Source organism: Ascaphus truei, chromosome 4 (assembly GCF_040206685.1).
Source record: "Ascaphus truei isolate aAscTru1 chromosome 4, aAscTru1.hap1, whole genome shotgun sequence".
NCBI lineage: Eukaryota > Metazoa > Chordata > Amphibia > Anura > Ascaphidae > Ascaphus > Ascaphus truei.
The window spans coordinates 88331903-88476081 of record NC_134486.1 but is presented as its reverse complement, the minus strand read 5'-3'; positions in this window follow the sequence as shown (position 1 = coordinate 88476081).

Sequence of the window (144179 nt, the reverse complement as noted above, 5' to 3'; positions counted from 1 at the left end):
GGTGGAGGCGTGGGGCTTCTGCTCTCCTCTCTCTGTCGTTACCGAACCCTTCCTATTCCTCCCTCTCTTGCTTTTCCCTCCTTTGAGGCTCACACTGTCCAGATTTTCTCTCCTCTCCCTGTTCATGTGGCGATCATCTTTCGCCCACCTACCTCTACTCATCCCCCTTCTGCCTTTCTCTCTCACTTTGAATCCTGGCTCTCTTTCTTCCTCTCCTCAGACTCCCCTGTTCTTCTCCTTGGGGACTTCAATTGCCACATTGATGACCCCTCTCTCCCTTGGGCTTCCCGCTTTCTTTCTCTAACCTCTTCTTTTGGCCTTCAACAGTGGACTGCAGCCAGCACCCACAAGGATGGCCACTACTTAGAAATGGTTTTCACTAAGAACTTCTCTCTCTCCGATTTCTCCATTTCCCCTTTTCCTCTCTCTGACCATCATCTCATCTCATTCTCTCTATCTCGCTTCTCCCCTTCTCCACCTCCATCTACACCCTGGTTCTGCAGAAACCTGCGCTCTATTCACTTACCTGACTTTGAGTCCACTTTACGCTCCTCCCTCTCCTCTCTCAGCTCTGCTACAGACCCTGACAACCTGGTCAGGAACTACAACTCTGTCTTGTCCTCCTCTCTTGATCTACATGCCCCACTTTCTCTCTGCCGCACTCGCCCTTCTAACCCTAGACCCTGGCTAAATTCCCACACACGCATGCTGCGTTCCTCCACTCGTTCCTCTGAACGCCTCTGGAGGAAGTCTCACACTCTCGCAGACTTCCTTCACTACAAATTTATGCTATCCTGTTTCAACTCTGCCCTCTCGCAAGCTAAACAAGCCTACATTTCTGCACTAATCAACATGCACAAGTCTAACCCACACTGACTGTTCTCTGTCTTTGATACTCTACTCAAACCACCCTCAGCTGCCTCTCCTTCCTCCATCTCCGCTCAGGACTTTGCTGACTATTTTAAGGAAAAGGTGGAATCCATACGTCAGAACATCCCCTCTGTTTCTTCCTCCCATCCTACACCTCTTCCTAACTCTCCTCCTGCCTTCCTTGACTCTTTTTCCACTGTCTCAGAGGAGGATGTGTCGCTGTTGATCGCCTCTTCCCCCTCTACCACTTGCCCTCTTGACCCCATTCCCTCCCATCTCCTAAAGCCTCTTGCTCCTACTATAATCCCTACGCTCACACACATTTTTAACTCCTCCCTCTGCTCTGGAACCTTTCCATCCTCCTTCAAACATGCAACAGTTATACCATTACTCAAAAACAGCAAGCTTGACCCTACCTGTCTTTCTAACTATCAACCTTTCTCCCTCCTGCCTTTTGCCTCTAAACTCCTTGAACATCTTATATTCTCTCGCTTGCTCCATTTTCTCAACACCTATTCTCTCCTAGACCCTCTACAATCTGGCTTCCGCCCTGCTCACTCCATGGAAACAGCCCTCACTAAAATAACTGACGACCTCCATGCTGCCAAAGACAGAGGTCATTACATTCTGCTCATATTACTCGACCTCTCTGCAGCATTTGATACTGTGGATCACCCTCTTCTCCTTCACATTCTCCATACTCTTGGTATTCGGAACAAAGCTCTATCCTGGATCTCATCCTACCTCTCCCATCGTACTTTCAGTGTCTCTTTTGCTAACACTTCCTCCTCCTCTATTGATCTCTCTGTGGGGGTACGCCAGGGCTCGGTCCTGGGACCTCTTCTCTTTTCTCTGTACACACTCTCTCTAGGTGACCTAATAACATCTTTTGGGTTTAAATATCACCTCTATGCTGACGACACACAAATATACTTTTCAACACCCGACCTTACACATGCTATACAGACCAAAGTTTCTGAATGTCTCTCTGCTATATCATCCTGGATGGCCCTCCGTCGCCTTAAACTCAACATGGCTAAAACAGAGCTCCTCATACTTCCTCCCAAACCTGGCCCTACTACCTCCTTTCACATTACTGTTGGAACTACGATCATTCACCCAGTAGCCCAAGCACGCTGCCTAGGGGTCACACTCGACTCCTCTCTCACATTCGCCCCTCACATTCAAAACATTTCTAAAACTTGTCGCTTTTTCCTCCGCAATATAACAAAGATACGCCCTTTCCTCTGTTGCTTGACTGCTAAAACTCTGACTCAGGCCCTCATTCTCTCCCGTCTTGATTACTGTAACCTCCTGCTGTCCGGCCTTCCTGCCTCTCACCTGTCTCCCCTACAATCTATCCTAAATGCTGCTGCCAGAATCACTCTACTCTTTCCTAGATCTGTCTCAGCATCTCCCCTCCTGAAATCCCTCTCCTGGCTTCCAATCAAATCCCGCATCTCACACTCCATTCTTCTCCTCACTTTTAAAGCTTTACATTCTTCTGCCCCTCCTTACATCTCAGCCCTAATTTCTCGCTATGCACCATCCCGACTCTTGCGTTCTGCTCAAGGATGTCTTCTTTCTACCCTCTTTTTATCTAAAGCCCTCTCCCGCCTTAAATCTTTTTCACTGACTGCCCCACACCTCTGGAATGCCCTTCCCCTCAGTACCTGACTAGCACCTCTCTATCCACCTTTAAGACCCACCTTAAGACACACTTGCTTAAAGAAACATATGAATAGCACTGTGAACATTCTGAACACATGATACATAAAGCTTGGCCCCCTGCAGACGCACTTACCAGAACTTCCTCCTACTGTCTCTGTACGTTCTCCCTACCTACCAATTAGATTGTAAGCTCCTCGGGGCAGGGACTCCTCTTCCTTAATGTTATGTTTATGTCTACAGCACTTATTCCCATGATCTGTTATTTATATTATCTGTTATTTATTCGATTACCACATGTATTACTACTGTGAAGCGCTATGTACATTAATGGCGCTATATAAATAAAGACATACAATACAATTGTAACATGCAATGTGGTGATTTTAAGATAAAACATGCATAAATCAAAACATAATTTTTTATGTGTTTCATAATGGTCAAATAATCTGTTATCCATATCTGGATAATAGTTATTTTGCACATTATTGTACTGTAATTGTTGGGGGGGAGGGGGGGATTGATGTATTGAATGTATAGGTCCAGTTTATTTTTTTACATACAAGGTTGGTTCCTTTTGGTTTGCGAGAGACCTCTGGAGACCACCTGAGGTCTTCTCGGGCTTCTCACGGGTAACAGGCTGGCGGATCCACAGGGGACACCTACGGGGAAGAACCAGTGGCCACACACCTGTGGGGGCACCGTGGACCCGTACGGACTGACCCAGGGCCCAACAGACATCCGCGGGCCTACCGTGGGGACCCCATTGTGGCCCACGGTGACCCGCGGAGACCATCTGGTGGGTCATGGTGCCTGGCAGGACCCACCAACAGGCCTCCAGACCCTGTATGAGACATGATGCTGGTAACCTGTAGGTCTGTGAGGTGACCCGTCAGGCCCACCGGGGACTCCCGTGGGCCTGGGGTATGAACCCTGTATGTAAAAGTATAAATCATGTCTTTATGGGGGGGGCACAGGGGGTGGGTTATGTATTTAATAAATAGAATGATGTTTATTTTGGGGCTGTGTATTGTTTTTATTGTGGGTTCTGGGGGTGGGGGAAAGGGGTATTGGCCCCAAAGGTATGTGGGTAGGCCTCCCGGCTGAGTAGTGGGTGAGGGTGGTTAGGCCTCACGGGTGGGGGGTTAGTGGGGGAGGGTATGTAGGCCTCCCGAGTGGTGGGTGAGGGTGGGTTAACCCCTTAATGACTGTAGCGGTTAATAACCGCTATGGTGATTAAGGGGTTAGGGGATGGATGTTTTTATTTTGTGTATTTTTGCAGCATCGGAGGGGCATGGGCAGGATGAAGATGAGGATGAAGACGGCCTTCATCATGGGTGCCTGTAAAAGGTAAGTGTAATATGTTTTTTCTGTATTTATTGTAATTTATGTCTTTTAAATGGGCAAATGCATTATTATCGATATGTGGATAATAGTACTTTTGCCCATTACTATATTGTATGTGTTAGGGGTGTTTTTAGTTATAAATATTGTTTATTATTTTTGGAGGCGCAACATTGGTACCGCAGGCTCGCGGGTACCCCGGGACACCCGCGGGGACCCCGGGATGGCCGCGGGGACCCCCGGACTCCCGCGGTGACCCCCGCTTGGTGAGCCGGGGACCCCCACCCCCAGACCCCGCGGGGTCAGCCGGGGACACCCGCCGGCCTGTTGTACGGGTTTTGCGCATGCAAAAATAATTTTTTCTAAGTCCAGCTTTTTTTGCGTCTACCTCAAGCTGACGTGTTCTGATCAACGCAACTTTCGCGTTCGCTAAGGTTGCGTTGCTTAGTGCATCCCGCTTAAGGGCAGAATTTAACGCAAACAGGGTAGCGAACGAGCAAAGTTGGACTTAGAAAAAATTCCTGAAAAAAGTCAGTTTTAGAGCGCAAAGTGCCTGTTTGCGTTGCTTAGTGCATCGGGTTCAACGCAACATCACGTTCTAAGAGCACTTTGCTCTCTAAAAGTGACTTAACAGAGCTTAGTGCATGACCCCCTTTGTTTGGTCAGAGTGTTAAAGTTCGTTAAAAAGCCGTTATAGTGCGAACTGCACTGATATCACTGCTTAGTGAATAGAAAAGCAAGCAATATCGAGCTATAAGGGCATTTAACTTGCATTAAGGCACTTAGTGAATGATCCCCCAAGACTGTTTCCAGATGAGGTTGAAAGGACCTTTATGCCTTTACATTCACCTTACTATTGAAGTAAATCATGAGTTTACAATTTTGAACCCTTTACATAGCATGTGAAATAAATCTCTTTTATTGCACCATAGAAGCGTTTTGCGCTCTTATCACCTTGGAAAAATATACATATTCTGATGTCTGCATCATGTCGCAATATCTTAGGTCCCATATTAAGGCAGGCCTCTCTGTACTCCTTTACACAGGATTTATTTAAAGGGGTTAAATAATACAATAACAGGTCAACCGTTCCTTTAAGGCAAAACAAATCATAAAATAAACATCTACTCCTTCATTAGAGACTGACTAAACAACAGCTTCAGCCCTTTCTAACTGGTTGGCCAGCTAAGATGGTTACCACCCCAAAATATATACTATTAAATATAAATGATATACACAGTCTCTAGGCACAGCAATATAATTTTTATCTCTTATCTGTTTCTGTTGGGGCTCCAGGTAATATCCTCTGGACCCTCCAAGAGTTCAGAGAATCCCTCTTCTCTGTAGTTCCAATGTTATGGACAGGACAACCCTGCTTCAGCGCAGCCTCACGTCCTTCATTCTTCTTCCTGGGATTAAAACCCAGGCAGTCCCAGCAGGCTCCACGACCACCGTCCAGCGAGCCGAGGGGACTGGGCTAGCCAGCTTCACCTAGCTGAGGAGAACTTTCTCTCTATCCCCCCTTATCTGAGGAAAAGCACTCTCTCTCTGTTCAGACCACTTCCTGACTTTTAAAACTCCTGTTTCTTGAGGAGTACAGCCTACTTTATTAGTTTCAGCTGCAGCAAGCTTTCCAGGAGGAGGTTCGTATGCTGGAAAGCAACCTTAATGCACTATTCCAGCACCTTTAGATAGTGATTCCTTCCCCCCCCCCCCCAGTGGGAGATACACAGCTTCTGCTACCTGTGTGTGGTGCGGATACCTGTTAGGTCAAGGAGAGCTGAGTTGGATCTGCGATGGTATGGAGATCAGGACTGGCTTAGGTCTTTCTGTAGTTCTTCTCATTGTTGTTAGCGCCTCCATCCGTAGTGGGTTCCAGGGTGTCCAGAAATCAGCCCCCACTATTACATACGTCTCCCTCCTGCCCAAGGACTGATACTTAGACAGGAGTGTGATAATTGTATGACATGCATCCACTGCAGATTTTCCTTACAGCTATGCAGAGTCTCAGAGGTCCCAGACCTTTGGATGGTGATGGCCCCTGGTCTTACAAGGCCTCTGAGGCTGAATCAGATGCACACTCATCCCGCCATGGGAGAGACTCACAGCTCTCTGCTTCCTCTCTCCTCCAGAGAAGGAACAGGGCTGAGCTAAATTTGCCACTCCCTCCTAGGAGGAACAAGAAGGGGCGGGCTCATGGTCTATTTCTATACCAGATAGGCTTACACAGGCCACGAGTCACCACCTTACTTATGTCACTCATAAGAGGGGCATGAGGGGGGTCAACAAGCCCACAGATTAACCCCTTACAGCCTGCAGCTAGCAGGACTTACATAACAGGGCGGGGAAAGATAGGCAGAAAAGACATACTTTGTTAAATATATGTGACAAAACCTTAAAACAGCTGAAAGTCATAATATTACAAAATATGGAAGATTTGTTACATCATCTTAACACTACTATTCCTCTTTGATAGTTATAATTTCTTTTGCAAACAATGATTTAGCAAGACACCTCCATTTATTACGGAAACGAGCATAGCATTACTACAGTATAACAGACATTGGTGAAAATGACATGCAAATTATACGTAAATTACGTTTTATCTTAGCATCCCATATCCACTAAAGTCTGTTAATGTCAATGCAGAGACTTAACATTATGTTAGTTGTCAAACCTAAACTTGGCACTACTTTCATTCATACCCTGAAAATGGACATTTGCCCACGTGGTTTTCACGTGGTTAAGCGCCAAATTGTGCAAGTTTGTAATTATTTGTCTTTGTTTGCATGGAGCTGCAGCGAATCGCCCAAATTCGCCTGATGTCAGAGTCAGAGAGTACAGTATGCTAATGAAATAATTTCTGGACTCAGTTTTTGAGAATACCACAGTAACTCAGGGAACATAACATGAGATCTTGTTTTACTTAACGAAATTTGTGGATATGGTGCTTTCCATTCCATAAAAGTTGGGAAGATAAAGTGAGAAATAAAATATGAATTACAATAGATAATTAGGGAAATATTTCAAAGCACAATCAAAAGTAATTGGTCAACCTGTGGTAGATATCAATATTCCACTGCATATTGTTATCTATTTGATTGTTTTGTATCTGTTATGGGAACATCTTTTATAAAAATAATAAATTAAGGCTTCAGTTACATTAACTCTGTGAGTGCCCCAGGACATAGTCACTACATCATGGGGCGGGCAGGCCGAGGGCCCCATGACATACTGACTATGTCAATCTCAAAGGGTTTGTTTTTGCGGGTTCGATCGCATCCTGCATTCTCATGGGTCACAGAACATGTTAGGACACGGCAGAGGAGGATTCATTCTGTTGCCCAGAAAATGGCCACCACAGTCACATGACCGCACTGTGCAAGAGGGCCTGTTGCATTCGGCACTATAACACCTCTGGCACTCAAAGGGTTAAAATGGCAGTGTGATAAAAGTCAAAATGTACTAAGCCGTCCATTGCCATAAGACACCTCTTGAATTTACTTGAACGGCAAAGGATTAAATAGTAAATATGGACCAAAGTCTGCTGGTGCCATATGTACTGTATGGCCTTTGCCTGGCTATGCTGATTTTCAAGACATACTTAATGGGAAAAAATGTGGACAAATTCAGGTATGGTTTCTGTTTCACTGTAAAAAAAAAAAAAAATATTAGGATTAAGATTATTATATTTTTTTGAATCACAAACCATAAACATGTAATCAGTTTGCAAATTATTTTGTCATGAATACATAGCTTGGCACACATTTTAATTTCATTTCATAACTCATTTACAGTTTACAAATATCTACAGTTGTAAATAATATGTTAAGCACCACTAACAAGATGCCTTTTTGATGGCCTTTAAAAAAAATTGTCATATTAGGTACACAGTTAACCTTTATTCATTTGTGCGTTTCTCAGTGGCATGATTGATCAGGCAAACAGCCACTTGTTTCTCCTTTGTAATTAGTAACCCTTACATCACTTATCTATTATATTTTTTAACATTAATCCTGATTTGTATGTCCAGAATTTCTTTTCTTTTTAAAGGAGATATGTCTTATTGAACAAAGGTAAAGTTATGTTTTTATTTGGATGGTGTTATTTATCTATCCATTTAAACACAATGATGCCCAAAAGGCTTGATCCACAAAGCTTTGTAAAATCAGGGCTCATAACGGGACGTTCAGAAGTGTAACACTGTCATGCGCTCAGGCGTAACGCTGGATGAATGAAACACCAATTTGTGTAAGTGACTGTCGGAGGGAACAACAAAACAGAGACTGGAAGGGGACCACCATTAAAGTCGGGGCTCAGGGGCAGTAAGCTTACCCCTGTCAGCTCATCCATATTGGATCCTGCTTCTCCTTGGTTCCCGTTCCCGCAGCATGCATCCGGCAGTGGAAGAGAGTACCACAGCAGACAGTGAAATATAATCCAACTCCGGTAATAGTACAAAAAGGCTTTATTAAGAAAAAGACACACACTAAAAACAACAGACTACAACACAGCCTCCTCCTCTACGCGTTTCACAGACGAAGCGCTACTACAGCGTGAAACGCATAGAGGATGCTGTGTTGTAGCCTGTTGTTTTTAGTGTGTTTCTTTTTCTGAATCAAGCCTTTTTGTACTATTACTGGAGTTGGATTATATTTCACTGTATGATGTGGCACCGGATATTCTCTTCCACTTCTCTCATAACGGGACGTTACCTAACATAGGAACAGACGTTATTTGCCTTCAAGCTACTTATATGCAAATAAAAGATTATTCAAATCTCATTAGCATAAACGTAATGCTTGCTATCACAGCACAACGTTGCATCATTTGCCAATAACATGCCTAACAACTGAAATAGGTGTTTAACTCAGGTTGAGAAAGGAGAGGAGATGGAAAAAACACTGGAAATATAGCTACTGTATGTTAGCTAGTTAACTTATGTCCAACTGTGGCATTACACACATGTACATACCCTGTAAACGCCCTCGTACGTGGTTTGAATGTGAGAACACCAAGGTTATGTATGACCTAACTAGCGTAATGTTAACTCTCTACATTAACTCTAAGGCTGCGGCCAGGGTGCAACTGAGCGCACTTGTGCTCGAGCGCTGTGATGTCAGGCGCTCAGGTTGCCCAGGCGATTCCTGGCCAACTTGTTGCGTGCGTGGGTGGGTGTGGGGCCTGGGGGGGTTGGGTTAAGTATGGGCCTGGGGGGTTAAGTATGGCTGACTGACTGCGTTACTGGGTAGGTGACTGCCTAGGAGGGTGGATGACTGCCTTGGCTGACTGACTGACTGCCAGGGTGGGTGTTTGGGTGACTGACTTCCATTAGACTGACTTCAAGGGTGGGTGAGTGACTGACTGATGGCCTGGGTGGGTGGGTGACTGCCTTGACTGCCTATGACTGCCTGCGTGGGTGGGTGGCTGACTGACTGGGTGGATGAGTGACAGTCTGGGTGGGTGACTGCCTGGGTGGATGACTGACTGCCTGGGTTGATGGGTGACTGAGTGACTGCCTGGGTTGGTGGGTGACTGAGTGACTGCCTGGGTGGGTGACTGAGTGACTGCCTGGGTTTGGGTGAGTGACTGCGTGGGTGGTTGACTGCCTGGGTGGGTGAGTGACTGCCTGGGGGTGGGGTGCTGGAGGTAGGCTAGGGGAAAGCGTGGGAGGTAGGCTGGGGGGGGCGAGACTGGCAGGCTAATTCCCGCGGGAGCATTTACCCCCTCCCCCCCAGGCCCTGGTCCCCGCAGCTTCTGCCCGGGGCAGGAGGCTGGCGTGGGGGGAGCTGGGTTGGCGGCACAGGGGGAGCTGGGTTGGTGGGCGCGGGCTCAACACGGTGCTTCCCATCCATCCTGCATTGGGAGCAGGGGGGAGCGGGCTCACAGGCAGAAGGCCAGACACCCAGGTTCCCTGCGCATGCGCACTGAGACTTCTGCTGTGCACATCCGCACGGGGATCGCCTTTTTTTCTGACACTTTCTTTTTTTTTTTTTTTTTTATGAAACAGGCACGGCCACACAGGTGACCCGGGCGGCCGGGCCCCCTGACTCAGGACGCAAGCCCCGACAGACTCACCCTCTTGGCGGCCCTGATTAGGCCATTATTAGGGGGAAATATGAGTTCAGTTTTAAACATATTAAGATTAAGGCGGAGTGCCATCCACTAGCATATAGCCAAGGGGCAATCAGAGACTTAGGGCTGGATTGCAGGTGTGAGGGTATAGGTGGATAGATATACATATTATCAGGATGTGCAGTATGGAACCCTCAGAGGTTACATGGAAACCCATTAAAGAAAGGAGATCAAAATAAGTTTAAAAAAAACTGACAGGATTTATTGTTTACACCAGCGGTGCGCAAAGTGGGGGGTGCGGGGTTTACAGAGGCCCCCGCATGCTTCCTGAATACATTTAAATTAATGCCGGGGGAGCTGGAGGGCCTCTGTAAACTTCTACTGACCTTGTTTCAGACACTCATGGTCACGCGTCGCCATAGCATTTGATGCTGCGGGATCATGTGACGTTGTGTTGCCGTGGCAACATAACATCATGACGCCAGGACGTCTGAATCAAGGTAAGCAGGGGGTGGGGGCGAGGAGAGGGAGACAGATGGCAGGGGGGCGCAGGAAATAAATTGTGCTCCACTGGTTTACACAAAAGGAACCAAACTGGGAAAACAAAATGGAGTCTGCAAAGTATGCAGAGCTACATACAGAAGGCTATGGTAGCTAATGGAACAAACAAGGAAATGGACAAATAGTACTAATGGAAATAATAGGACAAATTAAAGTTAGCTGCAAGTATTGCAGCGCTACATACAAAAAGCAATTGTAGTAGGGGACAAATAATAAACAGGGGGGAAATAGTGCTGTCCTGGAACAGGATTGTTTATTTCTCTGTATTTTTCCTGCTCTCAGGCTGCCAGCCCTCCCCAGCTAAAGTTTCCCTGCTCTGAAGCAGTCTGAGCTGTATATATTGCAACATAGTTGTTACAAGTAATCCCCTTTTACACAGCCTCTAGTCAGTTGTCCTGGCAACCTACCAATACTCACAGTTTGAGATTGGTTTAATCCTCTCCCCCTGCTTTATCTGCATATTGTTATGCCCCTTAGACTGTTCTGTCTGACAGGAAAGTGTGCTCCTTCTTTCCCAACAAGCAGCCAAAGTGAGTAGACACTTCTTCCACTGCTCCCTCAGAAAAGGAAATCCGTTTTACCTTCCCCTCAGAGAAGCACTTCCCCATAGCAGAAAACCTTCCTCTTATAGGTTTTTCTCCTGACAAGAGAAATCTGCTAGCACAATTCACAATAAAGTTGAAGAAAATAGAAGGACTTTGTGTGCTTTAAAAGTGGACAAGTTAAGCTACATGGACTTAATCACATGCTACATACAGTATGAGCCTGGGTCCAGAATATGTGGTAAGGGAAATAACAGGTTTTAATGTATCTGGAATTTAACATCTGGTGATACTAAGGTTATACATTTGTATTGCAATTTTGCAACATTATTCCTTGTAGAGTGCTCTTTCCTCCTTTCTGTTGGTGGTGTTGTCATCCGTGAATGCCTCAGTGCTTCACTGGCGTGCCCCCGACACAGAGTTGATTGCCTGCCCGAGCTTACCTGCTGGGGTTGGGTGATCAGCTTAGACGCTCATGTTATTCGGACTGTTGCTAATTAGGGCCTGAGCCGGTATCCATATGGGGGGCTGTCCCTCCACCCATTCTACTACAGTGATCATCTCCCCACCTGGTGTCCATGCTGAGTTTCCATTCACTATTGCCGCAAAAGTCTACTTCACTGAAATTGACACTTTCTGCGCCAAACCGAGTGTTACACCAGTGGTGATTTCAAGTCTGTCTGCCTCACACCATCGCCCTCAATAGGTTGGACGTTGCAGCAAAGACCAATTCTGATGTCCAGACTTATGGTCTTTTAACTGCTGTCTTTTTTGTACGTGTTTACTACCTCTCACCCCCCCCTCTTTTTGATACCTCTAAATATTTTCGATACTATACTATTGAGGGTTATGCGCTTTTCTTTTTCTTTCCATTTCTCCTTCTGTGCATAAACCATGCTGCAAGGGATGTTAGCGACGGGTTTCACATCAATTTGGAAATCAAAGGAGCAAGTAGAGGGCTGGGATTTGACTTTCATTTGATTGAAAGTGTTTTAAAAACCTTGATTTATCCCTGGTACTGAGTCATTTATGGCACCAGCACAGTGGATCTCCGAAACTCCAGAGCAAAGATCAACAGCTTAAATCATTTGTTTCTCGGGTGCTTCCGCAAAACACTTATCCTTGCAAAATGTGGACCAAAACTTTACTGAACTTGTCTCCCAGTCAATGGTTGATTATATTCCATCAACCAGGACATTCCTAGGATAACAAGGAAGTGTCGCACATCAATGAGATCAAACTGTAGGATTTACGAATGTCCGTTACTGCAGGTAATTTTCAACAGTGGAGTTTGCTACTTCAGAGGACATGAAGTAAGGATTGACCGTCAATTGTTCTGACTATTGGATTACCTTGCTATCCCAAAACTTTTAGGGATAAATAAAAAAAAAAACGTTCCTGTTCACTCCAAAGTTGATGAGGACTGAACCATCAATAGGGTCATGGTCTTGATAATGTATAATCACTGAAAGGTTCAAGTGTACCACGGCCGCCTGTAATTTGTTAGCAGAACAAAGTGGAGATTTTGGTTTCTTACCGCTCGGCAGGTCGTCTCGTTCCACCTAGTTAGCACTCTGGTGTAAGTTCTTGGGTTTCCTGGGACATTCCCGCACAAAAGGACCTAGCTTCCCACTATAGAAAAATAAATCTTGCTTTCGCCTTCTTTCCCTTTCCAACTTAGTAAGGGATCCACGGGTTTTTCTATTTGCGTGGGTTCAGGTGAAGGTTCCCTTACATGACCAACATTGTTGAAGTGAAACTTCTTTAGCAGCACCCACCAGATGAGCAAAATTCAGTGGCAGTGAATGGAGTTGGTGGGAACGGAAGTCAGTGGTGACAGAAGAGTGCTGGCAGAAGAGGCCATCAGAACATTCACTGCCACTGATGTTTGCCAGCTTCCAGTAGCAGGAGGCACACACACACACCCCAGTCGAGCGCTGAGCACGACCTCTCCCACCCCCGCTCCATGAGCCGCTGAGTAATCCCCCCGTGAGCCGCCGAGTAATCCCCCGTGAGCTGCCGAGCCCCCCCCGTGAGCCTGCATAGTAACCCCTCCATGAGCCTCCGAGCCCCCCCCCATGAGCCGCCGAGTAACCCCCCCATGAGCCGCCGAGTAATCCCCCCATGAGCTGCCGAGTACACCCTACCACCCCCCCCAGTGAGCTGCGTCCGTGTCCCCGTACCTCCGCTGGAGAGCTGGCACCAGCAGCAGGACACAGGGGAGAGAGTGGGGGATGCTCAGGGCGGGAGACTCAGACTGCTCCTGTGTCTTTGTACCTCTGCCGGGGGGGGAGGGGATGGGGGGGCTGCTCTGGGGGTGGGAGAGTCAGGAGAGAGGGGGGACAGGACCCTAAGAATAACAGACAGACTGACACCCACTGGCACACACACTGACTGACATGCTCTGACTGACACACACACACACACACACACACTGACTGACATGCTCTGACTGACACACACACACACACACACTGACTCACACAAAATGACGTTGTTGCCCTGCTGAGACTCTAGAAGCGGCTTATCAACTGCTTATAGCTCGTCTATCAAATATTCACTGGAACTTAACTTTAAACTGATCTAGTTTGTATATTTTTATTTTTCCCCTTATGAGATATCATTGGACGATATGTCCTTTTCAGGAGACGCTGCATTGCCATGGCAACGAGACGCCGTGACATCACGTTGGTGACGTCCATGGCGTCATTTGATGCTTTGGTTCAGAAGGAGGGCTGCAGCAAGAAGGTGGCAGTTACAGGTAAGTTCCTTCTCATCAGGACAGATAGGATTGCGAGCGTGGCAAATGTATATGGGGGTGGAGATTTTTGCCGCCCCAAAGTTTGCCGCCCTAGGCACGGCCCTAATGGAAAATCCGTCATTGGATATGCATGGGCATTGTACTATATCTCCCTCCAGACACCTTTTTTTATTATCGTTGAAGAACATATCCCATGATAAGGGATATTAATAAGTAGTAAGCATAAGTTTTAAGCGTACCTACAAGTTTCCATTCTGTGTGCCATAGAATATTCAGTGCACTTTCCTTTGTAGCTTTGAAGTAAATATTGCATTCTAGAATCTTTAATGCATGAGCATTTTAAGTGAAACTTCTTTGTCTTTTGCACTGTTTTGTCACAGAAATTGTATTTGTGCTGTTTTTAATTAAAAATCGAAACACAATTTCAGTGACAAAACACAAAGAAATTTCACTTAGAACACACCCGTTTTAACCATTTGCACTTCTATATTTATATTAAGTGTGAATTCCTCGTGAGAGTGAGTATGTGTGTGACAGTGAGTCTGTGTGTGACAGTGAGGGTGCGTGACTGACTGGGTGCCTGCGAGACTGACTTGGTGCCTGCATGATTCACTGGGTGCCTGTGTGACTCACTGGTTGCCTGCGTTACTCACTGGTTGCCTGTGTGGGTGATTGACTGATTGGGTCACTGGCTGACTGACTGGGGGGATGACTGACTGGGGTGGGGGTGACTGACTTGGGGAGTGGGTGACTTGGTGACTGTGTGGGTGGGTAACTGGGTCGTGAGTGACTGTATTCATTGGAAGGGGCCATTCATTGGGAAGGGAGGGGGCCCACCTGTGCAGCAGAGTTTGTTGTGGTCCAGGCGGCTGATTATGATGTTGCGGCTTCTGGGGTCCTGCACATGCGCGCACCTTAGGGTGGGCTGGCTCTGGTCACGTCAGCTACTGTCCTCCGCAGTGCAGGACCTTCACTCTTCAAGCGTCTCGTCCTGTTGGGGGCCGTGGGAGGTTTTCAGGCCTCTAACGTCGGATCTGCAGGGTGGCAGCAGGACGATGCTTCCCCTTCCACCGTATCACAAGGCAGATGGAGTTCACACCTGGAATTCAGGGAGTCCCTCTGCAGCTGCTCATGCGGCGCGTGCCCTCAGATGCCTCCTTGCGCTACACAGTGCCGCGTCTGCTCGTCATTTCTTTGACGCCACGTGATCTTGTGTCATCACGGAGCGTCCAGTTGGCATGGCAACGCGGCATCATTTAACACCACTCAGCCATTTTCAATGCAGTTGGAAGAGAATGAATGCAGTTGAAGGCTGAGAAGGAGGAAAATGGTGGTAGACACTGCACCGTGCCGCCGCACCTCGCCGAAGCACATCGCCAGCAGGTAAAATGCAGTTGCGACCAGGTGACTGCATTTGTCGAGGCCTGTTAATAAGACTAAAAGAGTTGACCAAGAATGTGCATGGATTGAGAGCGGAGAAAAGTTGGAGGATGTCATATTTCCCGATGATACATCAGTCACTCTGGAAAGATTTTCGACTATGACATTCAGGCAAAAAATAAATGTATCCCTGAAACCTCGAGCAAAGCATTTACTCGTTGTTCATGTGTGGGGGGAGATCTCTAGAATTTGACCAGGACCTAAAGTTATATTTGAGAGTAAGCACATAGTGTCAGGAATGCCCCTGGTGGGTCTTGAACCATGGTCGCTCTGTGTCCCAAGCTTCTGTCAGCTTGCCACCAGGACTGCTGCATTGCCAACACCTGCTTCCTATGTACCTGCAGTCAGCCTCCACTTCCTGTTCAGACTACTAAATGAAGGTTGCAAACAATTAGTACAGCAAACAAAAATGTGATAGTACAGAGAAGGTAAACGTCAAGTACGGTGCTAAAAAAAAAGAGAATAATTTTTTGTTTCTGTTTAAAAAATAATAGATTATAAAAGAGAAAAAAATATGACATACATAAATAATTTCTACTTCCATGCAAAAGAAGAAAAAAATGATTAATGAAATCTAGAATGAAGAGGATGTCTTGACCTTTAAATATTAGATTTCATTACACTAAGTAGATATGAGGCTTTTGAAAGCAGATACTTCACCTTTGCTTTTATTCTTGGTAAATATTTCATGCCCAGTTGCAATGATCAAAGATGAAAATGCCTCATGTAACCAAAGCAGTGACCAGTCCTGGATGAGGCGTGTTACTGGATCTGTATGTTTCTAGGCATCAATGTCTGCTGAAAAAGGGGACAGCTGTCCACTCGGAATGTGAAGATATGAGCTCTGACCTCTACTGCTCCAGCTTCTTGCATTATATTTCTTATCAACCACTCACTGAAGCAATTAATTACACTGTAAATGCTGTGGTTATTTTTCTGGATACTGGTGATTAAAATAGTTTTTATGGATTTAAAAAAAATCCACATTCTTTGTTCTTGAGTATAACTATGCTGTATATTTTATGGTTAAACATTACAAATCACAAAGCTTTATCACTTTAGAAATTAGATTATGTAATGTTTATTGGTCTAGGATTTATATTACACATGTCCTTATTTGACTAATTATATGTTATTAATGTAGCGCACTTTCCCCCAACCCCTGGGAGTTGTGTGGCTACGGTGTATGTTTTGGGTGCAATACCTGTGGCTCACAGGAGGCCTGAGCCTCTGCTGCTGGGAACCTGGGGTGTACCTGAGTCGATGATCGGTAGCTCCTCCATCTGTACGGGATTCTACTATATGGAATCACCCCGTTACAGGAACCCCATGTAACAAAACCCACTTTGGTAAGTATAACAGTTTTACTACACAGATCTCTTAAACGTATACATAAAACTACCTGGTCACGCACGGCCATCCCCTTCAATTCCCTTTTTGTGCCCCACACTGGATACGCAATCCCCAAAATACATAGGGGCCCTCGGGCACCCAAACAGCTTGGTGTCCACGAGTAATAAGTCCCACCCAAAAGTGTGGCACAGCTCTGCCCAGTAAAGTGTATGGTTGGTGCACTTGTTGTACCTGCCCAGGCGCTCCTGCACCCGGGTATGGTGGAAGATGATGAAAATCCACTGATCCAGTGATGTCGCATAGCCTCTGCCTCTACGGTTTGTGGGTCCCGTGTAGAGTGTACCACCATGTATAATGTCTCTGTATTGCAGCTGGGTGATCTGGTGCCAGATCACCTAAGGCCAGCATGCAGCTGCTCCTGTCTGTGTCCCTTACACTGAAGCTACAGGGGCAGTGTGCCTATCTCTGGGCCTGTCCCTGCAGCAACCACAAGCTTAGGGGAGTCAGGGCCTAGCTGGGCCTAACAGGGTGTTTCTGGCCTGGTGCAGGTGCCACAGACACCTGGCTCTACACAACCTACCCTATTGACGTCCCACCTCCGACTGGCATGCTCCTTAGCACGATAAGAATATCCTTTCTCCTGATCCGTTAAACCTGCAGCCCTTTTGACTGTACCACACCTCATGATTAGCAGCCCCAGTGCCTTCTGGGGGATGTAGTACCTGCGGAGCCCTTCCATCTAATGGCCGCCGCTTGCTCTACACCCACCACAGTGCCGCCTGCACCTGTTCCTGAACCCGTTGTCAGGTGCGACCGCGCCGAGAGGTAAGGGGACAAAGGAGCAACAGGGGAGTCATGTTATATTAATTAAATGAAATAATATGTATTACTCTTTGCATTACCAATGAGAATTTATTTGTTGCCAGCACTTTCACGCACATACTCAGAATATACAGTAGCTCAAGTGAATCAAATTTTGGATGAACGGCTTGCAGTTTGTAGAGTTTAACAGTGATTAATTGCATTTTTTACATTGTAAACTTTGAAGTTAAAAGTCTTCCAAGGGGGTGCAATGGAACAGTGTGTTGATGGGAGAGTTGAGATATAAGAGCAGTGAGAATCTGCGAATAATGAAAATAATTAAATATGCATCCAATATAAAAGTAAACACTGGAATGATTTCCTATCCCAAATACAGTAACTTAAAATATAAGTGAGAGATATAGAGACACAGGAGTACATGCTGTACAAGTGCAACATTTCAAGATTCAGATTACTGATCTATGGAAATGCTTCTGAATTTGTAATTATAGATTTCTAATTCCATTGGAAAATCTGTGTCATTTATATTATACTGTAGATTTATATTTCTCTTTAGTCAAGTTGCTATATACAGTACAGTACAGTACATACAATTTCCAGTGAAGTACAGCACATGCTATAATAATAACTATGATACGCTGTATGTATTTGTAACTGTGTTTCCTCCACCCTATGGGAGATTTCCCTGTTACCAGTTGTATGGTGCATGCTATCTGTAGGCTCACAAGAGGCTGAGGTGTCCGCCGATGGCAGGGGGGACTGCAGAACAGGCTTCTGGGGTACACCCAGCCACACCAGCCATGGCTACACTCTCCCTCTGGTGGAATCCAATGTCCCTCACTTGGAGTCAAATTTGGTGTACCATCTTCCATTTGATAACCTGAAACATAGTAACATCACACAGTGTTTATTACAGTATTATACACATTATAACATACCCTGTAAAACACAGTACATACAGTTGCATATGAAATAACACAAATACAGACCAGCGCCTTGGAAAATAAAGTCCAACAAATATCCAGATACACTGGCAAGAGATATGCTCCTTGTCCAGTCCTGTTCATCCGGATCTACCTTGTAACTTCGTAGAAGGCATCCGAGATATATGGAATAAAACACAAAGATATTACATAGTGTATACTGCTGTAAATATAGGACAAACTGACATATAATACTAATGAACAACACTGACTGACAAAAGACAACAAATAAACAACATTTAACATACACACACAAGGCTGTAAACACAATATAAGCTAATTTATTAAAATATAAAATGGACACAAAATTTCCATAAAAAGAAGGTTCTCTGTTGAAGTGATCTGGTGGTTAAAACCAGAATCCTCCTTACAACAGGGCAAGTTAAAGCTTGCATGTGTGTCCAAATCTTTAGCAAGGCAGCTCTTAATCTCCTCCGTAGCTCATGGACGTCTGCAGCTCCATCGCAATGCTGTTTGTGTGTTCTGTGAAGACACACGCTGGGGGAAGGGGCCGCTCCTGGATACTGGATACACAAGGGCTTCAGCTGCTGTACAAACACTTCCTCGTGGTAGCCGTAACCTCTGACCCTATGCGTTTCGTGAAACGTCACTTCCTCAGGGGTACAAGTGGTACACTTTAGGTATCATGTCCCTTCTACCTTCCCTACCAGGAGGCCTCCTGGCAGATGGTAGTGGAGAACTCACAGTTTGCCATCTCTCTCATGGACGAATTGCGTTGAGGTTGGAGAACGGGTAAAGTAGCTCCTCTCTCTGCAGGCTCCGAAGAACTGGGGGCACGGTGGCCACATCAAGCTCCTCCCTTAGTTGAGATGGTACTGCACCGACACACTTTATTCGAGCAAATACCCAGTATGTACCTGGCAGATACCTGGAATGCGCCGCTCCTCACCTCTGACAAGCCCCGTTGCGTTTGCCTTCCCAGCCTGGGTTCATGCCTGGCTGACGGGCGGCTGATCTGTTAAATGATAATGATTAGGATTTAATAGGCTGCAATGCTTCGCGTGTCTACCAGATGGCATAAATTCATGAATTGTAATGCAGTATATATATATATATACTGTGCAGTATTGCAGCCAGAGGGAATAAAATGCTTCAATCCCTGCCTGGAAAATACCTCAATGCACTCGGGCAGAAAACAGTCACAAACCTCAATACACCCGGGTATACCCGAATTCGTGGGACTAGCCGAGCTCGAATAAAGTGTGTCGCCAGTGTATTTCGGCATTGGCTGTCACAGTACCCCCTCCTTCTGGTGGAAATTAGAGTAGGGGCGTACTAGGACAGGGCGTGATTCTGGTTCCTCTCTGAGCCAGTCACATCGCTTGGGTGCGGCTCTGGCTTTCACGCCAGACACTTGCAGAACTTTGCAACAATTGAGCATGCAACCTTTTTGCAGGCAGCATGCGCGCTTTCTAGTTTTGGCGGGTGACGCCATCTTGACTGCCGAGCTTCACGTTGTGTGCTCCCGAGCAGAAGAACCATTTTAAGTTCACTGACGTACATGACACGTGTCCCACACTATTCCGACCAGAATCCATTCTCTGTAGTTGCTTTACTGTCTACCAAGCGTAGGTGTACCCAAGGCTAGCAAAGCTCCTTCTGATATGCTGCACTCAGTCACAGTCCATTATGAGCTCTCTGGTTTACTGTGTGTCAATGGCTAGTGATACTGGTATGGTTCTTCAAGCAGAGAAGATAGGCTGTTTCTTGGAGATGAGGAGGAGCGCAGGCAGGTGTAGCAAAATATGCAAAAGAAAATAACATATATAGTGCAGATGGTAAACACTGTGCAGATAGGTGAAATCTATAGTATAGAACTCACATAGATCGCAGAAAATATCACATGTCAGAGATCCTTCTCTCTCTGACTGGAGCCCTTTGAGTGGTAGCAGGGAAATCCCTCAAGGCACGGATATGTATGGATAAGAAGAAAAGCCACAATAGTGCATACTATTCCAATATTGTATTAATCAAACAAATAACACGAGTATATTACACTCACATTCGCCATGTAAAAATCAGGTCGACGGGGAGAACCGCAGCTCGTTGTATGGTGGTGCAGGTGTAGGCAGCTTCACAGTATCCAGGATTCTCTTCCGCGTGTGTCACAGCCGTCGCGTCACTTCCGCTATCGCGTCACGGACACATACTTTCCAGCACTTTCTAGTATGTGTCCGTGACGCGATAGCGGAAGTGACGCGACGGCTGTGACACACGCGGAAGAGAATCCTGGATACTGTGAAGCTGCCTACACCTGCACCACCATACAACGAGCTGTGGTTCTCTCCTCCACCTGATTTTTACATGGCGAATGTGAGTGTAATATACTCGTGTTATTTGTTTGATTAATACAATATTGGAATAGTATGCACTATTGTGGCTTTTCTTCTTATCCATACATATCCGTGCCTTGAGGGATTTCCCTGCTACCAATCAAAGGGCTCCAGTCAGAGAGAGAAGGATCTCTGACATGTGATATTTTCTGCGATCTATGTGAGTTCTATACTATAGATTACACCTATCTGCACAGTGTTTACCATCTGCACTATATATGTTATTTTCTTTTGCATATTTTGCTACACCTGCCTGCGCTCCTCCTCATCTCCAAGAAACAATCTACCCTTCTGGGACCCGGAACTGTCCCATCAGAGGAAGTTGAGCTGCACTTTACACTTATTTATTTTTCACTATTGGTGTTTATTGTGTGATATTAGTTGTATTCCCAACAACATTATTGGTTCACTTGGGAGCGCCCAATCCACTTCCCCACCCATCCCCTTCACCTTTCCCCACATCCCATTGTTTTGCAGAGAAGATAGGCACCTGAGTACGGCAGGCACTCCCCCTAAGAAACCACCCCAACAGTACCTTACATGCCACCCCGTGTGACCCTGATGCCCTAGTCTCCTTCTGGTGATCCTGGCCCCTGGCAACTAGATTCCTTCCAGACATCCTATACTGCATCAGCCACTGGGTGACTTAGAACAGCAATAGCCTTTCTGCATCAGCACAGATCGCCCAGTAGGTCAACATAGGCTGCAGCTTCATGGCGGGGAAAGTGCGCCCCGGCAACTAAACCTAGTCTCCCTCTTTCTCCAGCACTCACTCTGGAAGCGTATCTGTAAACTTCCAGCTTTGTGTTGCTGAAAGCCTATCCTGTTGCTGAAGATCTTAGCAGCACCTCCGAATGTAACGGTGTTGCCCCCACCCTGTTACCATGTGTATGGTGAATGCTATGTGTAGGCTCACAAGAGGCTGAGGTGTCTGCCGATGGTAAGGAGGACTGCAGAACAGGCGCCTGGGGTACATAACTGACATTTACTCCATGGTTCTCAACGCCTCAATCTGCTGTAGGCTCCAGATGTCTGAAGTTAATCTCCCACAGTAGAACGGTTTCCTCTCCTCCCAGAAAGATTACACACCAGGCAGGAGATATATGAAACAGGAACGGTTTTATTCTTCTCTGTACAGCACAGTCGATAGGCAGTTCTGCCCAAAGCTGTCACAGCTCTGGTCTCAAACTTCAGATGGTCCCTGGACCTTCACTATGGGTCAAGGGCCCCTGCAGCAGTCCTAGCTCTTACCTGGTCTTCTAGCAGAACCAGGGGTATAGGTAATAACTCACTTCCCCGAAGGGAAGGAAACCTGGGCCTGCCAGTACACAGCTGTCTGGGTGTGATACCTTGTCTCTCTCAAGGGTAGAGAGCAACTAACTATAATTTAGGATGCAACCCCCTTAAGCACTGTAGGGGGAAGGAACCAAGTCTGAACCCAGGATTGGGCAACCTCAGACCTAATCCCACCTCCTCCCCTGTCACTCAAGGGTACTGCCTTGAGTGGGGAAAACCCATGATTGTTCCCAACACTGCTTGCTCGTACCAGGACTGATATGTCAGTACAGGGTAGAATAGTAGCCACACCCAGCCATGGCTACATATTCTTTTGCTTTACACATCTAAAGGGTTTTATATAAACATAGGTTACCGAGGGGAAAAAGTTAATTCCGACTTCTTAGAAAGAAACTGGAGGCGGCAAGAAATGGTTTTGTATAACTAAAGCATATACATAATACCTTCAATGTTGAACATTAGGTGGAATAGAGTGTAACATACCTATATTACTAATGTCCAACCAAGAATGTAAAGTAACGTTTTATTTTACATTGATATAAAATTTGATGAAAGTTGGCCATTAAAAAGTGCAGCAAGAACCAGCAACAGTTCAGTTGCCTAAATGTAAAGTCCAATTATTTACAATTTACCCTCAATTGCATCACATAATGAAAGCTAGAGTATGTATTAATATTATATATTTTTTTTTGAAAGGCACAAGGACACCAGCATAATATATTTCACTATAGCTATTTTCAAATCAGGATTACCCATTTTGGAGCATATTAATAAGACCCTAAATAGCGTATCCAGTGCTTTTAATTGTTCCCATGACCTCAGAGAGATGATTTCCACAAAAATAAAATATCCCAAGGCTGTGTTGGCATTGTATTATATTTGAAAATGCAGTTATAGTTCAACACATCTGGATGTCAAATTTGGGGATACATCTCAGTGATAGGAAAGAGGTGGAAGTCTGGAGAACTTATAAGTGGTATTCGGACTTATGTATCAAGGCAAAGGTGCCTACTTATTCGGGTACCAAACATCTGCCCCATGTGTATCAATGTAAAAAAAAATCAAATTGAAACCAATAGGATTTTTGTATTTGGTAAATATGGTGCAATTGTTTTATCCCAGAATTGCTCCAATTTTGCCTTGGCACATATGCCTCAATGTGTGAGGTCTGTATGATATCATATCCCAAAATCATCATCCCTAGTTTTCTACCTCTGCTGCTATTACTCTGTTTTATGTTATGCCTTAGTACTAATAGATTAAACAAAATAGGCATGCGCGTATGTTATGTAAGTTGTGATAATGAATGGGGTTTATCAGGGAACAAAAATATCTATTTTTGCTTATGCTGTAGCCCAGTCATACCTTTTAAAAAAAAGTTCAGGTTCACTGTATAACCATAAAGTATAGATTTGGAAGAGATATGACAAAAAAGGTGACAAATGAGAAGTATACCGTTTATTTAGCTTGGAAGGATAAGTTTACCATTGCTGGGCATAGTTAAAATACTTTTGTTAATATGGAGTTTTCAAGTGCGTACAAAATGACTCTGTCACAGCCAGCAATTAATAGCCATCATCCGAGTCTAATTCATTCATCCTTTAGCCTCTTATTTAGAGGGACAGCTAGGGCTGAGGGCACTCAGAGAAATGTAGGCATGATTTCACATTTGTTATGCATAGAGTGCTGTCTGTTACTTTGTTGGTTGCAATGGCTTTAATTGAATTGGCTTGCCAATAAAAATGTTGTCATTCAGTGAGTGAATTTCTTGTGCTATTTGGCACCACAGCTGCCACATATACCCAGCCATTTTCCTGAAGGCCAGCCAACCCTGTAATGCTTTGGGTTGTCCCTTTTAAGATTCATTCATTGTGCAGTGCATGACAACCCCTTTGTTGTATTTTCATTACCCCCTTCAGATCACAGCAACACGAGTGGGATCTGGCTCAAGAAAAAAAATCCACAGGAGTGCTTTAGCAGCATCAATATTTTAATATAGGTCCATTCCATGCACTATGTGCAAGTGTTTTTTCAATTAGCAGGCAGACCTTGACCTTTTGCATTTCAGAACTAGTCACAATAGAACATCTTTGTTTCTCATTGTAAAAACAAATAGAAAATGTGTATCACAGTTAATATATTTTGCCTTTCTGGAGCTTGGTGAGCCATTAAAGAGTCAAAGAATATTTAGAAAATAAGGCAATATTATTAAACAAAGTATGCTGCAGACAACTTTGCCAAACATACTGTAACTTTTCACACACTTTATAAAACATTAGGATAACACAATGACAGTTCACGATTTATGGATGCTGGAGAGAAACATTGAGATGGAACAAAGTTTTTAAATGGCTGTGAAAACATTTATGTTTTCTGTATAAAGTACATGACAGGGCCTTACACAGAACAATATACAAACCAGGCTGTCAAAACTGGAAATAGTTTGTTTTCCAGTAGCTTAAATCCTGAAAACCCACTTTGGTTTAGATATTGCGGGTAATATCAATTAGTAGATATTTGATAATTAACACTGCATCTAGACAGGGTATACACAGGTAGCAGAGTCCCCCTCTCCTTACCTCCAGTGAGGGGGGAGCTGCTGGGTTGCTGCCAGAGCTCCATGCAGGATCGGGACTGTGGGGGCGGCCATCTTGGGCAGGTACGCATGCGCAGTGTGTGCAGAGTGCAGCGGCCCTCTTAAGATGGCATGGGAAAATGCAGCGCAGGACTACAAGTCCTAGGATACTCTGGAGGGAGGAAAATACCACATGGGGCTAGCAAACCAATAGGAGTCGCACAGGCAGGAGGAAGGTGATATCCTCCGCACACGAAAACCCCGCGAGGCAGTTGTACTGAGGGTTTCAAGATAGCAGGTAGTGTCAAGGGAGCAGTGACCCTGGACTAGGCTTAGACTTGCCCCTTTGGCCTCAGCTAGGCCCTTAGTCACCCCAGCGGAGTGTTGCAGGGAAGGCCCCAGCTAGGACCCTTCCCCTTAGAGTATAGTAGTGCTGTTGCACCGTGACCGGACGGCCACGCAGTGCCCTGTGGCCTGGGACCAGGTCACAGGATTCATAGATATTCTGTTGAGACCCTCCTGCTGGAGCTCACCTCGTGAGGATGATCAGGACCCTAAGGAGTGAGGGGATTGGTGTCAAGGTCCCACAGTGTGGGACCTGACTGTTCCTTATCCGACAGCTGCACCTGGGTACAGGAATGTCCAGGAATGTATACACATGTACCAACGGTTCACAGGGGTAGCACTACCTCACATTTGAGTGAGACTTGCTGGGAAGGACACCAGGGGTATTGGTGCCACCACACCTCAGTACTTTGGGGGAACCACCACAGTTGGGTTATTGGGTGTACTCTGTGGGTACAGTAGTACTATTATTCTTTGTGGTTGTTATTTGTTAGTGTGTATACAGTAAAGACTAGTTATATACATTGTGTGTATTATTCATTACTGTGTATTGGTTTGTGTGAGGGGTTATCCTGCCCATGCTGGGATCACTCATAGGTGACGCGCTGCACTGCAAGGAGAGAGAGCTCACCCCAGGCTCCCACCGGCAGAGGCTTAAGCCTCCTTTGAGCAAACAGGTATAGCAACATGCGTAGTTTCCCTTAGGCATAGGGAAAGGAGGCTACATTTGGAGGCGCTGCTGAGATCCAGACCTGGGGTGCCGAGATAGCAGAACAAAATTTGGGTAACCATGTTTGTACCCTCCAAACAAGAGGTTCGTTAGTGGGCCGTGAAGTTCCAAGAATCTCCCCGCCATATGGTCGCGGTGAGGGATCTCCTGGCCGGTACACCCCTACAGCAAGTCTGCACCTCCTTAAGTCGGTTTCCTGGTTTAGCCGGCGCCCGGCACCTAGGCCAAAAGTGGGACACAACCTACCACTGGATTATAGTCCTAGTTGCCGCTGGCAAGGAATTATGTGAAGTTGATGGCCCCTGGGCCCTACATTTTCCGGAAGCCCTGCCCATGGGTTGCTCATTGATATACCCAGACCTACCTATACAATGGTGGCTTTCAGTCCAGGACCCACAGCCGAGGTACCTTCGAGGGCTGAATTACCACACCTCGCCGATAGCCCCAGACAGAACAAAGCTAATCAAGGGTCAGTTCACAGCACGCGGTTGGAGTGCCGTAGTCGATGCTCACCTGGAGGCACAGACCTGGAGGAGTATTACACAGATTGGCTGACAAATTTGCACAGTCCTCCCTGGGTCTTCACTATCGCAAGTTGAAAGCCTTTGCTGTGGTTAGGCCCATACCACTGGGAGAAGAGAAGTTTGCAGAATGTAGAGACCATGCAGTGCAAGTACTGCCAGAATGGACTTGCATGGGCGCCATCAAGAGACAGCAAATCATAGAGTGCCTGCGGCCCCCGGCCGCCAACATAGTGCAATTATAGATTATATTGTGAGTGCCATGTCGAAGCCAATGACCAAGCTCTGATTCGGGCCTTAACCAAAGCCTATTGCACCAAGGACGACCCTATTGCGTTGCTGGCCCTTAAACAAAAGGAGGGAGAAGAATTATCTGAATTTCTTTGATGGCTGCAGTTGTCACTGTGGACCCTGGTCATAGTTACATAGTTACATAGTACATGATTACATAGTTACATAGTAGATGAGGTTGAAAAAAAACGCATGTCCATCAAGTTCACATTATGCTAAATTTAGACAACAGATACTTTATCCTATATCTATACTTACTTATTGATCCAAATAAAGGCAAACAAAAAACCCTAGTGTCATATCATCCAATGACATCTCATAATGGTAAAAATGAATTCCTTCCTGACTCCAAGAATTCTTGGCAATTGGATTAATCCCTGGATCAACATCCTTCCCATGTATACTTATTTGGTACATCCCTGTATTCCTTTCTTTTCTAAAGAAATGTCCAACCTTTTTTGAACAAATTTATTGTATCTGCCATTACAGTCTCCATGGGAAATGAATTCCACATTTTAACTGCCCTTTCTGTAAAGAACCCTTTCCTTTGTTGCTGGTGAAATATCCTTTCCTCCAACCTTAAGGGATGGCCCCGAGTCCTTTGTACTGCCCTTGGGATGAATAGTTCATTTGAAAGCTCCTTGTACTGTCCCCGAATATATTTGTATATAGTTATCATATCCCCTCTTAGACGCCTCTTTTCTAATGTAAATAAATATAATTTAGCTAGCCTCTCCTCATAAGTTAGATTGTCCATCCCATTTATTAATTTGGTGACCCTTCTCTGCACTCTCACTAGTTCTATAATGTCTTTTCTAAGGAGTGGCACCCAAAATTGTACTCCATATTCAAGGTGTGGTCTTACTAATGCTTTGTAAAGGGGCATAATTATATTTACTTCCCTTCCATCCATAGCCTGTTTAATGCAAGATACTGTCGCGGCCGAGTTTATCCTTACCTTTGCCCTGTCTCGGCTGCGACAGTAACCGGGCGCGCGCCGGGGTGTCCCGTGCGCGCGCCGAAGCCTCGGAGGAGCGGTCCTCCAATCGGGGCTTCCCCCTCCCCTCTCCAGGTCTGCCGGGTCCCCCGGAACCCCCCACCGCCGTCCCCCACATCGCGGGACACCAGGGATCCCTCGGGGAGCCGTGGGCACGCGTGCATGAAGCGTGACCGCGCATCGGTGACGCGTGGCACGCCGAGGGGATTTGGCTAGCAAGCCGGGAAATCTCCCGGCTTGCGGAACTAGCCAACGAAGATTAAAACGTGTCGCCAGTGTAAGATCTTGTTTGCCTTTTCAGCTACTGCATGACTTTGGGCACTATTGCTAAGCCTGCTGTATACAAGCACTCCTAAATCCTTCTCCATCAAGGATTCCCCCAATTTGTCCCCATTTAATTTGTAAGTCGCCTGTTTATTCTTGCATTCCAAACGCATAACCTTACATTTATCTATATTAAACCTCATCTGCCTTTTACCTGCCCACGTTTCCCATCTCTCCAATACCTCTTGGAGAGAAATTACCTCCTGCTCTGAATCTACTACCTTACACAATTGAGTATCAACAGAAAAGATAGAGACTTTGCTCTCGATGCCAACCTCAAGGTCATTAATAAACAAGTTAAAAAGCAGGGGTCCCAGTACCGATCCCTGAAGTACTCCACTCACGACTTTAGCCCAAGCTGAAAAAGTTCCATTTATGACAACCCTCTGTTGTCTATCCTTCAACCAGTTTTCAATCCAGGTGCATACATTATTACTGAGTCCAATTTGCTTTATTTTGTTCACCAACTTCTTGTGTGGAACCGTATCAAAAGCCTGTGGAAAATCTATGTAGACCACATCAACTGCATTACCCTGGTCTAAATTCCTACTTACCTCCTCAAAGTAACATTAAAGGTTAGTTTGGCATGATCTATCCTTCATAAATCTATGCTGACTATTACTAATAATTTTGTTTTCCATTAAGTATTCCTGAATATTATCCCGTATTACAGTAAACCTTCACGTAGTTTCCCCACTATTGAAGTCAGGCTTACAGGTCTGTAATTCCCGGTTGTGATCTAGCTCCCTTTTAAATATTGGCACCACATCTGCTTTACGCCAATCTTGTGGTACTGAGCCTATGGAAATGGAGTCCTTGAATATTAAATGTAATGGTTTGGCTATTAATGAACTTAACTCCTTGAGAACTCTTGGATGTACAGTATGCCATCGGGGCCAGGTGCCTTATTTACTTTAATTTTTTCAAGCTGCTTATGAACTTCTTACTCAGTTAACCAATTGTTCATTAATATGGAGGTTGTGGCTTCCTCCTGCGGCACTACTTTTGAAATTGATACTTCCCTGGTAAACACAGAGGCAAAGAATTTGTTTAATACCTCTGCTTTTTCCTTATCTCCAACAATCTGGTTGCCCATCTCGCACTGAAAGGGTCATATATTTTCTTTTCTCATATTTTTTTGTTATTAAGGTACTTAAAAAACTTTTTGGGGTTGATCTTACTTTCTATTGTAATCCTTTTTTCGCTATCCATTTTTGCTAATTTGATCGCCCTTTTGCAATTTTTTTTACATTCCTTATAATTCTGATATGATGTCTCCATCCCTTCTGACTTACCCCTACCTGTTTATTTAGTCACATTGGTTTTGACTTATTTCTTTTATACTTATTACCCAAGGGTATACACTGACAAGTGTGCTTTTCTAACAATGTTTTAAAGACTGCCCATTTATCTTCTACATTTTTCCCTGCAAAAACATCATCCCAATGTATTACTTGTAGATTATTGTGAATAAGTGAATATAAGGCGCTAACAACTTAAATATATACAATAGTGATACGTGCAAGTGCAATAAAAATTGATATTAGTGCTCAAATAATAAACCCTGCTCAAACCCTCTGGTAGAACCTGTTTCCAGGGTTCCAAGTAGAAAGATGTATTTCAAACAATCCAGGAGGAGCAAAATATAGGGAAATAAAAACAGAAAACAGTGCAAATTTAAGTGCAGACGTTGAGACTCTGATGAAATAATAATGACAATATCTTGGCTCTGCCGGTCTATCTACTTACAAGATGTAAGTGGTAAGTATGCAGTTGGCAGATTGGGCTGCCACCCCAGGTAGTAGCTGTGTATTGTGGATATCCCTCCAGGCTTATCTCGTCAGGGTAACCATGGTGTACATATGGGAGGAAACAAAGCTACATAGCGCGATCTGTCTTTCCAAAAACTTTATAAAATGAATATGAGCATATAAAATGTGCACTTACAATGTGCCAGAATTAAAAATGCATTTATCACAATCACAGTGATTCTAGGGGTTTTTTTCCGATCTCACCGCCTCCTCTCTGGCTCTGGATGTCAGCCGTCTGCAACCTGGAACGCTCAGCTCCGTTTCTCCTCCGGCGCGTGTGACGTCACTGCTCAGTGGAAGGTACAGCTACGGATCCCTCACTAGACCAAAACACCACTCTACGCGTTTCGCCCAGCTCAGCAAGCTGTCAATGGCTTTGTCAGGAGTGTCGATTATACCTCAGTTTATTAAAATCTGCCTTTCTAAAGTTTAAAGGCTTTGTTGAACTGAAGTAATCTGTTTTTTGATAATTTATTTCAAACTAGCTGAGAGACCTGGCGTTGCCCGGGAGTTAAATTTGCCGCTAGGAAAAGGTGGGGGAGGGACAGTGGACAGGAGGAGGGGAGGGACGGGGACAGTGGACAGGAGGGGACGGGGACAGTGGACAGGAGGGGGGGTAGTGGACAGGAGGGGGGGTAGTGGACAGGAGGGGGGGCAGTGGACATGAGGGGGGGTGGGGGACAGTGGACAGGAGGGGGGGGGACAGTGGACAGGAGGGGGGGACAGTGGACAGGAGGGGGGGACAGTGAACAGAAGGGGGGACAGTGGACAGGAGGGGGGGACAGTGGACAGGAGGGGGGGGGACAGTGGAGAGGAGGGGGGGGACAGTGGACAGGAGGCGGGGACAGTGGACAGGAGGGGGGGGTGACAGTGGACAGGAGGGGGTGACAGTGGACAGGAGGGGGGGGAGAGTAGACAGGAGGGGTAGGAGAGTGGACAGGAGGGGGGGCACACACACTGTGTCCCACACACACACACACACACACACACACACACACACACACACACACACACACACACACACACACACACATACACACACACACACACACACACACACACACACACACACACACACACACAGTGTAACACACACACACAAAGTGTCACACACAGTGTCACACACACACAAAGTGTCACACACACACACACACAGTGTCACACACACAGTGACACACACACACACACACGTCACCTCTCCTTCCGGCCGCCGCCATGTTACTTAGTCCGTGAGGGAGGAAGGGGGTCCTTCCGTCCGCCGCCATCTTGGGTGCCGCGTGGCAGCGGCAGGCTGCCCTGCCCACTGCCAGTCCCCGCGTCAGGGAGGGAGGTGAGTGGAGCGGGAGGGAGTGGAGCAGGAGGTGAGTGGAGCGGGAGGTGAGTGGAGCAGGAAGGAGTGGAGCGGGAGGGAGGTGAGTGGAGCGGGACCTCTCCTTCCGGCCGCCGCCATGTTACTTAGTCCGTGAGGGAGGAAGGGGGTCCTTCCGTCCGCTGCCATCTTAGTTGCTGCGTGGCAGCGGCAGGCTGCCCTGCCCACTGCCTGTCCCCGTGCCTGGGAGGGAGGTGAGTTGTGTGGGAGGGAGGTGAGTGGAGCAAGAGGTGAGTGGAGCGGGAGGTGAGTGGAGCAGGAGGGAGTGGAGCAGGAGGTGAGTGGAGCGGGAGGTGAGTGGAGCGGGAGGGAGCGGAGAGGGAGGGAGTGGAGCGGGAGGGAGGTGAGTGGAGAGGGAGGTGAGTGGAGCAGGAGGGAGGTGGAGGGAGGTGAGTGGAGTGGGAGGGAGGTGGAGGGAGGTGAGTGGAGAGGGAGTGCAGCGGGAGGGAGGTGAGTGGAGAGGGAGGTGAGTGGAGCGGGAGGGAGTGGAGCGGGAGGGAGGTGAGTGGAGAGGAGGTGGGTGGAGCGGAGGGGAGGCGGGGAGGTGAGTGGAGCACCGGGGAGGGGGGGAGGGGAGTGTGATGGGGGGAGAGAGGACAGAGAGAGAGGTGTGTGTGTGTGTGTGTGTGTGTGTGTGTGTGTGTGTGTGTGTGTGTGTGTGTGTGTGTGTGTGTGTGTGTGTGTGTGTGTGTGTGTTTTTTGGACCTTTGGCCCGTCACTCCGCCTCAGCCAATGAGAGGTGTGGGGGGCCGGCCAAGGGGGTGGTGTGAGTGTGTGAGGCCAATGAGAGGTGTGCGGGGGCGGGCGGGCCAAGGGACCAATGAGATTGCCGATAGGGACAGGGAACACAGTGAAACATACATACATACAATGCTTTCAGAAATATATAGTAGTTGAGACCATGTTATGATCACTGTTACCCAAATGTTCCAGGACTTGAATACTGTATTTGTTATTACTTGTACAGTGTTTGATATGACCAAATCCAGTATTGCCCCTCTCCTGGTTGGTGTTACGCCGGTTCTGCCCGCAGACCAGACCCGTCCCCTGTGCTGAGGTGGGACGTAGGGATACACGCACCCGCAGCAAAGGGAGCGTGTCCGGAGTGTGGTGTTATTGTTGCCAGGCCAGGTATAGTAGTGAAGACAATACTTGCCGGTACCGGTAGTAGAGAAGGAGTAGTTATTGCCGTTGCCAAGGTCAGGGATGCCAGAAGTCACGAAGTCCAAGTAGAGCCAAAGTCGAGAGCCAGAGGGGGTAGTCGTCCAATCCGCGTCAATATCTGAGGAGTCACTGAGAGAATAGTCAAATGCTTCCATGCAGAACTATGTCGAGCGACGAGTGATGGGAAGCACAGGCATAATAAAGCTGGGCAGGCCAATGGGTAAAGGGGGCAGGCCTGGAGGACTGCAAGGAGTCCTCCCTGATAGGAGAGAGGTGTTACAGCCCAGCTGAGAGTAATCATTGCTTTGCATTGAACTGTGTGATGCTTGGGGGCGACGCCTCACTGCAGAAGCAGAGGTTAAAAGTGGTCTGTTAGGCGTGTGCTCTGTAAGCTGAGAATGCATGCACATAATGTCTGAGGCTGGCGTGCGTGTAGGAGGGCGTGGACGCGCCCGGCGCTGAGTAGAGGAATCGCCGAGGGGAGTGATCCCGCGACGGCGGCAGGGGCGAGGAGCCGTGGAGGCCGGTAAGGCAGGCTTGTTTTGTGTGTGCCGGGGCTCCCTGCGGGAAGGGGGTGCTTTGTGTGGGAAGCGAGGAGAACGCCGATTCCTGACATTACCCCCCTCTTCAGGAACAGCCTCAGGACGGTCCAAGAACGGTTTCTCTGGAAACTTTCTCCTGAAGGACTTAAGAAGGGCCGGGGCATGAATGTCCTTTGAAGGTACCCAGGATCTCTCTTCAGGGCCAAAGCCCTTCCACTGCACCAAGAACTGGCTGACCCCTGGATAGGCGAGAATCCAAAAGAGAGTGAACTTCGTATTCCTTGTTATTTTGTACAGTAATGGGATCCGGTTTATGAGTCTGATCCGGAAAGAATTGACTGGAGATAAATGGTTTTTAGAGGGACACATGGAAGACATTGGGAATCTTCATACTGGGTGGTAGTTGGAGCCGGAATGCCACAGGATTGATTTGTTCACCAATAGGGAAGGGACCCAGGAACTTAGGTGCCAGTTTAGGACATGGTACCTTGAGGTGGATATTCCTAGAGGAGAGCCATACAGTACCAAATCCCCTGGTTTGTAACTGGGCGCCGAACGACGACGACGATCGGCCTGTAGTTTCGATCTTCGGGAGGAGTTGAGAAGGGTAGACTGAATCCTGGACCATGTGGTTTGGAGGGAACAAATGCGTTCATCTACGGATGGTACTCCAGAAGGAATGTTGGGGATGGGAAGACAGGGAGGGTGGAACCCATAATTTATAAAGAAGGGAGACTCCCGTGTAGACTCGTTTTTTGCAGAATTGACGGCATATTCTGCCCAAGAGAGGAGTTGAGCCCAAACATCCTGGAAATCGGATATAAAACATCTCAGGTACTTCTCCAGGGATTGATTGATTCTCTCCGTTTGTCCATTGGACTGAGGATGATAGGCGGAAGAGAAGGAAGAAGAGATGCCCAATCTCTTCGTGAAAGCTCTCCAAAATTTGGATACGAACTGAGAACCTCTGTCAGAAACAATGGACGAAGGAATCCCATGAATCCGGAAAATCTGCTCCGTAAAGATATCAGCAAGGGCGGGGGAGGTGGGTAATCCTTTAAGTGGAATGAAATGGGACATCTTCGAGAACCTGTCCACGACCACCAAGATAGTGTTCATTCCTCTGGACCTGGGCAACTCCACGATGAAGTCCATAGAAATGTGGGACCAGGGGCGGTCGGGAACTGGAAGGGGTAACAGAAAACCCTGAGGCTTTTGACGGAGAGTCTTGCTTTGAGCGCACGTGGGACATGCGCGGGTAAACTCCAGAGTATCTTGAGACATCCTTGGCGACCAGAAATTCCGACGAATGAGATCAATAGTCTTCTTAAAACCTGGATGACCTGCAGATTTAGAGGAGTGACCCCAAGACAGGACCTCTGGAACAAATTTGGATGGTACAAAGTGTTTGTTGTCGGGAACGACCAAGTCCTTGGGAATGCGTCTCTGGGAGTGCAAAATCTTGTCAAGATTCTTGAAAGTAGATGTGGCGAGAATCCTCTCATGTGGAAGGATAGTCTCCAACGATTTCTCTGGCCTCTCTTCAGAAGAATGTATTCGGGAGAGTGCGTCTGCCTTTACGTTCTTGGTCCCGGGATATAGGATAGGTGAAAATCGAATCGAGAAAAAAAAAGAGCCCAACGAGCCAGTCGTGGACCAAGGCGTCGAGCGTTCTCTATGTAAAGAAGGTTCTTGTGGTCCGTGAGAATAGTAAACGGCTCTTTCGACCCCTCCAGCAGGTGTCTCCACTCTTGAAGAGCCATATTCACGGCCAAAAGTTCCCTGTTACCCACGTCATAGTTCTTCTTGGCAGACGAGAATTTCTTGGAAAAATATGCACAGGTATGTAACTTATCTTGGGACGTGGGTCTCTGAGACAGAACGGCACCAGCGCCGCAATCAGAAGCGTCGACCTCCAGGACGAAGGGAAGTTCAATGTCGGGATGACGGAGAATAGGTGCGGATATAAAGGCTTTCTTGAGTGTCTCGAAGGCGGAGGTGGCCTCGGATGACCAAGCAGAATGATCAGCTCCTTTTTTGGTGAGCGCAGTAAGGGGTGCCACAATGGTGGAAACCTCCGTATAAACTTACGATAATAATTAGCAAAGCCTAAAAAACGTTGTATGGCCTTGAGAGAATTGGGTCTTGGCCATTCAGTGACCGCTTGAAGTTTACCGGAGTCCATCATAAACCCCTCATCGGAAATTATATATCCCAGGAACGGAGTAGAGGTCGTATGAAAGGTGCACTTCTCCAGTTTGGCGTACAAATGGTGTTCACGGAGACGGGAAAGGATGTAGGAGGTGTGGCGTATATGGTCCTGGAGATCTTTGGAAAAAATCAGGATATCATCCAAGTATACAATAACAAAAATATTGAGTACCTTACGAAAGACGTCGTTGATGAAATCCTGGAAGACAGCGGGAGCATTATATAAGCCGAAAGGCATTACCAGATATTCGTAGTGTCCACTACGCGTGTTGAAGGCCGTCTTCCATTCATCCCCCTTCCTGATGCGCACCAGGTTATAGACACCACGTAGATCCAACTTGGAAAAAATCTTGGCCCCCTGTAATTTATCGAACAGTTCGGTATTAAGGTGAAGGGGGTAACGATTTTTAATAGTGATGTGGTTTAAACCCCTGTAGTCGATGCAAGGCCTCAACGACCCATCCTTTTTCTTGACGAAGAAAAACCCAGCCCCTGCTGGGGAATTGGAGTGACGAATAAAGCCTTTCTTGAGATTCTCCTGGATATATTCATCCATAGCGTGAGATTCTGGTAACGACAAGGGGTAGGTCTTGGACTTGGGTATGGAGTAACCAGGAACTAGATCGATTGGACAATCGTAAGTCCTGTGTGGCGGCAAGAGGTCTGACTGTACCTTATTGAAAACGTCCCGGAATTGATGGTAAACGGAAGGTAGAATAACTTCGGGAACAGAGGTATTGGCCAGCAGTTGACGAGTTTCGCCTGACCTCGGCCTCCAGGAAATGGGAGCGGAGGAAGTCCAGTCAATGAGAGGATTGTTAAGCTGTAGCCAAGGAAGACCAAGGGTGATGAGTATCCCAGGAGCATGAATGGCATCGAGAACTAAGGTCTCCTTGTGTAGATGTGAAGACAGAAGCAAGGGAGCCGTCTCTAAGGAGATGTGGGCCGGGGTAAGAGGACGTCCATCGATACCGACAAGTGCGATGGGAACCTTCTTCCTTACTAGTGGTATGCGGTTAACCCTGGCGAATTCTAGATCCACGAAGTTTCCTTCAGCTCCTGAGGCAATGAATGCGGCGGAAGAAGTCTTGAACTTATCGCCTGAAATTAAGATTGGAAATGTAAGTTTCTTAGGGAGTTCACCTTTAAGAAGGGGACGTGGAGACATTACACCCAGAGAGAGCCCCTCTGTACACTAGGTGTTCCCGTTTCCCGGACAAAATGGACACTCCCGAACCCGATGTTCCATGGATCCGCAGTAGAAACACAATCCCCCGGCGTGGCGGAACTGCCGTATCGGTGTGCGGATGCGTTGTACCCCCAATTGCATTGGCTCTGGCAACTCCAGTGCAGGACGAACAGGTGTGGTAGCACTTGAGGGAGCAGGAGTGCTGCTGAGAGTACTGGAGAACGGAACTTGAAAGTTATGAAAGCGAGCGCGCTGACGCTCTGAGCGGCGTACCTGGATGCGTTGATCCACTCGGTCGGCCAAATCAATCAGGACCTCCAGTTGATCCAGCCTGGATTGGCGAGAGAGTTCGTCCTTGATGGGATCTGCCAGGCCTTGCCAGAATACGGAGACGAGAGCCTCTTGTCCCCAGTTAGTCTTGGCTGCTAGAGTCCGGAATTCCACAGCATACTGTGTCACCGTTCGCCGTCCCTGCGTGATCTGGAGGAGAGAAACAGATCCCATCTCCCGACGAGCGGGGGAATCGAATACCCGTTGAAACTCGGCTTTAAATGCTGGGTAATCTTGGGTAAGGTCAGAACGTCGCTCCCAAACCGGGGAAGCCCAAGCCAGGGCGCTGCCAGTGAGGAGGATATAAACGCAGGCTACTTTCTTGCGATCAGTATTGTAGAGATGGGGGGGCATTTCAAACTGCACCTCACACTGGTTTCAGAAACCCCTACAATCTTGCTGTTCACCTGCATAAGGCTTGGGAGGAGGAATCCTTACATCTGAGCTGCTAACTGCGCTTGCAGAGTGGGGGCTTACATCTGGTGGGGTCGCGGTCGGTACCCTGTCTGAGAGTACTGCGACCTGGCGTGTAAGTGCCACAATTTGATCCGCCATGGCCTGGTTATGCTGAAGCAGATTAGATAGAAACTGCTGTAGTTCGGTCTGGTCTGCGTCTTGTGGGCTCGACATAATGTTATGCCGGTGCTGCCCGCAGACCAGACCCGTCCCCTGTGCTGAGGTGGGACGTAGGGATACACGCACTCGCAGCAAAGGGAGCATGTCCGGAGTGTGGTGTTATTGTTGCCAGGCCAGGTATAGTAGTGAAGACAATACTTGCCGGTACCGGTAGTAGAGAAGGAGTAGTTATTGCCGTTGCCAAGGTCAGGGATGCCAGAAGTCACGAAGTCCAAGTAGAGCCAAAGTCGAGAGCCAGAGGGGGTAGTCGTCCAATCCGCGTCAATATCTGAGGAGTCACTGAGAGAATAGTCAAATGCTTCCATGCAGAACTATGTCGAGCGACGAGTGATGGGAAGCACAGGCATAATAAAGCTGGGCAGGCCAATGGGTAAAGGGGGCAGGCCTGGAGGACTGCAAGGAGTCCTCCCTGATAGGAGAGAGGTGTTACAGCCCAGCTGAGTGTAATCATTGCTTTGCATTGAACTGTGTGATGCTTGGGGGCGACGCCTCTCTGCAGAAGCAGAGGTTAAAAGTGCTCTGTTAGGCGTGTGCTCTGTAAGCTGAGAATGCATGCACATAACGTCTGAGGCTGGCGTGCGTGTAGGAGGGCGTGGACGCGCCCAGCGCTGAGTAGAGGAATCGCCGAGGGGAGTGATCCCGCGACGGCGGCAGGGGCGAGGAGCCGTGGAGGCCGGTAAGGCAGGCTTGTTTTGTGTGTGCCGGGGCTCCCTGCGGGAAGGGGTGCTTTGTGTGGGAAGCGAGGAGAACGCTGATTCCTTACAGTTGGTTCCTCAATAATTTGGGTCATATAATTGTCTTTAAGCACCCCCAAAAACCTGTTTCCTTTTGTTGTAATGCTAATCTCATTGCCCCAGTCTATGTCTGGATAATTAAAATCACCCATTATGCAAACATGACCTAGTTTTGATGCCTTCTCCATTTGCAAAAATATTTTAGCTTCCTCAATCTCACAGATATTTGGTGGGTTATAGCATATTCCCACAAACATTTTCTTTATACTTTTACCTCCACTGCTAAGTTCTATCCACAAAGTCTCCACATCATCATTCCCTTCATAAATATCATCCCTTATAATAGGTTTTAGATCCGGTTTAACATATAAACATACTCCACCTACTCTTCTATTTGCTTGATCCTTCAGAAAAAGGAAATAACCCTCTATATGAACGGCCCAGTCATGAGTTTCATCCCACCATGTTTCAGTAATGCCTATGATATCATACTGCTCCTTTGCAGCCATTAATTCAAGCTCCCCCATTTTATCTGTCAGGCTTCTTGCATTAGCAAGCATAAATTTAAGTTTTTTTTCAGCCTGTACTATTATCTTATCTGCTCCTTCCTTTCTGCGGAAGCTTGGTTTAGTCTTTAGGAAGCAGAATTGATGATTGGAAGGTTGACTCGCGGGGACCTTGCGCGAGTCAACCTTCCAATCATCAATTCTGCTTCCTGCCATCGCAAGATTGGAGTGACACGCTGAGGATCGGAGGCTGCGTGGGTGCTGGCGGCGGTCTATCTCCCCCCCGGGCCATCACGTGTCCACTAGGAGAGGAAGACTTTCCCGGACGGACCGGATACACCATCACATGTTTTCCGGCACTCGGGATCTTCGCGCCACAGAAGGGAGACAGCACGGAGGCTAATCGAGACGGCGACGTCCCCTCCACGGAGAAGACTGCATTGGAGGAGGGCTACACGAGGGATCCGTAGGGGCACTGACCCAGGCCCGCTACACTCCAGGATCTCAGGTAGCGTTTCCCATTGGGACTCCTCCTATATACACGCAGCTCACAGCATCTCTCCCTTCTACTTCTTCCACACCCACGCTTTTGAATCGCCTCGCAGCTTACCTCAGCGGTCCCACTCATTATTTATTTACTTTATTACTCTTCTGTACCCTCTGTTTTGAGCTGTTAGTAGCCCTCAACTAACCTAGTTTAGTCTTTAGAAGTTTTCTAGTTTTATCTGTATGTACTATATGCTTGTCAAACTCGCACTTGCCCCCATTCTACCTCCATAACCCCTTGTTTCCTCTTCTATTCTATTTAGTTTGTTATCTGTTTCATTCCACTCCCCCCTACATCCTAGTTTAAACTCTCCTCCAACCTTTTTACATTCTCCCACTAGCACAGAAGATCCCTTTTCATTGAGGTACAATCCGTCCCTAGAATAAAGATGGCACCTCTCAGAAAAGGAGTCCCAGTGCTCTAAAAACACAAAACCCTCCTACCTACACCACTTTCTTAGCCATGCATTAACCTCCCTAATCTCTGACTGTCTCCCTGCGGAAGCGCATAGCACTGGTAGTATTTCTGAAAATACTACCTTGGAGGTCCTTGCCTTAAGCTTTTGGCCTACATCCCTGAAATCATTTTTTGGGACCCTCCATCTTTCTCTAACTTTGTCATTGGTGCCAACATGTACCAAGACAGCCGGGTCAATCCCAACCACCCCCCCCCCCCTTCCTTCCCCCTACAATCTGTCTACCCGATCCACAATGTGTCGAACCCGAGCACCCGGGAGACAACAAACGGTTCGGTTCATGCGGTCATGGCAACAGATTGCCCTATCTACCTACCTAATAATGGAGTCCCCTACTACCACACTCTTTCTTGGTATCTGAGCATCCTGAGTCCCCTGGAGGAACTATTCCCCTGGCTGCTAGAGGAATTAGTCTCCCCCAGCCTTGCCATTTCTGCCCTGACACTCCCAATATCTTCACTCAATATGGCAAATCTATTAGGATGGGTCAGCTCAGAAATTACCTGCCTCTCCCTATTGCCCCTGCTTCCCTTTCTAACTGTTACCCAGCTACCTACCTGCTCCTCACTAACAGCAACCAAGCTACCTACCTGCTCCTCACTAACAGCACCACCATCTACACCACTAGTCAAAGCAAGGGCTTGCTCAGTGAGTTCTAAACCCCTTTCAAGATTGCCAATGTCCCTAAATATTGCAAGTTGCCTCTTCAGATCAGCAATCTCTGACTCTAAAGAGACCACTTGCTCACACTTCTCACAGCGGTATGCTCCTTGGAACCGCTGCTCCAAGTGCAAATACATGTTGTAAGATGTGCATTGAGTGGCATTTTCAATCCTGCTCATTATAGCAACTATGAAGTATTAACAATAAACTGTACTCCAATATACTATACCTTGTTTAGCCACTTCCCTTTTCAAACTGATTCTGGGTCTAACTACACACTTGATACAACCAGCACTTGAAATCAACCACACAGATCAGAATATGCAAGCTCAGAATTCGTTAGAAGCCACTGTTTAAATAGGGACACCCACCAGGTGTATTAGGTTAGCAATTAACTAACCACACCCACTCTGCCACAGGCAGGAGAAAGGAAAAAAAAGTTACACCATTAAATTACCACATGTTTTTAAAGTAAATTAACCCACTGCACACTCCCCAAATTCAGCCACCCCTGCTAGTATACACTAGTATACACTAGTATACAAGGGACACTTCCCTTTCCTTCTGGGTCTAACTGCACACTTGATATAACCACCACTTGAAATCAACCACACAGATTAGTATACGCAAGCTGGTCAACAAGAAGGTCCTCCACGTGGCGGAACTAGATGATTATCGAACCAAGCAATTCCTGCGGGGAGCGTCGCTCACACCCCCCCTCGTGGCCAGAATCTGCTGCACTCTTTCTATGGAGAACCCTTCTAACTTTGAGGATCTAATGGATCAAATACAGTCTCAAGAGGTCATCCTGCAGTTTCAGACTCCAAAGACAAGCTGGGAATCATCTAAAGGGAAGAGTAAAGCAACTCCACCAAAGAAGTCTAGTGCGAAGGAGAATCCTGAAGAAAATACTCCCCAGGGTCCCTCACGACAGACCCCCTAAACAATCTACAATCGAGTGGGACCTGTGGCCATAATACAAGTGCTAGTGGAGGGTATTTACTCCTCCGCCTTGCTGGATACTTTGTCGCAAGTGACCATCATCTACCGACCATTCAAGATCTGCATTTAAAACACCTGCCTATGCAATCGGCACAGAAGATGAAATTGTGGGGCCTTAGCAGCAAAGATTACCCATTGATGGCGTGATTCAAGTGCGGATGGACACACCGCAGCTCAATACCAACAAATCCCACCCCATGGAAGTGGAAGCCTTGATATGTCCCAAGCCCCGGGAACATCTAAAATGCCCCCATCATATTGGGTGGGTATCAACGCGCCTATCTGCAAGAAGCAGGTGAACTACCCTTATCATCTCTATGGATTCACCCCGTATTCAAGGAGGAATGCCATAGAATCTCTGCCCAAGAAAGATTTGGACAGTTCTTCAAGCTGGAAATGGGGATGACAGAGATTCCACCATAGGGAGTGAAGCACTTGGCCGCAGTACCTAACTACCTGGTGTGACAAGACTGACTGGTACTTTTCATTAGAGACCACGTCGAAGAGGACACCAAGAGAGGGTTTAATATGGTACCAGAAATGAAAGAGTAGAAGTCTGCACTACCTCGCCTATTCAAGGTGACCATGCAGAATATCTCGCCCCATCCTATAAGGTTTGATGTCGGTCAGGCCCTGGGTCAGATATATCCGATTACACAAATAGAGTCCCTGACTCATGTGAACGCGGCTACCATGCGGGAAGTTCTTCCCGGAATGCAGTTCGACTTCAGGGAATCGTCCTTGCCCACAGAGTGTAAGAAATGGCTAAGCAACAATGCTGAACGCCGGGATGTGTTCTCCACCAGTGAGATGGATGTTGGCTGCAGCAAGAGTGCTCAACACACGATCCGATTGAATGACGCCACTCCATTTCAGGAGCATTCCAGACACATAGCCCCCCAGAGGATGTGTGGGGTGTTCTGAAGGAAATGGAGATGGCGGGTATCGTAACGGAGTCCTGCAGCCATATGACTTCCCTATTGGGGTAGTGGTATTGGTAGTGGTATTGTGGTAGTGAGGAAGAAGAACGGATCCATTCACCTATGTGTGGATTACCGCACCATGAATCCCTGCATGGTTCCAGAAAAATATACCTTGGCGCGGATTGAAGAGATCCTCAGTGCTTTTTCAGGCAGTCAGTGGTTCAGCATACTGGACTTGAGGTCTGGGTACTACCAGGTACCCATGAGTCCCGAAGACCAGGAGAAGACAGCATTTGTCTGCCCCCTCAGGTTTTACCAGTTCACCTGGATATCCCAAGGCATTTGTGGTGCACCTACAACGTTCCAGAGGATAATGGAAAAGACCATTAGTGATATGAATCCCTGGGAATGTCTGGTCTATCTGGACAATATCATCATGTTCAGAAGAACGTTAGAAGGGCATGAAGAGCGCCTTCTGAAGGTTCTGGACCGAGTGGTAAAAAAGGACTGAAGTTGTCTTTGGACAAATGTTGCTTCTGCCACACTTCGGTCACCTATGTAGGTCACACAGGGTCCCCAGAAAGAGTAGCTACCGACTCCGCTAAGGCCGTAGTGTACTGGCCCAGACCAGATAATGTGATGAAGCTATGATCCTTCATGGGGTTTTGTGGATACTACCTCAGATACCGTAAAGGGGTACTCAATAAAGGCCAATATCCTCAGCAACCAAACCAAAGTCCTCAACAACCTGTTGAAAATCTACCCAGAGGAACCTTGGCAAAAAGCTGCAAATCTGCGAGCAATGCTCGGGGACAAGTGGACATCTGCCTGCAAGAAGGCATTCACAGGACTCAAGAAAAGTCTCACTGAAGCCCCTGTCTTGGCCTATGCCGATCTGGAGCAGCCATATATCCTGCATGTGGATGCTAGCTTCAATGGGCTGGGAGCCGTGTTACATCAAAAATACCAGGCCGGCCTCCGCCTAGTAGCATATGTGAGTTGCAGCTTGATGCAGAGTGAACAAAACTATCCAGTTCACAAACTGGCATTTCTAGCACTCAAGTGGGCTGTAGTAGATAAACTACACTATTATCTGTACGGGGTCTCCTTTGAAGTGCGAACCGACAATAATCCCCTGACCTATATCCTAACCTCCAACAAGTTTGATGCCACCAGTCACAGATGGATGGCTGCCCAGTCTAACTATCAGTTCATAAACATACAGATACCCAACAAGCTCTGAGAAACCCCAAACATTACCACATAATATATATTATATGTGTGTGTGTGTGTGTGTGTGTGTGTGTGTGTGTGTGTGTGTGTGTGTGTGTCTGTGTGTGTGTGTGTGTGTGTGTGTGTGTGTGTGTGTGTGTGTGTGTGTGTGTGTGTGTGTGTGTGTGTGTGTGTGTGTGTGTGTGTGTGTGTGTGTGTGTGTGTGTGTGTGTGTGTGTGTGTGTCAAAAGGAGTGCTAGTGGGCGTGGCTACATGTATACAACAAAAAACAAACAAAGATGCCCAAAGCTACTTCCAATGTGACAAAAATACACAGTGCAATACCTATATATTCTCTTGAAAAGGGGTCATTTAGTTTATCCCTTTGGCCAAAGCGTCTTAAGCGTGCTGCCACTTTCAAGGCATGACGTTAGCAGGTCCTAACACTCCCAGAGTTAAAATTCTTATTTAACTGTATAATTACAGGAAGAATGATTTTGCCATCTTTGTTTGTTTTTTGTTGTAACTATCAGTTCACGCTGAATTACAAGCCAGGGCCATTGAACATCGGAGCCGATGCTCTGTCCAGAAGGCCTGGGCTGAGTGCAATGCCAGACGATGGCACATGGGAAGAAATTCCAGGCCCTAGGTTTCAGGCAATATGCTCACCCGCTGCGATCGTGGAGGACAAAGTAGCCTTCTCCAAACTCAGAGTAGCGGACTCATTGGGGTGTCAGTCCAAGGCACTTCCTGCCACATACTGCCACCCAGAAGGCATGTCCATCACACAAGATACCATAATGAGATGGAAAGAGTTGTTGATACACCAGATGTGAGACCCGTTGGCTAAAGGCATACACAGGGATATCCAGGAAAACAACCCCTCCTTAATGAAACGTGCTCCTACTGACACGATCACTGTTATCATGAGGGAATGGGAAAAGTTCCACATAGATCGTGGCCTCCTCTACCGAGTTATCCCCTAATAGAACCACCCCGACAGGAGACAAATCGTCCTGCCAAGAAGCTTGCAGTACCATGTCCTACGATCTCTGCACGATGATCACAGACACCTGGGAGTAGACAAAATATTAGGACTAGTAAGAGATAGGTTCTTCTGGTCCAAGATGCGGGAATCAGTGGAGCGACATTTCCGGAGGTGTAGCAGTATACTGTATACCGCAAAAAACACTGCCTACACACGCAGTGCCAACTTGAAGAGCTCTGGTCCCATGGACCTACTAGTTGTCTGCATGGATTTCCTCTGCATCGAGGCTGAACTCCAAGGGTATCAGTAATGTCCTGGTAGTAACAGACCACTACACCCGATACGCTCAAGTGTTCCCAACCAAAAAACTGAAAGTTCTCGCAGTAGCCAAAGCACTGGCTACCACCAAACCACACCACAAACAAGGCGGGACCGCAAGGCTGAGGTGGGGATATTGATAGCCACTGACCTGCAACCGAGCAAGCACGTCCGAAGTGCAGAGTGGTAGTCGTGTAGCCGGGTCAGGGTAAGATAGATCAGAGTGGTCTAGGTACTTGTTGTGGTCAAGGAGAGGAGAGATCAGATAGTCTGTGATGATTTGATACCTGATGTGTAATAGGGTGAATGAAATTCACCAACCCTACAGCAGCGGCAGCTTTTATTCGAGTAAAAGCCGCCGGCTGCATGCGTCTGGGAAGCGGGGAGCCGCGGCGTGTGGCGGCGCACTGTGACGTCACAGTCACATGCGCGCCCGGCTTCCCCGGCTTCCCCGGCTTCCCCAGGCATCCCCGACACCCCTGGAGATCAAATTAAGGTAAGCGGGGGTGCGGGGAAGCAGAGGGGCAGAGCAGGAGCCGGGTTCGGGGTCGGGAAGGGGGGGTAAATTGCGCGCGAAGTGGAGGGGGGGTGCGTGGGGGAAACGCGGCGGCGCTCGGTTTTTACCGCCGGCATTTAGTGCAATAAAAGATGTCGCTACTGTATGCCTGACAGACCTATGTTTAGGTCTGCAGTGCAGCAGTGACCAGGTTAACATTCAGCTGGGAAGGTATTGTTAACGGTTAGGTCCCAGCTGCCCTGTTATGGGGCTTTTAAAACTCAGGCTGCAGGGCTGTCTGAACCATGGAGATACACAAACTCTTTAGGGAGAACAGGTTAATTTAAGGTCTGTTTTTCTGTGACATTTTTGTTTATGCTGAATTGTTTTCTCTGGACTTTGAACAGAATGGGCAAAGCCCTGCTCAGGACTTATATTGCATTACTTTATATACAGTAAGCTGAAGAAAAGCTTTGTTATTTTTGTTCATGTTTTTGCTGGCAAAATAAATAAGCCATTTCACAAACCCACGTGTGGTTGCATGTACCCTGTAACATGATGTATAAGTGTCAAACTAAAATCAAGGACAACACAAGGTTTCCTCACACTGACAGGGTTTAGCAGCTGGGAAACTAAAAACGAGTTGACCTACTGTTGCGGCAGTTTTTATTCTAACAAATCACCGTTTTTTACCTGGCTTGTTCCTGGAATGCGACGCTGTTCACCCGGAGCATGCCGCGTTCATCTTGCTTTCCCAGCCACGGGTCATGCCCGGCTGACGCGCGGTTGATGGGTTTATTGATAATGGTTCGGATTTTAATAGGCTGCAATGCTTCGCGTGTCCGCCAGATGGCAGAAATTCATGAATTGTAATGTGCCGAATCAGTAATGTGTCGGCTTGCAGGTGTTTCGTTTAAAAAAGATACTGTACCACAGTGTGCCATTGTAACTTGGCCTTGGCCTTGAGACTGAAGGAAGAGGTTGCAAAAATGTATCAATTTAGGCTTTTCATATTAAAGAAAGACAAAGACCAGTTTCAGTTACAGTATTCTCCAGAGACCCGCCCGCCATGAGTGTTGAAGTGCAGCCCGCTTTCCAAAAACCGACAGAAGTTACGCGTATTTGATATGTGCCGCGATTAATGCAACAGATGATAAGATGGCAACAGTTGCTCAAATTTATCAGTATTTTATCGAAAACTATGACTTTTAAAAATTTTCGCCAACTCCTCATACGTGGAAGCGTGCAGTAAGGAAAAGGTTATGTAGCGATCCCTGTTTTTTTATCGTATTGAGCCACAATTTGTTGGAGGGTATTGGTGTGTATCACCGGATTTTTCCGGTATCTATGATCATGAAGGTGGCAAAAGGTGAAGGGTCGTGTTAAAACCAACTAAGAAACGACAGTCGCTGCCAAGCAATGCACCAGCACCAGCACCGGCTTCCAATAACGGTCCCACCGTCAGTGACAACCCTGAGCCAGAGCCTGAGGCTGAGCTGGATTTCGCGTGCAGTTTTGATGAAGCTTGCATGTACCTAAGCGATTTCCAGTCTCACCAGCTGACTACAGGTGGGCTAGTCCCGCTGCCAACTATCGACGTGGATGATGAAGAAAGCTGGACTGGCAGTGGACCGGCGCCTGCGCCAGCTGAATGGGAAATTCAATGGTGAGTACTGTATTGTTGCCGTATTATTTTCTGTGTTTTTTTTATTTTGACAATACTGTATAAATATTGGTGCGATTCAAAAGTCAAGCGATTCTCCTGTAAGCAATATCATTGGCTGAGCGGCTTCGACAGTATGCGCGTATGAACAGGAGATATCTATTGGTGGGGCTGGCTGGGTACTTCTTTAGGGGGCTGACCATTACTGTACATTAAAACTTTTCTTTTTGTTTTTCCTCAGAAAAGAAAACGGCAATGGGGGGGTTTCGATGGATAATATTGTACTGTATGCTGATGTTTTCCGGCCGTACAGTATACTGTGTAATAAACCCGAAAAAATAAAACTATGCATTTATTCTGCATGTACTGTACAGTATCATTAACATTATGTGTCTTCTACAGTATACAGTGGTATACAGTGCCTAACATCTATGGGCAAAATTAATTTTATTTCTAGGTGCCCTAGAACAGAAGTTCCCACGCCAATTGGCCGTGAATTTGACCGAGGCCCTCCCTAGTTCCCACGCCAATTGCGCGAATATAATTTAAAATAATCCGTTCTGTGGGTCTGAGCGGGTTGAAATTCGCCTGGTCCTCATGCGGAAGGACCCTTGCCATAGTGGCAAGATATCAGCCTTCCACGACCCCCGGAACCGGAGATACCAAAATACAGTTTAATAGCACATTACCAAAGTGGTTTTTTTCTGCCATGCAAGTCAATGGCAGAAACCTAAACTTTACCATTACCCTGACTCCATTCTGTTGGCACGAGAGGGTCGCAATTTGCCATGCAATCCTGCCGCAACTAGGACTACATGGTGACCAAATCTGAGTCCTCTAGGTTGAACAGAACCGGAGTTATGGGTTCCAGGTTTCTGCTCATTCTGACTTAGCCGGTTCAAAGCTTTCTCCGCCATTACGCTCAATGATAGGACCTTCGTCGCCGGCGTGACCCTTTCTCGCCGCCATTACTGGTCGGACCCTGTTGGGGTGAAGTGAGGGGGTTCCTAACATCTAGGGGTAAAATGAATTTTATTTCTAGGTGCCCTAGAACAGAAGTTCCCACGCCAATTGCCCTAGTTCCCACGCCAATTGCGCGATCATTGCTCTTTTTTTACAATGTTGCCGATCTTGCGGCTTTGCGGTCAGGCAGCAAAAAAACAGTGCAGCAAGCCTCGACATTTGTTACACTGTCAATGGAGCAAATGGAAACAATGTGAGACAACTCAACATGTTCTTTTATTGGTGGAGTCAGTACAAAAACATTTATTTACAAATACTGTACAATGTTGAAACATTTAAAGTGCACAGCAATTCAAACCATCAACAGGTGTATGGTTTACTGCTACCGTACAGTACATGTGTGAAAACATTTGTCAGTCAGTATGGTTTACAGTCACGTGTTTTAAATACAATACAGTACATTCTTTAATATCTTTAAAATATAAATATATAAATATATAAAAATAATTTAAAATAATCCGTTCTGTGTTTTTGATCTGGTTGAGATTGCACCAGTACAGTCCTAGAGGGCAGCAAACAGGGCAGGTTTTCAGGGCAACCTTGAAATCCGTGCCTGTTTGCAGCCCCCAGGGACTGGAGTCGTGCATGTCCTGTGTAAAAAAACATACAACAATGCTTTGCTCATTTTCTGCAGTTACTGTTGTCATTGTGTTTTTAATCCCTCCCTAGCCAAGCATCAATCGGCTGAGTCACCCTATCCTACCAACCCCCTCTCTCCACTGGGTCGTTAATCTTCTGCATTTTGCCATTGTGTTCTCAATCCGCCGACAGCCGAGCTACAAAGACTCAGTGCGCCTGCGTCTAATCACACCACCACCCCCCCCCCCCTACAACCCTTAGAGGCTTGCTTTGTTAACGGTAACGCTTTGGAAAATCCCCTCTCGAATTTGAAATGTAAATCTGATGTGCACAGCACTGTGAGAATTGAGAGTAAACTGATATTTCATCAGGGTGTGAAAACATTTGTCAGTCAGTATGGTTTACAGTAACATTTTTTAAATACAATACAGTAATACAGTACATTCTTTAATATCTTTAAAATATAAATATATAAATATAATTTAAAATAATCCGTTCTGTGGATCTGAGCGGGTTGTAATTCGCCTGGTCCTCATGCGGAAGGACCCTTGCCATAGTGGCAAAATATCAGCCTTCCACGACCCCCAGAACCGGAGATACCAAAATACAGTTTAAAAGCACATTACCAAAGTGGCTTTTTTTCTGCCATGCAAGTCAATGACAGAAACCTAAACTTTACCATTACCCTGACTCCGTTCTGTTGCCACGAGAGGGTCGCAATTTGCCATGCAATCCTTCCGCCACTAGAACTACATGGTGAGCGAATCTGAGCCCTCTATGTTGAACAGAACCAGAGTTGTGGGTTCCAGGTTTCTGCTCTGCTCATTCTGACTTAGCCGGTGCAAAGCTTTCTCCGCCATTACGCTCAATGATAGGACCTTCCTCACCGGCGTGACCCTTTCTCGTCGCCATTACTGGTCGGACCCTGTTGGGGTGAAGTGAGAGGGTTCCTAACATCTAGGGGAAAATGAATTTTATTTCTAGGTGCCCTAGAACAGAAGTTCCCACGCCAATTGCCCTAGTTCCCACGCCAATTACCCTAGTTCCCACGCCAATTGCGCGATCATTTCTCATTTTTTACAATGTTGCCGAGCTTGCGGCTTTGCGGTCAGGCGGTAAAAAAATAGTGCAGCAAGCCTCGACATTCTAGAAACACTGTATTTTGTTATACAGTACTATCAAAGGAGCAAATGGAAACAATGCACAGTACAGTAAGACAAATCAACATGTTCTTTTATTGGTGCAGTCAGTTCAAAAACATTTATTTACAAATACAATGTTGAAGCATTTTAAGTAACATCTCCTTTATTAAAGAAACACAGTACTGTATACAGTACAGTACAGTGGGATGGTGCGCAACACTGTCATTCAGACCTGCACTAGTTCAGTCATAGAGGGCAGCAAACAGGGCAGGTTTTCAGGGCAACCTTGAAAACCATGCCTGTTTTCGGCCCCCAGGGACTGGAGTTGTGCATGTCCTGTGTAAAAAAACACACAACAACATCTCTTTTTTTAAGTACAGCAGGTACTGTAGGGCAAAACATGTACAGTACAATACAGTTCAGCACAACAGTATGGTCTCACAGAAAGTCCTCCGCATTGTCCATCCATGGCCGATTCCTTGCATGGCGCAAAACGCCATTAATGCAGTCTCGAACGTCTTTCATTACAGGATCTGTAACTGGATAAAAGCGCCGCATTTCTTCCACAATGTTTTTCCTTAAATTGACAGGAAGCGCCTTTTTTACGCGATTCCCATCGTAGTTCACTTTGAAGGCCCACTCGCAGTACAACGCGTAGGGAACATGGTGCTTAAAAATGAACAAGGCATACTTGTGGGGTACACCAGCACTCTTCACCCTAAACTTCTCCCTGAGCGCCGGTGGCAGATCGCACAGGGTGATGTCGGGCACCGTATCGATGCGAGCGGGTGTAGGTCTTTTGGGAGAGGGTGTGCTTGAGGCGACGGGCGATGGTAGGTTGTCTGGGAGGAAGCTTTCCTCCGGTCGTGGTTGCCGTGTTGTCTCCTGGCGTGGTCTTGACGGGGTTGTCATGTCCTCCTCAACGGCATACATGTACACTACATCTTCTGGTGGAGGGGGTGTGCTTGGTGATGAAATGGTCTCATTCATCACATCCATGTCACCCCCCTGCTCCGGCGTCGGCGAAACAGGGGCATTAGCACCGAGCAAATAATGTATGCCCACTATGTCAGCCTCTATCTTCTCCATCCGTCGATCCATCCATTGCTCCATTTGTAGCATCCGTTGCTCCACATTTAGCATTGTCTCCAGAAGCAGATCTATCTTTGCTAGCACAATAGAATTCCCGGGGAGATCCATACTTATCCCATTCAGCATCCGGTCTAACGAGCTGCTTCTTGTGCATGGCGTCTGGACATCTGGGGGGATGGGTGCAACGGAGGATGAGATGGGGGTTCCATGGACAGAAGCGGCATCGAGGGAGAGTGGAGGAGGTGACCTGTGGATACCCGGTAGAGGAGAAGCGGCAGCGTCGTCGAAGAGGGATGGAGAAAGTGACCTTTGGATTTCCGGGCGAGAAGCAGAGTCGTCCAAGAGCAAAAGAGACAGTGACCCGTGGATTTCAAAGGCGGCAGCGTCATCAGATGGAACTGGAGAAGATGGGGGTGGAGAAGACGGGATGAAGATTTCCGGGACAGCTACAGCAGAGTCATCCAAGCATATGGGAGGAAGTGGTCTGCGGATTCGATGGGTTGGCTCCCATTCGTTTTGTGTCGAGAGTACATCACCGTATATCTTCTTCACATAATGAGGCTTACGTCTAAGAAAACCCTTAACCTTTGGGGTCAGCAGAAGGTTTTCTATATTGGCCTTAGCCTGTCGCTTTGCCCTTGGCGTGGAAACGGCAACCGCCTTTCGCTTTTTCAGCTTGACAGGCACGGCAGAGGCGAGAGGGTTTCTGCATCCATAGAACCGGGGTTGCTCCATGGAAGCAGGTGGCACAATGCAGTATCTGGACAAGGGCAAGTTCAGATAAAGATCATGGAGTGGTGGGCTATGCAAAGTGTGTAACCTTTTATGCATGTTGACCAGGTACAGGTGTTGAAAGTGGGCGTACTCTAATGTGAGTCATAACCGTATAAATACACCATCCATTTTGTGTATTGACTGCACATAGAATACACATCGACTAAACATCGAATATACATTCTTGTGTTTGTATTTCTTTCTACTCGCAGCAATGCCTGTTAAAAAGATTTCAAATCATCTCAGCATGCGAATTAAGGAGATGTACAGGGGCGGACACCGAATTGCTGCTATCCAGCGCTGGTTAGCTGCTTCTGACCTCGTTCTGCCAGCAACCACCGTGTGCTATCATGCATACGGAAAAAAGAGAGACCGCAAAAGGGCACCAAGGGTAACTAATGCGTAATTATATTTATAAAACTTAACAAAAAAAAATATAGAAAACTGTACGTACAGTACTGTACTGTTCATACAGTACAGTACATCTACAGCACATTTCTGTATCTACTGTTATACTGTTGTTATTTCTGTTGATTTATATTACAACATAGTTTGTCTATTTATATTTATAGTACAGCAGTATACATTTTTTGTATATTTCTATTTATCTGACAACGGTATATAGGATGTATATTTATATTTATATTACAACAGTATATATATTTTGTCTATTTATATTGATAGTACAAGAGTATATATATTCTGTCTATTTATATTTCCAGTACAACAGTATACATTTTTTGTATATTTCTATTTATCTGACAACGGTATATATAGGATGTATATTTATATTTATATTACAACAGTATATATATTTTGTCTATTTATATTTATAGTACAACAGTATATATATTTTGTCTATTTATATTTACAGTACAACAGTACACATTTTTTGTATATTTCTATTTATCTTAAAACGGTATATATAGGATGTATATTTATATTTATATTACAACAGTATATATATTTTGTCTATTTATATTTACAGTACAACAGTATACATTTTTTGTATATTTCTATTTACTGTATATTACAACATTATATTTATATACATTTTATATTGCTGCATATTAATAAAACAATATATTTTCTTTACATTGTAGGGAGACAACTGTTCTGGTGGACAAAATAAGTGAGGAGAATGATGAGAGGAGTGCATTCAGGGTTAAAAACGCTCTGCAGGAATAGCACAATCTGACTGTATCCGAGAGCAGCATAAAGAAGATGAGACGCAGCATTGGATGGAAATATGGACGTGTGAGGTTAGTACTGGACAGTACAGGAGGTAAAAGTGTTGTTTAGCAAACTGTACTGTACTGTGCCGCTAAAAATTTTTATTCCTTGTCATTACAGAGCGTACCCCATGATACGGGACGCAAACAAAATCAAAAGAGTGCTCCAGGCCCAGGCATGGATCGACAGTGGGGAGACTTTTCAGGATTGCATCTTCACTGATGAGTCTACTGTGTCGCTGGAGAGATTTGCACGCTTTGCATTCCACAAAAAAGGCCGCATATCTTTGAAGCCGCGGCCAAAACACCCTGTGAAGCTGCATGTGTGGGGTGCCATCTCCCAGCGTGGACCGGGTTGCATTGTCATCTTTGAAGGTAAAATTTATCAAATATAATGTCGCCTAATGCACTGTACTTTACTAGTGTTGCCTTACTGTATGCACTGTACTGTACTATTGTGCAGTTTTTTGAGCACTTTTCTTTTCTTGCTATAGGAATCATGAATAAAGCTTTCTTTCAAGACAACATTGTGCCCGAGACAGTGCAATACATCACACGCGACTTCCCCAATGGTCACCGCTTCTACCAGGACAACGATCCTAAGCACACCGCGCCCACAGCGCATATCCTTGAGCGTGGCATCAACTGGGTGAAGACGCCAGCGGAGTAAGTGCAGTAGACCGTGTCCCATTTTTGTTCCCCACTGTTTTTAGCTCTTAAACCAATTGTCCTTTTTTTCCAATGACAGATCGCCAGACTTCAATCCGATCGAAATGGTCTGGCATCAGCTGAAGGACCATATCCGGAAAGTGGCGAAACCCTCCAAAAAGGACGAGTTGTTGAAAGGCATAATGAGTTTTTGGAACGATGTACTCACCGTGGAACGCTGAAATAAATATATAGACCATATTGCCACTGTGTTGCCCATTGTGATCGCACGTAATGGGCAAGCATCAGGAAAGTAGTACTGTGCTGTAGTATTGTAAGTACAGTATGATACAGGTAAGTATGGCACAGATTTTGTCTTTCCAGATAGTCAGAGTATACAGTAGTGCATTTTTTCTTTACAGAGAGAGCAGCACCAGCCATCAGGTTACAGTACATAGAATTTAACAGTAGTCAGAGTATACAGTAGTTCCAATATACAGTAGACTAGTTTGACAGTACTACAGTAACTGCCTACTAACTGCTCAATTTTTTTCTTTCCAGAGAAAGCAGCACCAGCCATCGACAGTAGTTCTACACATCACACAATGCCATGTTCAGTACGCACATACAGTACAGTACAGTAACTGCACTAATTTTTTTGTTTTCTTGTCGTTTCAGGAAAAAGGGTGGCCTAGGGGAGGTGGGGGTGTTGTGTCCAGTCCAATCTGATTGTACAGTCAAATGTACAGTATATAAACAGCAGTAATGATGTCCACAAAACCTCTCCTCTCTCAATGAACTACTGTACTGCAGACAGAATGAGGAAAAGATAAAGATGGCAAAAATTATATTACTATACAGTATACAGTATAGTATATATATATTATACAATACATTACAGTACTGTATATATTATTAAATAATATTCTTATAAATGTGCATTATTCATGTTTCCCCATGTTTTACAAATGTTTTCCAAATGGTTATCCAATTTCAAGCTGCCAAAAGAACTTAATAAAGACTGCATCATGTATTATTCCTGATTATTTTTATATTTGTATTTTTTGGTTCCTGATAAAATAAAATAAATATTTATTCACTTTCCCGCGAATCATAATCATTGACAACCACCTCTACAGTGCACCAATGAATAAGAATGTTTTGTAAATGTTTCTCCGATTTCAATCTGCCAGAAGAATTTAATAAAGGCTGCAGTATGTATTATTCATGATTATTTTTATCTTTGTATTTTTTTTTTCCCTGATGAAATATCAGTTTACTCTCAATTCTCACAGTGCTGTGCACATTTACATCTCAAATTCGAGAAGCGATTTTCCAAAGCGTTACCGTTAACAAAACAAGCATCTAAGGGTTGTGGGGGGGGAGAGGATGGTGTGATTAGATGCAGGCGCACTGAGTCTTTGTAGCTCGGCTGTGGGTGGATTAAGAACACAATGGCAATATGCAGAAGATTAACGACCCAGTGGAGAAAGGGGGTTGGTAGGATAGGGTGACTCAGCCGATTGACGCTTGGCTAGGGAGGGATTAAAAACACAATGACAACAGTAACTGTAGCAAATATTTGTAAATAAATGTTTTTGAACTGACTGCACCAATAAAAGAACATGTTGATTTGTCTTACTGTACTGTGCATTGTTTACATTTGCTCCTTTGATAGTACTGTATAACAAAACACAGTGTTTCTAGAATGTCGAGGCTTGCTGCACTGTTTTTTTCCTGCCTGACCGCAAAGCCGCAAGCTTGGCAACATTGTAAAAAAAGAGCAATGATCGCGCAATTGGCGTGGGAACTAGGGCAATTGGCGTGGGAACTAGGGCAATTGGCGTGGGAACTTCTGTTCTAGGGCACCTAGAAATAAAATTCATTTTGCCCCTAGATGTTAGGAACCCCCGTCACTTCACCCCAACAGGGTCCGACCAGTAATGGCGACGAGAAAGGGTCACACCAGGAGGAAGGTCCTATCATTGAGCGTAATGGCGGAGAAAGCTTTGAACCGGCTAAGTCAGAATGAGCAGAAACCTGGAACCCACAACTCCGGTTTTGTTCAACCTAGAGGGCTCAGGTTCGGTCACCATGTAGTTCTAGTTGCGGCAGGATTGCATGGCAAATTGCGACCCTCTTGTGGCAACAGAACGGAGTCAGGGTAATGGTAAAGTTTAGGTTTCTGCCATTGACTTGCATGGCAGAAAAAAGCCACTTTGGTAATGTGCTTTTTAACTGTATTTTGGTATCTCCGGTTCCGGGGGTCGTGGAAGGCTGATATTTTGCCACTATGGCAAGGGTCCTTCCGCATGAGGACCAGGCGAATTTCAACCTGCTCAGACCCACAGAATGGATTATTTAAAATTATATTCGCGCAATTGGCGTGGGAACTAGGGAGGGCCTCGGTCAAGTTCACGGCCAATTGGCGTGGGAACTTCTGTTCTAGGGCACCTAGAAATAAAATTAATTTTGCCCATAGATGTTAGGCACTGTATACCACTGTATACTGTAGAATTGTATTTATTGCCTATTGCTAATTCCCACTATCTTAGAATGTTAAGTTTTTATATGAAAACTCAATGTAGCACTTTAATAAATGTTTTCAGTATTTAGAAACTTTGCTCCAAAATGTTTTGATCTGACCACACTCCAAAAAACGTGTTTAATATCCACATTGCTCCTGGGACATTTTTGGGCCTCACTCATCTATATTCAGTTAGTACATATGACCCATGTATAATCAGGAATTGGATCTCTCTTGGGTCAGCAGATTCAACAGATATCTGCACTATTTTTATATCATTTAGAATATTTTCCAGTTCAGCAGTAGAGATGGTGATTAACCAACATTCGAATGCGCCTGGAATATGGCATTATACACAGATTAATTACAAAATATGTGAATTGTCTAAAGCGTCTAACTGGCACAATGCTGATGGGGAGTGAGTGGCTGCGGGGACTGCCAGTATATTTTTGAACTACATCAATGTAAAAGGATTCCCAGGACATGTGAACTCACCTAGAATATCCCCAAAACATTAAGGTAAGTTACTCAAGAGATATCCCGGTTCTTTCAGAAGGGAACCCCGGCAGATCCAGAGTCAGTAAAAGGCAATCTACCTACAGTGGGGTCTTCTCCCAAAGCCCCACCAGGACTACTCCTGTGGCTCCTACTGACTCTCTATCCAACTTTGGAATCATCCCAAAAACTTATAGGGTAGGGGCGAGTCAGCCATATGCCCTGACTACCAGAATAGGGGTGACTGGGGGCCCATTCCCTCAATGTACAACGATGAATCGAGTTCCACTGGATAAAGGGTCTCACAGCAGTTGAGAAGCATTGACTGACTTTTAAAGGGGTATTCTGGGAACGTGATACTAAGTCTGCCGGTCATTGTGTTAGCTATAGCATATACTGTATTTGCAATGTTATAATGGTCTCAAAGGAAAAGATATCTTTCTTTCTAGAGATGCATTATTGGGTTACTTGAGACTTTTACTGTTCCAAAAGTATTTTCTACTGTTCTTTCCAAGGCTATATGATGTTTATTCTTCTTCTAGCTCTTTCCTATTGAAACATGCTGTAGGCATATGTTGATTAAGCATTTCAGGCCCCAGTATCATCAGTCGATGTGGCCTATTTGAGAGCATTTTAGTTCCCCTGGATCTTACCTTGAGCACCCACATTTCGGGGTCTGTGTGCCACCCCTCAGACCCCCACCCACACACACACAAAAACACATCCACACACAAAGGGTTATTAACCCCTGAAAATAAATCTGATTCAAAGTGCAATGTTCACAAAGTCACCATTAGTGACTATCACCTCTCTCCTTCTCCCGTCGCCTGCAGAACCTTTATTTTTGCTACAATTCCACTTTGGTGGCTTCTATTAATGCTTTGACATGAAAAGGTTCTCTGTTAACCTGGTCTCTGCAAATTCAACTCTTTTGAACAAATAACAGCAGCTTTTATCTAAGCACCTGTCCTGGTACATAAAGACCCGACTTTACCATTTATCATCGAAATTGGCACATCCGACTCTGTACTTGAGGCAATCCTGTAACAACATCAAGATCCAAGATGTTATTGAATTCTTCTGATTTTAACTTTCCCAAACTCAGTCCACCTGAAATAAACTATAGCATCAAACAACAAACTAATTACGAATACATTTCACTTTTGAAGAATGGTTGCACCTGCTAGAAGGAACACTTCAAGAGAAAATAAGAGACAGCTGTCATTTTCATACACTTCTTATTTACTCCCCCCCTTTCGCTCTTCCCGCTGTTGCAGAGAAGGGGCAAAGACACATGGGTAGACTGAGCAAGGATTTTTATTTGGTCAAGACAAGAAGAAATAGATACAAAATAAAACCAGTTTGAAATCAGCATAAGGAAGAATTAAAAAAATCAGTCCATAGGAGGGCGGCATCCTTGTCATATAAAGTCTCACTACAGTATTTGGCTCCTGAGGGCTATTTGGCCGAACAGACCCCAACTGTTTGCATTAAGTCTCTGCAACACTTTTCAAGGGCAAAGGAGATTTCACACCATTGATCCCCCTAGGCTTAGTGACAGTAGATAAAGGGGTAAATCAGACCTTCCATTAGCCATTTTCAGTTTCGCCCAGACCTTCAGTCTCAGGGCAGCTGCCTTCCTGATCAGGGAGAGCGCATAGTGGGCAAGGCTGTCCTGTTTAAAGGGCTAACGATGCAGCTGTGACCTTGCTAATTAAGTCTGTTTGCTCTCTTTAACTAGTGCTCTGCTGGAGTCAGCAGCTACAGATGCGTTTTCAATGCATAGTTATCAGACAGGCTATCCACCCTACTATGCCCCTTAATTTGATTCCCCTTTCCCTCTCTTATTTTCATACATTTTCTCTCTATCCCCATTTTCCCTCCTTATTTATTTATTTTCTCTCTCTCTCTCTCTCTCTCTCTCTCTCTCTCTCTCTCTCTCTCTCTCTCTCTCTCTCTCTCTCTCTCTCTCTCTCTCACACACACACACACACACTCTCACTCTCAGTCTGACACTTTCTCTCACTCTCACAATTTATCTCACTCTCACACTTTATCTCACTCTCACACTTTCTCTCACTCACACTTTCTCTCACTCACACTTTCTCTCACTCACACTTTCTCTCACTCTCACACTTTCACTCTCACTCTCACACTTTCACTCTCACTCTCACACTTTCACTCTCACTCTCACACTTTCACTGTCACACTTTCACTCTCACTTTCTCTCTCTCCCCTCTCTCCCTTCCCCATTGTTTCTCCCTCCATTCTCTCCCCTCCACCCCTTGGCTACCAAGTTTAAGGTACTTGGTAGCTGGCTACTTAGCTGGTATAGGGTAGATTGCACCCACCAAAAATAGATGCCCCAAAACAACGGAAAATCCTTCCCAGAGTAAAAAGGGAAATGTGGCTTGGTAGACTCCTGCCTACCTAGCACTGTGTGGTTGGGACCATAACCCGGATCAGCTGGATGCGCCAAACATGCCTTCGGAGGCCGCCGTTGCATGACTTTCCAGGTAGAGTTCCTCCAAGTTATAAGGTGTTGCTGGTCTTATCTGCACTGGTTCTTAGAACGCTCCCTGGGGGGCTCCCTCCAATGAAACTCACCCCACCATCTAGCACTCCAAAGAGCTCCAGCCGGACAGCCCAGACCCCTGAACAGGGTTTCCTTAGTTCCCCTCTGGATACTCTCTATACAGTGACCATCACAAAGTCCCATATCGGCACACACTGTTTCATCAGGTCTAGCCTGCTGAAATTAGCTTAAGTTCCAATTCACAAAATGGGAACCCTAGATGTTGCTATTCCCAGACAGGGGAGGAGTTCACCTTGGCTCTCAGGGCAAAATAGTTTTTAGGCCCTCAGCAGGTGGTTGACATCTCCCTGGTTCCTCAACAATGGGCATAGGCATAATACAAAATCCAACTGAACCACATACTGTAGTTATATGCCCATGCAAGGTCTTCCCCCTTTCCACGCATCCAATGCCAAACTCTGATGTTATTAATACTGATGTGATTACAGCTCCATTTGCAAGAGAGAGTTAACAACAGCCACCCCATAACCTCTTGAACAGAGCTGTACATCACTATTTTGCATAGTTTAAGCATAACATATAATAAAATACATGGGCAAAACTTTGGTGCCCAACATTAACCCTAGGGTTACCTACAGTAAGGTCTTCTAGAAAACTACAGTAACCCTGACAAGAATAGGCAACAGGCCAGAGCTTCCTAAGATTTTTAGCAGTTCTTGCTGCCTATTTCGTTACAATGATAAACGTATCCATTAATTCGATAATAAGAACTGAAGCCAGGAAGAAAATCTACTTTAGCTCCCATCAAAGGAAATGCAAGTGAACTGTTATACTGCCGTATATATGTTCTCTAAAGTATTTTCCTTCATTTAAATTTAGCGTTAGTACATTTTGTATTTAGGGGTGGCGCCCCTAAATCTAGCAGCTTTATTTTGCCAATATGACAACAATGAGTATATTTTTTAGCGCTCCGCACAGATTACATTTTGCGTCATATTACTACAATTACATTCCTCAATTAGTGGTTTTTTGTTTTGTATCAGTGCTGTTAAATGTTGAAGATTGTTCCTCTGTCATTTTCTGTATCTGACTCAACCTGTTTCTTGTCTTCTCTCTCTTTATTCCATGGATTCATGTCTATTCCTATCAGCATCTTGTCTCATATTTTTTTGCTCAATTGTTTCTTGTTGACTATTTTGCCGATGTCCATTTCTATCAGCCTTGAGTCTTCTATTCCGTCCTTCTGCAGTTTCATGCTCTCTTGCTTGTTTTTTTTTATTTCTTTCATCTAAATTATCTTCCATCGGATCACTCCTTTGCCTTTTGTTTGCATTTTATAAGAGTAGTGTTATTTATTTAACAGTTGTTTCAACTAAAAATACAAAATCATAATGAAAGCACAATACAGAAAAAAATATCTAAAATGTCCAATTTACTCTTCATAAGCATAAGCAATGAACTGTTGAAAAGCTTGCCACTACTGTGGGATAAATTCAAACTGCTAGGTGTAAAATTGCAATGTTTTAGCGTTATTTCTGTTAATTAATAGAATTGACCATGGTTCCAAAGAAAAACAACATATACAATAAAATCTCAAATACAATTATATATGCAGCCAGTTGTATCTCCAACTTGCCCCAGCACTCATGCTGGTGAACCGAGGACCTAACGTGGAGTGTTCACAGCCACGTGTCGAGCAGGGGGTAATTGCCCATCAGGATTAACACAGTGGGGGGCCCCGTTTCCGAGTGGGACTCCTGTTTCGTTAATCCAACTTGGGTGCATCTGTCTGGAAGAGACTCGCAGTGGGAGTAGAAGGAATCAGTCACTCGCTCCGCACACCTCTCACAGGCGATCAAGCGACTTTTATTTTATTAACATATTATTGAAGCAAGGTGTCTCCGGAGCTGTCATGCATTAATTTCAGCTCCGGGGACCCCTGATTCCCGAGTTACAGACCCGGTATGGGGTGCCGGTATATCCGCCGAGTTTAAATGTCTTAGGAAAATTAAACTTGCCGGAGATACCGTTACCCAATACAGGGGCCTGTAATTTGGGAAGCAGGGGGTTCCCAGGGCTGAAATTCATGCGGTTCAACGCTAGAGACCCCCTACATCAATCCTATGTAATTACAATAAAATGAAAAGTAGCTTCATTACCTTAGCGGCTAGCCAATAAGGTAATGAAGTGGTTAAACCATAGTACCTGGTTTGTTGGGAGTAGAGGTTGTGGGTGAAGGGGGTATTACAAAAGTGTAGAAACAACAAATAGTAATCACAGTAAAAATACCTATTATCTAAGTGCAATATAGCATTAAGGGGCTCATGCAGAGAGCATAGATAAGGAAATAGCGCCATCTTCTGGCGAAAAAACTAGCCAGAAATCCTTAAACTCGGGAGAAAATGGCGCGATTTTTAAAAGTGCTTTGAAAATTTTCCAGAGCTGTAAAACTCGCCAAACTTGTGGCGAGAACCTGAAACTCGCCATGCTAATATAGCGTTGTATTCCAGAAGCTCCGAATCGCTGGAACACGCCAATATGTGCATTAGTATGGCGAATTTCAAATAGCCAGGAAAAGTTGGCAATTTGCAGTTTTTTGCGGAAAAGAGTTATCGACGTTCCCTGCATAACACCTTCACTAACGGCAAATCTGTGGCTATTTTACAGCCATTTTAAACTTTTTTAACGTTCCTCTCTGCATAAGCCCCTAAGTGTGTGTAATGAAAATACGATAACAATGAGTGTATTGAATCAGTAGTACAAAAACTACTAAAATTAGTTAAATATAAGAATATAAACAGGACATTTGATTTTTTGGAAAGGTCACGTTTGTATTTAACAAATTTTAGTAGTTTTTGTACTTGCAGTACAGTACATACAGTCTTGCACAATTGCATTGATGTTATTATAGGTGTTTTAATATAGACAAGTCTTCACAGTAAACAAGAGAAACCTTACTAAATGTTAACTAGTTACATAGTAGATAAATATACAAAAAATAAGTGTGCAACCCAAAAGACAACTCAATCGTGTAAAAGACAATGTCTAATAGTGATATACATGTAATACTAATCCTTATATATCTGGTTTCCTATACATAGTAGATAAGGTTGAAAAAGACATACATTCATCAAGCTCAACCTACTGTCTGCTAAATTTACACGACATACTTATCCTATATTTGTATTTACAGTATATTGATCCAGAGGAAGGCAAACAAAACACTCAAGTGAAATATCATCCAATGATAACTCATAAGGTGAAAAATAAATTCCTCCCTGACTCCAAATATTGGCAATCAGTTTTCTCCCTGGATCAACATCCTTCCCATGTTTCATTATTTGGTATATCCCTGTATACCGTTCCTTTCTAAAAAGATGTCCAACCTTTTTTTGAAGATATTTATTGTATATGCCATCACAGTCTTCATGTGTAATGAATTCCACATTTTAACTGCCCTTGCTGTAAAGAACCCTTTCCTTTGTTGCTGGTGAAATCTCCTTTCCTCCAGCCTTAAGTGATGACACTGTGTCATTTGTACTGTGTCATTTGTACTGTGCTTGGGATGAATAGTTCTATTGAAAGCGCCTTGCATTGTCCCCAAATATATTTGTGTGTGCGTTTTGGTTGGGCAAGTAGATTTTTGGGTGATTTGTCGAACACTGTATATATAACCAAAAAATCTACTCGCCACCTAGTCCCGCCCCCAACCCCGCTTTAAAATAAAATATATAAATAAAATACATTTAATAAATTCCTAGTCAGAACAACATTTGTTTTTGACATAAATGTATTTATAGTATTTCATTATACTACAATTAGTCCTTGTTACGTGTGTGTGTGTGTGTGTGTGTGTGTGTGTGTGTGTGTGTGTGTGTGTGTGTGTGTGTGTGTGTGTGTGTGTGTGTGTGTGTGTGTGTGTGTGTGTGTGTGTGTGTGTGTGTGTGTGTGTGTGTGTGTGTGTGTGTGTGTAAATGTCGGATCTAGAAATAAAAGTCAGGTGTGAATGACTAGTTTCCTGAACCCCTTAACCAGTGTCTGGACGTCCCCGCTTCACAATATCTAAAGCAGCAATCCCGCCTGGGATCTTACCTGATCCGCAGTCCCTCAATGTCCAGGTACAGTGGCGACCAACTTTATTCTAACTCGGCTAGCTCCGCGAATTTCAGATTATCCTGGTGATGTGCGGTTTTGTGTCGTTTTCTCCCGGAGTGTATTGCGTTATTTTCGCGGCTGTGATTTAAGCATTTTATTCCCGCTGGCTGCAATAGTGCAATGCCGTGTAAAAACGCATGGGGGCGTTTGCGAGCTGTTGTCTTTGAAGCCGAGAAATTCAAGAATTGTAATGCAGTATATACTGTATATATACAGTATATACTGTATAACAACAACCCTTATAACCCCTAACATACACATACAGTACTGTATATGCACATCAATGATACTATAGGCCATCCCCTGGCGAGATGTGTTTGCAGCAGAGAGTGATCTGCTGCTCTCTCTGCGCAAACATCGGCACATTAAAAATTATTTATGAGGTGCCGGTATCCCTCTGCATTTAAAGGTCCCGATCACGTGACCGCGGCATGTAAACAAAGCAGAGGGATACCGGCACCCCCTAACGGGGCCTGTATCTCGGGAAGCAGGGGGTCCCCGGACCTAAAACCACAGCGGTTCATCTCCGGAGACCCTCTGCACATCTACAGTATGAATAAAACACATATATAAATAAACACTCGTTCCTTACCTTTGCGGCTATGTGCTATGGTAACGAAGCAGCATGACTGTATTTTTAATAATATTGTAGGGACCCCCTGCTCCTGCACAATATTATTAAAAATACAGAAATGCTGCTTCATTGCCATAGCTGATAGCCGCTAAGGCAATGAAGGGGTTAACCCACCGTGCCCGCTTTATTGTGGGTAGCGGGGGTGGGTGAAGGGGGTATTTGGCCCTTGGTGTGAGTTTAGGACTTGCGGGGGGGTTGCGGGTGCACTTAACCCCTTCATGGCCGTAGCAGTTAATACCGCTACGGTCATGAAGGGGTTAACCCCTCCCGCTACCCCCCCGCAAGCCCTAAACAACCATCGTTGGGGCTAATATCCCCTTCACCCACCCCCGCTACCCACAATAAAAAAAATTCACACACAGCAGCCGCCCAAAAAATAAATAAATAAATCAAAATAAATAAATAAATACATGAATATACATAAATACATTTAAAATACATTTTTATTCATAGTGTAGATGTGCAGGGGGTCTCCGGAGCTGAACCGCGTTGGTTTCTGCCTCAGAGACCCCCTGCTTCCCGAGTTACAGGCCCCGGTTTGGGGCATTGGTGCCAGTGCGGACTCCATCTTTATAGAGCCCACGTCGCATCTTGGACGCTATAAAGATGGCGGCGGCACTGGCACCCGATACCCCATACCGGGGCCTGTAACTCGGGAAGCAGGGGGTCTCTGAGGCAGAAATCAATGCGGTTCAGCTCAGGGGACCCCCTGCTCCCGCACACTATTATTTAAAATACATTAATGCTGCTTCATTACCATAGCGGATAGCCGCTACGGTAATGAATTATTGTTTATTGTTATGTATGTTTTAATACTAGTGTAGATGTGCAGGGGGTCTCCTGAGCTGAACCGCATTGGTTTCAGGTCAGAGGATCCCCTTTTTCAGGAGATACAGGCCCCTTTATGGGGTGCCAATATCTCCTGCAGAATGTAAATAACCCGGTCACGTGACGCGGGAGCTTTAAACTGCAGGGGATACCGGCACCCCATAACGGGGCCTGTAACTCCTGAAGTAGGGGGTCCTCGGACCTGAAACCAATGCGGTTCAGCTCAGGAGACCCCCTGCTCATGTACACTATTATTAAAATGTATTTATTTAGTGTACGATCGCCTGTAACAGTCTTGCATGGAGATAGCAATCTCCATGCAAATGTTACATGCGGCTTTTTTTCTATCAGCTAGCGAACGGAAAGGTTCAGAACGCTAGCAGGGGGAAAAAAGCAACACATACGCTGTGGCTGTTTTGGGCTATTTTGAGCAGGTACGTTAAAAAATGGCCTCAAGGCCTTAGTGCATCGCGTCCCCGGCTTCACTATTTAACGAACCTGCATTTTGGCCAAATCAGAACGCAAAGCCATTGAGCTTAGTGCATAGCCCCCATAGCGTTAAAATGAATTTACTCCCCCGTATCCTCTACCTTTTCCAAACATTACCCGTACCACTCAAAACAAAGGAAATACTCTCACTTCAATCTGAGATATCTAATTTTATATGGGGGGGTAAAAACCGAGAGTTAATAAACTGAATATGAAAAGACCTGTCTTGGCAGGTGGGTTAGCAGTGCCCTGTCTGTTATCATACTACAAAGCGGCACAATTAAGCCAAATTGTTCAATGGCAATCCAACCCAAATTTGAAACGCTGGATGGAGCTTGAAAGCGCTGCATGTTCCCCATTGTATCTCCGCAGCCTGATTTGGTTGCCCAAAACAGCACAAAAATTCGCTGCCACACCGCTCTCCTCAATGACCAACTTGCTATCGATCTGGGAGGCAAATAAGCTGAGACATTCCCTCACGACAAAACATTCCATGATGACCCACTTGTGGAATAATTCTATGTTCGCTCCGGGCCTGATAGGTTGTAATATTTCAATCTGGAAACAGAAAGGTTATAAACGTATTCGAGACCTGGAGGGTTATAATAGGAAGATCAAAACATTCGATCATATTAGACTTGAAAAAGATATGCCTCATTCAGAATTCTTTAGATATCTCCAGGTCAGAGCGTTTTACAATAAATTCGCCCCATATCCCCCATTGACATCTTTCGAAAAGCTCTGTCTGGCAGAAACAGACACTACGGGACTCATCTCACAATTATATAGAGAAGTAATCAGTTCCGCTGCACGGGAGCCACAAGTACTCTCCTTCCGATCCCAATGGGAGACTGATTTAGGTGAGACTCTTGAGGAGGAGGAGTGGAATGCTATTTATCTAGCAACAGCAAATAGGTCTATTTGCTCCACTCTCAAGGAGAACGCATATAAAGTCCTCATGAGATGGTATCTCACCCCGCTGAAATTATCTCAGTTTGTGCAGGGTTCCTCCCCGCTGTGCCCAAGACAGTGTGGAGGAATAGCAGACCTGTTACATATGCTGTGGTCTTGCCTGCGGATCTCCCCACTATGGGAAACCATTAGAAATTGGATTCAGAGGATTTTTCCCCTCGAAATTCCACCAGACCCATGGCTGTTCCTTTTGAACAGACCATTAACGGGCCTTACCAAAGCAAATAATAAACAAATCGCACATTTTGCAATAGCCACGCGGTGCGAGATTGCAGCATTATGGAAACGCCCTGACATCCCAAATATCCCAAAGATTCGGAACCGAATGTTGTTTATATGCCAGATGGAGAAGTTAACGAATTTAGTTAACGACACTGGCACCAATTTCCTAAAAGTCTGGACGCCTTGGCTGGCCCAGACGGATATCCCAGGGGTTGAGAAAGAATCAATTTGGCTTTGATAGAAACGAATGCGTTCTCCTTGGGAGGGGCTAACCCTACCCAACATAGGGGGGCAGAACGCGAACCAGTAGCACCCCAGAGTCATCCAATTACTGCTAAACGGGGGAGTGAAGCACCACAGATCTTCGTATCATTTCCCTCCCCTCTCCACCCCTCCTCTCCCCCCCCCTTTTTTTTTTGTTTTGTTTGTGTTGTGTTTTATAATTTATGAATAATGTTTACCAACATTGTCCCAACCCTTATTATTTACACCAGTCACAAGATTGTTCAGCTAATGTACTAACAGGCAGTGAGCCGCCCGACCGATTAGGACTCGAAAAGTCAGGCGGTCCAACCTAACATATGTTGTAAGATTCATTCTCTCGCAGTCATATTACAAATGATATCCATGTTATGTTGTACTATATCTTTGAAAAACTCAATAAAATTTAAGTTATAAAAAAAATATCACTTTTACTGGCTGCAATTTTATTTTTATTTCATAGTATCGATACCGGAGGCCAGCGGAGATCCGCCGGGACCTGCGGGACCCCTGGGTACCCATGGGGACCCCCGCAGATGCAAAAAAAAAATGAAAAAATATTGTATGTTTTGAAACTATGACATGCTTAGCACTGCTTATTGAATAGCACTTTCTGGCAAATAAAATGCGATTTCAGGCTTTTTTTGGCTTAGTGTACAGCTTTTTTTTTTTTGCGAGAGTGTTCTAGCACTATAAAAAGACATTTAGATGTGATATTGCCCTGTTAGCGGAGCTTTATGAATAGCTACACAGGCAATATCGCACTATATGGGCATTTATAGTGCTATAAGACATTTTTCAAAGTTTATTGAATAAGCCCCTGTGTGTTTCAGTGTGTCACAGATACACACTGATACACACACAGTGACAAAGAGCTGCCAACGGGACAGGTTCATTCATCTAACAAAACGCTGGTTCCTAAGTATTTTATATTTTGGTGCTCCAGTGATTTATACCAATGAACTTGTAAACCAGTACTTTACAAAACATTTTCTGGGCTTACATCAGCTTTGAAAGAAATTAAAAGATAAGGGGGAAAACCTAGGGACAGTTAATAGACGTCCAGTGTATGGTAGTTGATATGTACTGGGATGTGCTCAACAAAATACAGTAGGCAGCTTATTCAGGAAATGTATGAAAATTGTACAAGAAAAGGAAGGGGTAACATATTGCAGTGAGCATATCTCAGGATGAGTGGTAAAGTTGCATATCAGGGGAAAGAGAACCGTACAAAGTGTTAAGTGTATTATTTCAAATGACTGCTTGTCGCATTGTTGAATGGCAACTTTTTATGTTCTCACTATCCAACTATTTTTTCACTGCTAATGGTTTAGGTAAAAGCAAAATATGTTTTAAATTATGTTTTCACACTGCGACAATCACAAAGCGAAAGCATAAATATGATTCCTTTCTGCTGAGCAGATGCTAACAGACGCAACCTCTGTCCTACTTAAATATCTATGCTCACACCATCAAGGCTAACACTATTTATTCTACAGTTTCTTTAAAGAATAAAATGACAGGTCATGTCAAGATGAATCGACCAGGTTACAAAAAGCGTAAAAGCAGGGAAACGCTTGTAACATTTTCATTGTTTGGATTCTAGTGCTTTCTTTTCTGGCACAGTATTGGAGAGTTACTTGAAAACTATTATCAAATAAACTCTGACACCACAACATATTAAGGGGCCTATGGACTAAGCACCGGTGAAAAAAAATCGCTGGGCTGTTTAAATCGCCACTTTTTACAGCGTTGCTATCACAATATGCAGAAAAGCCAGAATATCTGTGATAGTAACATTTGCAAAACTGGCGCGTAGTCGCCGACGTGATGATCGCCTCTCTGAAAAGGGCTAACCTGGCGATTTCTATCTACTGCAGAGATAGAGCCTTCTCTCCCTGCGTAAATCTCGCCAGAGATCAACATTTTTTAATGTAACAGTGTTTCCCCCATCCAGTAGGAGATTTGGCCATTACTGGTCGTGTGGTGCACGATACTTGCTGGTAACAGGAGGGTTGAGTCATCCGCCGGTGGCAGTGGGGACACGGGACTAGGCTTCTGGGGTTCATACCTGTAACGGATCGGGGGACTCACGCTTCCCAGCGTGTCCCCGTCACCTCTGTTCCCACGACTTCCAATCACCCCTCTTTCCTGAGTTCTCGCTCTCTCCCTTCCTTCTCTCGCCGTCGCTCCTCCGTGGCGCGGTTGGTGTACCCTGACGCGTGTTCGGGTCACGTGCGCAGCTCCCGCACTGCGCGTGCACGTTTCCAGCCACTCTCTACCCTCTGCGGTACCAGCACCCCTCGGCATATGCCTGTCTCCCGAGCCCTTACATTACCTGGCTCCTCCGCCTCTCCTTCCCTTCCGCCTCTGGTGCCAAGCGTCTCCCTGGCGGTGCATTCCTTGCGCCCTGTGACACGCGCGGTGCACGCGCATAACACACTTACAGAAGGCGCGCGCGTCCGCTCCAGTTATTTGCCGCCCCTAAACTCTAGCTCCACCCCCCGTGGCATACAAGCTATTTCCCTTGATTATTTCCCTGTCTCCTCCCCTGCTCTCTCAGACCTATCCCTGCAAACTCTCACTCAAGCCTCTGCTCCACCTCTCTTCCCTATTGGTCCTCCTTCCTTTATAATCCCTCTCTGTCCTCTTAGTCATTGCTCTGCATAGCTTTCCTGTAGCTCCTGTGTGTGCAGTGTCTATGCCTAGCTCCCTTGTCTATTTCAGTGCTGGTTCCTGTTCCTGCCCCTGTTTGGATTCCCTTGGTTTGAACTTGTGTACTGCTTTGCTTTTGACTACTCTACCTACTCCAACCCTTGAACTCTGGCTTACGGACATCACTACGCTGCTTTCTCCAACCCTTGAACTCTGGCACACGGACATTACTCTCCGATCTCTGGCACCCGAACTCAGCAAGTATATGTTAACCCTTTCTTACCAGGCCCAACAACGCATTACCACACTCCGGGCACGCCCTCACTGCTGTGGGTGCGTGTTATACCCTTACTAACCTCAGTACTGGGGACTGGCCAGGTCTGCGGGCATACAGGCGTTACAATACCCCACATATCTCTATAGCAGTGCAACTCCTCCATCTGCCGTAGGATCCAGGAACTGAAGGTGATCTCCCACGGTAGAACTATTACCTCTCCCCACCAGTAAGGTCACGCACCAGGCATATGTAAACAGGAACGGTTTATTACTCTTCTGTACAGTCAGTAATAACGGCAGACTTCTGCCCAATACAGTCTCGCAGTTATCACTGAAGGATGGTCCCTGGACCGTCACTACAGGCCAAGAGCACCCGCAGCTGGCCTAGCTCTTCCCCACCTCCCTAGCAGAGGCAGAAGTATGGTCCACACTCACTCTCCCCCGGAGGGAAGAGGATTTGAGAAGGCCCAATCTCGGCCTTTCCACGGTGTGACCTGCCTTCCTCCCGTGGGGAAAGGCACTACTGAATTTGGGTGCTACCTGCCGTTAAGTACAGCCAGGAGGAAGGCACCAGGTCTCATGACTGGTAATGCCAAGGCCTGATGTCACCGCCTCCCACTGTCACTCAAGTGCAGTATCAAGGAGGGTGAAAACCCCATATCGGCTACTGGCAACCTGATTGTACAAGGGTTTACTGCCAGCCCAAGAGCAGAATCAGGTGACTTGGCTATACTCTCTCTCTGGTGGAATCCCAACGACCCCGCTTGTGTCCTAAATTTCTGTGTACCATCCTCGAATGTAACCTGAACATAACAAGAACATTTCACATAATGGTTTATCACATTTCAATATGCATAAGACATTTCAATGAATATCGGTATACAGCTTATATTTGAATACAACAATCAAATGGCTGTGTTGCAGAACTAAGGTTCCTCCCAACTGGAGAAACTTTCTCTTAGGGTGGTCGTCTCATGGCATGATCCACTCTCTCTAACTCAAGAGCATAGTGATCCTCCCTGTAACACACTGAGCACCCAAATCCAGGTATTATCTTAGGCATGGACACACTTGTTCCCGTGGAATCATACCCAGAGGACCCTTCGTTATACCAATTTTCATCGGAACCCTCAGAATCCCAATTCTACGGGGCTTTATCTGAATCCCAATTTTCCCTCATACTGCCCCAGGAATGGAAAAAACGGAAGGAAAAACGTAAAGTGTCTTTGGCCTTGATCAAATTCTATAGTCTTACTCCCTTCTGGGCTTGGTAAGGCGGTACTCACTGGAGCGGGAATCAAAGGTTTATACTCCGCCCCAGCAGTCGCCTTCTGGATGACATCCTCTTTAGAAGATGTTGCAGGATCCGAGGTCAAACCCAGATCCCACACCGGAAGTACATCCATAGCTAGTGGATTCTTGGGCGTGTCGCCCTCTATGTCATCCATACGTGGCTACTGTAGGCACTCTGGACAGCGGCCGGAATGCCACAGAAGACTGTCGGCTGCTAGTACTGGAAGAGGGTAGGGACGCCTCCGGCATGTCGTTGCAAGTCAACTCCGATTCTCGAAGCGTATCTGATGCCATCATTGGGACAGGATCATTGGGAACCATCTCAGGCTTTGTCTTGTTGTCAGGGCTTGATACTCACCAGTCGTAGGCAGTAGAGGGCTAGACACAAGATAGCTTGCTCCACTCAAAGAGAAAATAGCCCCTCAAACAAGGTCTTCCTCCAGGAATGCACAATCAGGGCCCAAACACATCAAGCTAGTGGTCCCATTAATGGGTACATCCAGGAAACCTTCTAGCAGTGAGTAGCAGGCAAAGTCCATCTCGCCTGACTTCACTTTATGTAGACACAGGCACAAAAGAAATGGGTACTGTAACACTCCTGTTGCTCGTCAGGCCCCAGGTAACTGAGGGTGCGGTCAACTGCATCCAGTACCTCTCTTATTCTCCAAAGGTTTTGGGCATTGGCTGTCGGCGTGCCCCCTCCCTCTGGTGAAGATTAGAGGAGGGGCACCCGATGACGTGGACGGGGCGTGACTCTGACTCTTGGCTGAGCCAGTCACATCACTTGGGTGGGGTCCTTGCTTTCGCACCAGACCCTTGCAGAACTTTGCAAAAAGGCATGCAGTTTGTTTGCAAGCCTTCCACGTGGTTCCCATTCTTGGCAGGAACCACCATTTTGGATTGTGCAACTCACGTGGTGCATTCCCGGGCAAGGAACCTCCATTTTGAGCACAGTCCATTCTCTGACTGTATAGGACTCGTAATTCCGACAGGAATCCATTTCCTGTGGATCTGTACAGCACATGGTTGAGGTCAACCAAGAGTAGGTTGTACCCCAGGCTAGCAAAGCTTCATCTCGATAAGCTGCACACGATTACAGTCCATTACAAGCACTCTGTGGTTCCATGATTTGGCTACGGCTTGTAGTACTTTGGGCTTCTTCTAACGGAGGTTCAGGCACCTTGTATGTCAGGCACCCCTCCTAAGATACTACCAATCAGTACTCTTACGCCACCCCACTCGGCTGCCAGTATCGCAGACCCTCTCCAGAGGTCTCTGGGACTCAGTTAACCAAAGCACCCCCTTTAGTCATTCTGACTACCAGCCTCAGGGCGACTTAGAACAGCTATAGCCTTTGTGTCTCCAGATCATTCACGCGATAGGGCAGTCTAGGCCATAGTTCCTTGCGAGGAGCGATATGCCCCTGTACACTACACCTAGCCTCCCACCTACAATAGCACTTGCTCTGGAAGAATACCTTGTTACTTCCAGCTTTGTTTTGCTGTAAGCCTGTCCTGTTTGGATAACAGATCTCAGCAGTGCCTCCAAATGTAACGGTGTTTCCCCCACCCGGTGGGGGATTTGGTCATTACTGGTCGTGTGGTGCATGATACCTGCTAGTAACAGGAGGGCTGAGTTGTCCGCCGGTGGTAGTGGGGACACAGGATTAGGCTTCTGGGGTTCATACACCACATATCTCTTTAGCAGTGCAGAGCCTCCATCTGCCGTAGGCTCCAGGAACTGAAGGTGATCTCCCACAGTAGAACCATTACCTCTCCCCCCCCAGAAAGGTCACGCACCAGGCATGAGGTATATGCAAACAAGAATGGTTTATTACTCTTCTGTACAGTCGGCAGACTTCTGCCCAATACAGTCTCGCAGCTATCACTGAAGGATGGTCCCTAGACCGTCACCACAGGCTAAGGGCACTGCAGCTGTCCTAGCTTTTCCCCACGTCCCTAGCAGAGGCAGAAGTATGGTCCACACTCACTCTCCCCCAGAGGGAAGAGGATTGGAGAAGACCCAATCTCAGCCTTTTCACTGTGTGACCTGCCTTCCTCACGTGGGGAAAGGCACTACTGAATTTGGGCACTACCTGCCTTAAGTACAGCCAGGAGGAGGGCACCAGGTCTATCTCATGATTGGTCAAGCCCAGGCCTGATGTCACCGCCTCCCATTGTCACTCAAGTGCAGTACCAAGGAGGGTGAAAACTCCATGTCAACTACTGCAACCTGATTGCACCAGGTTTTACTACCAGCCCAAGGGCAGAATAGTAGCCTAGTAGCCGTCAGGTGACCTGGCTACATTAATATAAAATTTAATAAAACTGTATTTTAGCAGGGGGTCTCCGGAGCAGTGCCTTGTTCATTTGAAGTCTGGGGACCCCCTGCTTCCCGAGATACAGGCCCCATTATGAGGTGCCAGTATCTCGTATGCATTTTATTCCCACGGTCACGTGACGCGAGACATTTAAATGCATAGGAGATAATGGCACCCCATAATGGGGCCTTTATCTCGGGAAGCAGGGGTCTCCGGACCTCAAATCAACAAGGTTCTGCTATGGAGACCCCCTGCTACAATACACTAGTATTAAAACCCAAATACAAAATTGAACAAATTTGTTACCGTAGCAGCTAGGAGCAGGGGGTCTCCTGAGATGAACTACATTGATTAAAGCCTTGGGGACCCCCTGCTTCCTGAGTTACAGGCTTTAGCTGTTAACCGCTAAGGTAATGAAGTTGTCTGAAAATGCATTTTTATTGCATGGGATTCAAGCCGGGGGGCTTCGGTGCTGATATTAATGGGTAAGCTCTGGAGACTCCCGGCATCAATCCGATGCAGGAAAATGTATTTTTTTTTCTAAGTCCCCTCTCGCCGCTTCTCCTGGCGGGAGGATTTTGAGAGGAAAACTCTGTTCTAGAGTCGCGATTAGCCTCTCTGAGCTAATCGGGGCTACTAGAATTGCACAAGTTTGAATACCTGCCGATAAGTGGCTTCTCGTCGCTCGTCTGGCGATTTTTTTTGCTTTTTTTTCCTCTGAAAAAAAATTGCCGAAAGGGGCTTTTATTGGCGATTTATTGGGGCTTACTGAATAGCAGTAGGCCTTTTTGGCGAAAAGGCCTCGATAAGTGGCTTATCTGCGCTTAGTGCCTATGCCCCTAAGGCTCCATTATGTGCCTCATAATATCAATAGCCTTGAAAAGAATTGTAGCAGGAATCGGAGAGAATTTTAAATCAACATTGAAATGAACTGTGAAACACAAGCTTTATCCCAATCTCAAAGGGGCTAAGACTGTCTTTCAAATGGAGGTCAATTTCATGATTATAAATGATAAAATAGGAACACCAATAAAAGTTAAACCTGAATGATATTTTATTAAACACAGCAGGTACTCAGTAGTATCCATTATCTTGAACTATGTAAACATATAAAACAGGATTTTATTTTTATTGCCATAACTCTATTATACTTATAAGCAGGGCTTGACAAATGCACTCGCCCACTCACCCGTGGCGACTGCATTTGAGCAGCTTTCGAGTGCTTACCTGTGGTGGCGTCTCGTGGTGTCTCCCGCATTCTCCATCTTCCCATGCAAATTGTACAATCTCCCCTTCAGGTGCTGGAAAAATGGCCACGTCTTGGCGTCACAGCATCCCGTTGCCATGGCAACGCAGCATCATTTGATGCCGAGCGCTCTTTTTTACACGACCTGAAGGGGAGACAGTACGATTTGCATGGGAGAAGACGGAGAATGATGCACCACGCCACCGGACCCCGCCATAGGTAAGACTCTTGAGGGGGGTGAGGGAGTTTTTTTGGGGGGTCGAGTGACTTTTGGGGGGGGGAGGCAGTGGGTTTTTCCCTAGCTTATTGAGCCCTGCCTATAAGGAATAAGAATCCTTACCTGCCCACCTAGGGGGTTATCCATTAATTTGCTGATTGGGGTACGATACTCCCATTGATCTCAATTTAATGAATAGCTGCCATACACTTGCACAAACCGCAATATCAAGATAACATTTAAATGACACAAAACTGTAGAAATAGATAATAATAAATAATAATAGTAAAGTTAAAATTACAAAAACGATAAAAGAAGAAAACATTTAAGATTATAAAAGAGAAAGATACAATACAGGATGGGATGGTACTGTAGATATTACGAGTACTCGTTCATTAATTAAATGCCTGGGTAAACAGGTAGGTTTTGAGCCTATTTTTATAGATTTCCAGAGAGAGAGCCTCTCGGACTGTACGCAGCACACTGTTCTAAAAAATGGGTGCAGCGTGACTAAAGGTTCGGGCCCCAAAGGCAGTCAAGGAGATTCTGGGAACTGTTAGGAGTCCTTCATCTGAAGATCAAAGTGATCGAATGGGAGTGTAGGGAACTAGAAGCTCTTTCAGATAGCTGGGACCCTGGTAATGGTCGGCTGCCTCCCCTTCTTCCTCCATCTCACCTCAGGACTTTGCTGACTTTTTTAAGGAAAAGGTGGAATCCATACATCAGAACATCCCATCTGTTGCCTCCTCCCATCCCACACCGCTTCCTAACTCTCCTCCTGCCTTCCTTGACTCTTTTTCTGCTATCTTGGATGAGGATGTGTCACTGCTGATCTCCTCTTCTCCCTCTACCACCTGCCCTCTTGAGCTCATTCCTTCCCATCTCCTAAAACCTCTTGCTCCTTCTATAATCCCTATGCTCACAAAGATTTTTAACTCTTCCCTCTACTCTGGTACCTTTTCATCCTCCTTCAAGCATGCAACTGTTATACCATTACTCAAAAACAGGAAACTTGACCCTACCTGTCCTTCTAACTATCGATCTGTCTCCCTCCTGCCTTTTGCCTCCAAACTCCTTGAACGACATGTATTCTCTCGATTGCTACACTTACTCAACACCTATTCTCTTCTAGACCCTCTACAATCTGGCTTCCGCACTGCTCACTCTACTGAGACAGCCCTCGCTAAAATAACCGACGACCTCCATGCTGCCAAAGACAGAGGTCATTACACTATGCTCATATTACTCAACCTCTCTGCAGCATTTGACACCGTGGACCACCCTCTTCTCCTCCACATTCTCCATACTCTTGGTATTCATAACAAAGCTCTATCCTGGATCTCGTCTTACCTCTCCGATCATACTATCAGTGTCTCTTTTGCTAAACACCTCCTCCTCCTCTATCGATCTCTCTGTCGGGTACCCCATGGCTCTGTCCTGGGACCCCTTCTCTTTTCTCTTTACACACTCTCTCTAGGTGACCTAATCACATCTTTTGAGTTTAAATATCACCTCTATGCTGACGACACATAAATTTACCTTTCAACCCCTGACCTTACACTTGCTATACAGACCAAAGTTTCTGAATGTCTCTCTGGAATATCATCCTGGATGGCTTTCCGCCGACTGAAACTTAACATGGCAAAAACAGAGCTCCTTATACTTCCTCCCAAACCTGGCCCTACTACCTCCTTCCACATTACTGTTGGAAATACGATCATTCACCCAGAAGCCCAAACATGCTGCCTAGGGGTCACACTCGATTCCTCTCTCACATTCTCCTCTCACATTCAAAACGTTTCTAAAACTTGTCGCTTTTTCCTCCGCAATATCACAAAGATACACCCTTTCCTCTGTTTCTCGACTGCTAAAACTCTGACAGGCCTCATTCTCTCCCATCTCGATTACTGCAACCTCCTGCTGTCCGGTCTCCCTGCCTCTCACCTGTCTCCCCTACAATCTATCCTAAACGCTGCTGCCAGAATCACTCTACTCTTTCCTAAATCTGTCTCCGCGTCTCCCCCCTAAAAACACTCTCCTGGTTTCCGATCAAATCCCGCATCTCACACTCAATTCTTCTCCTCACTTTTAAAGCTTTACACTCTTCTGCCCTCCTTATATCTCAGCCCTAATTTCTCGCTATGCACCATCCCGACTCTTGCGTTCTTCTCAAGGATGTCTTCTTTCTACCCCCTTTGTATCTAAAGCCCTCTCCCGCCTTAAACCTTTCTCACGACTGCCCCACACCTCTGGAATGCCCTTCCCCTCAATACCCGACTAGCACCATCTCTATTCACCTTTAAGACCCACCTTAAGACACATTTGCTTAATGAAGCATATGAATAGCACTGTGGATAATCCTGGGCACATGATACATAAAGCTTGGCCCCCGCAGATGCACTTACTAGAATTCCCTCCTTCTGTCTCTATACGTTCCCCTGCCTAACAATTAGATTGTAAGCTCCTCGGAGCAGGGATTCTTCTCCCTTAATGTAACTTTTATGTCTGAAGCACTTATTCCATTGACCTGTTATTTATATGATTACAATATGTATTACTACTGTGAAGCGCTATGTACATTTATGGTGCTATATAAATAAAGACATACATACATACATTTAGTGCTTTGATAGTCAACAAGCCAATCTTTAATTAAATTCGTAATTTTACAGGCAGCCAGGGTAGAGAACAGAGAACAAGTGTCATGTGGCAAAAACAGGTCTGTTTATTTAACAACCTGGCCACAGCATTCTGCACCAGCTGCAGGCGTCACAGTTATTTTTCCAGAAGACCCAGGTAGAGTGCATTGCAGTAGTCCAGGTGTGAGGACACAAAGGCATGGACAAGTGTAGTAAGATCTCCTGGGGGGTCAAGTGCTTAATCCTGGCTATGTTCCTTAGGTGTAAGACTAAAGATATGATCACGACTGACACCTTATCTTTAAGGGTCAAATCATAGTCAAGGTCAACACCAAGATTGCACACATGGACGGACTTTAGCAACTGGGAACCCACAAGCTTTAAGATATTTGGTTGACCTAGATGCAGTGCATCCACCACAAGCACTTCTCTATTATCAGCATTCCAGCTCAACCAACTGCCACTCATACACTCTAGGAGCTCAGATAAACATCTATTGATGACAGATAATGGGTCTTTAGTACCCGGTGCAAAGGACCAATAGAGTTGAGTGTAATTTAGTAAGATTACTAAATCAAGTTTGTGGAGGGAGTGTTAAGAGTCCTTAGGGCTGGGTTTGTTATATTAGTAGGATGATATAGAATCTAGAATAGCTAAGTTTGCCTTGCTGTGATATACAGATGATAAGTATTTTCCCGTGTCCAGTTTGTTCAGAATGTCATACTGTAGTTATCCAAGGCAGAGTGAGCTTTGTATGTTATTAGAGTATATGACACTACTTCACATCAAAGCAGACTTGAGTAAGGTGTGAAAAACCTTTCAAGTGGAGATTTCTCAGGCTTCCATGTGTACAGATAGCATGGTTGGTGAGCAATAGCACTTTTCTTGTGACTTGTAGAATTTTAGTGGCGTGCTGGTGTGAAAGTATCATTATCACAGTTGGATAACATGTAAAAATACAGGGAAGGAGGGTTATTTGCTGGAAAAAGAGGAAAGATAGATGGTGTCTCTGGGCATGTGAAGTATAGCTCCTGAGATGATTCTAGTTTTCACACTACCTTGATTTTGTGGACTTCACTGCAGAGGTGTTGCAGCTCTAATGGAGAGATCTACTTTGAAGGTGGAGGGAGAAGGAGAATTTGATGCGAATATCAGTGCAGACAGCCAATCTTTTGACTTTGTATGCACGCATGCATTAAGTGGTTGGTGAAGGTAAATCCTCAAGTATTTATGGTGCTTTGTAATTGTATGAAAGCACATGGGTAGCTCCGCTTTATGATACATGTGGCAAAGAAGAGGGGGAGATCGATATGACTGCCGCTCCAATGAAAAAAAATATCAGGAACTCACCAGATGAGAGTAAATAAAAAGTTCCTTAATGACCTTCATAAAAATGGACATTTATAGGAACAGAACTCCTCCAGGAGGAGGAGGAGTTCTGTTCCTATTTTCCTATCCGTGTCCATTTTTATGTAGGTCATTAAAGAACTTTTTATTTACTCTCATCTGGGGAGTTCCTGATATTTTCTTTCATTGGAGCGGCAGTAATCTCGGTCTCCCCCTCTTCTTTGCTACATTTATGTGGATCAATGGACGCCACTGGGAACTCCAGGAATTGAGCCTGCAAGTTGTGACTCACCTGGATCAGCAGTGCGGAAGGAGAGGCGACGCGGCGTTACATGGTGAGCGTGTGGCTCCACACCGCAGCCGGCTGGGAGAGACAGGGTAAGAAGATTTAATCAAGCATTGAAGGGGATACACAGTTTGGTGGGGTCCACCCGCCTCCTGTAAGTACCCAGCTGCATCATTACCCCTGTTTAAGTCTCCCCACCTCCTAGCACTGCAATCAGTCACTCGGAACCAGTTTCAACTTTATACTTTTTACCGTGCATCATTTTATTTGCCACGTACCTTAGAGCTGATATTTGGTTGTTATCTTTTTGGTATACATCTCAAATGCACTGACCTTGGCCCCTTGCAGACACACTGACCAGAACACCCTCCTACTGTCTCTGTAAGTTCTTCCAACTTACCACATAGATTGTAAGCAGGAACTCCTTTTCCTATGGTTTTGTCTGAAACACTTATTGCCATTGTGTTATAATATGATGTCATTACGTATTGTAAAGTGCTATGTATCCCTGGATCATCCCTGGATGATGTCACATCCTGTAAAAAAAACTGGAAGTTGTTACATGGTTTACTACAACCAATAGGATGATCCCCAATCCTATTGGTTCTAGTACCATGTGATGGCAGCCATTTTAGTGATGTCACCTTAAAGGGAAAGGAAGAAGAGCCTTTCTGATTGGCTGGCTCCCTCCCTTTTGATGATATCACATCCTTAGAAAAAAAAACACCTGTCACACCTGAACCATTTGTCAGTCAAATGTGACGTCACAAGCCTTATATAATGCCTGTGCAGTCTCAATTAATGCCAAGAAGCTGTAGAGGCAACATCTCCCCCAAATTGGATTCTAATGGACTGTACAGATGAAGAAGATAAAGAAGAAGATAAAGAAGAAGATCCCCAATTGGATTACAAGTAACAGATGATGATAAAGAAGAAAGTAACTTACCTGAGGAGCATGGCTTCTTTGGCCGAGAGCTTCCTGAGACACCTGGAATCCGAGGGTAAAGACATCTAAAGGTAAGAAAAAATATTGCATGTATGTTATTTTAATTTTTCAGTTTTTTTCATTGTATTTTTTATTTTTTTTATTTTTTTCATTGCCCATTGATTGCCATTGATTAACAGAGTGACAGACCATTGGTTTGCCAATCAATTGGTTTATTGGCTTATTTTTTTTAAGGCAATGCAATGTGGTTATTATTTGATGCATGTATTTCTTTTTTGCAGGCTGCCCATTGACTGACAGAGTGACAGACTATGCCCACAGGGCATTGGTGTGGCACAATGCCAATCAATTGGTTTATTGGGGAAAAAAAGGTCATGGAAATTGAATGTGGTTTTTATTAAGGGATTAGTGGCCAGTAGTTATTTTATTTTTTTGTTGGTGCTCACCGAAGAAGACGAAGACGAGGATGCCCTTCATCCTGGAAAGGGTAAGTAGAACTTTAATTTCCTGCTGTATATGCTGGCTGGTTAATGTTTGGTTATGTTTTTAATGGGCTAATGAGCTATTATCCAGATATGGATAATAGGAATTTTGCCCATTACTGTATGAGGGGGGGGCAGGGGCAATGTATATTATTGATGCGTTGTATTGTAATGTTTATTGGGGGTAGAGGGATTGAGATAAGGGGCTAGTTGCCCCAGGGTGGTAAGTTAGGCCTCTCGGTGGGGCAGTGGTAGGGGTTAACACTTTCATTACCATAGCGGTTATTACTGCCATCCGAGAGGCCTAACTACCCACCCTAGGGCAATTACCCCCTTCATTCACCCCCTCTGCCCCCAATAAACCTGGTAGTCTGCCTTAACCCCTTCATTGCCTTAGTAGTTAGCCGCTAAGGTAATGAAGCTGCTTTTATTTTATTTTGATAACATAGTAATGTAGCAGGGTGTCTCTGGAGCTGAACCGCATTGATTTTGGTCCTGGGACCCCTGCTTCCCAAGATACAGGCCCCGGTATGGGGTGCCGGGATCTCCTATGCATTTAAATGTCCCAGTCACGTGACGCGGGAGAATTTAAACATGGTCGCCGTCCGGTATACCGGCACCCCGTAACGTGACCTGTAACTCGGGAGGTGGAGGGTTGGTCAGCGCACGGGATTTTGCTCAAACGTAGAGATAAGAGGATAGGAAGATATGGAACACGGTATTAGTGTTTTAGTAATCGAACGGTACAATACAGCCAAAAGAACTTTGGAATTAAAAATGTATGAAAAATATATTTTTAAAATAGCTTAAAACTCTTTGGAATTAAAGAACCTTGGTAATTAAAAGTAAATATATGAAAAAATATATTCTAAAATAGCTTAAAAATCCTTAAATAAAATCCTTAAATAAAATTTAAATGGAATTGTGTGGTTTTTTTGTGAACAGAAGCAGAATACGTGCTATATGTGGATGACTAACAGGGTGTGTTTATATAGCCTGTTGTTGGTCTGAGGTAAAAAGGGGATAATGGGGCTGGTTAGCAGAGTTTAATGCGCAGTCTTTCCTTCACGGAATGCTGCTAAAAACAATAGCTTTCTCACCCTCCTGGTGGAGGCAGTACGTGAGTTGCTTCTCTCCCGGGGGCCCAAATAGGAAGAAAAGGGCCGAACTCGGTGAGTGAGCAAAATAGAATTTATTAGGTACAGAAAACAAAGTCAAAATAACACTCACGGTACAGCTTTAAAACAGCCCAGCATCAGCCTGATCGTCCGGTGATATTCCTCTCACCAGTACAGCTCCCGTGGTCGCGTCCGACGGCGGGACCGGAAGAGGAGGTCTTACCGGATGTCAGCAGGCTGGCTGGGTCCTTCAATCAATGGGCTCCGGCAGGGAACAACTAGTTTCGCAATAATGCTTCGTCAGGTTCCTGCCAGATGCCCTGTGTCTTCCCTCTTTATAGGCAAATACCTAATTGATGATTGGATTGGTCATCAATTGGTATTGGTACAATTAAATAATAAAATGTAAAAACGACCTTTATTGAGTGTTGGGTGTTGGACTAATGCCCAATAATATGAAAGACCAATAATGCTAAACTCTAAATACATACATAAATATGTTACAAGTAGTGACAATGTTATACACAGTAGATAATCATGCACACATGATCTCTATCAGTTCTATGAGACCTTCCCTCGCTCGAGGTGTAGGCAATTAGTAATTTGTGCAATCTACAGACATCTTTAAACAAATCTCTTAAAATTGGTAGCAGGTGCAGCACAATAACTTGTGAAGTAAACCTCTAAGTAATTCCTTCAGCAAATTAATTTCATACCTAAAGTGGCCCTTGCACTTAGAACTTCTGTGATGTGTGACATTTAAACTAAATGCAAAAAAGCTTATGCTCAGATGGATGGATTTTGAGTGATATATAAAAAATATAAAATAATAAAATAAGAATATAAAAATGTATTGTAAATAAAAATATTGTATAGATGAATATATGTGTAGTTGGGGCTACCATATGGTATCGCTTATATGTTTAGACTATTTGTCCTGAAAAATATATATATATATATGGTGTATTACCCAGGTTTAGGTGATATATGTTAAAAAGTATCCCTGTGTGTGTCGTGACTCCCCCTTTAGTTTGGAGAATGTCAATGGTGACTGGAATAGAATTGGAAAAGAATTATTCCTACAAATGTGATAGTTCAGTAATTCAAACATAATGATCAGTAATTTAAAGATGTATAGAACTTGGATATATTTTCAATATGATTCATTGGGGATTTGACCCCACGATCATATTAGGCCTTAACTTAAAAGCAGAGTGATAAGTTGGCTGTGCTATACAGAGGCAGATGGACTTCATGTACTTGTTTGCACATATGCGAACAGAGAGAGTACAGAATTCTGCAATGAGAATAACAAATGTGGGTAAAGAGTATTGTTGTGTTACCCAGGCTTAGGTGAAATGTTAAAAAGTATTAAAAAGTATCCTTGTATATGTCTTGCCTCCCCCTTGTTGGTAGTTTTAGGGAATGTTGGTGGTGTCTGGAATTGGATTTGGGATAAAAGATATAAAAAAAAAAAAAAAAAAAAAAAAAAAAAAAATCTTTTTATAATGTTAGTTCTAAATAATAGTATAATAGTAATAGTAATTAAAAATGATGCTCAATAATTGAGAAATGTGGGGTACTTGAATTCTTAGTGTGTGTTTCTAGTATTTCATTGGGGATTTGACCCCACGATCATATTGGCCCTTACTCCAAAGCAGTGTGATAAGTTAACTGTGCTACGCAGAGGCAGATAGATTTCATATACTCGTTGGTGCATATGTGAACATAGAGAACGTAAACATAGAGATAATGTAATTGTGTACGGTTAAGCGAATGTAAGTGAATCATCCAATTGCGAAGTTACTGGTTCCAAATTCGGGAGGGGGAATGGGAGAAAGAAGAGAAGAAAAGGAGAGAAGAAGAGAAACGTGATTAGTGTGTTAAATATACATGTTTCATTCTAGAAAAGCCCCAATGTCGATGTCAATGTTAAGTCCTTGGGGTGCTAGCGTCTTTAGTTTATAAATCCATAGTGTCTCCTTTCTTGCTAGTTTTGTAAGTCTATCTCCCCCTCTCCAAAGGGGGGGAATCTGTTCTATGGCTCTATATGTCAAGCCCGAGGGGTCCCCCTGATGCTGTAGTGAAAAATGTTTTGACACGCTGTGGGTCATAACCTGTCGTCGGATGTTACCAATATCTTCCAATATACGAACCCTCAGTGGTCGGCTGGTACGGCCGACATACTGTAGTCCACAGGGGCAGCTTAGTAAATAGACCACGTAGTCACTCTTGCAATTGATAAAGTGCTTGGTTTTAAATTGTTCGCCTGTTACATGGGATGAAAAGTCTATTTTGTCGTTTGACCCTTGTTTGCAAGCTTTGCAAGTACTGCACTTATAAAAACCTTTGGCTGTTGATAGCCAATTCTCGTCCCTTTTGGAGTTATCAGTTCTAAATAGGCTGGGTGCTAATTTGTTCTTTATATTATCTGCTTTTTTAAAGATGACCTTGGGTCTTTCTGGGAGGTAGTTTCTAAGGGTGTCATCTCCTTGTAGAAGGTGCCAGTGTTTATTAAGAATTTGTTGTATTTTGCCTGAATCCTGGCTGTACTGAGTTAAAAATGCGACGTTAAAATTTTCTGTCGGTTGTTTTTGTGTTGTTTTTAGGATATCTCGTCGTTGTAGGAGACCTGTCTTCTTAATGGATTCATCTAGTGAGTTTTTGTTGAATCCTTTGTTAATAAACCGATTTTTTAAAATGTCTGCTTGTTCTTTAAAAGTGTTACCGTCGCTGCAATTCCGCCTGATACGGCGGAATTGGCCTGGGGGTATGTTAGATAGCCACTTTTTGTGGTGGCAGCTTGTTCTCAGTAGGTAGTTGTTGCAGTCTACTTTCTTGAAAAATGTTTTGGTTTTGAGAGAACTGTTCTCGACATAGATGGTTAGATCTAAAAAATCTACAGAGATGGGGTTTGTGCAGGCCGTGAATTTTAGATTGATTTCGTTGTCATTGATATATTCTAAGAACCGTTTTAGATCCTCCTCGCTACCTTTCCAGATGAAGAAGATATCATCTATATATCTCCGCCAAAGCGCCAGATCTGCGCTAAATTCATGTGTTGACCAGATTTTGTCCTGTTCCCAGGCGTCCATAAAAAGATTGGCGTAGCTTGGTGCAAATTTCGTGCCCATTGCGGTGCCGCATTTTTGTAGGTAGTACTTTCCATCAAAGTTAAAAAGGTTATGTTTTAAAATAAAGTTAATACTCTCTAGAATAAAAGATTTCTGTTCTATAAGAACGTTTGGGTCATTGCTTAATGTCCTATCAATGGCTGAAATACCATCCTCGTGGTTAACTTATTAGCGAAACGCAGCACAAACCCCAAACCTGAATCTCATCCTGGGAGTACCCCTATAGTCCCACCCCCTCCCAACACTGCCCACAATTTTCAATTTAGCCCAGTATCTGAAGAGGAGATTACACAAGCGCTCCTCAAACTAAAACTAAGCAGCCAATGTGGACCCGACTTACTACAATCTAGGTTCCTACGACTTGGTGCCCCAGCCATTGCCAAACCAATTGCGTCCATAGTCAACTCTATCCTGTCTGCAGGCCATATCCCTAAGACCTGGAAAACTGCCAGAGTTGTCCCAATCTTCAAAAGTAGGGACAAAAACACTGTCTCAAACTACAGGCCAATCTCACTTCTCCCAATTCTATCCAAAGTCATGGAAAAATGTGTCCACTCCCAATTAAGCGAGTTCTACACCAAGACAAATTTCCCTAGCCAATTCCAGTCTGGGTTTCGTCCCAAACACTCCACCGTAACTACCCTGCTAAAAGTTTGCAATGAAATCCAGTGTGGAATGGAACGGGGACAACTCACTGGTGCAGTATTCCTAGATTTTGCAAAGGCTTTTGACACAGTTGATCATGCTATCCTGCTTAACAAACTCCAGAGCTCTGGAATAGGGAAACATGCTTTAAACTGGTTTCAGTCCTACCTATCAGGAAGATCCCAACATGTGTCCATCTCAGGCTCTAACTCCAACCCCCTGGATATCACCTGTGGTGTCCCGCAAGGCTCTGTTCTGGGGCCCCTACTCTTCTCAGTGTTCATTAATGATCTTCCCACAGCTTGTAAGGAAGCCTCAATACACATGTATGCAGATGACACAATCCTGTATGCACACAGCCATAGCCTCTCTGACCTTCAACACATACTTCAGTCTGACTTTTTGAGACTCGAAAACTGGATTTCCCAAAACAAACTGTTTTTAAACACTGACAAGACTGTAACAATGGTATTTGGGACCAAGACTAAATTTGTAAAGCTTCCAGTGACTGAGCTCCTGATTAGAACCAACGCTAAAACCACCCTAACACCTGTCACTAGTTTTAAATACCTGGGCTTATGGTTTGACTCCCACTTAACATTCGGGATGCACATTGATACCCTGACAACCAAGACCTATGCCAAACTAGGGGTACTTTACAGGAACAAATCCTCCCTAAGTCTCCTGGTCAGAAAGCGTATTGCACAGCAGATGCTAATGCCAATTATTGACTATGGAGACATAGTATATGGCTCGGCTCCTCAAACCCACCTTAGCAAACTTGACACCCTCTACAATTCAATTTGTCGTTTTGTTCTCCAATGCAACTACAACACACATCACTGCGAAATGCTCAAAGAACTAGATTGGTCATCACTAGAGTCTAGGCGCAAAGTTCACCTTTCCTGTCTCACCCTCAAATACTTTCTGGGCAAGCTACCCAGCTACCTGAACAAGCTCCTCACCCCTACCACATGCAGTACCTATCACCTGAGATCAGACTCCAAAAGACTATTCATGGTCCCAAGACTCAACAAAGTATCCGGACGTTCCTCCTTCTCCTTCCGTGCACCCCAAAACTGGAACAACCTACCAGAGACTCTCATATCCACCACCAGCTTAAGTTCTTTCAAATCTAAGGCTGTCTCACACTTTAATCTGGTCTGTAACTGTTTCATACGCTCATAATATATATTTTCTTTAACTGTGCATGCAATGTCTTGTATATAAATGTATACCTTGTTCATTTATGTAACTGTATTTGTAACCATGTATTATTTGTTTTACTCTGTGCCCAGGACATACTTGAAAACGAGAGGTAACTCTCAATGTATTACTTCCTGGTAAAATATTTTATAAATAAATAAATAAATAAAATAAAGTATAGTGATGTTACATCACATGTGCATAGTATAAAATCTGGGCTCCATGCTGTTTGTTCTATCATATTGATAGTTTGTGTGGTGTCTCTGAGGTATGATTTCATCCCCACGACGTAAGGTTGTAGGGAAATGTCTATGTATTCTGACAGTCGTGAGGTGAGAGAGCCTATACCCGAAATGATCGGTCTTCCTGGTGGGTCTATCAGACTTTTGTGTATTTTGGGAAGGAAATAGAAAATCGGCATCACAGGGAATTTGACATTTAAGTATTCATATTCCTTGGTGTTTATTACCCCTATTTCTTTACCCTTGTCCAGGTGTTTTGAATATTCTGTACAGAAATTCTTATGGGGATTTATTCTTAGACTCTCATATGTAATAGCATCTGAGAGGATCCTGTCTGCTTCTTTTTTATAGTTGGTAGTATCCATGATAACTACGCCCCCCCCTTTATCTGCTTGTTTGATGGTTATTGATTTATCATCCTCAAGTTTTTTGAGCGCAGTCTTTTCTTTAAGTGTTAGATTGTGTTTTATTTTACTTCTTTTGCTATGGGTTAGTTTTTCGAAGTCTCCTTCTATTTTCTGGTGAAATGTCTCGATATTATGGCTCTTAGCCCAGCTTGGATAGAATTTAGATTTTTCTTTGAGAGTTGTGTGTTTGAATGTGTTTTCATCTATTGTTGTAGGTGTACTGTTACTTGTGATTTCCCTACTTTGTGCATCTTTGGATAGGAAGAATTTTTTTAGGGTCAGTTGTCTTATAAATTTATGTGCGTCTATGTATAGATTGAAACCGCTGGCTACAGCGGCTGGAGCGAAGTTAAGGCCCTTTTTGATGAGGCTACATTCATCAGCATTCAGACTTTTATTGCTAAGATTGAAGATGTTACTGGTTTCTATTGTGTTGCTGGCCTTTTTCTGCTGATTTCTTCCTCCCCGTTTTCCTCGTGTGGTCTTTTTTTGGCCCTTGTGTTCGGGGAGTCTTGTTCCCTCTGTCCTTCTAAGAGTATGTGTCTGTTCTGTGTCGTTAGAGGGGGGGCTTTCCTCACTGGGGCCTTCTCTAAAAAAGGCCCAGAATATCCTGAGTGTCTAGGTGGTGACCTACGATCTCTTCTTGGGCTACGTTCCCTTTCATATCTATTTTCTCTCTGTTCTAGCGGAGATCTTGCTCTGTGGTTCTCTATGGGAGATCTGGCCCTGTGGTGGTGCTCATGGTAATCGCTGTGTTTGGTGGTGTAGGGTTTATATTTCCATTGGTCATCATATTGGTGTCCCTGTCTGTGTTGTCTTTTCTCTTCGTCCCCTCTGTATGTGTCTGTTCGCTTATTATCTCTTTCGTGGTATGTATATCTACTCTCATTTGAATCTCTGTGGTTCTCGTGTTCCCTTGGTGCCCATTCCCTTGATGGTGCTTGTTTTTTTTTTATATCTTTTATCCCAAATCCAATTCCAGACACCACCAACATTCCCTAAAACTACCAACAAGGGGGAGGCAAGACATATACAAGGATACTTTTTAATACTTTTTAACATTTCACCTAAGCCTGGGTAACACAACAATACTCTTTACCCACATTTGTTATTCTCATTGCAGAATTCTGTACTCTCTCTGTTCGCATATGTGCAAACAAGTACATGAAATCCATCTGCCTCTGTATAGCACAGCCAACTTATCACTCTGCTTTTAAGTTAAGGCCTAATATGATCGTGGGGTCAAATCCCCAATGAATCATATTGAAAATATATCCAAGTTCTATACATCTTTAAATTACTGATCATTATGTTTGAATTACTGAACTATCACATTTGTAGGAATAATTCTTTTCCAATTCTATTCCAGTCACCATTGACATTCTCCAAACTAAAGGGGGAGTCACGACACACACAGGGATACTTTTTAACATATATCACCTAAACCTGGGTAATACACCATATATATATATATATTTTTCAGGACAAATAGTCTAAACATATAAGCGATACCATATGGTAGCCCCAACTACACATATATTCATCTATACAATATTTTTATTTACAATACATTTTTATATTCTTATTTTATTATTTTATATTTTTTATATATCACTCAAAATCCATCCATCTGAGCATAAGCTTTTTTGCATTTAGTTTAAATGTCACACATCACAGAAGTTCTAAGTGCAAGGGCCACTTTAGGTATGAAATTAATTTGCTGAAGGAATTACTTAGAGGTTTACTTCACAAGTTATTGTGCTGCACCTGCTACCAATTTTAAGAGATTTGTTTAAAGATGTCTGTAGATTGCACAAATTACTAATTGCCTACACCTCGAGCGAGGGAAGGTCTCATAGAACTGATAGAGATCATGTGTGCATGATTATCTACTGTGTATAACATTGTCACTACTTGTAACATATTTATGTATGTATTTAGAGTTTAGCATTATTGGTCTTTCATATTATTGGGCATTAGTCCAACACCCAACACTCAATAAAGGTCGTTTTTACATTTTATTATTTAATTGTACCAATACCAATTGATGACCAATCCAATCATCAATTAGGTATTTGCCTATAAAGAGGGAAGACACAGGGCATCTGGCAGGAACCTGACGAAGCATTATTGCGAAACTAGTTGTTCCCTGCCGGAGCCCATTGATTGAAGGACCCAGCCAGCCTGCTGACATCCGGTAAGACCTCCTCTTCCGGTCCCGCCGTCGGACGCGACCACGGGAGCTGTACTGGTGAGAGGAATATCACCGGACGATCAGGCTGATGCTGGGCTGTTTTAAAGCTGTACCGTGAGTGTTATTTTGACTTTGTTTTCTGTACCTAATAAATTCTATTTTGCTCACTCACCGAGTTCGGCCCTTTTCTTCCTATTTGGGCCCCCGGGAGAGAAGCAACTCACGTACTGCCTCCACCAGGAGGGTGAGAAAGCTATTGTTTTTAGCAGCATTCCGTGAAGGAAAGACTGCGCATTAAACTCTGCTAACCAGCCCCATTATCCCCTTTTTACCTCAGACCAACAACAGGCTATATAAACACACCCTGTTAGTCATCCACATATAGCACGTATTCTGCTTCTGTTCACAAAAAAAACACACAATTCCATTTAAATTTTATTTAAGGATTTTATTTAAGGATTTTTAAGCTATTTTAGAATATATTTTTTCATATATTTACTTTTAATTACCAAGGTTCTTTAATTCCAAAGAGTTTTAAGCTATTTTAAAAATATATTTTTCATACATTTTTAATTCCAAAGTTCTTTTGGCTGTATTGTACCGTTCGATTATTAAAACACTAATACCGTGTTCCATATCTTCCTATCCTCTTATCTCTACGTTTGAGCAAAATCCCGTGCGCTGACCAACCCTCCACCTCCACTGCAACTACAAGAAGATTCCGGGCTTTATCTTCTCTACTGGTCCAGCTGCAGAAAACAACAAGGGCAAGTATACACTACCCTTTCTTCGGTTACACACTACCACACAGGCAACATCACAAGCCTATACAAATAGGGAGCGCCCCAACCTCTTTTCTTTCTGTAACTCGGGAACCAGGGGTCTCCGGACCTAAAATCAATGTGGTTCAGCTCTGGAGACCCCCTGCTACAATACTGTGTTATTAAAATAAAAGCCTCGCGATCGCCTGTTAGAGGCGCACAGGTAGAGTGAATGATTCAGTCTACAGTATCTCTAACTGAACGTCTCTTACAGACAGCTGGAACCTGGTAGGATTCACACAGCGTGGTGTTCCATTCAAACACAAGGACACCCGCTGTGTTAATCGATGGGCCCTTAAGTCTGCTGAGAACCATCCCGGGCCCTGTCGCGGCGCAGGACGAGTTTATGTGCAGAATTCATCGAGGCCAGCGGGAGAAACCAACAAGCTAAATCTGTCTGTGTTTGTGTGTGTGTGTGTAAACTTTTTTTCCTCCCAGCTACTACTGAAATTAAGGGGTCATCTTCTATTCAGGGTCGCCCTATATTCGGGCAAATACTGTATGGTATGTTGTTTAATAGTGAAGATAAGCAGCACGTAAAAGGTCTGGTTTTCACATATCCTCTAAGCTAATTATAAGTGTAGTGGTGATTGGTCCAGCTAGCTCTCTGCCTACCCTGTCATGTAAGATCTAGTAAGACAGACAGTGACAGGCTGTCCCATGGGGTTTTCCCCCTCCTCCTGCTGACTTCCTGAGTGACAGGAGTTGTGGTGCTAGTGCTGTCCTTCCCTCTTTGAGCTACAGGAAGGAAGTTCCTAAAGTGTAGAATGAAGTTCAGCCCCTTAGGTGTGGGCCCTTCAGTTCTTGTTAGTGTTTGTAGTTGGTTCCAGTCTGCCCTGGCATGGGGTAGGAGCTTGCGTGTCTCCTCCCGGCCGGGAGTGAGACGTGCTGAGCCCTCATGAGCTGAGGCACTAATCTAATTCAGCCAGGCCTCATCATTACCTGCAGGCCAGTACTATCCAATTGAAGTATACGCTGCAATAACACCAGCAGTGGCTGCTGCAATAAAGAACATCTCATTTGTACCTCTGGCTCTCCTGCAGTCTGTATGGAGGGAGGTAAATGAGAGTAAGGACTGTCATAGCGGGACTCCCTTCATACTGAAGCTTCGTATGTCTGGAGGCGCTGACACCGAGAGGAACCGAATCCGGGGGATCCCTAAGAGTCTGCCCTGTACCCCCACACCATCGCGGGAAACTCATCTCTCCTGTACCACGCAGGTAACAAGCACCACACCGAGCAGTTGCATAGCCATAATCTCCCAGAGGGGCGCGGGGGGGGGAGGAAACATGCTACATAACCAAAACAACAGCCGTTGTACATCTCTTTAGCATAGGCATAAGGTCACATAATTGTAGCATAACAGTGCGTTATCTTTCAATAATATGTGGTTAATTTGCTCTTAGCATTACTCCAATCAAAACCCTGAAATAGATCTTTAACTCAGGTTTAGAAAGAGAGGAAAGAAGAGGGATGTAATGCCAGCAAATGCCATTATGTTAGATAAATCATACCTAACCGTGGTATAGAGAATTTCTGCAGGACAGCATCTCAAAGGTGTAAATGATTAACAAAAAGAAAAGCACTATATATGCTAATTGATGTGGTGCTAAGAGAGGTGGGCTTCCCCAGTCAATACAATTACTAAAAAAATACAAATTGTATCTCCAGCACACACTTACCAAATACTACTTAAAGACAAAATATGTAATTGAAGTAGAAAAACGTTTTACTTCAAGATATAGGTGATTCACATATTACATTTTTTTTTTTTTTTTTACAAAGATTGTACATAAAAAATAAACGATCAGAACTTGAACACACTTAACGGCACATTGGCGAGCACACTATGCCACAGGACAGTCCCCAAAAATAAACAATTTACTTCTTCAATTCAATGTCAATAATACTGTATAGGGTAAAATAGCCCAATAGCCCAGTCTCTTCATATCGACTTGTAAGTTAGTAGTAGTTGGTGAACTGTTGGTGAACTTTTGTTCAATCCTTTAGTTATGGATGCACCTATAGCCCTTTTAGGTTTGGGCTATTATTCTGTCCTCCTTCTGTGAAATAATCCCTGGTAAGGGCAAGTTTGCCAGGAGTTAAGATGGGTTTTCCCTACTCACTGCAGATCAGTGAGGCAGAGAAAGCAGTGCAGTCAGGCCTGTGTCCAATAAGGGACAGGGGCGGGCTCTTGTTGTATCTGTCTTAATGATCTGCATTTCCTATATTGAGTCAGTTGCTCCTACCCTGAGAGGAGCTGAGTCTTACCTATCTGAGCTGTCAGGGACCTGGCAGACTTGAGGCCCTCCCCCTGGGAGAGGCTGGTAGACTGTTCCCACTACTCTGATAGGGGGTAGTGGAAGAGCTAGGCCTGCTTCCAGGGCCCTGACTGGGAGTGAAAGGCCAGGGTCATTCTGAGAAGTACTGCTGTGTTACTGTGTTCCTGTACTGCTGTGTTACTGTGTTCCTGTACTGCTGTATATGCTGTTCCAGTGAATGCTGTTGGTGCAATAAAGTGTTCCTGATTTATAAAGAAGCGGTTGTGAGACTGGAATCTCTCGTCCCTGAGTGGGACGTTCTATTCCAGGGATTCCACCCCATATCCTGGGGCTTGCAATAGATGGAGGCACTGTCACCGTGAGTATGTACTGGTTATGTCCCCAGAAGCCTGTCCTGACCTTCCCCATAATACCATCAAGCGGGAGACTCAGGAGTCCTGTAAGCCAGCAGGTGCGCCACACTATTATGCCTTGTAACCAGAGCAGCATTTCCTCTAGGAGACCCTATTTGCGATTGGGTGGGGGAATACCCTTTACACACCTTTAGATAGATTGTCGAGGGGCCACTGGTAATGAATGTGCTGTTGCATGAACTAAAATGAGTCTCTGAGTAAATTGCAGAAGAGTAGTACAGCAACACACATTTCAGGCTATGAGGTGTACTTTCTCAAGCCTCCTCATAGTTCATATGGGGACACTAGGCCTCTTTTAATGGAGCTCCCCACACGTCACCACCCAGCACTGAATATGATATTGCAAGGATGAAACCCAGATGTGATATTCGTTCGTTTTACTAGAAGTAAGTAGTCAGCCAGGAAGGATAATATATGGTAAGCAGCCTCGATACAAAAAAACAAGTTATGTCTACCAAAAACAATTAATACATCTCAACATAAATACTGCATTTTTTTTAATGCTTTAATGAATCATGGAGACCCAATCTATTGCTTAATATGGTGCCTATCATGGTACAGGGCACACGTATGTCTATCTTAGGAAGACCCTATACAATTCTGTAATAAATAATGTATCCACATCAAGACTACAGGATAATATTTCCTAGCTAGACAATATACATATGTGTTGAATGAGATTTAAATATTAAAACTATAGAACAATACAGAATAATACACAGTGTGCTTGCCGGAATTGAAGAAGCCATTGCCAATCCAATGCATTTCAATGATGAACAAAATGTAGATGTTCAGTCGATTCATTTCCCTTTTCACAATGTCCAATTTTCAGCGTTCAGACCATTCACATTCCACATTCCAATCTTGTAAGGTTTTGTACAGAGTGGTTGTTTTGCTGCGGGCCACATCAGCAGATGTGCGTCCCAACGGATTTATCCTATCCGCGTCATCACTGCCCCAGGTACTCTGACCTCCTCCTTGCTCTTCCCCAATCGCATTTCGGGTACCTTCCCACTTTCCAATACCATGTTGGAATCAATGTTGAGTTGTTGATCCACAGAATATGTTTTGGCAAAATACTGGGGTATGTTGCCAGGTCTCTCCCCAGGCCAGAGTCATTTAGCCAGCATACTACAGTATACCGTTACCACCACCAACACCACGATGAGGAGAACGGCTGAACTTTGAAGGGGAATCTATATCTCTCAAATAAAATATATGCCTGCTGTTAAGGTAATTTAGTTAAACCATAGCTTCAGCATTATTCCAGACCCTTATATGATATATAGGAATAGGTGATAGTGCGCAGCTAATAACTAGTAAAACACAACCAGTGAACAGTGCACAGTGGATAGAAAAAATATTGTGGGCCTTAGATGTGAAGGTATCACTAAGGATAGGTCTGCAGCCTTTCTTGGGGGGTGGCTCGGCACCCCTGGAACTAGACAAAAAACAAAAGAACAGGGCGCACAACGCACATAGTGATGTATAGTTTAAAAAGTGAATTTATATTCAAAAGTAAATAGTTCTGCGTACATCAAAATAAATATAAGTATGCAGTGGGTTAATGGGTTTACCACACCAGTCGACGGCTGAAAGCGACACTCTTTACTTGATCTCAAGGAGTAGTGGGTCAGCAATCGTCTCGTCCGACAGATGGTCTCTCCACACGTGTGGATTCCAAGACTCTCCGTCTCAGGGTGGCATGTGGGTCTGTCCTAAGGTAAAAGTCCCGGAGCAGAAAGCTCAAACCGGCGTGTAGCAGCCTCCGTCTGTGCCCGCACAGCTGAACAGCACTCGCATACCGCTTCTCCTCGTGGAGCGCCCGATGAAGACGTCACGGATCGCCCATTAACTTCTAGGAGGTGCCTGCTGGAGTACACAGTATACGGGACCGCGCAGGATACACGCAACGGCACAGGATATGAAGCACGCAAAGTGGAAACAGCAGCACTGACTCTCACATAAAAGACAGGGGAACACACACTGATAGTGTTCTTAAAAGCACGGGGGTACAAAATATGAGCAATGACACCCTCCAACGCGTTTCGTAACACCAGGTTACTTCTTCAGGGAATGTATGCAGATGGGGGAGTGTACACATATATATACCCAGCATCCCCCAATTAGACATGCAGTGTCAAATTGCTGTACCATCAATTAAAGGTGCAGCGTATTGCTCTTTAAAATCTGCATAAAACAGTGTCTTATAAAATAACAGAACTCTTTATATCAAAATACACTCAAATACAATAAGTACAATACCAAAAAACATATCAAAAAACATAACATATGCATCGTTAAAACTAAACGCATGAGATTGGAATTCTGAAAAATAGAAGCCAAAATTAGAGGTTAGCAAATACAGGGATATACATATAAACAGCATTATTCATATAGGAGGACTATAAGACTAATACAGGGACCAAATGTCTATATCCTCATTTAACCCCTTAGGGCTCAACGAGCTCATTTGGTAAATCCAAAATGTTTCTTGGTATGAGAGACTTTTTATCCTATCACCTCCCCTCCTTGCTCTGGGGACCACTTTATTACCTTTGAACAGTAATTTAAAAGGATCTTTATTGTGGTATAGTGCAAAGTGACGGGAAAGACTATGCTTCTCATAACCAATTTTAATATTTCTAATGTGCTCCTGTATCCGAGTTTTTAAGCATCTTTTCGTGCGGCCTATGTATTGCAGGCCGCACTCACAGTTGATCATATAAACCACATAGGTTGAATTATAATTTATAAAAGAATCGATGTCGAAACTCTTGCCAGTAGTAAATGATTTCAAGGTTTTTCTCTCTGGGTGTAGATGTTTACATATAGAACACTTCCCACATTGAAAGTTCCCTATTGGTTTATCACCGAGCCAAGTATTTGATATTGACTTCACGCGGGCAAAACCCACGTCACTGGGGGCTAATGAATATTTTTAATTTTTTGTCCTTCTATATATAAACTTGGGAATGTCTGCAATATGATCACTCAGTACTGGATCAGTACATAAAATAGCAAAATGTCGCTGTATAATTCTTTCAATTTTTTTGTTCATTGAATTGTAAGTGGTATTGAAAGGCACTTCTACCAAATAACTCTGATCATTAGTTTTTTCTTTGGATTTTGGGACTAACATCAACTGCCTATCCATACGTCGAACTACATCAAGATCTCTAGTCAAACTCGCACTAGAGTAACCTCTTTCTAAGAACTTGTCAAAAAGCAATTTGGATTGTGTCTCAAAGTCTTGATCTCCACTGCAATTCCGTTTAATACGAATAAATTGGCCCTTGGGAATATTAGTAATCCACGTTTTTTTGTGGTTACTGCTTGCCATTAATAAATTATTGGCATCAATTTCTTTGAAATAGACCTTGGTGGAAACATTCCCATTGTCCAATGCTGTTTATTGTAGATCTAAAAAGTTAATGCTAAGTGGGTTGGACACAAGCGTAAAAACCAAATTCCTATTGTTGGCATTCAGGTAAGAGAGGAAAGAGCAGATGGACAAATCATCCCCCTCCCATACACATAGGATATCGTCGATATAGCGACGCCAGATAATTATCTGTTGACTAAAAGGGTTATTATTCCAAATGCTCTTGTTGCTCCCACTGACCCATATACATGTTTGCGAAACTGGGGGCAAATCTCATACCCATAGCAGTTCCGCAAACCTGTATAAAGAACTCTGTCAAAAACATAAAATAATTATGGGTCAGTATGAACTCAATAGATTTCAAAATAAATTCTGTATTGAGGTGATGTAGAGTCGTATCTGCCTCCAGAAAAAATTGGACTGCCTGCAGGCATTTGTCATGTGTCATATGGGTGTAGAGCGCCTGCACGTCACACGTGATCCATTTATATGTGCTCTTCCACTCAAAATCCTGAAAGACTAGGAGGACAGAGGATGTGTCTTTAAGGTAGGATGGCAATTGGTTAACGTAAGTCTGTAGAAAGAAGTCCACATACTGCGAAAGATTCGCAGTAAGGGAATCTATTCCGGAAATGATGGGACGACCAGGTGGGTTGGATATAGACTTATGGACTTTGGGCAAATGATAAAATATCGGTATTTTGGGAGAAATGTTAAACAAAAAGTCAAACTCAGCTGGCGTAATGACAATGTCGGAAATGGCTTCATCCAATAGTTCCTTTAAGAGGATGATGTAATCACCAGTAGGGTCCTTTTTAAGTGCCCTATAAAAGGATGAGTCATAAAGGAGGCGGTGGGTCTCCTGTTCGTAATCCTTACGATTTTAGAGGACCCCACCACCCCCTTTATCCGCCTGTCTAATGATTAGGTCTTCATTATTTTTTAAACACTTCAGAGCTAAGTTTTCTTGGAGATTCAAATTATGTCTAAGGTCTCCCGGTTTAAAAGTTTTCACCAGTCTAGAGAAATATTATGCACCATATTAAAAAATGTATCAATATGGTGCCCTTTAGATTGTGCAGGGTAAAATTTAGACCTTGTTTTAAAGGTGGTGTGTCTACAAACAAAACCCTCAGTGTTTAAATCTGTTGATTCAGGTATACAATAACTTTCATTCACTACTCGTGGAGTTTCTTTCTCGTTCTTGATAAAATGCCATTTCAGGGTCATATTTCTCACAAATTTATGAAGGTCTGTGTACAGCTGAAAGCCGTTAGGACCACTTGACCTAGAGAAATTCAGACCCTTATTGAGTACAGTTTTCTGATCTTTGGTCAGAATCACTGTAGACAGATTAAAAATACCCTTATCTAGGGAGATCCCAGATCTAGACTTGAATCCCTTCTCTTTGACCCTGGATCCTGCTCTCGTTCCTCGTCTGGTAACAATCTTTTTATTTTTTATTTCCCTGCAGGACTGTTTAACTGTTCCTGTCTCTTCTCCTTTTTCTCTTTCGTTGGGGAAAACCTGCTTCTTAGTAATTCTAAAAAACGGGAGCCTGGCGGGGACTCAGTAACTGGTTTATTTGGTACCCCCGTGCTTTTTAGAACACTATCAGTGTGTGTTCCCCTGTTTTTTATGTGAGAGCCAGTGCTGTTGTTTCCACTTTGCGTGCATCGCATCCTGTGCCGTTGTGTGTATCCTGAGGGGTCCCGTATACTGTGTACTCCAGCAGGCGCCTCCTAGAAGTGGATGGGCGATCTGTGACATCTTCATCGGGCGCTCCACGAGGAGAAGCGGTATGCGAGTGCTGTTCAGCTGTGCGGGCACAGACGGAGGCTGCTACACGCCGGTTTGAGCTTTGTGCTCCGGGACTTTTACCTTAGGACAGACCCACATGCCACCCTGAGACGGAGAGTCTTGGAATCCACACGTGTGGAGAGACCATCTGTCGGACTAGACGATTGCTGACCCACTACTCCTTGAGATCAAGTAAAGAGTGTCGCTTTCAGCCGTCGACTGGTGTGGTAAACCCATTAACCCACTGCATACTTATATTTATTTTGATGTACGCAGAACTATTTACTTTTGAATATAAATTCACTTTTTAAACTATACATCACTATGTGCGTTGTGCGCCCTGTTCTTTTGTTTTTGCCTTCTATGATATGTAAGAATTTAACTGTATATCTGAACAAGCTCCTCACCCCTACCACATAAGCACTTATCATCTGAGATATGGCTACAAAAGACTGTTCATGGTCCAAAGGTTCAGCAAAGTATCCGGACTCTCCTCCTTCTCTTACCGTGCACCCCAAAACTGGAAAAATCTACCGGAGACTCTCACAGCTACCACCAGTCTAAGTTCTTTAAAAACTAAAGCTGTCTCACATTTTTATCTGATCTGTAACTGTTACATACGCCTATAATATATATTATCTTTAACTGTGCATGCAATGTCTTGTATATAATGTATACCCTGTTCACTTATGTAACTATGTATTCGTAACCATGTATTATTTGTCATCATAACTCTATGCCCAGGACATACTTGAAAACGAGAGGTAACTCTCAATGTATTACTTCCTGGTAAAACAGTTTATAAATAAATAGCCTAGAGTAGATCTAAATAAACACTGTGTGTTTGCTATTTGAGAGTTAGAGGTTGTGTGGAGAAGGGTGCATTCTGCTTGGCTTGATAGAGTTTTATAATAGCTAATAATAGTGATGTTATATGTATATATGCAGAATGTCAATGTAAATTTTCTTTTAATTGTGAAGAATAAGAAGTAGAATAAAAGTATTGTGAGATACAAGAATATAAATAGTTCAGAATGTAAAAATATGGAAGCACTTGCTGACTGTTATCAACAGATGAACATTAATAATGTGTCCAAACACAAGACCACAGTTTTGAAGAAAAGGTTGACCTTTACCCTCTTTGGTTTTAATGCAGCCCTGCTGGATCTTGCATAACCAAAAAGGAAACTGAGGAAGGATATCGGTTTAAAGACTTCTTGTCAGCTTAAGGCAGGAAATGTTGAAAAAGGTGGATCATACATGTGCATGGGGTGTTGGTGAACAATATGGACATTTAGAAAAATGTTCCAAGGAAGGGCGCAGAAGTATTTTATGTCTTATAAGCACCAATTGGAAACCATGCTGTGAGCACGCTTATGTTTTTCAACTACAAAAACTAACTTTGTATTTATAGTTGTGCTCTTACCAAACTATTCTTGATCCTGAGGAAATATTAGGTTCATCATCATCATCAGCAGCATTTGTTTTTTTTAAGTAAAAACAGGCCTTTTCTTTAGGGGACATCGCAATACTTTACTGTCAGTTTGAGAACAGATACAATTATTTTGTTACACAGGAGAAAGGCAGGAAAAGCCAGAGTTATAATAATACATTATTATCATTTAACTATGATGCGCCAACATATTTTGTAGCGCTGTACAATAGTTGGAGAGCAAAAATAATAAAATAACACAACCACCTGCAGAGCATACCCTATAATTATAGTTTCAGTTCAGCAGAGATGCAGTATTTTACTATTTAAAACTGTCTCAGTTGTCTTCTAACTAAGTACGTCAAAACTGATATACAGTACAGGTGGTATGAATGAAAGTTTTTGTCATTTCAGTTTTTGTCTTTCTGCTTCTTCTGTTTAAGTTCTTACCTTTGTCATCCCAAAAGTGGACAGGTCCGTTTCCTTTGAAAAGGACAAATGAGTTTAAAGCTCACTCTTACACATTTACAGTATGCCCACTAAGTCACATACACACACATTTATCCAAAGAAACTTTCAACCATTCACTCCTTTACACCTGCAATCTTATTGTAAATGTAAATGTACTTGTTTACACCAAGTCAGACTTGTTGGAGCATTTTGACGCATATAAAATGGAAAATATAAACCCAAGAAAAGGCAGATTTGTTTGATAGTAAAAGGGGAAATGTGCACGCTGCCCCCCCCAACAACTCTCCCTCGACAATAAAGTCTTCCCTGCAGCTCCTGATCTCCCATGATCAGCGGGGCACACTCAGCACATCAAACACAAAAATAGGAGCGCATGAAAAGAAACAAAAAAGCCGAAATTAGTACATAAATTCTTTATAAATTGAAATGGATGAATAAAATTGAAGGACAAATGACACTACATTTAAAGTTGATCACAGTTTTTATTGATATCAGAATAAGTGCATCTGCTAATTCCTCTTTAAATCACTATCTCAAAACTCAAACTAATATACAATTACTTTAATTCTCGTCTGCTTGCATGGGTTTAGCAAGAAAGCCTGGAGGATGTAAAAAATAGTGGAAAGTTTGAGAAGTGCAGCTGCTGACATTATCAGACTTTTGTAGAGGAGTGAACAAAAATAGATAAACAAATGGTGGTGCACAGCATTAGAAAAATATAAGGGCTACAGGGCAAAAGTAAGATACAAATAAATATATTCGGCACATAGCAAAAGATAAAATAGCACTGGTGGGTGGAAAAACCTTTAACGCACTTCGCGCCTGTGCTGGCACTTTGTCAAAGAGTAAATAACCTGCCAAACATAGGGGACTATGCACTAAGCTCCGATAAGTCACTTATCGCCACCTTATCGCCAACAAAGCCTACTGCTATTCAGTAAGCTCCAATAAGGCGGCGATAAGAGAGCTTTTTGTCAAAATTTTTTGCTGAGAAAAAAAAAATCGCCAAACGCGCATCGATAAGTCACTTATCACCAGCTTTTCGAACTCATGGTATTTTAGTAGCCCCGATTAGCTTATCGGGGCTAATCGCGGCTCTAGAATTGAGATTTCCTCTCCAAATCGCATCGCCAGGAAAAGCTGGCAAGAAGGTGGTGAGAAGCTGCCGATAAGAGGTGAGACGAGACTTAGAAAAAAAATGTCTGGGGGTCCCCGGGTTGTCCCCACAGTTGTCTTGGGGCCCTTGGGTGGTTTCCACAGGTGTCTGGGTCCCTTGGTTGGTTCCCATGGGTGTCTGGGTCCTCAGGTGGTCCCCACGGGTGTCTGGGGGTCCTCGAGTGGTCACCGGGGGTCCCCGCTGGCCTGCGGTAGAATCCTGTTGTAAAAAAATAAATGTGGCCTACATTTCAATAAATACACCTCCCCCCCCAACCAAACACACACAGTACAGTAATGTGCAAAGTAACTATTATCCAGATATGGCTAATAGCTCATTTGCCCGTTATTAAATAAAACATTAGCCAGTCAGCGTAAATAACCTTTCGACTTGCCCCGCCATTCTGAAGGGCGTCCTCGTCCGCATACTGCAGGGCCATGAAAGAATACATGAAATAAAACAATCTAATGGCCCCTAACCCCTTAATCACCATAGCAGTTAATAAATGCTATAGTAATTAGGGGTTAACCCCCGTACCCCGCTAGCCACCTGGGAGGCCTAACCACCCAACCCTGACCCACTATACCCACCCTCTACCCTTTCATTGGCATATTGTTACATCATCCCCATATAATATGGGCATTATAAGCTACTATTGCACTCAATGGTAACCCTAATCAAAAAGAATAAAGGCCAAAATTCAACAATAATCAAACACAAGCACCTAAACAACACAATTCAATAACTAAAAACACTAGCCAACCAATTGCATAAATACAAGCAGTAACCAACTAAACGATTAATTAATTTCAACCAGTAGCCAACAAATCAATTAATTATTAAAACCACTATCCAACACATCACTTAAAAGCAGTAGCCAACACAAGAAATTATTCATTAAAAACGCTTATCAATCAAGGGGAAAAAAACAACACAAGCCAGCAAAATGACAAAAAATTACATCCACATAATAAACATAAATAGAAAAAATAAGACTCAGTACAAAGCAAGTGTTAATGTATATTTTGGTAGGGGTCCTATGTTTATATGTTTAAGAATATATTTTCCATTTTTGTCTATAGCTGTAGGGAAAAAGTATGGGAACTCTGTTTTAACACAGAGACCAGAAGTCACTTCTAATACTGTTGCTCCCTGCTGAGATCAAGCCCCATATATCCTGTTTGGACGGAAACCTAAAATATTAAAACTGTCCTGTCAGCAACGTACGATAGCCACGGTAACTGGGGGTTAGCTGAGTGAAAATGGCATTGTTAAGGATAACTACAGCAACGACAGCTGGGCTGGGGTTTAACTGAAAGGAATATGGCATTGTTAAGGATAACTAAACCAACGACAGCTGGGCTGGGGGGTAACTGAAAGGAATATGGCATTGTTAAGGACAACTGACTTCTGTTAAGTGTACATGGCAACTTGGCAACTTGAATGAATGACATATATGTGACATCGCCCCGAAAGGGCTATTAGAACTGATGCATATGCCCATTAAAGCAGACAGTGAATGAGAACAATACTGTGTGTGTCCGAATTATTCAATTGTCTCCAGACGTCTGTTCAGCTATCCTGGCCAGCACATTGAACCTGAAAGGAACCTCCCGGGAGGCAGCCTCGAGTCCACGGGGTAGACCTGCTACCGTACCGCGGAAAGCAGACCATATTTTCAGCAAGCATTTGCCAAAAAATGCATTGGCTAATACTGTATTGATCTGTACCTAAAGGGGTACAGATTAATACATTATCAGTCAATGGGTAATGAAAAACATAAATAAAACATTCTCCAATCCAAAAACCTGAAAAAATACATGTACATATATTCAATATTTACCTTACCTTTTAGAAGTGTTGTCCTTCTGAATCCAGGAGTATACGGAAGCTCTAGTACCGTGACGTCATCCAACTCAATCCGATGCCATCCACTTTGAAGATCCGGACCTGGTAACCAAATTCTTCTTCTTTCTTTGATCTTCTTACATCTTCTTCTTTCTCTATCTGTAATTATTTCTTTATTTTCTTCATCTTCTTTCTTCATCTATGTAACAGGGGAGTTATCCCTGTTCAGGTAATGTGCCTCTAATCCAGAAGTGTGGTGGTTAACTGCTGGTAGTCAATTAACCAACACCACCTGGCTGATTAGGTTTCTTAGATAAACCTACCTTCGAGACAGGAAAAGAGATTTCCTGAGTCTCACAAATTGTGGGACTTACCATAGGAACAGATGTCTTGAGCCTGCCAGAAGAAATGGCACGCTGCCTGCAAGACACTGGGGAAAGCACCTCTAAACCTGAATGCTAATATAGCCTGAGGAAAAGGCAGCAACCCAGGAACAGAGAAGACTTTCCCTCCAACTACAAGAAACAGATAAGACTTTCCTTTATGATACTTTTTGTATATCTGCACATATCAAGATATGTTTCGGGCTGGGAGACATGCTAATCTAAAAGGGAGTTGTGGATTGCATAGGTTTCACTAGAAATACTCCCAAGTGGAACAGAAGCTTTGTTTTACCTCTTATTTGCATATGTTTGGATGATTTTCTTATGTTAAAGAAACAGGCGCAATAAAAGCCTTATTTAATTTCACCTTAAAAAGTCTCTATTGAATACCTCTGCGCACGTCCTCCTACATATGGTTTCAGAGTTGGGACTGAGGTTAAAAGGGGCCCCGGAGATTGCCTGTGAATTTTGTTTGTGCTTTTTGCCTACAAACAGCCTGAGCAACATAAACAAAGGATCTCATGCAGCAGAGACCAGAATGAAAGAGATACACATCCAGGCAGGAAATCTACACTGCACTGAAACTCACAAAACCACAGACGGACTCTTTTCCCCAATCCCAAGAGAAGAGAGAGAGAGACTGCTGAAGCAGGTAAACCTTACTTGCCTATCACCATAAAGTGTAATATGATCATTGAAATAGGGGTTTTACCTTCTAGCAGTAGTCAGGGTTCAAGACGTAAGTTAGCCCTTAAAAGGGATATGCATTTGTTGTTTTTAAATGTTTCGCTGAAGCAGTGAATACAGATGGTGACCCACGAGCGGTACTGATTCTGCAAGTAAAGGCTGCCACACTGCATATGACTACCAGCTGTGAATGGAGTATATGCAGAAAAGTGTGAAAATTGATGCAAGACTGTGCTGAAGCAGGGGAATTTTCAGTAAACAAGTGCTGTCAGTAAAATTGCCCTACAGGGGAAAAAGGAATTGCTGAGCTGTGTAAAAGGTATCACAAAGCCAATTGCTGAGTGTTGAGTCGCTCTGCTGGGAGTGAAAGAAATATTCCACTGCAAAGAAATATTTTTTTTTTCTGCAAATAAAGTCTGTCTATGTATCTTGGGAGTAAAACAGGCACCCAAAGTGTGAAGAGTGAATGCCATAATACCCAAAGTTGAGACTGAAAATTACTGAACTCAAGCAGAAAAACCCATTATTTGGCTGAAGCGGAGGGATTGCACCTAGCAAGTAAATGGTGTAAAGCAAACAGAAGTTTGTACCTAGCAACTGCACATCCAGTATACCTAATGAAAGAGAATGCGTGCACAGTACTGCTGATATTGTAAAACTTACCCAAGGAAAAAAAAAGAAAAAGTCTACAGAGATGCCTGTGAGAGCTACGACCTCTGCAAGCAAAATATGCCCACCTGTAGGACTACCACAATTGGGGGTTCTAGAAAATACAGTGGCAACACCTGCAATAGCGCCTACTGAGGTCAGGAAGAAAATTACACCTGATAGCCCCAAAACGGAGGACAAGATGCAGCGTTCCTGTAATGAACCCTACCCCACGGAAGAGTGGCCCTTCCAGTCCAATACAGAGAAAATCTCTTACGGGGAACCTGAACCGAGTCAGAACCACAAAACACCCCAAGAATGGTGGGGGTTCCTGAACTCGGCACGAACTGAAAAGACTGCTCTCTATGATGACGAATATGATCGGCAGGAGAAAGAGTGGGAGCAGCAGATCACCAAATATTTCTGTCAGCTAAAGCCTGGCGTAGATAATGAAGCTGCTGAAGTATCAAATAAAGAAGGAGAACCCAGTATTCCTGATGGGACGTAGTCGTCCAAAACAAAAAGGCGGAAAAAGAAAAAGAAAAGCTGTTCTTCACTTACCGTGGAAGGAACAGACACGTCTGCAGATCCTTTGGAGAAAAAGGGGGACCAAGATGACCTGCAGCCTAAAGAAAATGGAGAATTCGTCCCACGGATAACCGAATATACAGAGGGCCCAAGGCAGAAGTCATGTACCCCAAAGAAGTGTCTGTCCGGTGCCAAAAGTGAGGAACCCTCAACCAACCATCCCAGGGAAGCAGAGCCGGAACCAGTGAGTGTCGATCCCTTGACCAGCTCTGAAGATGCCCTGAAAAATGCCAGGCATGACTGTGATATGCTCCGTGAACAATTGAAACAAAAGAAAGATGATTACGCAGAGCTACTGAAAAATAACGTGAAGCTACAGGAATATGTGCTCGCAATGTACTCGTCGGCCAGGACAGAATTGGACTATCTCCAGACTGAGCTAGATACGGCAAACGCTACTATTTCCGCCATGGATGAAAAGCAGAGCCAATCTGATAAAATGATGGCTAAGCTGAAGCCGAAGTATGAGGAGGCACTGAAGGAGATGACAGTCTTTCAGCAAGAGGTTTACACTCTTCGCGTAGAGCTGAATGACTCACAACAGGATGTCAACAGTGTCCGGACAGAGGTGGACGTATCTCAGAAAGAGGTTCATACACTCCGCAGAGCACTGGATGCATCACATCATGAGACTAACAGCTGCCACACAAACCTGGAAGTCTCCAGAAAGGAACTTCACAGTCTCACTGAGGAGCTGGACATTGCAAAGAAAACTATCCTCCATCTTAACTTAGATCTCAAAGTCTCTCAGAAGTAGCTTCAGAACCTAAACCTGGAGATGGAAGTCTCACGCCAGGAGACAGCCCGCCTCCAAGCAGATGTGCAAAAATGGAAGGCGGACTGCAAGGAGGCCCTGAATAGTACAGAGACTGAAAAAGGAGAAAATTTAAGATTAAAAACAGAAAACTTAAAACTGAAAGAAGAAAATTCTCATTTGACAGACTACGTCAAGGCAAAGAATGAAAAGCTGCACGAGCTTAAAAAATAAATAAACTTTTGGAAGATGAGAAGTTTGAAGCAGAGCACCGACTGCAGAACCAACTGCAAGGTCTGCGTACGCACCTCCAGAAGGCCGAGGAGAAGCAGCAAACTCTGCAGGAAGACAATCTGCAGGCTGCTAAAGAAGTACAAGTGCTGCAGGAACGTCTGATTACCCAATATGTCCCCGCAAAGCAGCATGAGAAACTGAAGGCTACCCTGAGCATCACCAAAGCATCGCTAGAGGCCAAGCTTAGAACCCAGGTGACTCGGCACAAAAGGGAGCACAAGAAGGTTTAGAAACTGAGACAAGTAACTGTGGCCCGAGCAAAGAAATTCACAGTGCTTCACAATACAATGAAAATGTGGAAGCAAGCTCAGAGAAAGCAAAGTGTGCAGATAAATTCCCTGAGAAGAGACTTGCATGACGCACTCAAAAAACAGGGATCTCTCACGGATGAGATTACAGTTCTACAAGGACAAGTATTGACCCTGACCAAGAGTCAGTATCCCACAGCCACAAAAACCCATGAAGACAAGGGTACAGTGAGAGCTGGGAATACCACTCGTCTGAAAAACAAGGTTGCAAAATTTGAACCACCTAAACAAGCACTAGCTAAACCTTCAGCCACCAAGCAGGCAACAAAAAAAGGTACACGTGCTGAATCAAAACCAGAAGAATCCTTAGCTGATGAAGCTGAAAAGATGGGACATTCTCTGTAAATGGATGTGGAATTGCAACTTAATCCCAAAGAAGCTGAATTAGCAACTCCATTGAGTGGAAAAAGTGCAGAGAGACAGCTTCAAGAGCGGAAAACTCAAAGGGCTATTTTTAAATGCTCTGCAACTTTTGCCATACAGTCTGCCTACAATAAGATGAGCACCCGACGCGAGGGAAATCTCATGACCGCGCACGCAGCAAAAAGACTATACTTAGAAAAAGTCCTCCTCGAGCGACTGAGGAGTGCTGATCTCAAGCACCTTCGGGAGGAGACACGAATAATCTGGAGTAAGGGCTCCAATCCCAGCTGGACTGAGGGTTCTCTTCCTCCATCCACTCTCATTCAAGTCACAGAAATATCTAGAATGAGAGTGGAAGGATGGGCTTTGGCCGTGGCAAGCCCGAGCTTCCCACAAACAGGGGAGGTATGTAACAGGGGAGTTATCCCTGTTCAGGAAATGTGCCTCTAATCCAGCAGTGTGGCGGTTAACTGCAGGTAGTCAATTAACCAACACCACCTGGCTGATTAGGCTTCTTAGAAAATCCTGCCTTTGAGACAGGAAGAGAGATTTCCTGAGTCTAACAAATTGTGGGACTGACCATAGGAACAGATGTCTTGAGCCTGCCAGAAGAAACGGCACACTGCCTGCAAGACACAGGGGAAAGCACCTCTAAACCTGAATGCTGATATAGCCTGAGGAAAAGGCAGCAACCCAGGAACAGAGAAGACTTTCCCTTCAACTACAAGAAACAGATAAGACTTTCCTTTATGAGACTTTTTGTATATCTGCACATATCAAGATATATGTTTGGGGCTGGGAGACATGCTAATCTAAAGGGAGTTGTGGACTGCATACAGTGGCGACCAACTTTATTCTAACTCGGCTAGCTCCGCGAATTTCAGAATATGCCGGTGATGTGCGGTATTGCGTTATTTTCGCGCCGTGATTTAAGCATTTTATTCCTGCTGTCTGCAATTCTGCAATGCCGTGTAAAAACGCATGGGGGCGTTTGCGAGCTGTTGTCTTTGAAGTCTAATACCTTCGGGGTTCAACCTACACAGTCTGTGCGTGCGCACGCAGTAATAGTAAAATTGCATATTTAATTTATTTTAAAGTACAGTACTGTACATGCTCGGACCCTGTTGGGGTGAAGTGAGGGGGTTCCTGACATCTGGGGGCAAAATGAATTTTATTTCTAGGTGCTCTAGAACAGAAGTTCCGACGCCAATTGGCCGTGAACTTGACCGAGGCCCCTAAGTAGTTCCCACGCCAATTGCGCGAATATAATTTAAAATAATCTGTCCTGTGGGTCTGAGCGGGTTGATATTCGCCTGGACCTCATGCGGGAGGACCTTTGCCATAGTGGCAAAATATCAGCCTTGCACGACCCCCGGAACCGGAGATACCAAAAGACAGTTTAAAAGCACATTACCAAAGTGGCTTTTTTTCTGCCATGCAAGTCAATGGCAGAAACCTGAACTTTACCATTACCCTGACTCTGTTCTGTTGCCACGAGAGGGTCGCAATTTGCCATGCAATCCTGCCGCAACTAGGACTACATGGTGACCGAATCTGAGCCCTCTAGGTTGAACAGAACCGGAGTTGTGGGTTCCAGGTTTCTGCTCATTCTGACTTACACTACCGACACACTTTATTGCAGTGCGGCCGGTTCCGCAACCCGGGAGATTTCCCGGCTTGCTAGTGGCCGCCCCTCGGCGTGCCGCGCGTCACCGACGCGCGGTCACGCGTCATCGGGAGCCTGCGCCCCCTGCACGCGCGTCCAGGGCTCCCCGAGGGAGCCCTGGTGTCCAGCGATGTGGGGGACGGCGGCAGGGGGTTCCGGGGGACCCGGCGGACACGGCAGCGGGAGGATGGATCGATCGATCGGAGGGCGCTCCTCCGCTGCTTCGGCGCGCGCCCGGCACCCTCCGGCGCGCGCCAGGCTACTGCTGCGGCCGAGAACGGGCAAATGCTCGAATAAACTCGGCCGCAGCAGTAGCCGGTTCAAAGCTTTGTCTGCCATTACGCTCAATGGTAGGACCCTCCTCGCCGGCGTGACCCTTTCTCGTTGCCATTACTGCTCGGACCCTGTTTGGGTCAAGTGAGGGGGTTCCTAACATCTAGGGGCAAAATTAATTTTATTTCTAGGTGCCCTAGAACAGAAGCTCCCACGCCAATTGACCTAGTTCCCACGCCAATTGCGCACTCATTGCTCTTTTTTTACAATGTTGCCGATCTTGCGGCTTTGCGGTCAGGCAGTAAAAAAACAGTGCAGCAAGCCTCTACATTTGTTACACTGTCAAAGGAGCAAATGGAAACAATGTGAGGCAATTCAACATGTTCTTTTATTGGTGGTTCCTAACATCTAGGGGCAAAATGAATTTTATCTCTAGGTGCCCTGGAACAGAAGTTCCCACGCCAATTGACCTAGTTCCCACGCCAATTGCCCTAGTTCCCACGCCAATTGCGCGACCCGGCAGTAAAAAAACAGTGCAGCAAGCCTCGACATTTGTAACTCTGTATTTTGTTATACAGTACTATCAAAGGAGCAAATGGAAACAATGCACAGTACAGTAAGATAAATCAACATGTTCTTTTATTGGTGCAGTCAGTTCAAAAACATTTATTTACAAATACAGTACAATGTTGAAGCATTTTAAGTAACATCTCCTTTATTAAAGAAACACAGTACTGTATACAGTACAGTACAGTGGGATGGTGCGCAACACTGTCAGTCAGACCTGCACCAGTTCAGTCCTAGAGGGCAGCAAACAGGGCAGGTTTTCAGGGCAACATTGAAAACCGTGCCTGTTTGCGGCCCTCAGGGACTGGAGTTGTGCATGTCCTGTGTGAAAAAACACACAACAACATCTCCTTTGTTTAAGTACAGCAGGTACTGTAGGGAAAAACATGTACAGTACTATACAGTTCAGCACAACAGTATGGTCTCACTGAAAGTCCTCCACATTGTCCAGCCATGGCCGATTCCTTGCATGGCGCAAAACGCCATTAATGCAGTCTCGAACGCCTTTCATTACAGGATCTGTAACTGCATAAAAGCGCCGCATTTCTTCCACAATGTTTTTCCTTAAATTGACAGGAAGCGCCTTTTTAACGCGATTTCCTTCGTAGTTCACTTTGAACACCCACTCGCAGTACAACGTGTAGGGAACATGGTGCTTAAAAATGATCAAGGCATACTTGTGGGGTACACCAGCACTCATCACCCTATACTTCTCCCTGAGCCCCAATGGCCGATCGCACAGGGTGATGTCGGGCACCGTATCGATGCGAGCGGGTGTAGGTCTTTTGCGTGCCACCGTCAGAGAATAGTCAGGAAACAATGGCGGATTCGGCGCAACTGCGCATGTCTGGCTCAGAGAGGCTGCTGGGATGCTTCAAAAAAACTTTATTGGAGGACACACAAGGGCTAACACTGGGATCTACGCTGTTTCCTTTGATGATCATTAGGATCTGATGCTTTTAGGGTGAGCGCACATACCCTAATAGGATTGTTTTTAATTTATGCAATGAACTATTCACTCATTTAGCCTCTGTGACTATTTCTCACTGACCATCCCTCACCCCCTTTTCCCCTTCCCCCCTCCCCTTTCCCCCCCCCCCTTTTCTTTTTTTCAAGCACCTGGTAGCGCCCAGTGTATAATGTTGAAACAGCTTAATAATTTACACAGTATATACTTACAGTGTGCTATATATGATTGGGTATAACTTAATGTATGCACACAATGTATGAGTGTAAGCTGCTATTGTTATTCATTCAATCAACATCTGACCATGGGACCTAAACCAGGTACTAGCAGTGTTTGCAGCAGTCTTTTTTAACTCAATTTCTCTTATATATCCCCAATGAATGACCTGAGTCCAACTAGCATATTCTTTATTATTAAAAACGCTCCCACACTGTTATAATTATAGTAAGGTATCCCAAGTATCTAGCTTATATTACCTAATTGTTAACATGTGAAACAGGCATAAGCATTGCAGGGGTTAATGTTTTAATTCATTTGTCCCCGTTTTCGCTGGCTTTTCTGTATTTAAACGGGCGGCTTCCGCTTCTCCCCACTCCAAGACGAAGCCCTATTCCTAAGGGTGAAACGCGTTGAGGGGGAGAATGCGATGTTAGCCCTTGTGTGTCCTCCAATAAAGTTTTTTTGAAGCATCCCAGCAGCAGCCTCTCTGAGCCAGACATGCGCAGTTGCGCCGAATCCACCATTGTTTCCTGACGGGCGATGGTAGGTTGTCTGGGAGGAAGCTTTCCTCCAGTCGTGGTCGCTGTGTTGTCTCCTGCCGTGGTCTTGACGGGGTTGTCATGTCCTCCTTCATCACATCCATGTCACCCCACTGCTCCGGCGTCGGGGAAACAGGGGCATTAGTACCGAGCAAATAATGTATGCCCGCTACACTACCGACACACTTTATTGAAGTGTGGTCGGTACCGCAAGCCGGGAAATCTCCCGGCTTGCTAGTGGCCGCCCCTCGGCGTGCCGCGCGTCATAGACGCGCGGTCACGCGTCATCGGGAGCGTGCGCCCGCTGCACGCGTGTCCAGGGGCTCCCCGAGGGAGCCCTGGTGTCCCGCGATCGCGGGACAGCGGCAGGGGGTTCCGGGGGACCCGGCGGACCCGGCAGCGGTAGGGAGAGCGCCCCGATCGGAGGGCGCTCTTCCGCTGCTTCGGCGTGCGCCCGTCACACTCGGGCGCGCGCCAGGCTACTGCTGCGGCACAGAACGGGCAAATGCTCGAATAAACTGTGCCGCAGCAGTATGTCAGCCTCTATCTTCTCCATCCGTTGTTCCATTTGTAGCATCCGTTGCTCCACATTTAGCATGGTCTCCAGAAGCAGATCTATCTTTGCCAGCACAATAGAATTCCCGGGGAGATCCACACTTATCCCATTTAGCATCCGGTCTAACGAGCTGCTTCTTGTGCATGGCGTCTGGACATCTGGGGAGATGGGTGCAAAGGAGGATGAGATGGGGGTTCCATGAACAGAAGCGGCATCGATGGAGAGTGGAGGAGGTGACCTGTGGATACCCGGTAGAGGAGAAGCGGCAGCGTCGTCGAAGAGGGATGGAGAAAGTGACCTTTGGATTTCCGGGCAAGAAGCAGAGTCGTCCAAGAGCAAAGGAGACAGTGACCCGTGGATTTCAGAGGCAGCAGCGTCGTCAGATGGAACCGGAGAAGATGGGGGTGGAGAAGACGGGCTGCAGATTTCAGGGACAGGTACAGCAGAGTCATTAAAGCATATGTGAGGAAGTGGTCTGCGGATTCGATGGGTTGGCTCCCATTCATTTTGTGTTGAGAGTACATCACCGTATATCTTCTTCACATAATAAGGCTGACGTCTAAGAAAACCCTTAACCTTTGGGGTTAGCAGAAGGTTTTCTTTATTGGCCTTAGCCTGTCGCTTTGCCCTTGGCGTGGAAACGGCAACCGCCTTTCGCTTTTTCAGCTTGACAGGCACAGCAGAGGTGAGTAGGTTCTTGCGTCCATAGAACCGGGGTTGCTCCATGGAAGCAGGTGGCACAATGCAGTATCTGGACAAGGGCAAGTTCAGATAAAGATCATGGAGTGGTGGGCAATGCAAAGTGTGTAACCTTTTATGCATGGCGGCCAGGTACAGGTGTTGAAAGTAGGCGTACTCTAATGTGAGTCATTACCGTATAAATACACGATCCATTTTGTGTATTGACTGCACATACAGTAGAATACACATCGAATAAACATTGAATATACATTCTTGTGTTTGTATTTCTTTCTACTCGCAGCAATGCCTGTTAAAAAGATTTCAAAGGATCTCAGCATGCGAATTAAGGAGATGTACACGAGCGGATACCGAATTGCTGCTATCCAACGCTAGTTAGATACTTCTGGCCTCATTGTGCCATCAAGCACCGTGTGCTATCATGCATACGGAAAAAACAGAGACCGCAAAAGGGCACCAAGGGTAACTATCGCGTAAGTATATTTATAAAACTTAACAAAAAAAAATATAGAAAACTGTACTGTACATCTACAGTACAGTTCTGTATCTACTGTAATACTGTTGTTATTTCTGATGATTTATATTACAACATACAGTAGTTTGTCTATTTATATTTATAGTACAGCAGTATACATTTTTTGTATATTTCAATTAATCTTACAACGGTATATATAGGATGTATATTTATTTTTATATTACAACAGTATATTTATTTTGTGTATTTATATTTATAGTACAACAGTATATATATATTTTGTCTATTTATATTTATAGTACAGCAGTATACATTTTTTGTATATTTCAATTAATCTTACAACGGTATATATAGGATGTATATTTATATTTATATTACAACAGTATATTTATTTTGTGTATTTATATTTATAGTACAACAGTATATATATTTTGTCTATTTATATTTATAGTACAGCAGTATACATTTTTTGTATATTTCAATTAATCTTACAACGGTATATATAGGATGTATATTTATATTTATATTACAACAGTATATTTATTTTGTGTATTTATATTTATAGTACAACAGTATATATATTTTGTCTATTTATATTTATAGTACAGCAGAATACATTTTTTGTATATTTCAATTAATCTTACAACGGTATATATAGGATGTATATTTATATTGATATTACAACAGTATATTTATTTTGTGTATTTATATTTATAGTACAACAGTACAGGCATACCCCACATTAACATACGCTATGGGACCGCGGCATGTATGTAAAGTGAAAATTTACTTAAAGTGAAGCACTCCCTTTTCCCACTTATCAATGCATGTACTGTACTGCAATCGTCATATACGTGCATAACTGATGTAAATAACGCATGTGTAACAGGCTCTATAGTCTCCCCGCTTGCGCACAGCTTTGGTGCAGGTAGGGAGTTCAACTTTGCTGTTCAGGACGTGCTGACAGGCGCATGCGTGAGCTGCCTTTTGACTATTGGGCGATATGTACTTACTCGCGAGTGTACTTAAAGTGAGTGTCCTTAAAGCGGGGTATGCCTGTATATATATTTTGTCTATTTATATTTATAGTACAGCAGTATACATTTTTTGTATATTTATATTTACTGTATATTACAACATTACATTTATATACATTTTATATTGCTGCATATTAATAAAACAATATAATTTCTTTACATTGTAGGGAGACAACTGTTCTGGTGGACAAAATAAGTGAGGAAAATGATGAGAGGAGTGCATTAAGGGTTAAAAACACTCTGCAGGAAAAGCACAATCTGACTGTATCCGAGACCAGCATAAAGAAGATGAGACGCAGCATTGGATGGAAATATGGACGTGTGAGGTTAGTACTGGACAGTACAGGAGGTAAAAGTGTTGTTTCGCAAACTGTACTGCACTGTGCCCCTACATTTTTTTATTCCTTGTCATTACAGAGTGTACCCCATGATACGGGACGCAAACAAAATCAAAAGAGTGCTCCAGGCTCAGGCATGGATCGACAGCGGGGAGACTTTCCAGGATTGCATCTTCACTGATGAGTCTACTGTGTCGCTGGAGAGATTTGCAAGCTTTGCGTTCCACAAAAAAGGCTGCATATCTTTGAAGCCGCGGCCAAAACACCCTGTGAAGGTGCATGTGTGGGGTGCCATCTCTAGGCATGGACCGGGATGCATTGTCATCTTTGAAGGTAAAATGTATCAAATATAATGTCGCCTAATGCACTGTACTTGACTAGTGTTGCCTTACCGTATGCACTGTACTGTACTTTTGTGCAGTTTTTTGAGCACTTTTCTTTTCTTGCTATAGGAATCATGAATAAAGCTTTCTTAATAAACAACATTGTGCCCGAGATTGTGCAATACATCACACGCGACTTCCCCAATGGTCACCGCTTCTACCAGGACAACGATCCCAAGCACACCGCGTCAACGGCGCATATCCTTGAGCACGGCATCAACTGGGTGAAGACGCCAGCGGAGTAAGTGCAGTAGACCGTGTCCCATTTTTGCTCCCCACTGTTTTTAGCTCTTAAACCAATTGTCCTTACTTTCCAATGACAGATCGCCAGACTTCAATCCGATCGAAATGGTCTGGCATCAGCTGAAGGACCATATCCGGAAAGTGGCGAAACCCTCCAAAAAGGACGAGTTGTTGAAAGGCATAATGAGTTTTTGGAATGATGTACTCACCGTGGAACGCTGCAATAAATATATAGACCATATTGCCACTGTGTTGCCCATTGTCATCGCGCGTAATGGGCAAGCATCAGGAAAGTAGTACTGTGCTGTAGTATTGTAAGTACATTATGATACAGGTAAGTATGACACAGATTTTTTCTTTCCAGATAGTAAGAGTATACAGTAGTTAGTTTTTTCTTTACAGTGAGATCAGCACCAGCCATCAGGTTACAGTACATACAATTTAACAGTAGTCAGAGTATACAGTAGTTCCAGTACAGTATACAGTAGACTAGTTTGACAGTACTACAGTAACTGCCTACTAACTGCTCCATTTTTTTCTTTCCAGAGAAAGCTGCACCAGCCACCTACAGTAGTTCTGCCATAATACAGTACAGTACGCACATACAGTACAGTACAGTACAGTAACTGCACTAATTTTTGGTTTTCTTGTTGTTCCAGGAAAAAGGGTGGCCTAGGGGGAGATGGGGGCGTTGTGTCCAGTCAAATCTGCTTGTACAGTAAAATGTACAGTTTATAAACAGCAGTAATGATGTACACAAAACCTCTCCTCTCTCAATGAACTACTGTACTGCAGACAGAATGAGGAAAAGATAAAGACGGAAAAAATAATTTTACTATACAGTATATAGTATATACAGTATATTATACAGTACATTACAGTACTGTACTGTATATAGTATTAAAAAATATTCTTATAAATGTGCATTACTCATGTTTCCCCATGTTTTACAAATGTTTTCCAAATGGTTATCCAATTTCAAGCTGCCAAAAGAACTTAATAAAGATTGCATTATGTATTATTCCTGATTATTTTAATATTTGTATTTTTTGGTTCCTGATAAAATAAAATAAATATTTATTCACTTTCCTGCGAATCATAATCATTGACAGCCACCCCTACAGTGCACCAATGAATAAGAATGTTTTGTAAATTATATTTATATTTTTTTATTTTAAAGATATTAAAGAATGTACTGTATTGTATTTAAAACATGTGACTGTAAACCATAGTGACTGACAAATGTTTTCACACCCTGATGAAATACAGTATCAGTTTACTCTCAATTCTCACAGTGCTGTGCACATCAGATTTACATTTCAAATTCGAGAGGGGATTTTCCAAAGCGTTACCGTTAAAACAACAGGCCTCAAAGGGTTGGGGAGGGGGATGGTGTGATTAGACGCAGGCGTACTGAGTCTTTGTACTGTAGCTCAGCTATGGGTGGATTAAGAACACAATGGAAATATGCAGAAGATTAACGACCCAGTGGAGAGAGGGGGTTGGTAGGATAGGGTGACTCAGCCGATTGACGCTTGGCTAGGGAGGGATTAAAAACTTTGGAGGTGTGTGGCTGAAATAGTTAACAGCACTATAATTTCTTTAATAAAGGAGATGTTACTTAAAATGCTTTAACATTGTACTGTATTTGTAAATAAATGTTTTTGAATGTTGATTTGTCTTACTGTACTGTGCATTGTTTCCATTTGCTCCTTTGATAGTACTGTATAACAAAATACAGAGTAACAAATGTCGAGGCTTGCTGCACTGTTTTTTTACTGCCTGGTCGCGCAATTGGCGTGAGAACTAGGGCAATTGGCGTGGGAACTAGGTCAATTGGCATGGGAACTTCAGTTCCAGGGCACGTAGAGATAAAATTCATTTTGCCCCTAGATGTTAGGAACCCCCTCACTTGACCCCAACAGGGTCCGAGCAGTAATGGTGGTGAGAAAGGGTCACGCTGGCGAGGAGGGTCCTACCATTGAGCGTAATGGCGGAGAAAGCTTTGAACCGGCTAAGTCAGAATGAGCAGAAACCTGGAACCCACAACTCCGGTTCTGTTCAACCTAGAGGGCTCAGATTTGGTCACCACGTAGTCCTAGTTGCGGCAGGATTGCATGGCAAATTGCAACCCTCTCGTGGCAACAGAACGGAGTCAGGGTAATGTTAAAATTCAGGTTTCTGCATTGACTTGCATGGCAGAAAAAAAGCCACTTTGGTAATGTGCTTTTAAACTGTCTTTTGGTATCTCCGGTTCCGGGGGTCGTGCAAGGCTGATATTTTGCCACTATGGCAAGGGTCCTCCCGCATGAGGTCCAGGCGAATTTCAACCCGCTCAGACCCACAGAACGGATTATTTTACATTATATTCGCACAATTGGCGTGGGAACTACTTAGGTCCCCGGTCAAGTTCACGGACAATTGGCGTGGGAACTTCTGTTCTAGGGCACCTAGGAATAAAATTCTTTTTGCCCATAGATGTTAGGCACTGTATACCACTGTACAGTATACTGTGGAAGACACATAATGAAACGATACTGAACATGTAGAATAAATGCATAGTTTTATTTATTCGGGTTTATTACACAGTATACTGTACGGCCGGAAAACATCAGCATACAGTACAATATTATCCATCGAAATCCCCCCATTAGCCATTTTCTTTTCTGAGGAAAAACAAAAAGAAAAGTTTTAATGTACAGTAATGGTCAGCCCCCTAAAGACGTACCCAGCCAGCCCCACCAAAATAATACGGCAACAATACAGTACTCACCATAGAATTTCCCATTCAGCTGGCACCGGCGCCGGTCCACTGCCAGTCCAGCTTTCTTCATCATCCACGTCGATAGTTTGCAGTGGGACTAGTCCACCTGTAGTCAGCAGGTGAGGCTGGAAATCGCTTAGGTACATGCAAGCTTCATCAAAACTGCACACCAAATCCGACTCAGACTCAGGGTTGTCACTGACGGTGGGACCGTCATTGGAAGCCGGTGCTGGTGCTGGTGCTGGTGCATTGCTTGGCAGCGACTGTCGCTTCTTAGTTGGTTTTAACATGACCCTTCGCCTTTTGCCACCTCCATGATCATAGATACGGGAAAAATCCGGTGACACACACCAATACCCTCCAACAAATTGGGGCTCAATACGGTGAAAACAGGGATCGCTACATAACCTTTTCCTTACTGAATGCTTCCACATATGAGGAGTTGGCGAAAATTTGTAAAAGTCATAGTTTTCGATAAAATACTGATAAGTTTGAGCAACTGTTGCCATCTTATCATCTGTTGCATTAATCGCGGCCCATATCAAATACGCATAACTTCTGTCGGGTTTTTGGAAAGCGGGCTGCACTTGAACACTCATGGTGGGTCTCTGGAGAATAGTGTAACAGAAACTGAAACTGGTCTTTGTCTTTCTTTAATATGAAAAGCCTAAATTGATACCTTTTTGCAACTCTTCCTTACATTTTTGCAACTCTTCCTTCAGTCTCAAGGTCAAGGCCAAGTTACAATAGCACACTGTGCTACAGTATCTTTTTTAAACGAAACACCTGCAAGGCGACACATTACTAATTCGGCGCATTACAATTCATGAATTTCTGCCATCTGGCGGACACGCGAAGCATTGCAGCCTATTAAAATCCGAACCATTATCAATAAACGCATCAGCCGGGCATGACCCGTGGCTGGGAACGCAAGGTGAACGCGGCATGCGCCAGGTGAACAGCGTCGCATTCCAGGAACCAGCCAGGGACAAACCGGTGATTTGTTAGAATAAAAGCTGCCGCAACAGTAGGTTTCACTAGAAATACTCCCAAGTGGAACAGAAGCTTTGTTTGACCCCTTATTTGCATATGTTTGGATGATTTTCTTATGTTAAAGAAACAGGCGCAATAAAAGCCTTATTTAATTTCACCTTAAAAAGTCTCTATTGCATACCTCTGCGCACGTCCTCCTACAATCTGTTAATCCAAAAAAAACAATGGAAGATCCACAACATGATTTGACTCCTCGGCTTCTTGAGCTCAAATAAGGCGTCAAGGCCTTAAATATGGCCTATGACATCACATTTTTGGATCAGATGGTACAGCTCCAATCTGATTGGATGCTGTATCATGTGCACTCCTGTGGTGTTTTTTTGTTTTTTGTTTTTTTTTAAGAAGGATGTGACGTCATCTCCAAGGGAGGTACATCACATCCTTCAAACCAATTAGCTGTATCACATGGTATTACAGTCAATGGGATTGGTTGCTGTACCCCATTGGTTGCTGTACCATGTGAAAGGTTACTTTAGTTCAAAAGGATGTGACATCATCCTTTAAAGTGATGTCACATCTTTTTTAACTAAGGATGCCCTTCAGAATGGCTTGGGTAAGTCGAAAGGTTTTTATTTACTTTATTTATGCTGACTGGCTAATGTTTTATTTAATAATGAGCAAATGAGCTATTATCCATACCCCCCCCCTTTATGTGTTGGGGGGGGTGTATTGATTGAAATGTATACCAATTTATTTTTTTTAAAGGATTGATACCGCAGGCCTGCGGACACCCACAGGGACCACCCGAGGACCCCCGTACACCCCCGGGGACCCCTGTGGAGCCCGTGGACATCCGTGGGAACCACTAGAGGGCCCCCATACACCCGTAGGGATGACCTTGGGACACTCAGACACCCACAGGGACCACCAGCGGCGATCCTGCTACAAAAACTGCAGTGCTCCAAAATATGAAGGCGGTGATGATGCAAGCCTAGAGAAAGCACCAGGAAGAGTTGAAGAAAGTGAGTGGGGATTTGCAGGATCAAACTGAAAAAATTGCAGATGCAGATTGCTGAGAGATGTGGAATCACGACTCAATTCAAAAGAAGCTGAACTAGCGGCTGCACTGAGTGGAAAAAGAATTGCAGAAGGACAGCTTCAAGACCTGAAGAAAGACCTGGAGTCTGAGCGTGCTGGTCGCAAGAAGGCAGAGACACAAAAGCATGACCTGTCGAGGAGCTCGAGCTCTGAAGACTGAGCGGGATGCTACGTTGGACTCTACTGCTGTCCAGCAGGAGGTTTCTCAGATGAAGTTGGAGAAAAGTTACAAACCTAAAACCGACACTTGGGTCACAGAAGCAGTCCATGGAAAAGATGGCGGTAGAGTTAAAACAGAATGAGGCTCCATGGAACAGTAATGCACAGGTGTCTCCACTACAGGAAAAGATATTGGCCTGGCCCAAACGTCTATATACCCCAGAAACTAATGCCCATGAATATAAGGGTACAGTGAGAGCTGGGGACACCGCTCAACTGCAAAACGAGATGGCAAGTTTTGAACCACCTGAGCAAGTTGTGCGCGCCTGTAAGCATGACTACAATGCTGTTGCACTTCCACAGTCTACTTTCCACAAAGCACGAAACGGAAGTACCAAGTTGCGATGGAGTAGCACAGTAAGAATCTAGTCATACTGCAGTACCCATGAGGTTCAAAGTGGATTATTTGCCATGAGGGCAGACGCTCTAAAGATACAGTCTCGGATGAGAATGGGACGGAAGTGTGTCCGTGATCGTAAGACGAGAAAGACCTCACAGATTGTCCAGCGACACTCCCACCTGAGTAAGTTAAGGAATCAAGAAAGAGAGGCACAAGCCTATGAGTCTGCCGACTGTAATCGAGAGGTGCCATGGGGTGCACATGGGGTTAATGAGAATCCCGCCCAAGTTGAAGTACTGAAGATAAATGGTGTGAAACCAAACACAGAACTTGTGGTGAATGACCGGTCTCTAGTCTCAAACGCTGAAGGTATGCTGATGGAGAAAGGTCCAAAAGCCATCACCGCAAAAACGGAGTTACTGTCTTCACAAGAGAAGGCCAAACAGTCACTGGTGAGTGAACGCAATGAGCTGACTAATGAGGTCAAGGCTCTTATGCAGGGTAAGGCAGAGTCTGAGCACAAGAGGAAGAAGATGGAGATGCATCTTCAGGTATACAGATCAAGGTCACAGAGTATGATAGAGTCCAGGCTGAGCTGGCAGAGAGAGCCAACAGACTGCGGGATGCTCAGGAACCTTTCCAAAAAGTAAAATGCCAAAAGCTGAGCTTCAACGCTAAAATCAAACAAGTGAAAGACAAGAAGGTAGCGAAGTACCAGTCTGCAGGCCCAAAAGGCCTTGTACTTGCCCTGAAGGAAAAAGTCTTAAACTGGAAGGCAAGAAAAAAGAAGAGATGGATGTCAGATGTCTCTGACAAAGAGGCTGGTGCACAGGAATAGTGCACAGGCCGCTTCACAGGGCAATGTTTCGCTGAGGAGGGGGATATGTGATACCATCACAGTCCTCTAGGTGCTGGAAAAGGGCAGCTATGGGACTTTCCAATGCACAGAGAGTTAATCTCCCTAGAGAAGACAGCAGCAGCAGATGCTGGCTAATTGAGCGGGCTGAACTCCTGATTGCACATGGAATTTTGAATGAACAAGAAAGTGTTGTACGGCAGACAGAGCTGCCATGCTGAAAGACACTGCTGTTCCCAGAGAAGGGGGACGGAGAAGAGTCCTCCCCAGCTGTGGACGCTGGCACAGCCTCCTAGGCCAGCTGGATGGTGGTCGTGGAGCCTGCTGGGACTGCCTGAGTTGTTAATCCCAGGAAGAAGGAAGGAAGGACGAGAGACTGTGCTAAAACAGTCCATCACAGACTGTATCACTGTTCTGTGAACGGAGGGCATTGTCCCTGGGCTGTGATCAGCAAGCCTGTCCTAGAGTCAGGGAAATCTGTCCTGGGGCTGCAGGCTAGTGTCCATCCTGGTTACTCCCGGTCGGGATAGTCTATGCTTCCTGCTCTCTCCCAGCCTTTTCCTAGCTGGTTAGTCCTCTCTCTTTACCTCCATGAAGCTCTTAGGCTAATGACAGTATGCCAAGTCTTTCAAGCACTGCACAATGTGCTTTCAGACCAACCATGAAGGGACTTCTTTGTAGTTAGTCTTTCTACTGCATAGTGCGTGCCCCGAGAGCCTACTGCAGGCTCAGAACATGCTCCCTCCCACTCTCTCCCTCGTGCTGCAGAACCTGACTGATGTTCTCCCTCCCTCCACAAAGGGCATCACCAGGATCTCCCTGTGAGGTTCTCCCTCCATGAATGTAAAACCTACATCTCCATGCAGGTATATGTGGAACATCCTCTGCAGCTCCTCCTCCCATTACTCATAGAAAGGACAAGGGGAGCCAGAGAACTTGGGTAGAAATGGGATAACTAGTCGTATTATAGAGACCTGCTCCATACTGTGGGCTTCTTAAAGACAGCCTTATCTTTGACCCTGCTCAACTAGTGCCACGTGTAATAGAGGCTAAGGGTATGAAGCTGAGAAATGACTTCTCACTACAGAACAAAGTAAATAACTACAGAAAAATATACATTTATTACTAATACACATACAACTCAATATCCTAACACTAAACCTATGTCCCTAAAACTTATTTTACAAGCTAATTCTAACTCTATCACTAACTAACATGGTCTCTCACTGTCACTAACTAAACCTGTTTCTCTGTGTCTCTCACTCTCTATGTGCCTTTAACCATTTCAATTCTAACTGTCCCTCTCAAAATTCTGAGCTTATCCTCATTAATAATCATGATAGCATGCATGTCCATTCCTCTTGCATTAGTAAAGACTTTCTTCCTTAACTAACATCAATGGATATAGCAAAGAATTCATCTTAAAACCTGCGTAGAGGAACTAGAACTGTAAAGCCACCTCATAAACAGACATGATATGTCTGAACAGCCTCTAGATATTCCCTTGGCCCTAGCACACCTTGAGCTATTGCCCAAGTACTGTCTGATAGAGACTCTCAGGTTGGCATAAATGCAATAACAGGAATCTGTTCTAAAACTGAATCGATAGAAAGATGAATGTTGTAAGGCGTTACCTACTGTACCACAATGGTTCTCCTTTCTTTACCATAAATTACCGTAACCCATTTATTTAAAATTTTTCCTAAAGCGCTACTTGCCAAGAAACGCATTACTAGAGCGCGTACTTTACTTTAAAAATTTTGTTTGTGTTATAGCTTACTGTGAAGATTGGGCTTAAGCCATGCCTCCGTGATGTGTCTCGTGACGCCCCTGGTGACGCGCCTCACGCGGAAAGGATTGTGCTCAGGCACTGTCTAATTGTTGTTAGGCGGAGGACTCAACCAGGAGTTGACACTGACAGCAGGATAACAACTTCATTTATTTCACCTGAAGTGTTTTCTCTGCCCCATGATGATTGAGTGGGCTGATGGCAATCAGCATTTACAGCCGTACAACGTAACGTAGATTGGCTCTTAAATCAACAGGTAATCATTACATTCAGCCTTGTGATTTCCTCTGATTCGCTAACAGTCCTTTATATGCTTACCGGTCCCTGTTCCAAATCGGCTGAGTATAGTAGTCCTTAACCTGTGACGAAGTGCTACCCACATGCACCCGACTTGCTGTGTCCTGCTTTGCCTTGTGCAATTCTGCTAACCTTGTCTTGTCTGGACTCCCACTTTTGCTTATCCACGACCTCGGCTTCGTACCTGGACTCCCACCTTCTCTATACCTTGACCTTGGCGTCGTACCCTGACTCCCACCTTCTCTATACCTTGACCTCGGCTATGCACCGACTATTCTACATCTCCAACCCTAGACTACGGCAAGTAGCTACACCAGGCCTGCACAACTCGTAAAGTGAGAAGGGCCGAACTGCTCCAAGGAAAACAAAATTGGGCCGCACTGGTAAAATCATCATCATCACCATCATCATCATCATCTCTCCTCCAGCACCTCATCATCATCATCATCATCATTCTCATATCTCCCCCAGCACCCCTCATCATCATCCTCATATCTCCCCCAGCACCCTTCAATTATTTATTGTTTTGGTTGGTGTGCATGATGAACAGGCCGTGCAATTATGACATTTAAAAAAGCCATAGATCTATTGGCCAACCATTTGCCTGCAGTTGGTCGTTGGTAGTGGCTGTGGACCACAAGATCTCGGATGCTGGTGGCTCTTCTGCTGACCAGAGTGGCTCCTTCATTCGCTCTTCGCTCTTGCGCAGCCTGCTGCCAAACAGGGACGGTTGATGCTGTTAGTGCAGTACTATGCAGCCTACTGTCTGGCTAAAAATAGTGATGCAGTGACGCAAGAGCGCGCCAATCACCTGCCCCCACCGTTCTTACAGCTTTTATTTAACATCCCTCATCCCACCATTAACAACAGAATTCCATTTAAAAACTTTTTAAATTTATGAAGTGGTTTTTATTCAGACCTTTCTATCCAAGCCCGAATTCAGGCTTTTAACCAAGGTATATACATTTTCCCTTCTCCATTATATATATATATATACATATATTTTTTATTTATTTTATTTTTTATTTTATTTTATTTTAAACAAGATCAATTTTAGACAACCACATTGTATTATTGGTTAAATGTTTTGTCTATTTAAACACTAATCACGTGTCCCCCATTTTTCTCTTTTCATCCTGTGAGCAAAAAAATCCATGCGCTGACCGATCCATCGATTCTACATTCGTAGGAATCACTCTGTCAGCCAGAAGGGTATTCCGGTCTGTGGACCTGGCTCTTTAGTAGGCCCTTTTAACAGATCTATTGCTATATCCCCTTGCCTTAAACCTAAGCTTCATAATTGAAGCATCTTTTTCGAAGTCCTCAAAAGATGAACAGTTCCTCCTCAGGCGTAAAAATTGGCCAACTGGAATACCCCTGATTTGGTGTCCAGGGTGGTGACTTTCAGCTCTGAGGAGGCTATTGGTGGCAGTCGCTTTGCGATGGAGAGATGTTTCTAGGGTGCCCTGTGAGGATCTCGTGATAGTGTTTTCAAGAAAAATAATGCATGTTGAACTAATCTCAGATGTTAGTCTGAGATTAAGGGCATTTGTGTTGATATATGCATATTTTATGCTAGCCCTATTTAGGGTCGCATGTTTTCACTATAGTGTCCTCATTTATGAATTTGGATTATAAAATATAAGTAGGTTATTATTATGTACCATAGTGCGCTTGAGCTGTGACTACACGCAGCTACTCATGTTTACCATTATAGGACATTATTTATGTACCTACTATTGGCCATCTTTTGGTAACTACTTTTACGCTATTTGACTATGTTCCTACAGATTTAGTACTGGTTGATATTACTTCATTATACTGCCATTTTTTTAGTGAATAGTGCCGCTTCACTGCATAAGGGCATTTTTTCTGTTGGAATTAATGTCGTAGCCTATATACCATTTAGCCATTTATAGTGACACTCTAGGTCTTTTCCCTATTTACTTTATGTGGAAGCTTCTTTTGGTCTGTCAATAGGGGGAGGTCTTGGACCTTCTTACCCCACCCCTCTATACAAAATGATTTTTATTAAGTGTTATTTATTAAATTGATTTTAAGTATACTTCACTTACCTCACGATTTCCATCTGAGTGCATTCATGAGGGAACCTTTCTGTGTGTTTTCACATACAGTATAGACTGGTACAGGTTTTTCCAAAAAAGGTCTCCACTGCACTGGCTGGAGGGGAAATAAGGTTTTACCCTTTCAACATACCAGTACATATGGAGTTAACTGAGAAGTATTTTGCCTTATGATTACATTTGATATCTTATTGTTTTTATGCAACGTAGGAACATTCTCACTGCCTTTGGAAAACCCCTGCACTGTTGGTACTTACTGATTTCATCTAAAGTGAAGGTTCACATTGTTTATGATTGTTTATTAAGCATCTGCATTATCATCTACCTCACATTATATCTTTATCCAAATTCCTGTGTGTTTTGGACTCCAATACCTGCTATTGCATTTAGTTTAATGTTTATTGTAATTGTAATTGATATACTGTATGATTTAACCCTTTTATTCATGTCATTTTATTGAGCTGCAGAAAATGGAACCTTTCTTCTAATCCACCATTTTCAGGGAACTGAACTCTAAGGGGCCTATTCTTGTAGCTTCGATAACCAACTCATCAAGGATTTTGTGCAGCTATCGCAACATTTTGCAGGGTAGCTATTCAGAAAACCTCGATGAGTTGGTTAAATCGTGCGGGGAAGGCATTTTTTCACAATTTCTGGCTCCTGGCCAAACACATTGCACGGGAGCTGCAAAAAAGCTCAAACTCGCATTTTTGCTCAAAAGTAGCTATTCTAGTAGCTCCGATGAGAATATCGGAGCTCTGGGATTGTGAATTTATCAAAGATTTATGTCGCCAGATGGGATCTGAGAGCAAGACTAAGACAAAACAAACGCATTTTTCCTGCATCAGATTGAAGCCAGGAGCCTGGTACACATTAAAATCAGCTCCGTAGATGCAAAAAAAATAATTTGCAGGCTAACCGCTAGGGTAACGAAGGAGTTAAATACCAGTGCCAGGTTAATTGTGGGTAGCGGGGGTGGATGAAGGTGGTATTTGGCCCATGGTGGGTTTTAGGCCTTGCAGGAGGAGTTAACCCCTTCATTACCTTAGCAGTTGGTACCGGTGAGGTAATGAAGGAGTTAATCCCTCCCGCTACCCACCCAGTAGGCATAAACACCCACCATGGGCCAAATACCACCTTCAGACACCTCCGCTACCCACAATAAACATTACAACAAAATACAAACAAAACACTAAACAATACAACCATTCATTGCCAGTGTGGTTACCTATACCCTCAATGGGAGAAAATATAACCCCAATGGGAATGAATTGGCCCCCCTTTACCCCCAACAACCATAGCATTACAGTACAATAATGGGCAAAATAACTATTATCCAGATATGGATAATAGTGCATTTGCCCATTCAAAGTAAAACATTATCAAGCCAGCATAAAGTAAATAAAACTTGTACTTACCCCTGCCAGGATGAAAGTTGTCCTCATCAACATCCTCCGCGTCCATGTCCTCCGAGGTCAGCAATAGTACAATAAAAATACAATCTAATGGCCCCTAACATCTTAATTACTTTAACAGTTATTAACCACTATGGTGATTAAGGGGTTAACCTCCCTCCCCTACTACCCACCAGGGAGGCCCAACTACCCACCCTGGGGCAACTATCCCCACCCTCTACATATTGATTGGCACAGTGGTACATCATGCCAATATAATATGGGCATGATTAGCCACTATAGCAGTCAATGGGCAACCTAAAAAAAACAACTGCACCAAAAAGACACAACAATAAAAAAATACCCAAGCACCTTAACACCAGAATAATAAAAGAAATCAAACCTCTAAACAACACAACATTAAAATAAATCAAATGCCTAAACACCAGAAGAATAAAATAACTTAAAAGCCTAAACACCAGATGAATACAAGAACTAGAATGCCTAAATTACACATCAATAAAAGAAATCAAATGCCTAAACGATCCAAACATTTAATAAAAACAAGCCCTCCAAATACATAACAATTAACTCAAAAAATAAACAGAAATACAAAGCATAACAATTAATTAAAAACAACTATTTGCCAAGAAATGCATTGCCTGTCACTGTATTTATCTATACCCTAAAGGGGCACAGATAAATACATTAGCAGTCAATGGGCAAGCAAAAAAATAAAAAAATTAAAATACAATTAAAAAATCAGAATTTTTTTTTATATACATTCAATATTTTTCTTACCTTTATATGTCTTTACTCTGCGAATCCCAGTGTATCTGGAAGCTCACCATATGCAATACCATCCTCTGCGATCTTCAGCATCAGGTAAAATCTCCTTTCTTCAATGTTCTTTCTTGAATCTTCTTAACTTGAAACCCATAGGGAGGTGTTGTCTCGTCGGCTTCTTAAGCTAAAATGAGACGGAACAGGCCGTATATTATTAAAATTACAGAAGATGGTGGTGCTGTGTACCATGGAGTAAATGTCAGGCATACACACCAGTAGTGAACAAAATATACTGTGCTCAACTACTCAACCTCTAATATTATCAGTGACAAAGTGTATTAAACATAACCCTTCTAATTGGTAACCCAACTAGTGAAACCACAAAAAACCACAGTGTAAACAATAAAATATGTTACATAACCATGCAGTGCGGTGTAGAAGGCGTCTGCTGCTATAAAACAGGGGGTGGCTCAACACCCCCCAATAGCTAAAGAAATGGAGACAAAAAAACAGCGCACAACGCAAATAGTGAAGTATGCAAGTGACAAGTGTATATTAAAATAGGGATAAATATTCTGCGTATATCAAGGTATTAGGTCATAAGCATTGAGTGTATTAAACACACAAGTTACCACTCGGCGACTGTTGGTATAGGAGTCAGGTGTTTGCTTCTCTCAGCAGGCGTCTGGAACAGCAGCTGCAATGTTATCCTTTCCTAGGAACAACTCTTCAAACGATCACCGTCTCTATAGGGGACTCCCCTCTGATCAGCTGGGCTCCCGATAAGTCCGATAGTCTTTAGCCTACCGATGCACCCGGTGGTCGCACTCAGAGGGTTCCCCGGATTAGTCAGAGAGGGCTGGAGTAGTTCGTAGAGCTCTCCGGTTAGTGCAGTCACACACGGAGGTGAATCAGCTGGCTGTGAGTGAACCTCCAGCATGCGACGCTGTCGCTCCTTGGCGGGACGCTGCGTGATGACGTCACCGTATCAGTAACACTTCTTCTCTAGTCTTGTTCTTACTAAATCTAAAAAAGAGGGTGAAGCTGGTCTAGATTCGGGTCTAACTGGGCGTTTAGGTGAGTAACTGGAAGAATTTCTGGGAGAGTATCTAGATGGTCGTGAATGGGATTCTTTATTCTCATATTCATAAGTCTTATAAGGGACCTGTGGTCTTGAACCACATCTAAAACCTTCAATATAGTTTTTCCTCTTATAGTTAGGATTACGATACCCATTCCCATAATTAGAGCGAGATTGATCTCTTTCAAACCGCTCATTCTTACGAGTATTACTCTCTCTCCTTTGTTCATACGTATGATAATCTTGCTGCCTATTCTTTGAATGAGCAGATTCCCCTCTGCCTTTTTTATGGGGGATATACTCATTTCCTACTACCCTACCTCGATCCTTTTTTGCCCAGTCCCTTTGTCTACCATGCTGGTAATCTAATTTGTCCCTTAAAAACTTGCTGTGTTTCGTTTTTAAAAGTTCGTCTTCTTCATACTCTTCATACTAATTTAACCTTAAGATCATGTTCAATCTCTGAACAGTCAGTGTCAATTACTAATGGTTCTAATGTCTTTATTGCTTTAAGAATCTCTTTCTCAAGCTCTTTAATATCACGGTTCCTCTCATAGATTATTAACCTCATGAGATCCATGGAGCACGCATCCTGTATTCTATTCCACTCTTGCATAAATTTTTTGTTATCTTTACCGAAGGTGGGGCTTTTTGAGAATCTAAGTCCTCTTGGTATAATTGGTATCCTTCCTACATCTATATAGCTCTGTAGGGTTTTTGTCTCAAGCCAATGTTTACCTTCGGTAAGTAATAACCTTTCTAATACTTTGAATTGATCTTTAACGGATAATTCAGTCACTTCATTAAGCTGACCATGTAACACCTCATCTGAGAACAGGAGATTAAAGTGCTCCTCCCTTTTCTCCCTACAATTAACCAAGCTCCACACCATGGTGTTAATGAGTTAATGTGATGTTGCAGAAAAAATAATAATTAAACAGGGGTTAAATGTGCAGCAACAATAGTGAGCAGAAACAATGGTGAACAAAATATACTGTGCGCAACTACTCAACCTCTAATATTATCAGTGACAAAGTGTATTAAACATAACCCTTCTAATTGGTAACCCAACTAATGAAACCACAAAAAACCACAGTGTAAACAATAAAATATGTTACATAACCGTGCAGTGCGGTGTAGAAGGCGTCTGCTGCTATAAAACAGGGGGTGGCTCAACACCCCCCAATGGCTAAAGAAATTGAGACAAAAAAACAGCGCACAACGCAAATAGTGAAGTATGCAAGTGACAAGTGTATATTAAAATAGGGATAAATATTCTGCGTACATCAAGGTATAAGGTCATAAGCATTGAGTGTATTAAACACACAAGTTATCACTCGGCGACTGCTGGTATAGGAATCAGCTGGCTGTGAGTGAACCTCCAGCATCCAACGCTGTCGCTCCGTAGCGGGACGCTGCGTGATGACGTCACCGTATCAGTAACACGGAGTATAGCAGCAAGAGTGTCAAACAGTCTCTATGGTGCCCGAAAATGCACACAATGATAAAAATAGCAATGCCAATGAAGATAGCAATAGACACATAGACCAAATATCATCCTACGCGTTTCGTAGTAATAACTACTTCTTCAGGGAATAATACTACCATTTCCCAGAGGTACTATATACCTCTAAAGCACACCCCATTGGTCAGCCAATTGGTAAATGGACAATCAATCATCTGGGTAATGCAATAGTCAAAGTGACTAGGGAAATGTGGACACAAATTTAAACAACAACTTTATTGACAATGCAGATAAAATACATTCTAACATGTAAAACATAGAATAAAAAAGATAGATAAAAAGTATTCTGCAATAAAAGAAACACAGAATTAGCATAATAAAATCGGCACAACATCATCAGTACAGACAAGGAAGACAGGATATATATGTACTAGATATAAAAAGGGGAGCCAGGAATCTCAATAAAGTGCCCAAATGTCAACATCCTCATTCAACCCTTTCGGGGACATCGTATCTAATTTGTGTATCCAGTACATTTCTTTTGAAGATAGTGTTTTAACTCTATCTCCACCTCTCCTATTAACAGGTATTTGTTGAATCCCCTTAAAGGTCAGACTAGAGGGATCTTTATTGTGGTGAGTCAGGAAGTGCCTAGACACACTATGCTTGTCAAAGCCATTTCTAATATTTATGACATGTTCTTGTATTTGAACCTTAAGGCTGCGTTTAGTCCTACCTACATATTGACAACCACACGCACATTCCAATAGGTAAACAATATGTGTAGACGTACATAAAATAAAGTCATCAATGGGAAAGATCTCATTACTACTCTTAGAATAAAATTTGGTCCTATCTGGGTGTAGATATTTGCAAATTGAGCACTTACCACAAATATAGTTACCTTTAGGTTTAGAACCCAACCAACCTCTCTGAGATGATGTATCAGTGATTTGATATATGTCACTAGGTGCTAATAAGTTTTTTAGATTTTTCGCTCTTCTATAGATAAATCGTGGTTTCGTGCTCAAATGAGACCCCAGAATAGGATCATTACACAGGATACCCCAGTGCGGGAATGTGCGGGATAAAACGTCGACTGTGGTTTGAATAATGTGTGCTGTATATCCAGCTCCATCTCAGAGTTAATTATAGGACCCATTACAGCCTCGTCAGAAATATGATCCCTATCTTGTTTAAGAAAATGTCTTTTTAGGGTGATGTTACGGGTAAACTTATGAAGATCTTTGAACAGCTGGAAGGAGTTTGGTCCACAGGTTCTAGAAAAACTCAAAACTCATTAACTCTGAGACGGAGCTGGATATACAGCACACATAATTCAAACCACAGTCGAAGTTTTATCCCGCACATTCCAAGGGTCATCATATAGACACCTTTTTTAATATGGTCATCAATGATTTTAATATTTTATCATGCAATTTTAAATCAGGAGATATAAAACATAACCTTAGTGCAAGTGAGTCTCTAGCACTTAAAATCTTGAAAGATAACAAAAGCCTCATTATTAGACAGGCAGATAAAGGTGGGGGCGTAGTAGTACAAAACAGATGTGACTACGAAAAAGAAGCACTAAGGCTCCTAAATGATACATCTTTCTATGTCAAACTGTCTAAAGATCCCACAGTTGAATATCTTAAAGAACTTAAAGCATTGTTAGACAATACAGTTTCTTTATCTATCATTACTGCAACAGAGTTTGCGTTCCTATTTACCGAATTCCCTAGGATCCCAATAGTCTATCATCTGCCTAAGATGCACAAGGTCTTAGTTGATCCGCCTGGGCGCCCAATAGTATCGGGCATACAGTCTATGACAGTTAACCTTAGCCAATATGTGGATTTCTTTCTCCAGCCATATGTGGGCAAACTAACATCTTACCTAAAAGATTCAACTGCAGTTTTGAACTTATTTAATGGGTTTAAATGGAAAAGTTCCTATTTATGGATTACGTGTGATATTAAAGCCCTGTATACACACATACCCCATCAGGAGGGGTTGAATGCTGTGAGTTCCTTTTTGGAATCAGATCTCCAGCTGCACCCATTGAATAGGGAATTTATCCTGAAATCAATAAGTTTCATATTGAAACATAACTACTTTTTGTTTCTATCCACCTTCTACCTGCAGGTTTGCGGAACTGCAATAGGGACTAGGTTTGCCCCCAGTTTCGCAAACCTGTACGTGGGTGAGTGGGAGTCGCATGTCATCACGCCTGATGGACCCTTCCACAGGAATGTCGTAATATGGAGACGCTATATAGACGACATCCTGTGTGTGTGGGATGGCGACCATGAGTCAGCTAATGCATTTATAGCCCATCTTAATGAAAACTATTACAATCTTGTGTTTACACACAAGGTTGACGCTGCTCAGATAGACTTTTTAGACCTGAGACTTACAGCTCAAGTGGATGGTACTGTAGAGACTGAGACCTTCTTTAAGGAGGTTGATACCAATAATTTGCTGATGGCGAATAATAATCATAAAAATGCATGGAAAAATAACATACCAGGAGGGCAATTTGTTAGACTCAGACGCAACTGCAGTAATACAGAGGTATATAATGATCAGGCCAATAAATTGTTTAATAGATTTAGAGAGAGAGGTTATCCCAAAGAATTGCTTGAAAAAGAGATTGAGAGGGTACGCAGAATGGATCGTAGTGATATGTTAATCCAGAGTGGATCCAGAAATAGGAGAAATAAAGAACAGACTGCAAACAATGACACGCTAAATGTGGCTTTTATTACAGATTTTAATTCTGTGCATAGAGATATAGAAAAAGCTTTCATAAAGCACTGGGGTATCCTGTGTAATGATCCTATTCTGGGGTCTCATTTGAGCACGAAACCACGATTTATCTATAGAAGAGCGAAAAATCTAAAAAACTTATTAGCACCTAGTGACATATATCAAATCACTGATACATCATCTCAGAGAGGTTGGTTGGGTTCTAAACCTAAAGGTAACTATATTTGTAGTAAGTGCTCAATTTGCAAATATCTACACCCAGATAGGACCAAATTTTATTCTAAGAGTAGTAATGAGATCTTTCCCATTGATGACTTTATTTTATGTACGTCTACACATATTGTTTACCTATTGGAATGTGCGTGTGGTTGTCAATATGTAGGTAGGACCAAACGCAGCCTTAAGGTTCGAATACAAGAACATGTCAGAAATATTAGAAATGGCTTTGACAAGCACAGTGTGTCTAGGCACTTCCTGACTCACCATAATAAAGATCCCTCTAGTCTGACCTTTAAGGGGATTCAACAAATTCCTGTTAATAGAAGAGGTGGAGATAGAGTTAAAACACTATCTTCAAAAGAAACGTCCTGGATACACAAATTAGATACGATGTCCCCGAAAGGGTTGAATGAGGATGTTGACATCTGGGCACTTTATTGATTGTCCTGGCCCCCCTTTTATATCTAGTACATATATCTCCTGTCTTCCCTGTCTGTACTGATGATGTTGTGCCGATTTTATTATGCTAATTCTGTGTTTCTTTTATTGCAGAATACTTTTTATCTATCTTTTTTATTCTATGTTTTACATGTTAGGCTGTATTTTATCTGCATTGTCAATAAAGTTGTTGTTTAAATTTGGGTCCACATTTCCCTAGTCACTTTGACTATTGCATTACCCAGGTGATTGATTGGCCATTTACCAATTGGCTGACCAATGGGGTGTGCTTTAGAGGTATATAGTACCTCTGGGAAATGGTAGTATTATTCCCTGAAGAAGTAGTTATTACTACGAAACGCGTAGGATGATATTTGGTCTATGTGTCTATTGCTATCTTCATTGGCATTGCTATTTTTATCATTGTGTGCATTTTCGGGCACCATAGAGACTGTTTGACACTCTTGCTGCTATACTCCATGTTACTGATACGGTGACATCATCACACAGCGTCCTGCTATGGAGCGACAGCGTGGCATGCTGGAGGTTTACTCACAGCCAGCTGATTCACCTCCGTGTGTGACTGCACTAACCAGAGAGCTCTACGAACTGCTCCAGCCCTCTCTGACTAATCCGGGGACCCTCTGAGTGCGACCACCGGGTGCATCCGTAGGCTAAAGACTATCGGACTTATCGGGAGCCCAACTGATCAGAGGGGAGTCCCCTATAGTGACGGTGATCGTTTGATGAGGTGTTCCTAGGAAAGGATAACATTGCAGCTGCTGTTCCAGACGCCTGCTGAGAGAAGCAAACACCTGACTCCTATACCAGCAGTCGCCGAGTGGTAACTTGTGTGTTTAATACACTCAATGCTTATGACCTAATACCTTGATGTACGCAGAATATTTATCCCTATTTTAATATACACTTGTCACTTGCATACTTCACTATTTGCGTTGTGCGCTGTTTTTTTGTCTCCATACACACCAGTAGTCTGTCCTGCAGTTCCCCCAACCATCGGTGGACACCAACAGGTATCATGCACCATACACCTGGTAACAGGGGGATCTCCCATAGGATGGGGGAAACAACGTTACATATAGTGGGTGTGTGTGTCCATTATCACCCAGCACTTCCACTGCAACAAGGGATTCTGGGAAATGACATGCAAATCAGCACACAGTGTCACCTTTTGCTTCAAAACCATTCAACATGGTTCCCCTATAGACTTAAGCTTGCTGCATGGTCACAGCTTTGGACACAGCCAGGGTTAAGATGCATATCCCCTGAAGAAATCAGCTTAGTCTGAAGAAACGCATAGGGACGTGTTACAAGTGCTCAGAATTAGTGCCAGTTGTGAGAGTGAAGCCAGACCCTGTTCCTGTGTATTGGGACTCTATACCACAAAGGGAACTTACATCCAAGAGACGGGAGTGGCCAGAGGAACCTCCAAGGTGTAACACCATCTAGAGAGGCGTGACGTCAGTCCGGAGCATACCCAGTGAAGCAGAGGCGCCGTGGCGGCAACACACGACGGGTCGGAGCATGAGTATTACTCATACAATGCTTTTTATATTTGGAATCTTGTGAGTTTTGAATCGTGATGTCCATGTTTTATTAAATTTTATATACGTTAATACACGAAGATCGGGTGCTTTTTTTTCTTTTTTTCTGTTATATATATATATATATATATATATATATATATACCATAACTTAACTAAGTATGGTAAACCCCATCCTCATTGCTTCATTGCCTAGCCAGTTAACCAACCCCACACTGATGAGACCCATTAAGGTCGAAACGGCTGTCTGTGGGTGAGTTTTCTGCTATGCATCTTAACCCTGGCTGTGCTCAAAGCTGTGACCATGCAGCAAGCTTAAGCCTATAGGGAACCATGTTAAAAATGGTTTCGAAGCAAAAGGTGACACTGTGTGTCCATTTGCATGTAATTTCCCAGAATCCCTTGCTTCAGTGGAAGTGCTGTGTGCTGGGTGATAATGGTGAAAGGCGGGGTTGCACCCCTTTCTAAGACATGCAAATGATCATACTGGAATATTTCCATTATATATATATTAGTTTGAGTTTGCTGGGATTGTGTTTATTAATTTTTACTTTTATTAGGGTCTGTTGGGATGGTATATGAGATTTTTAATCGGGTGTTTATTTGGTTGCCAGATATTGCTAGTCTATTTTTCAACTCGAACTGTATATGTTTCACATCTGCTATTAGGATGAAGCATGAGACGCTTTTTCACCCATTTTTTTTTTTGCAGGGGGTGTGCGTTTCTAGAACTGTGTACACTGCTGGCTGTGTCTCTGGCAGTATTTACTGCCTTGTGAGCATTCATGTTTCTTCAGGGTTCTTGTTTTTTCCCTCTCTTTCATCTTTCTCTCCCCCCTCTGCTCCCTGTTCCCTCTTTCTGCCATGGATAAAGATGCTAAATACTCAGGTTAGATTGCAATGCGTTTTGGGGGATCTACTGCGCATGTGCATATTTGTATAGTGTTGACGGTTACCAGGGAGACAGGGGACTTGGAATCTGGATGCACTGCGCATGCGCGATTAAAGTAAAGAAACTGGCAATGCTTCTGGTGCAAGTAATGAGGTAGGGGGACACAGCCGGAGCTTGGGGGCTATATTTATTAGAACATCGTAGTGAAATATGGATACGTGTATGTTTTTTTAACAAGTTTATTACTTCAGCCGGCAACAAGTGCAGTTTACTCACCTGCTTGGGTGATTACACAGCAGGTGATAGGCGTTTCTGTATGTGTACTAGCCATGAGGATTGACTGCTCTGTGGTACCGTAGAAATTTTAATTAGCAGGGGCTTGTGACAATTTAGACTGATTAGTTCACTATACTGCACCGACACACTTTATTCGAGCAAATACCCAGTATGTACCTGGCAGATACCTGGAATGCGCCGCTCCTCACCTCTGACAAGCCCCGTTGCGTTTGCCTTCCCAGCCTGGGTTCATGCCTGGCTGATGGGCGGCTGATCTGTTAAATGATAATGATTAGGATTTAATAGGCTGCAATGCTTCGCATGTCTACCAGATGGCATAAATTCATGAATTGTAATGCAGTATATATATATATACTGTGCAGTATTGCAGCCAGCGGGAATAAAATGCTTCAATCCCTGCTTGGAAAATAACTCAATGCACTCGGGCAGAAAACAGTCACAAACCTCAATACACCCGAGTATACCCGAATTCGTGGGACTAGCCGAGCTCGAATAAAGTGTGTCGCCAGTGTATGTTTACCCAGTGTAATGTGCACTGGTGTAAGAGCTTGATAAAGGACCAGGAGGTCTGCAACGTCGCTCTGTCCTGTCTTGTATGTACCCCTGATGCTTGTGATATAAATGAAAGTGTTTTACTTTTGATACTAACCAGTGAGTGCTTCAGATCTATTGGATTGTTGTTATATAATGTGGTGGGTTTTGGGATTTTGAGCTTGCTGGGATTGTTTGTTTATTCCTTTTAATTTTCAACTGGTCTTAGTTTGTTTGGAGGTTAGTGGCCCCTCCTCCCAAGGTTTAAGCTCCCCCCACCCCACTTTTTAAAGTAGCAGGTGTTTTCATGTTCCTGTGTAGGACAGACCAACTGCGGTCATTCTCCCTCCAGCAGAGATAAATGAGAATTTTCACAGTTAATGTTAGGATCTGCTTACTGGTCCTGCCGTGTCGTTGCTTGTAGGTGTATAACACTTTGGCCAAAGGGTTTAACTAAATTACCCTTACTCACGAGAATATTGAAGTATTTTATTATATATTTTGTCACATTGGATGTAGCATTGGGTATTTCTTTCTTTTGTTGTATACTATTAGCTGAACAAGCTGTATAAGGCCACGTCCATAGTCAGTGCGACGGTGCGTGCGACGCAAAGAAAAGGTGGTGAGTCAATGGGGATGGCCATAGAGCACGCAAGTGCACCACCTTTTTTCCGCGAGACAAAATTATTTGTCACGCAACGGCCCGGTCCCATGAGCGGTTCAGCCAATGAGGGCGAATTGCTCACGTGACATCACGGGTACACCTCCTACATGCCTCCGACACACCTCCCCGTCACATCTCCTGCTCCACATCCCACAAGCCACAGATCGTCTCTGCAGCAAGTGCGCGCGAAGCCATGCGCTCCTACTATATCCGAGGCCTTAGTGTAGGTACTCGTTTTTATCCACTTTAACTAATTTTAAGTACTGTAGTACCCCATTGAGTAACAGTTACATACCATTTTACATGATGAAGAAAGGTTTTCATTAACGTTTTATTATTAACTGGAGTTTCACATGGTCCATTGCAGGTTTTTCTCTCCTGACTTCTAACTGCCTTAGAAAGCATACAGCTCTTTAACTGTTAGCCTTTGAGTAACAGTAGGTGTCTAGGCTTTTTCATATACTGTAGTTCTTTAACAGTTATACAGTATAATATTTATTAAATATGCCAGGTAAACAACACAAAAAACACACACTAAATGAATTAACAATCCCTATTTTTTCAGACTCTTGCCAATTTATATGTACCGCAAACAGTCATGCAAAAGGACATATCTTGATGGTCTTTAAAAAAAAAAAAATCCCAGGCTTTTGACATACAAAGAAAGTACTATGTCATCTGTTGATCATCTTCAACATCTTAAGCCAAAACCACAAAAGAACATTGTGTCATGTTGCCACACAGCACGATTCTTTTCCATTAATGCAGCCTGCTGTATGTGCTTTACAGTCTGACATCTTTTTATTTGCTTCTCTTAAAATATTGCTCATATGGTGTTTCCCAAGTAACAAAAACCATGGTCAGCTTGTCTATTTCTTTTCATTTTGTTCAATGATAAAGGAAAATAATATGTTAAATGAAGATGATACGTCATAATATTTGTTCATCAAGCTTTATAATAAGCTTTTCAAATTTTCATGGTATATTGCGACATGTTCAGAGTATAAATCGGGGACATTTATGATGCTCTTAAAATTGTGTCTATTTCTTCCTAGAACTTTAAGAGAAAATTATTCTCATTACACTTCCCACCAAGTTTGTAGCACTGCAGAAGGTTTGGTGTCCAAATAAAGTTTTGTTCAAACATTACAGTTTCCCAAGAGAGGCAAAAAAAACAAAAAAAAAACCCAGGAGCCCTTTTTTTCCAGTGCTATATTGTAGTTTGATGTCCAGTTGCTGGAAAGGTACATTCACATGTTAAAACTGAGATACAAACAAATTAATGTTGTACAGTACTACAGTATACCCTTGTTTGTAGAATCAACTGTTATTAAATTGCTGTATAAGTATGCATTTTACATTTAATCAGTAAATGCTGTGCCTCCCATTTCAATTACATTGTTAAATGCTGTATTTAAGGGCATGCCTCACTTTAACTCTCTCTTCTAATGTTTTCACTACTAATTAAGAGCAGAGTTGCGGGGGAGAAAAAGACAGATCTGAGGCAAAAGAAGTCAAAGTTTGGTTTACATAGCTACTGAGAATGCATCTTTTACAACTGTAGCCTAGGCTGCTCCAGACTACCTCTTGCCCTCCTGTCACGTATGTCCCGATAGCTGCGGGCTCTGGCAGGCTATCCTGTGGAGTTTTCCCCCTCCTTGCAGCCTCTCTGAGTGGTAGGAGTAGAGGTGACATTTGGTCTGTGGGTAGCCAGTCATGGTGCAGACCTTGTGCCCTCGCCTTCTCTGACTAGAGAGGAAGCACTTCAAATTGTAGTCAGTGCTAGTCCCTCCCTGTTGGGAGTGAGATGTGCTAGTCAGCTCCCTGTCACGGTAACTTGTGATAGGATATAATATACACCTGGGTTGTGTGGGTTGAACTGGGTTGAACTGAACACGACTTAGATATAATAAAGAGAATTTATTCCTTAAAGAAGGCGAACACACAGGATAGTACAAATAACAGACAAGAAATGACACTTACTTAGGGATTGGAATGATGAAGTAATCAGGAAACAGGATTAGCAATTCAACAGCAATCACGCATCAAGTAGTTGGTAAATTGAAGACAAAAAGTATAGGACTGTCACTGGTTTATATGTAATTCCAGTCCTATACCTTATCATTGAGTGCAGGTCATTGGAGAACAATTACCTGCACCCAATCTCTAACGTGGGAACATTGATAACCCATGCCCCCCAGCTAGTTGGCACATGTGTACTTCTGGCCCTGGGGGTCTCATTTCTTTAGCCCCACACAAAAGTCAGGACGCCTACATGTCTACCAGACCTGGATCTGGTCAGGCAACCCTTTGTCTGTAGGTGTGAATAATAGCCCTTACAGACCACTCAAGCCCTGGGTTTCTCCGCCCTAATGTATACAGCTAGAGTGACTTAGCCTTTGATCAGGGGGTCTGTTGCAGACAATGGGTCGCCCCCCTGAGCATTTACATTCCACAGATTTAGAAATCTTCGCAGGCTTTTATCCCCGCTTCGAAATACAATATAGTTTTTAATATCAAGACATATTAAAATAATCCGTTCGGTTGGGCCGAGCGGGCTGAAACTTGCCAGTCCCTCATGCCGGAGGTGACTCTCCATGGTGGCCAAGTTTCAGCTTGCTGCGACCTTCCGGGCCGTAGATACACAAATACAATTTAAAACCCTTATTACTTTAATGCAGGATTCTCCGCTCTATCAATAAATCGCTGCTTTTCACTCTCCCATTGAAATCAATGGGCTCCGCCGCTATAGGCTTTCAATGGAGCAACTCCGCCGTTGAAGTCAATGGGCTCCGCTGCTATAGGCTTTCAATGGAGCAACTCCGCCATTGAAGTCTATAGGGAAAACCACAATTCTTTACATTGGCCCATACTCCGTCTGGTTAATCGGAGAGGGCTGGAAACGGCCATGCAATCATGCCGGAACAGTGACTACATGCGACCCAAATCCCAGCCCTCTGGTCCTCACAGAACCAGAGATATGGGCTTACACATTTTACACTTTCGGACTTAGCCGTTTTAACGCCACGCGGCTTTCCCCCATTGGAATCAACATGGCGGCGCCTCCATAGGAAATGCATGGGGCAGCGCCGCCATGAGATTCAATGCGACCTCCGCTCCGCCATTAGAGTCAATGGCGCGACCCCTGTGGCGAGCTCGACCCTTTACGGGGGTCCCTCATTCTTGGACCCGGTGGTGGTCGAGTGTGGGTTTCCTAGGATCTAGGGGAAAAAAGAATTTTATTCCTGGGTGCCCTAGAACCTAAGTTTCCCACACCAATTGTGATTGAACTTGACCGGGTAGTGATCAAAGCTCTTTTTCAGATAATGTTTTCGCTCTTGCGGTCTGCGGTTTGGATGGCTGCCAACCAGTTCTTGGAGGTCGGCGTCGAGGAATCCCCATTCAAATTGATGGCTCCAGTGACTTACAATGGGGAACCGCCGCTCCTCCTCTCGGGCGCCACCTGCAGGTCTTCTACCGAAACGGGCCCAAAATCGCTGAAATCTCCATAAGGTTGCATTGGGCTGCAACGGCGACCTATGGAGAGCTGAAAAATGGAGCCTGAAAATGGAACAAAGGGCTATAAACACTGAATTAACATTAACCCTTTCCCTCCCCGCATCAATCCCAGTGTTGGTGCAAACACTGGAATGGGAACAATACACATTTACAGGGGAATATACATTTGGGTACCGAAGCAGGGTAAAAACACATTACTGGACCGCAGTCCAGTTTACCCCTTGCTTCCCAAGTTAGAGCAGGGGGTGGCCAAATGGGGTGTAACCCCTTTAATACTGGGCCAAACCCCCTCTCCCCAGACACCTCCCCTGCTCAATGGGTGACTTGTGACCCAGCTACCCACCCTGGCACTGGGACACTACTGGCATCCTTGAAGCACTTGATAAGTCCTGAGGGGTTGGCCTGGTCAAATTGTCCTCCGGCATTGTCCAGTACATTGTCCTGGCGACATTGGATTGTGAAGTCCAGATCCTACTGAGCAGGGCTCCAATGTGGCCACCGGGCATTCTCCTTTGCCACCCCCTGCCCCCCACCCCGTGCCCGGTGACCCAAGACCACCGTGAAGGGGCACCTCTGCAGACCAGGCTGCATTCTGCCAAGTGACTGGCATGTCTCTGTACCAGCGAGAGACCAGCTACCAAGCACAGACCATCGCTTCTCCGTCAACCAAGTCTGGGAAAGAGCTATGTCACTATCCTGTAGGGACCCTACCTGCCCTGGCCCAGTGCCCACCTGTAGCTGCTCCGCTATACCCGTGCCTCTCCCCCCTGGCTCTAGGGCAGTCCCCACCCCGAGAGGCATCACTTCTGGATTCCAGAAGCCACCTGGGATGCTGACTCCTACCCTCTCCTGTGCCTCCTGGGACAAGGCAATCCCCCAGTATCCTGTACTGGGGTTCCTGGTACCCAGATGCTTTGCTCCTGCCCTCTCAAAACTGAAGGCCAGGAAACAAGCACCTGCTACCACCACTGATGCTAGGGCCAGCATCACTCCTCTCCCCTCCACTGTGCTGCCCTTCCTCCTTGTAGCTACCCTTGGCTGCCCTGGGGACAGAACCCTCTGCTGTACCCCCCTAGCCCTGGCTACTGCTCCTGGCTGTCTACCTCCCCACAGCCCTACCTCTGGGAACCCTGGGGAATCTGTCAGGGGGGTCACTCCTGGCAAGTCAGAACAAGGGACCTCCTGCCTTCCTAGCCCATCCCTAGCTTCTACCAGCTGCCTGACACCCCACTGACCTCCTATCTCCCCCTGCTCCCCAGTGCCTCCCTGCCTAGCCTCCCGTAGGCTCAGCACCTCAGCCACTGCTGATGACTCCTGCTGCCTACCTCCATGCAGCCCACCTTCACTCTGCTCCCCCCTAGGCAATCCTAACCCAGACACAGGGACAACCTGAGGGCACCTACCTCCCTGACCTTGTCTCCCCCTTACCAGGGATGAGCTCAGGGGCATCTCTTCAGATGCAACCGCCTTAGCTCTTGGCTGGCAGGTATCCCTGGGGTGGCACAAGCTTGCTACTGCTCATGATACCTCCAGCCCATAGCCAGGCTGCAACAGGGGGTCGCTGACCTGAGAGACCCCCTGAGGCTCTGCCAGGGTAATGGGAAACTCTTGCAGCCATACCAGCTGCTTTTCCTCCCCGGCTACCACTGGCCCTTCTTCTCCTACTGAGACCTTGTGCTGGCTACCTACCTGCAGCCTTCTCTCACTCCGCTTCTCCCTAGCTAGTCCTAACCTGGATCCTAAGGACACCTGAGTGAGGCCATCTCCCTGACACTGCCTCCCCATTACCGGAGAGGAGCCAAGTGCAGAAGCACCCGCCTTGGCTCCTGGCTGGCAGATAATCTGGGGGTGGTCTAACTGTGCCACTGCCTCTGATACCTCCAGCCCATAGCCAGACGACAACAGTGGGGCTCTAAACCGAGGGACCCCCTGATGCTCTGCCAGGGTAATGGTGAAATCTAGCTGGCTCACTTGCTGCCTTCCCTCCCCGGTACCCCCTGGCCCACCCAACCCTCTCCAAGGCAATCCTACCCTAGAGCTGGGTGCTAACGGGGCTAGCCCCTCTCCCTGAAGCTGTGCCCCCATTACCGGAGGTGAGCTCAGGGTTGCTGGTGCGGATGCACCCGCCTTAGCTCCTGGCTGGTAGGTAACCCTGGGGTGGTCTAACTGTGCCACAACCCATGATTCCTCCAGCCCACAGCAAGGCTGCAACAGTGGCGCTCTTAACTGAGAGTCCCCTTGATGCTCCACCAGGGTAATGGGAAAGCCTAGCTGCCCTACAAGCTGCCCTTCCTTCCCCTCCCCTGGTACCCCTATCTCCTTTCACCCACCGGTCACTCCTACAGGGGAATAACAGGGTACAGTCCTAGGTAAAAATAAGTCAGGGTCCGTCTGCGACTGGGTCTGGCTTACCTCGCTGGTCCCCGCAGAGACCACCGCCTTCGTTGGTCCCGATTGCAGGGGTACTGGAGTGGCCGCCACCGGCGTCATCTTGGCCGGGAAGCAACGGGCAACTGCCGCAACAGCTCCCGGGTTTGGCACAGGGAAAAGGTGCAGGACGTGGGTCCCAGGTCCTTGTGGAGAAACACGGCTCCATTCAACCAAGGTGAACCACCCTCCTCCCGCAACCCCTGTCCCTCCCCCCCACTCAGAAAGGGCTCCGGGACTTTGCCAGAATCACGGCTCTTCCGACGCCGCCACCGCTACGGGCGAGCTCCGGGTGACGGACGCAACAGCACCCGGCTTCGGCACAGGGTCGCTGGCGTAGATCTTGGGGCTCCGGTCCTCGCTGAAGATCGTTGACTCCTCCAAACCAGGTAAAACACCCACCTTCCGCACATCCCGACCCTCCCCCCAAATAAAATTGGCTCTGGCGTTTTGCTGGAATTGCGGCTTCTCCTCCGCCGCCGCCGCCTGCATCCCACGCCCTGGGAGCACTTCCACTGGCCGGACCATATCAGGTCGGGCCAGGGGTACAATAGCATCTCGCTGTAGCAAGCCGACCACTTGCCGAGCTCCACTGCTGATGACCGGAAAAGATGTGCTCCGGCCGCCGCTCCGCTGTTCTCCACCGGGATCAGACGGATGGCCGCCGCTCTCCGCCGCTGTTGCCGATGCAGCCCGGCCAGGTTCTCCAGGGGACGTCCCGCGAAGGGTTGTTGCCCCGGCTGGGCGGGAGCCATCGGAGGATGCCGCTAAATGGGTCACCTTGTCCACAGCTCGTGAGCGCTGGCCCTGAGGGGCTTCTTCGCCCGAGCATTGGGCTTTGATGTGGCCCGCTTTGTTGCAGTGGTAACACCGCCACTTCTGCCGGAGCTCCTCCGCCGCCGGTGGACTACCCCCCGCAAGAGGCTGCTGAGTCCAAGGCGGAGTTGCTCGAGCGCCGGGCTCCTTCTGGGGCTTCTCCGCCGCCAGTGGACTACCCCCCGCAAGAGGCTGCTGAGTCCAGAGCGGAGTTGCTTGAGTGCCGGGCTCAGGGAGGGAGTAAGCGGGTCGGGACATTGCCAGTTTCTGGAGCTTGCTCCGCTCCGCCTGGGACCACATCCCTCCCCACACAGACAACAGTGAAAGCTCTTCCAGGGAAAATGGACTGGCCACCGCAACGGCCGATACCTCTCCGGCTGTAAGA